General features: G+C 41.4%; 13 protein-coding genes and 1 pseudogene across 27 annotated transcripts in view; 7 read left to right on the plus strand and 7 right to left on the minus strand.

The window, feature by feature from the left end:
- The window catches only part of eif4e2rs1 (eukaryotic translation initiation factor 4E family member 2 related sequence 1), a 4,557-nt gene extending 4,060 nt beyond the window's left edge, over positions 1-497 (minus strand). Inside the window, exon 1 of one of the 2 annotated variants that reach the window (XM_061235622.1) lies at positions 214-497. In XM_061235622.1, coding sequence (XP_061091606.1) covers positions 214-230 — 17 coding nt within the window. In that variant the 5' untranslated portion in view covers positions 231-497. The remainder of the gene's footprint in view (positions 1-213) is intronic. The other variant, XM_061235621.1, reaches the window with a different exon arrangement.
- Positions 498-11,252: 10,755 nt separating this feature from the next.
- LOC133125215 (solute carrier family 12 member 9-like) lies at positions 11,253-24,483 on the minus strand. The gene is made up of 14 exons (XM_061236971.1): positions 24,011-24,483; positions 21,771-21,983; positions 20,873-21,007; positions 20,086-20,223; positions 19,464-19,769; positions 19,064-19,171; positions 18,806-18,917; positions 18,368-18,525; positions 18,185-18,267; positions 16,555-16,679; positions 16,040-16,232; positions 15,571-15,745; positions 15,094-15,240; positions 11,253-14,868 (listed from the first exon to the last, which is right to left on the minus strand). The coding sequence occupies exons 2-14, from the start codon at positions 21,979-21,981 to the stop codon at positions 13,979-13,981; spliced, it is 2,781 nt and encodes a 926-aa protein (XP_061092955.1). The 5' UTR covers positions 21,982-21,983; positions 24,011-24,483; the 3' UTR covers positions 11,253-13,978.
- Positions 24,484-25,499: 1,016 nt separating this feature from the next.
- Positions 25,500-31,183, minus strand: LOC133124258 (putative zinc finger and SCAN domain-containing protein 5D). Its single transcript, XM_061235289.1, has 2 exons — positions 30,055-31,183; positions 25,500-29,825 (listed from the first exon to the last, which is right to left on the minus strand). The coding sequence occupies exons 1-2, from the start codon at positions 30,707-30,709 to the stop codon at positions 29,077-29,079; spliced, it is 1,404 nt and encodes a 467-aa protein (XP_061091273.1). The 5' UTR covers positions 30,710-31,183; the 3' UTR covers positions 25,500-29,076.
- Positions 31,184-33,970: 2,787 nt separating this feature from the next.
- On the plus strand, positions 33,971-41,509 carry cd68 (CD68 molecule). Its single transcript, XM_061237163.1, has 6 exons — positions 33,971-34,126; positions 36,686-37,209; positions 37,413-37,532; positions 38,710-38,779; positions 39,378-39,548; positions 39,894-41,509. Exons 1-6 carry the CDS (start codon positions 34,081-34,083, stop codon positions 40,031-40,033), a joined length of 1,071 nt encoding a protein of 356 aa, XP_061093147.1. The 5' UTR covers positions 33,971-34,080; the 3' UTR covers positions 40,034-41,509.
- An 8,310-nt stretch (positions 41,510-49,819) lies between these two features.
- Positions 49,820-54,787, plus strand: si:ch211-212k18.8 (uncharacterized protein LOC100001422 homolog). Of its 2 annotated transcripts, none has more exons than XM_061236477.1 (7): positions 49,820-50,141; positions 50,678-50,817; positions 51,929-52,039; positions 52,474-52,527; positions 52,902-53,054; positions 53,493-53,615; positions 53,852-54,787. In XM_061236477.1, the coding sequence occupies exons 2-7, from the start codon at positions 50,680-50,682 to the stop codon at positions 53,888-53,890; spliced, it is 618 nt and encodes a 205-aa protein (XP_061092461.1). In that variant the 5' UTR covers positions 49,820-50,141; positions 50,678-50,679; the 3' UTR covers positions 53,891-54,787. The 2 variants fall into 2 exon arrangements, with proteins under 2 accessions (XP_061092461.1, XP_061092460.1); XM_061236476.1 differs by having other exon boundaries at positions 49,821-50,141; positions 50,674-50,817.
- Positions 54,788-56,750: 1,963 nt separating this feature from the next.
- Positions 56,751-63,949, minus strand: slx1b (SLX1 homolog B, structure-specific endonuclease subunit). 2 transcript variants are annotated; one of them, XM_061235561.1, is made up of 6 exons: positions 63,639-63,949; positions 63,127-63,308; positions 62,828-62,879; positions 62,116-62,442; positions 59,418-59,636; positions 56,751-58,908 (listed from the first exon to the last, which is right to left on the minus strand). In XM_061235561.1, the coding sequence occupies exons 2-6, from the start codon at positions 63,297-63,299 to the stop codon at positions 58,879-58,881; spliced, it is 801 nt and encodes a 266-aa protein (XP_061091545.1). In that variant the 5' UTR covers positions 63,300-63,308; positions 63,639-63,949; the 3' UTR covers positions 56,751-58,878. The 2 variants fall into 2 exon arrangements, with proteins under 2 accessions (XP_061091545.1, XP_061091546.1); XM_061235562.1 differs by lacking the exon at positions 63,639-63,949 and adding an exon at positions 63,488-63,608.
- Positions 63,950-64,180: 231 nt separating this feature from the next.
- zgc:112271 (uncharacterized protein LOC553698 homolog) lies at positions 64,181-66,802 on the plus strand. Its single transcript, XM_061235190.1, has 3 exons — positions 64,181-64,399; positions 64,687-64,784; positions 66,475-66,802. Exons 1-3 carry the CDS (start codon positions 64,337-64,339, stop codon positions 66,572-66,574), a joined length of 261 nt encoding a protein of 86 aa, XP_061091174.1. The 5' UTR covers positions 64,181-64,336; the 3' UTR covers positions 66,575-66,802.
- A 126-nt stretch (positions 66,803-66,928) lies between these two features.
- LOC133124203 (probable E3 ubiquitin-protein ligase RNF144A-B) lies at positions 66,929-71,560 on the plus strand. Of its 7 annotated transcripts, XM_061235186.1 has the most exons (5): positions 67,112-67,136; positions 67,235-67,471; positions 68,344-68,426; positions 69,850-69,999; positions 70,211-71,560. In XM_061235186.1, the coding sequence occupies exons 2-5, from the start codon at positions 67,462-67,464 to the stop codon at positions 70,625-70,627; spliced, it is 660 nt and encodes a 219-aa protein (XP_061091170.1). In that variant the 5' UTR covers positions 67,112-67,136; positions 67,235-67,461; the 3' UTR covers positions 70,628-71,560. The 7 variants fall into 7 exon arrangements, 4 of the variants coding, with proteins under 4 accessions (XP_061091172.1, XP_061091170.1, XP_061091169.1 ...); XM_061235188.1 differs by lacking the exon at positions 67,235-67,471 and having other exon boundaries at positions 66,929-67,136; XR_009708292.1 differs by lacking the exon at positions 67,112-67,136 and having other exon boundaries at positions 67,147-67,471; positions 68,344-68,682.
- Positions 71,561-72,284: 724 nt separating this feature from the next.
- Positions 72,285-79,308, minus strand: LOC133123426 (protein c-ets-1-B-like; annotated as a pseudogene).
- Positions 79,309-85,384: 6,076 nt separating this feature from the next.
- Positions 85,385-88,437, plus strand: LOC133125292 (uncharacterized). Of its 3 annotated transcripts, none has more exons than XM_061237096.1 (3): positions 85,385-85,499; positions 87,285-87,676; positions 87,767-88,437. In XM_061237096.1, exons 1-3 carry the CDS (start codon positions 85,484-85,486, stop codon positions 88,112-88,114), a joined length of 756 nt encoding a protein of 251 aa, XP_061093080.1. In that variant the 5' UTR covers positions 85,385-85,483; the 3' UTR covers positions 88,115-88,437. The 3 variants fall into 3 exon arrangements, with proteins under 3 accessions (XP_061093080.1, XP_061093079.1, XP_061093081.1); XM_061237095.1 differs by having other exon boundaries at positions 85,392-85,499; positions 87,282-87,676; XM_061237097.1 differs by having other exon boundaries at positions 85,392-85,499; positions 87,282-87,676; positions 87,800-88,437.
- A 1,197-nt stretch (positions 88,438-89,634) lies between these two features.
- LOC133124285 (zinc finger protein 250-like) lies at positions 89,635-92,893 on the minus strand. The gene is made up of 3 exons (XM_061235343.1): positions 91,409-92,893; positions 90,858-91,202; positions 89,635-90,654 (listed from the first exon to the last, which is right to left on the minus strand). The coding sequence occupies exons 1-3, from the start codon at positions 92,070-92,072 to the stop codon at positions 90,065-90,067; spliced, it is 1,599 nt and encodes a 532-aa protein (XP_061091327.1). The 5' UTR covers positions 92,073-92,893; the 3' UTR covers positions 89,635-90,064.
- Positions 92,894-96,292: 3,399 nt separating this feature from the next.
- Positions 96,293-97,030, plus strand: sst5 (somatostatin 5). The gene is made up of 2 exons (XM_061235344.1): positions 96,293-96,424; positions 96,836-97,030. Exons 1-2 carry the CDS (start codon positions 96,293-96,295, stop codon positions 97,028-97,030), a joined length of 327 nt encoding a protein of 108 aa, XP_061091328.1.
- Positions 97,031-97,745: 715 nt separating this feature from the next.
- On the minus strand, positions 97,746-107,902 carry trip6 (thyroid hormone receptor interactor 6). 3 transcript variants are annotated; one of them, XM_061236677.1, is made up of 11 exons: positions 107,773-107,902; positions 107,197-107,253; positions 105,248-105,458; positions 104,785-104,933; positions 104,473-104,586; positions 103,636-104,205; positions 102,984-103,074; positions 102,538-102,707; positions 101,925-102,103; positions 101,027-101,147; positions 97,746-100,612 (listed from the first exon to the last, which is right to left on the minus strand). In XM_061236677.1, the coding sequence occupies exons 3-11, from the start codon at positions 105,447-105,449 to the stop codon at positions 100,481-100,483; spliced, it is 1,728 nt and encodes a 575-aa protein (XP_061092661.1). In that variant the 5' UTR covers positions 105,450-105,458; positions 107,197-107,253; positions 107,773-107,902; the 3' UTR covers positions 97,746-100,480. The 3 variants fall into 3 exon arrangements, with proteins under 3 accessions (XP_061092661.1, XP_061092659.1, XP_061092660.1); XM_061236675.1 differs by having other exon boundaries at positions 104,473-104,589; positions 107,773-107,895; XM_061236676.1 differs by lacking the exon at positions 107,773-107,902 and adding an exon at positions 107,576-107,750 and having other exon boundaries at positions 104,473-104,589.
- A 5,813-nt stretch (positions 107,903-113,715) lies between these two features.
- bcl6b (BCL6B transcription repressor) lies at positions 113,716-120,746 on the plus strand. 2 transcript variants are annotated; one of them, XM_061235797.1, is made up of 12 exons: positions 113,716-113,828; positions 114,765-114,846; positions 114,976-115,198; positions 115,294-115,527; positions 115,930-116,109; positions 116,378-116,576; positions 116,698-116,924; positions 117,200-117,327; positions 117,481-117,651; positions 118,002-118,132; positions 118,849-118,986; positions 119,129-120,746. In XM_061235797.1, the coding sequence occupies exons 3-12, from the start codon at positions 114,990-114,992 to the stop codon at positions 119,267-119,269; spliced, it is 1,758 nt and encodes a 585-aa protein (XP_061091781.1). In that variant the 5' UTR covers positions 113,716-113,828; positions 114,765-114,846; positions 114,976-114,989; the 3' UTR covers positions 119,270-120,746. The 2 variants fall into 2 exon arrangements, with proteins under 2 accessions (XP_061091781.1, XP_061091782.1); XM_061235798.1 differs by having other exon boundaries at positions 114,976-115,054.
- The last annotated feature ends 1,150 nt before the right edge of the window (positions 120,747-121,896 follow it).

Here is a 121,896-nt window from a genome sequence, read left to right on the forward strand (position 1 = left end):
GTTCAGCTGCTAGGTAGCGAGTTACCCGTTCACGCGTGGGCATCACACAGTGGATGTGCTACATTCTCCGAACATGTAATTTCGTAGACGGACACCAGTAGATTATTCAAGCAAGCATATTGCCATCGGTGCATCTATACAAATTATAATATAACACTGCGGACTGGCAAGCAGAAAATACAGGTCGGCATTATGTACATTTATACAACTTACTGATCAAACTGATTCATTGTCAAATTGGAACGCGTATTCTCCTTCGTTAGAAGCGTCCCCTTCAATATACAGTGTAAAATAATCTCGTCAATTCCTGAAAGCAACGTCTTAAAGCAATATATCTAAACACGTAATTACTTGACTTAAGTCAATACGTTAAAACGTTATATACATAGCTAGCTGAGAAATACAACTTGTTTCACTTCACATTATTCGCAAATAGTCGCTCGACAAAACGCTCATTAAGCTACACGCAGACGCAGTATAGAAACAAGCATGCGAACGGCAATAATATAGGACATAAAGAACGACGAGGAAAAGTGCGTTACTCGAAATACTGACGGGGGCTCGCTTAGCATAGCCATAGGTGACGGCCTCCTGGTGGACAATATGGGTAACTGGACTGCGGGTAGCATTTTACTGTACTTCGGTAGAAATCCTGACAAATTATATTTTTCCTAATATTTTTTTCCCTAGTGCAAATTTCTTCTGCGAAACAATGATTATTTTTGAATGTATTTTTGTCTTGTAACTTATATATACCAAAATTCCAATATAAAACCTGGTAACTACAAGTATGTTTAACTAGGTAATCTCTATACTGGGTATGTGTTTAGCCTTTAATGGAGTAACTCTTGAAATTCAATTCGGATTGTAAATTAGAAGCCCTAATTTCTTCCCAGCCACTCACAGACACTGTCACCTCAGGTATACTGGTATATGTCACAGACATTTTAATTGACCGAATATGTCAGATTCAACACACAAGTCAACATATTTAAGGGGACTAAATTTCTGAAAATGATGTGTTACATATTCTTTGATTATAGATTAATTCAAGTACAGTGCAGCAGAATTTCCTAATTTTATCTATTATTGCATATCTGTCACACTGAATGATTTCAGATCTTTAGACAAAATGTAATAGACAAAGGTAACCTGAGTAAATACAAAACACATTTCTTTTGAAATTACTATTTCATTTATTTAACGAATAAAGTTATCAAAAACTCAAATTGCTTCTTTGAAAAAGTAATTGCCCCCTTAAACCTAATAACTGGTTGCACCACGTTTAGCTGTAATAATTGCAACCAAACCCTACCTATAATTTGATATCAGTCTTTCACATTGCTGGAGAGGAATATTAGCCAACTTTTCTTCGCAGAACTGTTTTAATTCAGTGTAATTGTTTCAGTGTAACACATTAAACTAAAAAGCTAAGACAGCTGGAAAACATCTGCACTGTGACCTGTGACTGTGACTCTGTGTCTGGTTATGTTACAGAATGCCTGGTCATCAGTTTTAAGAGTTGTTCTTGGCCTGCATGTCAGAAAGAAGACACTGAACTTCTGGTTTGTAGATCCATAATTACTCATTTTTAATCCTCAGCCCATCAGATCCTATTTTTGAGAAAAAGTGGGCATGTCATTGATTTGTGCAGTGTATTTAGCATTGGCTCACACTCACCAACATGCACTGCAGTTGCTTACTGTACAGACTGCCAGCTGTGACAGTGTAAAAGAGTTCAATTCCGAATTGAGTCATACCAAAAACTCGGTCCCTCTTTGCTCCACAGATTGCTTTAATGTGAAGAAGGGCTGTTTGGAGAGCATATCTGCTTATAGAAACCTAAAAATGATTAAAGCTGGCCCAAATTCACCATTGTAAATGTAGTAATCATAGTGGAGGAAGGAAGTCATCTCCCATAATTTAGAACATCAGGCAATGTTTGTGTGAGTGATGATAGATAGACAGACAGACAGATAGATAGATAGATAGATAGATAGATAGATAGATAGATAGATAGATAGATAGATATGCATGCCCTTATTGAAACATGGCTTTCTTTTATCAGTGTCCCCGGGTCATTTTAACTAAGCAGGACACTTTTGCTCCCTGATTTTGTTTTTCCAGACACAATGTGCTTCTTCAACTCTGTTGTGCTATTGAGGGAGGGATAAGAAGAGGCAAGGGTTGAGGGGGAGGAGAAGGAGGCATTGTCTCTAAGGAGAGTGTGAGTGTGGGAGAGAGGGGATTTGAAAGAGGGATGCTGTCGGTCAAACTTGAATTTAATCTCCCAGTTTCTCCTGTTTCTTTTTTTTCTTCTGCCGTTGCATTTTTAAATTTAATTTCTGTCACTGATCCATGGCTCCATTTATTTTCTTTACTTTTCAATCCTTCTGCCAACATCTTCCATATTAGAGATGCTTTCTGGCAACATTTTTTTCTTCATTGTACATTCCATTTCTCTTTTTCTCTGACACTAAAACAAATGTTCTCTCTCATCTCATCCCCCTCCTCTCGCTCCTGTCTCTCGCTCTTTCCTTCTCTCTCTCTCTCTCTCTCTCTCTCTCTCTCTCTCTCTCTCTCAAACACACACACACACACACACACACACACACAGCCTCAGATTCACACACTCAAATGCACTCACACACAAGCTCTCCAGCTGAAGAGGCTCCACACTTGCCCTCTTGAGTTGTTGAGAAAGAAAAGGACAGAAGAAAAGCAGGATGAGGACAGGCTCTGTCAAATGGTTGAAAAAAGACGCTTCTCTCGTGCCCCCTCTCCATCCTCCATCCCCCAGAAAAGAGGGAGGGGGCAATGGAAACAATTCTGTCTATCTCTCTTTCCGTTCTCCCTTCCATCCTCCTTTTCAGGCTTTCTTTCTTTCAGTTCGTTGATCCCACGCTTTCTCTAATCTCCTTTCTTCAGTTAAGTCTCATCACCCTCTTTCAGGCTGAGAGGGGACCTGTTGGATGTGGTGAGAAATAAATGTAGCCGTTTTATTGTATTTTTTAAACACAAAGAATGGACTGTAGTTTTATTTTTACTATAATGTGCATATTGAGACAATTGTCTGTATTTTGTGTCATATATGACTAAGTTGTCATATATAGTATGTCACATACAGTATAATAATTCTGATTGTGTGCTTATGTGTGTTTATGTTTGAGTATACATTTCATCAACACATAACACAATATCAACTGTGTCTGTGTCAACTGTATTAATGGAATATTTAGTTACCTGAAGCTATTGTTCAATTTCAGTTACACTATACTGTAGGTCTAAGCAGGCATGCTTCTTCATACATTTTAAAAGACAGAATGAGGCAGATTTTTAATAAAATAAAAGCTTTTTAACTGGCTTTAAGACTAATTAAGAACACTTAACTGCTAGTTACATTCAGAGATTGCAAGTTTGTTTGGAGAAAAAAAAGAATACACAATGGAATCCCAAGATAGTTAGAAAAACCCTTCATTATGCAATACAAAATTATTCATTTAATTTCCTTTTGCCAAAAAAGTAACACAGGATGAATTCAAGGCTAACATCAACTAACTACCAACTGTAGCCAGCCATTGAAATGCTCATGACTCATTAAAGTAACTGATTCTCCTTGATGACAAATTGGTGCACATGCTAGTTTTGTATTTCGAGAGTCATTGCTGGATGCGTGTCAGCATCTGTATGCATATGCAGATACAAGAAAAGGGATATCTATGTGTGGACATGCATGTGCAAAAGCAGGCCATTTCAGGCCTTAAATCTATTAGAGAAATTATCGTTTGGATAGAGAATCCTTGTGTTATAGTTTGCTGAATTAAGATATAACATAGAGGCCCTACTGTATAGAGTATATGTAGCGTAGTAACAAGTATAGTACAAGCGCGCATCAGTATGAACATGAGCATGCTGGACCAATGGAGCCTGATCTCCACATGAATGCACTGGGAGACAAACCCATGCAGAGGGGTGTGCCACTCCCCGCCCCCCATAATACCCCTCTAATCCAGCACCCAACCCATCATGTCAGACATCCCTCTCTTTCTCTTCCTCTTTCGCCCTCCCTCACTTTTCTTTCTACCTTTTTTGAAGTGCACATGTACACGTATACTCTGTTTTACTTCTGTTTAAGTCACATAATGGCTTACTTGACTTCCATTGGGACAAGTCTGGTCCTCATATTGACAAATTCTAATATCAGACTCCAAAGGCAATCAAAAGCCTAGAATCAAGACTAATCAGAAATAGCTGAGAAGCCAACTGTCCAAATATTTGTTTTAACTATGTTTTAAAAGGGAAGTAATTCTGAAATGGTTCTCGAAATATTAGTTACAGTCAAAGGTGACAGCCTGCACCTTAACCTCATTGTCATTGTTTTATTTAAAATGCAATGTGATAGAGTACAGAGCCAAAGTAATGGGAATTGTACCACTGTCCAAATACATATGGACTTCATTCATTTTTATTCACTGATAAGGTTTGCTTAATATTTTTCCCATATTTGCTACAGGGTGGAAAATAAGGGTCTATTTGGATAGTGTGGCAAACTCAAAAGTCATCAGGAGGCAGGGGAGTATTTTTTCCCCTTTTGCAGTTCTGGGCTGTCATTCCCCCTTTCTCTGGTTTTCTCTGCTTCTCTATACTTGCCTTCCCTCTACATTCTGTTTAATTTCATAGCATATATTCTCCCAACATTTCTGTTGGGAATCTGGGGACTATTTAGTTAGAGCATTGCAAGTTCACTAATACTTACATCCATGGATCAGCAGCACTGGGCAGAGAACACCCTCCATGCCTTCAACTGTCATTCAACTGACATATTTTCCAATTCTTTCACAGCTAAAAAGAATGTACAACAAACCTGGACATCTGTCTCAGCTTCCAAATCTCTGTCCTCCCCCTCCCTTTCTCCTCTCCCTCTGTCTCAATTTCCCTGGGGCTGGACGGGGATTAAGTCCATGTCAGAGCCAGAAAGGACAAGTGTCGTGCTTTTCTGTGCTGGCTTCTGGGACAAGGGGGGAGACAGAAAGAAGGAAGGGTGGGAGACTGTGAGCAGAAAGAAAGAGAAAAGAGAAAGAATGGAATTAAAAGCAACAGATGCATGGTGCATGTTCCTTTTCTGTAAGGCAAAACAGATTTTCCTACACTCAATTCTTGTTCGCTTTTGTAAAAAACCGCCCCCAAAATTCGTGTGTGGCCCACATAGTTTCGCCGCTGCCCTTTCGGTCATTCTTCCCATCACCCGTCCCTCTCAGTGTAGCGCCAATATACAGTACAGCCAAGGTCCCTATGAAATATCTTTACTCAGAGCTGATAAAACTGTTCACTGAAGCATGGGACTGGATTACGTAGCAATTTTACATTCTGTTATAGTCTTATAACATTATCCTGTGAGACTTAGCTCATATGACCTTAGCACAGGAAAGTATCAACCTACAATACTTAAAATCACTTTTGCTCATAAGTGTTTAAAGATTTGCTAAACAGTCCCTTCAAATATTGTGGGAGTCTTTGTGCTTTCCATGTTAAGTTTACTTTTTCAAGAGGTATTATTTTTGCCCCAAATAACCACCCCTTCCCAGCTTTATATATGAATAATTATAAGAAATGACAAATGTCCAGTTGATCCTTTGGCTTGAATTACAGTTTTTGTGTCTCATCTTGACTTCAACTTCACAAACTGGATTTTTAATGAATGGATTTTTAGAAAAGAGGCATTGTTGTTATTTCTTCTCTTCACTCCTCTGGCCTACATTTTACCTGCACTTCTATTTTCCTTTTACCTACATTCCTCTTCTAATAACCTGTCCGTCCAAATACTTTGATTATATTCAGCCCTTCCATTTCCCCTCAGCCACTTGCTTTTGTTTTCACTTCATTGTGTTCTGTCTTTCCTGTCTACTATATTCTTCTTCTTCATTGGCCGATCTCTTTCCCTTCATCCAGACGAGCGCATCCTGTGGTGTTCATGTGAGTGATGTCTGTCTGTGGGTCTGTGCAAAAAGCTGTATTGGTCTGCATATGCAGGTATGGGGCTAATTAGATTACAGTGTAGTGGGCTGTTGATTGAGTGTGGGAGAGAGGGTTCCCAGAGTGAGCATGTGTCTTCCAATTGATGGGAGGGTGTGCAGAAAGAAAATAAGTAATCAGGGATAATAGATACAGGATGCCTTTGGAAGAGTACACCACACCTTCCTCCACACTTCCTCTCTGTTTAATTGGATAACTCCATCCCCTAAAATACACACAACCTTTGAGACAGTGGAATTGATTCACAGAAGTTGTCAGATACAGTCTAATATTGAAACTGTAGACTTAATTTGAAGGCATGAATTAACATCTCTTTCAGCACATACAGAACGTAGAGAAAACCGTTGTTTCATTTATCTGCCATGTGAACAAATCACTTGTCACACTGATGCAATTAGAAGTCACACTTATATTTTCTTATTCAGACATCTTTAAAATATATTGTCAGCATAGAACTATGTCATGTAGAAGAACATTTATATTTCTAATAACATTTAAAAGCAATTATATTCCAATTAAAAATATTTATATAACATTCATGTTATTTTAAATTGGACATATAAAAAAAATGCCACTTCTGTACTTGTTTCCAGTACTCCATGGTATTTATAAGATGAAATATACAGTAAATCCTCAAATCGTGTCCGGGATTCTATTTGAAGCCGGGCCTCGGATAATAGCCGGGGGCGTGGCCGATTCGGACAAATAAAGGCCGGCCCCCAAATACAAGCCGGGGTCATATTGCCTACCAGTAGGGCTATCAGTCCATGAGCACTAGAAGACATTGTTTCGTTTTAACTCAATTAAATAAAAGAGCTCTTCTTAATATTTTATATTGTTGCTTGGTTTAATACTGTTGAAAAAAAAATTGGCCTACACCATGGGTCTCCAACACGTTGCTCTCAAGCTACCAGTCGCTTGCTGCCCCTTTCTAAATAGCTTGCCAAAGGCTGAAGCAGTATACATTTAAACACAATTGTTGCCGCGAGGCATTCCAGCCTACGAATTTTATAAAAAGTAAATCAAGCAAAATTAAAAATTAACTCAATTTAGGCTACTTGGCTACGCAATAAGGTTTCCATGTATTTACAGCACAGCGCACGTTCAATGAATGAATGAAAGCGGCTGTCTTGGCTCGCAATAAACAGACGGGTGGAAATCCCGACACTCTTTCAACTACATAAAACTTAACAGTGAACCATCAAATACCCCCCAGATTTCAGTGCCCATCAGTCCCAACATTTAGCAATAGAATCAAACAGTCCAAAAGTAAATTAAATCCCAAACCAAAGCGAAAATCTTTTGATAGCCTACCGGTATGCAGCTCCAAACGAAACGCATGTCTCACAATAAAACGCACTTTAGGAAAAAAAGATCCTTAACTTGCTGTTATCTACGCTAATTTGTTATTGTTCATGAAGGCGTGTCTGGCAAGTTGTTATTTTATGGATTCTGGACTTGCATGTGATTTATTGTGTTTGAGAATATTTGCAATAAACTAAGTCTGTTAAACTGACTTACCAAACGGTGTTTCCTGATTAGCCTATACTAATTGATTTCTGAACGGTTACAGGAAGTGTTGAACAGTGTTGGCCCACTTGAAGTGTAGCCTTTTACTTTATTTCTAAGAATAAAATTCTACAACAGAAGCCTAATAAGAAATAAAGGTCTGCCTCGAATACAAGCCTGGCCCAAATAAAGGCCTGTGCTTTGTGCAGCCTAAGTAAATAAAATACCCCCGGACACAATTTGAGGATTTACGGTAACCTAACTGGGATCAATGCCAGTGAGTTTGTAGGTTGAACATTTGTCTGTGAGTCTAACAGAAGTTGGTTTTCAAGGCAGTTTGTCGGAACATTCTTGTCGTAATGTTAGCTCAGAAGTTAAATTTGAATCTAACTAGAATGTCTGCAGTACTCTGGAAAATATTTTTATTGCAAGAAAGAAAAGGAAATTCAGAATAATCTCAACCTCCCTGAAAAGTATGATAAAGTTTCAAAGACACAGCACAATAAATGTTTTGTGTTGAATTGTGTTGATTGAGTTGATCATGGCCTACTGTCTATTGGACTGTAACTTTATTCTCTATTTTTTCTATTTAACTATTATTTCCATTCCCTTGACACCTATTTTATCTCTGTGGAAAGACAGAAGAAGAGAAATAAGAGACAGGAAGACAGATTGTCTCTCTTTTACCCCCTGCTACTTACCTGTCCTTTCCATCACTGACTGAATGATTTATCAGTTGTGATGGACAAGCGAACAAACACCGGACTGTAGATGGACAGAAAGGAAATGAGGGTGGGAGGAGAGACAAAACGAAAGTGAAAGGTCTGAAAAGGGAAGTCATGGCAGGAAGGGAAATAACTGGAAAAGAGGAGTGAAGACATGGACAGTGATAAGGGGACAGGTCATGTGTGTGTGGGGGGGGGAGCGCTGTTGGCATTGACTGTGTTTGACATGTCTTTAGGGCTCACTAATTGGCACCCTGTGGTCTCTTGTTCTTCCCCTGTTTTCCTCTCTGGCCAAAGTTAAGTGCCTCTGAAGTATCAACCTTTGTGACCTACGGACAATCCAAACTGTCGATACAGTTTAAGGCAGATGAGGCTTAAACTGTGCAAACGTGCAAAAATGTGCGTTATTGACATAATATATATATAATATCATCTCAATGTTAGTCACCATATATATTGAATATATATATATTGAATGAAAACAAAGTTTTTTTTTAAATACTTTGTTTTCAATTTGGCTCTACAACACAAGATGTGATATATCCAGCAATACTGACTCAAACTAGAAGCAAGAAAATGTTCATGTATATCACAAGGAAAAATTTCCTTTATGATTTATATCACAAGGGAAAAGGTCCTTCATAACCTATGTGCATCTTTGTGAAGGGCAGTTCAAGAGAAGAGTAACACAGACTTAGAAGTTGAACTAAAAACAAACTTCTGTCCCTTTCCTCCTTCATGTGTCAATCAGCAGTGAGTGACAGCTCGCCAGTCTTTTGGCAAGATCCCTAATCCATGAATGGGGCAAGGGGGGGCCGGGGGTTAAGTGACACTTCAAACTTATGAATTAAACAGCACTCGCCCCCAACCCCCACCACCACTAACATACCCCCCCTTCTTCCTACACAACCCCACTAACTGCACATTATAGGTCCACCAGACTACCACCCACAGACCAATTGGCGAAACCCTTACACTACTACTTACAACAACACTTTGTTATTATTTCTTTCTCTCCTTTTCTGCTTCTTTTAACCCCCGTGTGACTGCATTGTGTTGCACTTACACCCAACCCCGCCCATCCGTTGCCCCAAGTACATCCAGCCCATATAAATGACCCGACCTCAGCTTTTCCCTCCCTGCTTTTCCACACAAGGGTAGGGCAAGATCTTCCAGATGATTTTAGTGCATTTTAAAGGAAAGGTTTAAAAGTTTAAGATAACTTCTTTTTTTTTCAGAACTGTAATTTTAACGGCAAGCATATGCTGGAAACATTAGAGTTAATCACTTGAGGTTATTTGTAAGATTTATTTTAGAACAGTCTTTGAAATGCAATTGAAAAGCATATTTTGTAATTATCGTTAGGACATAGCTGCTCATATAGCCTGTTAGGAGGAGAAAGCATGTTTGCCAAAAGCAGCAGGACGAAGAACCACTCTTGAAGGCAACTTATTAAATTACCTATTCATTCAATCATAATTAGACTACTTATTAGCCTATATAGCCTAAGGTATAGAAATTATCATTAATTATTTGGCTGAGCGAAACTGTTTAATAGGCTAGTTTAGCCAAAATAACTGTGAATTCCTGTTGGCCAATACACTTTGACAACGTTCTCGGCCAGCTGAATAACATGAAACATTCTGGGACCCTGAAGACGCGCCCGACCGAAAAGACACATCGACAGGTAGGCCGTACGTATAAAAGTTCACATCATCTCTGTGCGTTTTGTGTGTGGCTGTGTGTACACACACATAGCTTCATTAGACTAGTTTCACTAAATTGCCTCTGTGTGCAGGTGTCAAAGCCTCTGATGGAGCGGCGACGGAGAGCACGCATCAATGGGTGCCTTGGAGAACTCAGAAGTTTGCTCCTACAGTCGCATATAGCTCAGGTAATTCTTGTCAGTAGGTTAGACATAGCATGCCCGATGGATTTCTTCACGTATACGATTTTACACGTAGGTTTATCATTGTCTGTCATGTAGGTAGCCTATATTTTATTTGGATAGCCTACATATATATAGTATACAGAAACGTATAGGCTATTGCACTAATGAGCCAATTGACATTTAACTATGAAATGTGAAAGCGTTAAATGGGTTTCGTTCCTTTCTTCTGGACACATGATCATGCAATGTTCATTTAAATTAATTTGAAGAGACTTATTGCTAATGGTTTGGTTCACAGTCCTGCCGCCGCTCGAAGATGGAAAAAGCGGATATCCTCGAATTGACAGTTCGACATCTGAAAGCACTCACGCAGAGTCATGGATTGGGTGAGTGACAAACACGCAGGTGTTCATACATAAATACGAATTTTGAACCGCTCACATTAGCTTACTAGCCTACTCTGAAATGGCAAGCATTAGCTCACATTTTAATTGCCCTGCACACTTGATTGCGCACAAAGTCTCCGAAAATAGACACTCACCATGCACTTTATTAGGAACATTTTTACTTTATTACACCTACTTATTCGTGCTATTATAAGCCACTGGCTGCAGTGCAATGCATACAATCATGTAGATACGGGTCAGGAGCTTCAGTTAATGTTCACATCAACCATCAGAATGGGGAATGACTGGCCGTGGAATGAGTGTTGGTTGCAGACAGAGTGGTTTGAGTACCTCAGAAACTGCGAATCTCCAGGGATTTTCATGCATACTAGTCTCTAGAGTTTGTAAAGAATGGTGCAAAAAACAAATGAATAAATCCAGTGAGCAGCAGTTCTGCAGACAGAAACACCTTGTTAATGAGAGACGTCAGAGGATAATGGCCAAATAACCACATATTACAACAGTGGTATGCAGAAGAGCATCTCTGAACACACAACGCATCATGACTTTAAGTGAATAGGCTATAGCAGTAGAAGTCTAAATAAGTCTGATAAATATCCAATAAAGTGATCGGTGAGTGTAAATGCCTAGTATCTGTATCTTGTGCACTGGCTAATTAGAACATAAACAACATTCAGACAAAAAAAATCAAGTTGCATACTTTTGTTTTATATCATTTGGTGGTTTAATACAATATTGTTCTTTGTCCTACAGGTAGTTTTGCAGAAGTAGCGATGAATAGGTTTTACGCTGGGTACAGCGACTGCGCCCGAGAGGTGAGCCGCTTTCTCAGCACGAGAGACGGGATAAACGATTCGCTGATGGGGTCTTTACTTCGCCGGCTCTCTGATCGCGCCACAGCTTTGACCAGCGGCGCGGCCCTGCCAAACCATCTACCAGAAACTCCCGTCCACCGGTTCTCTTTTGAACGTTTTCCTGGGTTTTCCAGTGCATGTTCTTCAGTGACGGATTCACATTTGCAGTCCGTAGTCAGTGGACAGCATGTAACACTTCCAGTTGCGAATTCGGCTTTTTCTTTTCTGCTAAATCCGTGTCAGGACCCCCCTGTGGTTCCAGGGACCAGCAAGCGGCTGGTACTTGTAAACACTGTTCTGGACAGTAAAGTACATCCTGCGAATTCCTGCACGTCTGAAACAGTCTGGAGACCATGGTGACTCTCAACAACCTGGAAAGTACTTATTATAACAAGCGGAGGGTTGAAATAGCTCAGCGGCACCATACAAAATATTAACTTCTACAAACTCTTAGGTCATTGTTTCCCTTACATAAAGTTTCTATGGTAAATATTAGTTGTATGATTAGAATAAAGGTTGCACGGTATTTTCAATAGTACAGTATTAGGACATTTGTAAGTTGTAAGGTGAAAAAAGGTCAATAAAGATAAATAAGTAACAAATATTACAGGGATGCAAACAAGGTAAAGGTAGAAAGAGCCATTCGTTTCACATTGGAGGAAGGAGACAAACAAATTTGAATGCATTTTTGAGAATGCTATTTTTAAATTGTTTACTTGTCTTATCATGCACTTATAATGAATAAATAACTATTTTCATTTGTTTACTTGTTTGCTCTTCATTGGAAATCATGTGAATCTACTATATGCATGAATACTGAAGCCAGATATTGGACATGTTAATATAGGATAGAAACAGAAATTTTGATCAAGGTTGATAAATATGCACATGAAATATTTAGAAAAGATAAGACTACAAGATAGCTATGTTATAACAGTTTACACCTTTACATTGCTTACTTTTATATTGTGGGAACACACAAAATAAATAAAAAAAGATTTACATTTTTATCTGACATACAAATATCTTTCAAAATAAATACACTTCATAGATTGTCTCACATCATTTGTCCCATTTGCGATCAATTTGTAGCATCATTCAGAAAATTGTGCTGAATTACATCTTGGAAGTGTTAAAAATATTAGTGAAAGAACAGTAGTTACAAATCATTGTTAAACATCAATTAAATCTACAGAGGAAGGAATGTTTTTTTAATACATCAGAAATGGCCAAAATAAATGGCCAATACAAGGCATATTGGCAATGGTCAATATTTCCTTAGCAAATGCAAGTGGAAACAGAACTGCCATCCAAATCTAACAGAAAGTATTATCCTACCGGGTAGATGAATTTCTGCCACATACATTTATCAATTTAACTAACATGAATATGCTTGTTTAATATAAAATATGACAAAATTTTATAAAGAATTTGGAGCTATGTACCAACAGGCTGAACAATGTTCTATGGGAGTGTTACCATTTGCAAGAAGTGGTAACACGCCTCTGGGAGTTCCAAATTCTACACTCCAGCCTACCTGCCTCTTTTTCCTTTGACAAAATATGCCTGCCATGTTCACCCTTTAAGGAAACTTGGCAAGCAATAGTACACCTGGAGCGTGTCATAGCTTGCCTTGTAGTTTAACTCTTTTTAAGGTTAAACAAATTGACCATGATGACAGGAGCTATATTCCCATTTAAGACAAAATATATATTGGCATTCATTCTCTCAGAGACTTGTCCTTATCTTTCAATTTCAAGGTCACTCACATATACAGTACATGTGCATAACCTTTGTTATACATATAAATATGCACAAACACACTTGGGCATTTCAATAAACCTGATTCAATTTGCTCCATTTGGAAAGTCTCACTGTATCTGCCAGGTGAACCTGAAAAATACAAGGATGGTTGTTCAGGACTGACACTGAAGGGTACACTAGATTAAGACAAGCTTGGTATCTGGGGGAAATATAGGCACAACTGCAAAAGCATTTTTTTTTTTTAAAATGTCTTCAAGTAATTATGCTTATGCTATATTTTGTCACTAATACAAAAAAAGGCAAAACCGCAAGAACCCCCATGTTGGTTTTGTGCTAGATCTCCCTAATTACTCTTTCCCTCATTATTTGCAGCAGTACATACAAACCAGTTCTTACTGTGAAATACTGTACAATAATGCAACCAATTCTTACTATATATTACTTTATCAAAACCCAAGACAACCATTTTATTCTAACTAGCTCTTCGCAAACATTGCCATTGGATTGGATGAACTGTGACAAAGGTGAATAAATGAGCCAGGTACACAGACAATATTGGATGAACTAGAAGATAAAAATGAAAAAACACAAGAAGCCAGAAAGAAAAGCTTAGTCACAAAAAACAGGCCAGCACACAAAACAGTCAAAAGAAAAAACACACACACACATACCCAAACAGATTAAGAGACGTAAGCCATACAGAGAAAGGCACAAATAAAATTATTTGTCGGGACAAAGGCTAACCAAAAAGAAAAGGACAGACAATCAGACATGCTCACGCACGTACACAAGCTCTCAGAGCTCAGTGCATGTGACAGGGCTGAGGCCGTGGATCAGGAGGGTGGGGCCCAGCTCGCGCGTTATCGCCTCTAGCTGAGCCAGGTATCGCTGTGATTGGCTGGAGCCTGCAGGGGGCCGTGGCAAGTACAGGAATCGGACTGCTGCCAGGGCACTGTGCTCCATCACCAGGCTATTCACAGCAGCCAGGAAATCTTCAGAGACGCCGGGAGGTGACCTGGCCCATCCACCTAAGTCTCCCTCCCCAACATCGCCGCCCCCTGGGGTGGCAGCCCGCCGCTCCTTGCCCCCCGTGTAGAGTTTCACCACACCGTCCCACGCCACGATCTTAATGGAGGCCCGGATGCGCAGCTTCCCCAGCAGGTCGCGCAAGGTTTCCTCCTTCGCCATCCAGCCCTGGTCGCCAGACTCGGCTTCCACACACAGAAAGATCCGGAGCCTGGCGTTACGCCACCTGTTGGCCATGTTCAGCACGCACGCCATCTGCAGGAGGAAGAGGCTACACACGTCTACATAGCCACTGTTCTCCGGTCGCAGCAGGTTCAGGGGCCACACGTCGATGGTCCTTTCTTCCCCGGTCTGGGATGCGCTGCTCATTTCGCCCTCCAGCTGGAAAAAGTAGCGGCCCAGGCACACATTCTTGCCCATCTTGATGGCATCGGAGATCATGCCAACATACTCATCAGGAGAGAGCCAGCGGGGGGACTCCATGTTACGGACCGGGGGAAAGTGGGCTTGTAAGGACGGCAAGTCCACACCAAAATTGTCCCCCCCACCACTGTCACGCCCACCAACTTCCTCACAGAAGGCTGGGTCCTGCAGGAAGTAGTCTTCAGGGACGCAGTTGTCATAGAAACCTAAGACCAGGGTGTTGGGCTTCATGCCTCCTATGGGACAAGTAAAAGAGCAAGAACATGGATTTTACACAAAGAGGAAAGGGGAAAACTAGACAGTGTGTGGTCTGCACTGTTAGTTAAATCCTCACTCCAGGGGGCTTAGTGTCTTAGCACACCGACAAGAAGACGACGAAGAGAACATTACCATGTCAGTGACTATCGCACAAACTGGAACTGGCATCAAGTAAAGCATAATGAAAAGTAGAACAGCCTCACCTAGGCCAGTGATTCTGAGAAGGTGCTGTGTGCCCTGTCTGACAGAAGATGATAGCGTCAGGTCCACAAAGGCCTTCACTCCCAGTTTGTCCACCAGACTCAGCCAGAAGTTATATTGTGGCTGGATAGGATCTGATGGTAAGGTGTCTGGGAGTGAAAGAGAGACAGAGAAACACTGTCATAGAAGATTACAACCATAAAGCACCGTTTATTACTGTACCATGAAATACAAGAAAACAAATACAAAACAACCTTATGAACTACAAGAAGACATTACAACACTGGAGAATGTGCCTAGATAACAAGCTAGGTGCTCTCATATTTCCCAGCAAACCAAACATCAATAAATGCATTATTGTTATTTGTATGGCTATGATTATTCAGCATTCCAGAAAGGCACACCACTGCCCCTGACCTCCCACTTCATTCCCCTGCTCTCTGCCCCCTGACAGGTCACGCCCTGGCCTCCTTCCTTACCCAGGTCCCCCAGCTGCACATGTCCCAGCACAAACAATCCGCCTTTCTTCAGCTGGTTGACGAAGGTGATGAGCTGGCAGGAGGAGCGGGGGTTGGACACCATCAGCAACACCTGTGGCCTCCAGAACTTCACATGCTCCTTCCGCACATCCAGCATCAGCAGGTACTTTCGCACCTGGGAAGAAGAGAAAAGGAGAGAGGGGGGAAAAGCAGCAACTCAACTTAACTGATCTTTAAATTCAGTACTTAATGCTACAGAAAAAAAGGCATCACAAAGATATTTGAAATAACTTGTCTGTATAACTGGATTACAAGTGCCCAGGTGGTTGACGGGTTCCCAACTGCTAATTGGAGATTGAGTGCAGGTGTTTCTGTAGAGCTAGCCCTGTGTTTGGGTGTGTATAACTGTAAGTTGGTGCATGTACTGTATATGTGTTCTGTACAGCTATCTGTGCACATGTATGTATACCTGGTGGAAAATGAGTGCCTGGCTGATGTAGCCCCAGCTGCTGGTTGGGGCTCTATAGTGGATAAAGAGCAGAAGCAGTAGGAGGAGAGCGATGCTGGCAGAGGAGTAGACCGGGTTGATCACGAACATCATTACAACACAGCCCATGATGCCCAGCAGGCAGGAGTGCCACGAGAAGAACTGGAAAGTAGGCCTGGAAAAGGAGATGGGCGAGAGGAATGGCAGGGAAGAGAAAGACAGAGGGAAAGTAAGAGAAGAGAAGCGCCTTCTCATCATACAGCAGGGCTTACACTCATGAAGCATAGTCGAGAACAAAAAGGAGAGATGCCAAGCAGAAATGTCAAGTGACAATGGGAAACTGAACCTAAGAAAAGGTTATAGGTGGAAATTTTTGCATCAGACAAGAATACAGACATAATGGCCGACAAGCAGGGCAACCATAGTCAAATGTCACCCGCCCCAAATTCAGGAAGAGGCAAGGCAGACAAAACGGGAACATACGATGAAATAAGTACCTGAAGTTTGGAGCAGAAGCCCACTCAAGGGCTAGGCAGGCCAGATCAACTGCAGCATAGGCCAGAAGATAGAACACAGTGACCAGACTGGTGATGGAGTTGAGCTGCCCAGCAAACACCACACACTGCAAAAAGAAGAAACCAGAACTAACCACTGTGCAGCCACCTCTGTATTCCTGCGTGTGTCTATATAACACCAAGCAGTAAGAAAAGTAGTTAATTCCATTTTTCAATTTGTCGATAAATAAGGAGACCGTTTGTGCTTAGACATATTTGACGAATTCAAATTCATCTCTGTACAATTACACTGGGACAAACTGAGCAACAAAAATAGACCAAAACAATTTATCTCATTCATTTGTCAAGTCATTCTTTGTGGGGAATGGAAAAAATATTTTCTTCATTCTTCTTGTCAGCACTGAGGAATCCAGCATTACTGGGTTTCTGCTACAGATAATACAAAAAACTCTTGTCTATAAGGTGGGCATAAAATCTGATTAATTTAGAAATAAACAGAGTTTATTAGATGGTTAATCACTTTTAATATATTATATTAGGACCAATGTGTAAAATGTATAAAACACAGAGACAGAAATTCCCACACAAACACACTCAACAGTTGAACTCTTCTCCCCGCTCTGGGCACCTGCCCGGAGCGCTAGCCCAACTTTCCTGTGCACCCCCTCCTGGCCCGGAGCTCCAGCCCAAGAACAGCCGTACAACTCCCTCCTGCCACTGCTGATTCAGCTGTAGCACCAAGGCTGTCCCCTTGCCTGACAGTGCCACCCATTGGTGTTCCTGCCATCCCTCAACCTCATCTGTGCTTCAAGTTATTGGACATTTATGTACTTTTATTTAATCTGGTTTTCTGTTTAAAACCATTGTCTCTACAAACCGGTGTCAACCAGCGGCAGATGGGTTCCCCTACTTAGTCAGGTTCTGCTCAAGGTTTCTTCCTGTTTCCAGGGAGTTTTTCCTTCCCACTGTTGCCCTAGGCGTACTCTTGGAGCCCGGTTTCTAATTCTGTAAAGCTGCTTTGCGACAAAGGCCCTTTGTAAAAAGTGCTATACAAATAAGATTGAATTTAATTGAATGAACTTGTAACTGCTGTGAATGACCGCAATTCCTGATAACCCGGGTACATCAAACTCCAGTCCAGGAAATTTGCACTGCACTGCAGGTTATTGTGAGTTTACCAGTAGCCATTCTACAGGTCAGAGCAAGATCTTGTGAACTCACAAATCACAAACACAAATGAAGCAGTGAAGAGCTGACACACACCGTCAAACAGTACACACCGTCTTCAACCTGTGGACTTGGATAAGTGGAGTTTGAGAACCCTAATGTAATTATTCAGTGAACAGAGTGGTCATGTGAAAAAGGTACTATTGCAACAGATTACCTTCAGGCATGTAATGATCCTGAAGTAACAGCAAATTAAAATCCTGCGTTGTCTGACTGAAGTGGCATTCTAGGCTACTGAGCCATGAGCTTGAAGAATTTAAGAGGTGTTTCAATATAAGCAAATGGCAAAATCTGCACTGATCTGCGGACTTATTAAAAAAATGCAAATATTGCCATCCCAATGAGCAGCAAACCACAACCCTCCCAACTTCATCACCCAGCTCACCTGCACTAGAGCCCAGGTGTACAGCACAGACACCCATGGGTTTCCTGAACTGGATGTGATGGTGGCTGGAGCAAGAGGCAGCCCTACCAGAATACAAAAATAAGTCAAAGAACATCAGCAGAAAGATTATGATGTTTTTATGCTCTCGCTCTCCCTGTTCCGGTGCTAGTCATTTTCCCTCACCGAAGAGCTGGTCCAGGGAGAGGGCGTGCAGGATTCGAGATGCCCCAATCAGGGAGCTCATAGCAGCTGACAGGGAGGTGCAGTACACACCAATGATGACAAAGGGTGGCCACACATTAATACGCCGGAAGAACCCATAGTCTTGGATCAACAAAACCCTATCAAGAGAGAAAGATGGATACTGCTTGCATTTGATAATAAGATTTTAAAAAACAACAGGCAAACATGGAAGTCCAAACAGTTATTTCAATAGTTTGCTTGTTGCAAACCACTGGTCTTATATCTTCAACTTTATATTAAAATTCTTCCACAATTGAAATCAGTCACAAAATTTCAGTTATGCTATTTCCGACAGTGACATTTGCCATATTTTGAAATATACTGGTTTAGCAATTTGAACTTCCTGCATCCAGAAGCTATGTAAATATGTAAGCAAACCTTTCACATGTGGAGCTCACAAGGAGGAAGAGGAATAGGTAGACAAAAAATGTATAAACCACAGCCATTATGGTTCCCTTGGGAATTGAAACACTGGGATTCTTCAGTTCTCCTACAGAGAGAGTGGAAGGGAGCAAAGATGAGCAGGAAATACTGCCACACTTCTAATAATTGTCATAACACAGTAAAAACAATGCTCATAGAAACTCAATAGATATTATGCACCCACAGAAATGATAATAACAGCAAGATCCTCACCAGACATGTTGGCCCCAGCCATGATCCCAGTGCAACCGTTGAACATGACAGCAAACACAGTAGCGAATGTCATAACAGTGTTGGTACTGTAATCCAGGGAGTATCCCGCTGTGGAGAATGGATGAGGGGTGGGTGTTGTATAGACAGAGAAAACCTTTATTTCAGTAATGTGTTAGCTCCCAAGCAACACCACCTATTAATAAACATACTCCCAATTTCCTGGTAGGTTCTCTCCATTGTCTGCCTCTCACCCTAACCTCCCATCTTCTCCTTAATCATCACCTCATCGATTATAATTCCTCCATTTTCCGTTTGCCTCTGCCACATGCAGTTCTCATCCTCCTCCTCCACTGTGTTCTTCCCTCTAAATACACACAGGAATCCTGCTCCTGTCACTCACAGCCCAGGTTGTTCCTCAGAGTGGTGCGGTTGAAGCCCGTATAGCTGGTGTTGTAGACACAGGTGCTGTTGGCGATGTCACCCTGGTGGCTGATGGTGAAGTCACGGGGCCCCAGGGCAAGGGGGCTGATGTAGATTGATAGTAGGGAGACTGTCACCACCAACAAGATGAGAAAGGAGGCCCGGGAGTATATTTGGGCCCCCACCAGGCAGACCAGCAAACAGACCAGCAGCACGACAGAAGAATACAGGACTCCATACCAGTACCCCTGGGGCAACACCCGCACCCCCTCGGACACAGATGAGGCTGGGAATGCATGGAGATGTGACAGGATACAGGAATTGAGAACAACAGGATTAGAACAACAGATTTAGAAAAAAGAAAATGTAGGACAAAAACAGCAACAGAATTTACTGAAAGAACTACATTAATGTTTGCCAGTGTATGAGGGAGCTAGTATGGCATATAGTACAGCAGCATGGTAAATTATCAAACAAGTATTTTTTCAATCCCATAATAAATGTATTCACCCTAGCTCCCCACAATATATAGTTGTGCAAAGCAAAACTTTTTGCAGAAATTTGAAAAATGCTTGGTTATGAAAATGTTGCTGCAATCAGACCTGGGTCTTGTCCAAAAATGTCAAGTATGGCTTCGACCAGACCCAAAATGTACACCCCACAAGCGCACACATTGGCCAAATAGAACATGAGTCCTATGCTGCCTCCAAACTCTGGCCCCAAAGATCGGCTTATCATGACTGGAATTTCATGAAGTCAAGGGTCATCATATCTTTAGTTCACACATTCTATTGGAACCTCATTGAGGGCAGGTTCCCAAGGACTTTAGTAACTTCGTAATTTACGCAAGTAAGAAATGTCATTGAGTCATATAATATTTTAAGATTAATTTTCAAGAAATTCAAGCATGTATTCATCAGTCTATGAACACAATTAGTTGCACCTAAGTATGGCATAAATTCAGTAATCTTGTTTATGTGGGCAACTCAGTGTGTATCATCCAAGCACTGTATACCAACACAGGAACTGCAAATGAGCAAGTGTCTGTCCCATTATTTTTGTGAACTAAGACACAAGAGCAGCAATTTTATGTATAGCTATGTAATGTACCAGTTAAAATTATTTTGAAAATGAAATGCATATTTTTGTAATAATGCCTAATGGTTTATTATAAATATTCTCATGTATCAGCATTGTGAAACAGCTGTTAGCTGAGAGCTTACTCGTGGAAGATGCTTTCTGGGTGACACAAAGACTGCCTGAGAAACAACATGCTTTAGACATGTCCTTGAGGGAAGTTGAGTGGCTTTTTGCACTCCCTGTATGACCCAGCAGAAATGGTGAGTCATTATCTTGGTAGTCAGCAAAACAAAGGATTCAAAAGGATACAGTAAGCTCCGCCCCCCTGGACAGCTCCATTGGTGGAAATGGCGCAGATGGAGAGAACTGTCAGGGAAATGATGACATAGGCCACACCCAACATGATGAGGGACTGGAACAGTCCCGCGTGACCTACCACAAATCCTGCAGAGATGCCATCATCATCATTTTCTCATTTAGTATTACAGCCGTATCACACACTTTAACATCATAGCTATCATTAGCATTGTACGTTATGTACAGTACAAAATCAAGGGTTTTCAAATTCAGTCCTATGGGACCCCTGGGCACGCCGTGGTTTTTTCAATTTCACAATTTTCACTCATGGATTGTAATGAGCTATTTATCGATCTTTGATAGACACACAAAATGTCCATGGACGGATGGCTCATTAAAAAAATATTAATTCCATGATAAATAATTATTAACATCCCAGGACTTGTAATCTACAATGTTCGTTATGTGTAATGTGTCATATGGCATGTGACATCTTTAGAAATTTTACATGTTGTTAAATTAGTACATTATGGACTGACAAGGAGTGTAATTAGTTGGGTCCAAATTGCCGAATGTGTGGACACCTTGTTACACCTTGTTACCTAAACGCCTTATTGACTACAAAGTTTATAAAGACAATTCTACAAGTAGAATCAATGTGGTGTTAATAATCTTAAATGGAAAAATTGTGGGAGAACCTTAACACAAAGTTTGAAAGCCCCAGCACTAACAGGGTAAACCATGGTTATCATACATACCATCACCAAACTACAACCATAACTACAGTACAAACTACAAAGTGTAACTCACAACACTTTATTTAGTATTTCAAAGATAAAGCCTGGCGTTTGATTGCTTGTTGTTATGAGACTAAGTATTTTCCTTCCATGCATGCTGCATTCACACTCACCTGTCCTGAGGAAGAGCACAATGCTGAACATCGAGAGCACAGTGGGCACAATCACGCCAAAGAACGTGTTGAGGCTACGGGGTGAGGAAGTGGGGTTGCCAGGACTGACAGTGCCCACGTCTTGTTGCCCTGATGCAGACCCTGACCCAGAGGGGTCTCCCACCACACTGAACAGCCCATAAGTGAGGAGGGGGGAGTGCTCATTTGACATTCCTGCAAGACAGGCACCAATACAGAGGACATGTTTGCAATTGAAGCTTTTATTTGTATTTTATGAGGATTGTTAAGTAAATTAAATCAATTGATCAATCAATCATCTTTCCCATATTGTTGGTAAAAGAAAAATATATGGTAATCTGGATGAATCGACATCGGGGAAGGCTTCTGACACAGAGACCCCCCCACAAATTAGTCTTTTCATAAACAATTGGCGGAAAGCAATTAAAGTCCTTATTGTGTAAAACCAGTCAGTCAGATTTCAGCAAAAGACACCACCTAAATTAGCCTATACAATAATTAGAAAGCAAAGTGGTGGGTAGCTATATGAATTATTTACTATTTGTCGCTTATTCATCATTTTCATTACTCTATGAATTATACATCATAGGCTGTCAACATTATCACATACAGTCCCCTCCAAAAGTATTGGAACAGCAAGGCAAATTCCTTTGCTTTTGTAATACACTGAATACATTTGGGGCTGAGATAAAAAGATGAACATGAGACAACAGTTCAGAATTTTATCTTTTATTACAATCTTTTATTTCCTGGTATTTACACCTAGATGTGTTAAACTACTTAGAACATAGCACCTTTGGTATCAGTACATCCGATTTTTAGGTGAGCAAATGTATTGGAACAGATAGTATTGAGGTAAATGAAAGTAAATAACGCTTAATATTTGGTAGCATATCCCTTGCTTGAAATAACTGCAAGCAATAACTGCGTTGGCCGTGACGTCACTTTGGTACAAGTTAATCTTGGTCTCATCAGTCAATAAAATTTTGTTCCAGAACTTTTGTTGCTCATCTCTGTACTTCTTTACAAACTGTGATCTCGCCTTCTGATTCTTACTACTGATGAGTGATTTGCACCTTGTGTTATAGCCTCTATATTGCTGCTCTCTAAGTCTTCTTTGAACGGTTGATGAGATACCTTCGCCCCTGTTCTGTGGAGATTGTTTGTGATATCACTGACTGACGTTTTGGGGTTTTTCTTCAGCGCTCTCACAATGTTTCTGTCATCAACTGCGGTTGTTTTCCTTGGTCGAGCTGTTTGATGTCTGCTGCTCAGTACGCCAGCGGTTTCTTTCTTTTTCAGGACATTACAAGTTGTAGTACAAGCTATGCCCAATGCTTGTGCAATGGCTCTGATCAATTTATTATCTTTTCTAAGCTTCAAAATGGCTTGCTTTTCTCCAATGTTCTTCCATGCTTTTCTTTGTTCATGTTGGTTTATATTTTATAACACAAATGCAGTCTTCACAGGCAAAACCAAAGGCTAAAACCAAGAATAGATATTCAGAACAATGTATTGTTTAACCAATCAATCTAACAGGACATATCTGAGCAACAAGAAACACCTGTCAGTCACATGCTCTAGTACTTTTGCTCACCTAAAAATTGGGTGGTCTGATACAAACTGTGATATGTTCTAAGTTCTTTAACACATCTAGGTAAAAATACCTGGAAATAAAAGCTGAAATTCGGATTTGTCAGCTCATGTACATCTTTTGACCTCAAACTCAATTGTCTTCAGTGTATAGCAAAAACAAAGGAATTGACCTTGCTGTTCCAATACATTTGGTGGGGACTGTATATAGGCCTACCGAAAGATTATATCTATGTTTTGATTTGAAAAGGTAGCTTATGAGCTAATATTTGTTGTAATTGCGGAAGTGAAACTGCTGAAAACACAGATAACACGGGAGTTCTTCCAAGGTTCATCGGAGAGATGATGCGATTCACAGCAAAAGTCAGCTCTTATAACATTCCTAATTATAGGCCTATTAATAGCACACAATACACAGGCGAAGCTATTTGTAGCCCAGCAACGAATATTTATCGTTTTACTTTAAAAAGGCACTATGATTTCTGCCTCCATCATATTCTTCGCTGCACCTGTTTGTTTACATTTTAAATGCAAAGTGAAATTAATCGAGAAACACCAGTTAGTCTATAAGTCGTCCTTACTGAGGCTCGTACGCGTGAACGCGATTAGCTGCAGTATTTAGAACTTACCTGCCAGATTTGGAATGTTGAGAGCGAAGATCTTTTCGAATTCTAGCTAGCCTGTTAGCAGGTTAGCTACTTCCGTCGGTAGGCTAAATGGCTCGCCCAAGGACTAAAGAGCCAACTCCTCTTTATTTTAGAAATATAATTAACCTGGGTTGATAGTGTAAACTATGTCTGGATGACTAACACCGCCACAAGCGTTTCGGGAGATAGGGACGACTTGGCATCATAAATGACAAAACATCATCTGCCAGTTATTTTCGCGTTTATCTAGTAGCAAAACCCGAGAAGCAACTTGTTCCCTTTGCGTCCGCTTATTGGCTTGCTAAAATGTTTCCGATTTAGTCTGAAAACGGTTATATTTTTCAGCCATTTTGTAGGAAGGAATTTATGGCAATTTAAAAACGCAGTTTTCTTTGTATCCACGGTGTCAGATCCACTCTTTCAGTTTGACAAGTCATGGGACAGTCGTTCATTGTGACGATGTAGCAAAAGGGGGAGAACGAAGGGAGGGGATGAGGGGGTAGATCGAACTGACAATGCATGGCGAGTTGAAAATACGGGACTGGAAGGCGTTAGGCTATTTAAGGTCATACGGCTGTGTCAACAAAGATGTAGACTACACCTAAAACAGACACGTTTTAGCTAACTAATCTAAGTTTTTTCGAAGGCATTCCGTAGTTAACGGAATCGAAGTCTACAAATTCTCAAGAATGATGACAGCCAGGTCAGTTTTGAAATCTCTTGCTGCCCGTGAATCTTTTTTTGTCATCCTCGCAAACTCTTTCTAGAATTATCACAATACTGTAGTATATAAATTAGTAGCCATTTTATTAATATATGTTGCACAGCACTTACGTTTCAATGAGTGTCTGCAAAGTAAGCAATTTGATGTAGTTTATTTATGACCCATTATCATTTATTCCCATTCTTCCTCTGACCCTTTACATTTCCTTACGAATAAACTGGATGTGCTACTATTATTCCATTTAAATTCCTTGTGTCACATGAAACCAGAGGGCATTAGTTATGATTGTAATTAGTTATGATTGTAAGCAATATTTCTATATATTTCAATATTCTTCTTTTTTTGGTGATGTCACACAGTCCAGCAACTGTAACTGAGCTAGGTGTAAACAATAGCTTAACATTGTCATTAGCTTCACAATGTCTGTCCATATGTTCACTGTTGTTGCATCACAATAATTACTTTGATGACCATGTGCTCAGTGATGTTTCAATACAGAACATATGGAAATGGACCTTGTTTGCTTTCATGTTGATTGACTAACCTTGAAACATTTTAATTTGTGTGATGATCCATTTCTGGACGTGACCTATAGGAGGCGCAAAGGATGCACGTAAGAATATTTGGCTGTATGGCTCAAAAATGAAAACCACGTAGACAGGTTTCCTTTGCCACACTTTGGTTAACACTTACTCTACCCTTTCAATGACCAATGTTGTTTTTGCAGCATAATTAAAACAAAATCACTTAATGCACAATCTCTACTTTATTTTTCAAACACAAGCCATGGGTTTCCCATCAAAACAATTAATGATATCCCACAGAAGAGACAAAGTCACAGAGATAAAAGCACACTGTTCTCCTTCCTCTTATCTTTGCTCACTGCAGTGAGTGTGCCTACCCTGTTTTATGAACTGTCCTCAAACGCCACACAAATGAGGAATGATGTTCTTCACAGATGGCCTTAGATGAGGCACTTGGACAAAATTGAATATTCTATATTTGTCAATATACTATGTACTGCAGTATTCAACACACCACTATGATGCCGAAATAAAGAAGGGGACGAGCAGCCCTAGTCCCTCTTCTGCACAAAAGATTCTCCTAACTCCACTGACTGTAAAGGTTTTTTGTTTCAATGATTTTTTTGTTATTGCCTCCCTGTTCTGAATGGAACTATACATAGATTGCTTGGGCCCTGGCAATTTACTTGGGGTACACTTGTATCATGTACAAGCAGTATCTTACCAATTAATTTAAAGGCATACTACTCAAGCCTTGTTGTGGTACTGAGCTCATGTCTCCTCCATCCCCAACCCAGCCCACTCACCTCAAATTTAATATTTTATTTTACATCCTTGATTTTACATCCTTGTACATGAACTAATAATGAAACGACACACAGCTGGCCAAGAAAAATTTGAGCAGCCAGTTGTCCAATTACTTTTAGATCCCTAAAACAGGGGGACTATGTATTAAAAGGGGTGTAATTCATACACAGATCACCTGGTATAGAGTGGACAGTCTCCACTTTAACTTCATATTCATTATTTAATTCCAAATCTACTGTAGTAGAGCCAAAACTACAAAAATCATCTCACTGTCCAAATGCTTGTGGACAGCACTGTAGCTACAAACAGATTTTAGAATTAGAAATTCAGAGAGAGGAGCACAGATTTGGAAAATGTGCGCAAAGACAGCTTGCATCATAGTTTTTCAAAGCTGAAAATCCTGCATAGTATGCCTTAAAATGTGGTAATATGACGTGTGTCACCCAAGGCTTCTACACAAGAATTGCAAGTAACATTATCCTATCACTAGGTTGGTCAGAACTGGCAAGCATGACATCTACAGTGATTCAAAGAAACTAAAACGTCTGATTCTGCTTCAAGAGCAAGGTTCTGCCTGTGATCTAACACTACTACTACTGTAATCAGGTGGCCAGTGACCTCTGGCTGAACCGGTTTGAAGGTTAATGGAAGCAATCAAATTGTTTGGCACTGAGGACATGCCAAGCAAGGTTCCACATGATTATACAGTGCATCCGGAAAGTATTCACAGCGCTTCACTTTTCCCACATTTTGTTATGTTACAGCCTTATTCCAAAATGGAATAAATTCATTTTTTTCCTCAAAATTCTACACACAACACCCCATAATGACAACATGAAATAATTTGAAATTTTTGCAAATTTATTAAAAATAAAAAAAATAAGAAATCACATGTACATAAGTATTCACAGCCTTTGCTCAATACTTTGTTGATGCACCTTTGGCAGCAATTACAGCCTCAAGTCTTTTTGAATATGATGCCACAAGCTTGGCACACCTATCTTTGGGCAGTTTCGCCCATTCCTCTTTGCAGCACCTCTCAAGCTCCATCAGGTTGGATGGGGAGCGTCGGTGCACAGCCATTTTCAGATCTCTCCAGAGATGTTCAATCTGAGGATTCAAGTCTGGGCTCTGGCTGGGCCACTCAAGGACATTCACAGAGCAGTCCTGAAGCCACTCCTTTGACATCTTGGCTGTGTGCTTAGGGTCGTTGTCCTGCTGAAAGATGAACCGTCGCCCCAGTCTTAGGTCGAGCGCTCTGGAGCAGGTTTTCATCCAGGATGTCTGTACATTGCTGCATTCATCTTTCCCTCAATCCTGACTAGTCTCCCAGTTCCTGCCGCTGAAAAACATCCCCACAGCATGATGCTGCCACCACCATGCTTCACTGTAGGGATGGTATTGGCCAGGTGATCAGCGGTGCCTGGTTTCCTCCAAACGTGACGCTTGGCATTCACGCAAGAGTTCAATCTTTGTCTCATCAGACCAGAGAATTTTGTTTCTCATGGTCTGAGAGTCCTTCAGGTGCCTTTTACTAAGGAGTGGCTTCCGTCCGGCCACTCTACCAAACAGGCCTGATTGGTGGATTGCTGCAGAGATGGTTGTCCTTCTGGAATGTTTTCCTCTCTTCACAGAGGAATGCTGGAGCTCTGACAGAGTGACCATCGGGTTCTTGGTCACCTCCCTGACTAAGGCCCTTCTCCCCCGATTGCTCAGTTTAAACGGGCGGCCAGCTCTAGGAAGTGTCCTGGTGGTTCCAAACTTCTTCCATTTACGGATGATGGAGGCCACTGTGCTCATTGGGACCTTCAAAGCAGCAGAAATTTTTCTGTACCCTTCCCCAGATTTGTGCCTCGAGACAATCCTGTCTCGGAGGTCTACAGACAATTCCTTCGACTTCATGCTTGGTTTGTGCTGTCAACTGTGGGACCTTATATAGACAGGTGTGTGCCTTTCCAAATCATGTCCAATCAACTGAATTTACCACAGGTGGACTCCAATTAAGCTGTAGAAATATCTCAAGGTTGATCAGTGGAAACAGGATGCACTTGAGCTCAATTTTGAGCTTCAAAAGGCTGTGAATACTTATGTACATGTGATTTCTTAGTTTTTTATTTTTAATAAATTTGCAAAAATTAAATATAAAAAAAACTTCTTTCATGTTGTCATTATGGGGTGTTGTGTGTAGAATTTTGAGGAAAAAAATGAATTTATTCCATTTTGGAATAAGGCTGTAACATAACAAAATGTGGGAAAAGTGAAGCGCTGTTAATACTTTCCGGATGCACTGTACTTAAAAGCAGTGTGTAGATATACTATTCTGGCCCTGTTGTGGAATACCAGGAGAGCATTCACTTCGGTATTATTTTGTGTAAACTCTCCCTTGGTTAGTCTTGCTATATAAAATAAAAAAAAACTGTATTCTTTAAAAATATGACCAGTTGATCTTTAAAATGTTCCAGGTGCTGTGTTCTGTCGATATATGAAATGTGTACCAGAGAAAAGACCAGATACATTTTTAGAGCTGGATGCAATGAAGTGGTGTTGTTGAATTGTCTTATTGCATGCTCAATCAATTGCTCTGGTAAAACTGCAGGGTGTATATAGTAACAGGAATGGATGAAATGTATGATTGAGCATTTTAAGTCGACCTATATATATCTGCAAAAATGGAGGAATAGAAGTTGAAGTCAGCCGAGTGCATCGCCATCACATTTGGCCTCCACCAAGTGGCCTGCGTAAAGGCCTGTTTAAACAAAATGACTTAAGTCAAATGAGAACATTTTTTTAGATAACTGCACAATTTCAGGTGTGTCCCAGAGCCAATCATTTTACCAACTATCATCCAAAATAATTAACTTTTTCAGTTGTCATGTTTCGGGACACATAAAGGGACAATACCAGAAGATGATAAATTATTCAACAGAATTAAGGTATATGTTTGAAGGCAATGGAACAACAAGCCATTGATATATTATTCATACACAACCCCCCTACATGTTTTCAGTGGTGTCGAGGGACTGTGAGGCGAGGTGGGGCCAGGTGTATGCACTGGTTGTGGGGAGAGTTTGGAGTGGGGGGAGGGCCCCAGTGGGAGCAGGGGAGTGAGTGAGCCGGTGCTTCTTCAGATGTCCAAGCTCACGGAAGCAGCAGTCACACTGGGCACAGCGGTAGGGTCTCTCTCCCGTGTGGATGCGTTGGTGCTTCTGGAGGCTATCGAGGTGGCGGAAGCGCTTCTCGCAGAACATGCAAGGGTACGGCCGCTCCCCTGTGTGTATGCGCTGGTGGGTCTTCAGACTGTAGAAGCGGCGGAATCCGCGGCCGCACACATTGCAGCGGTGGACCTTGTCAGGGCTCTGGGGCTGCTGAAGCTCCATCTGCCCTGGCACCAGGTCCTGGTTCTCCCCCGAGGATTGTGGGAAGACAGCGTTGAGGCTTGTGCTGTTGGTACCAGCAGCAGGGGGGGAGGTATGCTGCTGGACTGTAGGTGGTGATTCAGATACAGGTTCCAGAGCAGGGTCTGAATCCTCCTCGATTTTGATGGCCCCCTCTTTCACATCTTCCCCATCCTCTAGGACACGGATCACACCCAGCTCATTCACATGGCCTGCTGGTGGGGACCCCATCTCAAACTCAAACTGAGTCATGTCCGTCTCCTCCTCCTCACGAATAGCTACTGCCTCCTGCTCCTCCTGCTGATACATCCCAGCACCTTCCTCTCCTTCTACTATCCCAGTGTATTCTGTATATAGCATATTAAGGAAATACATACTTTTATCATGGGTTTTCATACAAGATAAATATACTGTGTATGATAGCCATTTACGTGTTATGACTTTACAAGAATAGTCTCTCAATGTAGAGCACCAAATCAATCAATTAATTAATAAATACTGACTTGAAATGTGCTGGGCTATTCTTACTTTCAAAACCTGACACAATAATACATTTATATTAGATTATATAAATACCTTTCTCTGAAGCGCCTTCTGCTGTGATGTAGAACTGATTCTCGGTGTCCTCCATTGTCCGCAACAGCTCAGGTTCTGTGCGCAACTCGGTTGTGGCATGGGTAGTTTGACGTTGGTTTGGCAGCAAGGATTGATTTAAGGATGATCGTATCCTCCTCCGATTGAAACTACTTCTGACCCAATCTGTCTGGACTGTCGGTAAACAGAGGCCAACACTGGGGAAAGACTTGGACAGCTGAGCCCGTGCAGAGCTTCGAAAAGATTTGACTGACCTACGAGAGGAGCCTCCGGTGCTGAGCGTGACTGGCAGTACATCAGGGGAGGCAGGGGGTAACAGAAAGACAGGATCTTCCGTTCGTGGGTTTATTGTGTGAGAAAGTGTTTGGTTTTGATCGAGAAGTAAGCACTGTTTGATGTTCTTCTCGGCCGCAGTCATGTAGTATCGCACAGCCTTCAGTTCACTCTCCTTCATCTCAAGTCTCTCTCTCAAAGTCTTGTTCTCTCGGTGAGATTCGGCAGCTGCAGTGTGAGCTGCGGCCAGTTTTCTGTCCACCACTCTAGACGTTTCCCTCAAGACTGTCTCTACGGCGCACCTCACTGCTTGTTCAATGGTGGCGGCCAGCTCGTATTTGAGAAAACAGATACTGGTATCCATATTTCTCTCTAGTTCTAAAAACAGAATAGCTAAACTTGCGTCGTTAGCCAAATGCAGAACAGCACTGTATCGGAGCAAATCGGTCTTTTTATACCTCCCACTCTTCGCCACTAGCTGTACCAAAACGTAGGATATGTAGCCAGCAACATCTGTTAGGCAGCTAACTTTATATGCTCCAATAACCTTGTTCGTGAAATTGTAATTTACGTAAGTTGTAACGTTTAGCGTCTCCTTTTGCTATTAGCTAACGTTAGCTTAGCTAGTTGTTGTCCATTCATTCAATTGGTAGTCTTGCTTGGTATTAACGTTATGCGTTTCAAAACAACATTGCAAGTACACTCGATGGACAATACAACGTTGTATATACAACCTTTCATTATCTTTTTTTCAGATTTCAGTAAATTTCGATTCGAACGAACTTAAATCATGCAAAGACAACCCGAGACATCTCTAACATTTCGCCGACCACTTGCCACTGCGTTCGTCGCTCAATAATGACGCAATGACAGCTTGTTTGTGGTTTAGTAGGAGTACAATCAAGGGAGGGGGAAGAGTAGGCCTACAATCAAGGATGCTGGGGCCTTGAATGTATTGGCATTGCATTAACTTTATTTTTTTCTGCAAGCATGTACTATTTGGATTGACAGAACATAGGTCATCTTCAATAAAATCAATACACAACAGACGCTCATATGCGGAAATTGTATTTCATGAGGTCTATGTAATACTATATTATAATTATTCCATTAGCACGGGAAAATGTTATTCTACATTACATTACATTACAAGGCGTTTAGCAGACGCTCTTATCCAGAGCGACGTGCAACGAAGCACGTAAATGTAACGCATATGCTAATTCTAAAATAAACACAACTGTGGAACTATGACTGAAGTAAAAATATATTTAAACAATGTTTTGTTTTGTATTTTAAAGCTACTGTATTTCTACATATTCTATAGACCATAGATTCCATCTTCCTAGTGATAAAAATAATTTGCTTTTATAAGTGTGATAACTATAGAGAGGATCATGATTTTTCTGGCATTACAAAAGATGAATGAATGACTTCCTGACAATGTGTAGCCACTGTCCATGCTTATTTTGCAAATAAAAAGCATGTTCTTCTAATGTGTATTAGGTTGCTAGCTGACAACAGGTGCGCAGGTGTATAGATAGTTTTGTGCATGCAGTGCTGAATTTACCATGGAAGCCTAGAAGCATGTTGAGTTTTAGAAATGACTATATCATGAGCTAAAACTGAAAAGTAGGCTGTGCCAACACATTTTTGTCTCTGGCTTGTTTGTTCACATTTCTGGGTGTACTGTAAGAGGCATTTCATTTTGTTTTGTTCTGCACTATTTCCACACAAGCGTCACACACCCATTGTTCTCCTGAACTGGCTTTATTATCATAACAATCAACCATACATTGTTGTCGCACAGTGGTCATGTACTATCATGTACTTTTAAAGTTTACCTTTCCTAACCATGTACTTCCAAATATATTCCATCGTTAAATAATATTTAAGCAGTTGTACTCCCAGCTTCTGTTTTATCTCCCTCTTTTCCGAGCAGAAGTTGCATGTCATCATGATCTAGCAGAAGTGAAACTTGTGTCACATGTCCTTGGAAACTGTAAGTACAGTACATGTACAAGAGATACTGAAAGGTGCATATAAAGGTACAAATGCCTGTCACTGTGGTGGTACCCTACACGTACATAGAATACTATCCCTGGCCAGCAACACATCATTCATTTGTACTTTTTTGCTTGTAAAACGTACTCATTAGTACTCAAATAGAACATTATTGTACATGATTGTGGACTGGATATCCTTTTTAGGTCAGTTTTTCTGGGATGCGTTTTGCTAATAAAGTATTATGGCAGGATAATAATAATAATAATAATAATAATAATAATAATAATAATAATAATAATAATAATATATTGTTATTTATTTATTTATTTATTTATGATGAACGGTATGTTCCAAATTTAAAAGCTTTGTCTCGAAAGGGGATGCATGCAGCCGTTTCCGTGTTTCTTTGATTCAAGTTACCTTAGTTCATCAGTCTTGATCGACGATGTGGGTTAAATGCCAAATCACAAGACAAGAACATTTTTTTAGAAAGGTGCGCATTGTTCAATATTGTAATAGTTCCCCCTGGTGGATATTGTTGTAAACTGCTGAACCGATTACAAGTTTTCCACTTTACGAAGGCCAAAAGGGCAGAAGGCCAAAATATGCCTGGGTTCCATACACATCCTCATTACTGTAGCTTCTGCATATCAGAGTCCTGAAAAAAACATATTGTCATTGTGGATTTTATGAATTGCTCAAGGTTTCTTCCTGTTAGTCAGGCAGTTTTTCCTTGCCACTGCTACCCTAGGCTTGCTCTGAGGGGATCTGAGGCCTGGGCTTTTTGTAAAGCTGCTTTGCAACAATTGTGTATTGTAAAAAGCGTTATACAAATAAAATTTCATTTAATTGGATCGTTCCTATGTGGCTGTACAGCCCACAGACTGCCTGGTTGACCAGCGGGGCATGCTACAGAGCAATGAAACATATCCCCTAACTGACTGATTGTGCTGTGCTGTGATGAAGGGTATTGCATGGAGGGACATATTTACATATTCTGACTTGTACAACAGAAATAGTATTTAAAATATGTATTTATTTATTAAAAAGCAGGTGGCCAGTTTTAAAATGTATTTTAAATGTTTTGCTTCAATTGGCCAGATAGAAAGCAGAGAGGATAGCAGATAGAGAAGGGATCACAGCTCAGAAGGTGCTATGGCAGAGGAACAACACAGAGGGGACTCGTATTCGTTGTTCGATATGTAACCCATTGTACATGTCAATAGATGTATATCTCTCTCTATATGTAGCATGACTACAGCTGGCTCTCATTTACAGAATGCTTTGAACAGATTTATTTTGCACTTGAACCTGATTCATTTTATCAAGATTTGTTTACAGTTACAGATATTTGTAAAGACCCATCAATTCCATTATGTTAAGATCTTCTTAAATAGGCTACAGCACCTCATATACAAAGTCTGTAAATACATCAATACTTTTTGTTCGTGATTTAAAAGTAATGATTTCTTAAAACATACATTATACTACATTTTCTTATACTATAGATTTTCCTAAAATATCTATTTTCACAAAATCTGTTTCGATATAATATGGACGGCTAAGCATTGTCGTTCGTGCTCGAGCTCAACTTCCTTGTGCGTTCTTTAGTTTCGTTTCAGTGTTTTAACGCAGGCGCTGCCTAAAAAGCAGATAGCCCACGCTCTAATCACTTGTCTGCTTGACGGTGAGGGGAAGAGTCGCAGTTTTTTCGAACAATCCACGATCGCAATGAAAAACGGATTTATGTTGTTTATGGCTTGCGCCATAACTATAGGTATGTTATTTAACGCCTTTTCATTTTATAAATTAGCGTACTTTTTTTGTAACTATAATTAAGTACACCAAGGTTGCCTTCAATTTTGGAATATTCGTAATCACAACATATCTGTTGTTGGCGTTGTACAGTTCAAACTACTCCTGGAGTATTGTGTGTTTCAGCGAATTAACTGGGTAACCTACAATTCGGGACACTAGTATCTGATTGCAGGTGGCTATTGTTCGCATGATCGCGGGTGGCGTTTTCTCGGTCAAATCAGTCGCTATTACCGCCGTTTTGGTTTCCTTACTGTTTTTTCTTGGCCACGCTTAAAACTCAATGTTTTGTATTTATAATGATCTTTGAAAGGTTTAGTTTAACTGCAATCATGCAGTAGAATTGAATCGGTACTGTGTTTAAAAAACGATAATCATGGAGTCGCTGTTTATATGTGTTGTAGCAATTAAGCAGTAAAGGCTAATTCCATATGAACCGGACAGATGCCAGCTATTCTTCCATATAGAACTATTGGTTTTGAGTAATAAAAGCGGATACTTTATTAAGCAATTATATCATGTGATTATTTAAAAGGGAGTGTCGAGGTTGATCACGAGAGTGTCTGAGTTTCGATTTCCAGTTTTCCGTGAAGAACAGCTGAATAAAGTTTCTGAGACACATTTTCTTGCCACAACTACAGAACTGGACAAAATGTTTAAGTGTTAAGCGTGAGGATTGAATCATTGATCATATCTGTCAAAAACTGCTATCGCCGTGGTAGTTTCCTTTGCAGGCAACTCAAACTGGTCTGTGCACCGCGCTTTTTGTGTCAGTTTCCGAGTGCGTAAAAATGGGGAAGTGAGATCAAATTGTATGTTTTCTTTTTTTATTGTATGTTTTTACCATTATCATAATGGCAAAAATGTAATTAGTACAACCATGCCAAGATCGTCGTTTGTCCTACATACCAGAGATATGTAATTGGGTGTAACCAACTTTTTCACGTAGTAATTGATGGCACGAATAAACTTCTAATAAACTAGTTGAAAACCATTTAAGTCCATTGCTGACTGCTGCTCAATGAGATCATGCTTTATTTCAGTTGTTTATGAAGATCTCATGAATGTCCTCAGCAATTACACATGATCAAACACTTATGGCTTATTGTAATTGTTAAATATTTATATTATAGCAAGTGGACCACACTTACAGTACGCAGATTCATAATATAATTGCATACGCCTATACATGATTGCCTGTAGATGATTAAGTAAAGTGTAACCTTCATTTTAGTAAAAAATAATTAATATGAAGCTGGACTGCATTTGTTGCATTTGTGTAATTTCTTTTTACAGTAGTTCCCAAAGTTCTCACCTGAGCAACCAGCTTCATTGCAGAAATTCAACACAAAGCTGCTTCATAATACTAGTTGCCTTGGTCATATCCAATAGCACTTACAACGGAATGTGTTTTTGTTTATGCACTGGAATTTTTTCAGCTTTCTTTTCTGAAGCTGAATGCTAGGACCCAGTTCCTCATTCTCAACATTGGTGATGTGTGATTAATCATCAACTGCCAGGAACTTTATGGCTTTTTACATGTGACCTGGGATGCACTCTCAGCAGTCATATGTTGACTGCTGATTATGCAACAAGCACATGACTTTATACTGTCCCCCCCCCCCCATTAATAATATGCCATTACTATAACTTATTTCTCAATTAATTTAATTAACTGTATTCATTTTACAGTCCAAACCTTTGTGGTTTCCAAAGTAAGATACATACTGTATACACACACAGCGTACCAGTCATACCTGCAGAAATTGCAGTAAACGCATAAACTCAGTGATCACTTTATTAGGTAGACCTGTATACCAGCTTGTAAATGCAAATATTTAATCAGCCAATCATGTGGCAGCAACTAAATAAAGGTTCAGCTGTTTTTCAGACCAAATGACAGAATGGGGAAGAAATGTGATCTTAGTGACCGTGGAATGATTACTGGTGCCAAACAGGGTGGTTTGAGTATCTCAGAAACGGCTGATGTCCTGGGATTTTCACACACAACAGTCTCTAGGATTTGCAGAGAATGGTGCGAAAAACAAAAAACATCCAGTGAGCCGCAGTTCTGTGGGCGGAAACAGGTTAATGAGTGAGGTTAGAGGAGAAGGGGCCAGACTGGTCAAAGCTGACAGGAAGGTAACAGTAATGCAAATAACCACACATTACAACAGTGGTATGCAGAAGAGCATCTCCGAACACACAACGCATCAAACCTCTTAAGTGGATAGGCTAAGGCAGCAGAAGACTTACAGTAAGTCTAAAAAATAAGCCTAAAATGCCCAATAAAGTGCTTACTGAGCACATACAGACAGGTTAGATTTAAACATAATTTAAGTGAAATAAAGATTAATGGGAAACTGGAGGGTAAAGTCAAATGGAAAATTGTTGGGGTGACATTGTGCCATCCTGTAGACAGGTTTTTCAGGTTTTTTTCACAGCCTTTTTTTTTTTCATTGAGGAGTTATAGATGCTGTGTTGCACATGTTTTTCTAAGGATTGTCTTTTTTCTTTAAAGCTGTTGCCGTTTCAAAGGATAATGAGAAGGAATCCGACCCATCTGCCAGTTTATCCCCTGCTCAACAATTTGGTGCGACCACAGCTCATCCCAATGTGACCACAGCTCATCCCAATGTGACCACAGCTCATCCCAATGTGACCACAGCTCATCCCAATGTGACCACAGCTCATCCCAATGTGACCACAGCTCATCCCAATGTGACCACAGCTCATCCCAATGTGACCACAGCTCATCCCAATGTGACCACAGCTCATCCCAATGTGACCACAGCTCATCCCAATGTGACCACAGCTCATCCCAATGTGACCACAGCTCATCCCAATGTGACCACAACTCATCCCAATGTGACCACAACTCATCCCAGTACGACCACAACTCATCCCAATACGACCACCCCTGAAACACCAACACCGCCTACACCTACATCCAAGGCCAACCTGACAGGAGGGGAGTATACTCTGAAGTGTGCATTGCTCTCTATGGAACTGCAGATCAAAGTAGAGTATGACAGCAACAGCAAGGTGAGCTTCAGAAATGCTTGTCTTACATTTTTGGGAGCTGGGTATTAGTTAATACAAGGTGACCGTTTTTAGTTGTTCTTGATACAGACATCAGGGAATACCTATGTTGTGTCGGTAAATATACCTACAAATAAATATAAATTGGCTGCAAGTGCTTCACTCCACTGAGGTGTGTGTTAAACTCTTCTCTTGAATTTTGCCAGTCTGAAGGGATCTACATTGTCCAGCCAAGAACCACTACTGTTCAGGGCAACTGTGGAAACTCTAGTGTGAACTTCAACCTCACCTTCAAAGAAGGGTTTATTGACTTCCGGTTTGAGAAGGTAAGTGTTAAGAGATTTTAAATATATGTTTATGCTTAAGCGTACCCAGATACATTTTACTCCTGTTGTCATCTCCACTTGTTTTCTTTTTGCAAATCGTCAAATATTCACCTTATCAATGTGGTATTTGGCTGAGGCTTTGGATACTGTGTGAGACTAAAATATATTTGTTTCCTGCATATAGAGAATACTGTGGACTGCTGAGAATGGGGTACAAATAAAATAAAGCTTACTACAAATAACCGCAGGCAAAATATTGACATTATGCACCTATATTAATATAAACTGTGGTGTGAGGTCAACACTGTTCTGTTGATCAGGCTGAAGTTAAAACAGTAGATTTGTTAAAAATAGGAACCTGGCAATTAAAGGGGAAGTTGTAACTCAAGAGGCCTATTTTTGTAAACTGCAGAGCACAAAACTCAGAATCTTAAAATGACCATGAGCCAGCTGAAGTAGTCCAGGTGTCATTGAATCATGATTCTCAACAAATTCTCAACAGTCGTGGCATCTTTGGGCCTCATGCAATAATTATTTTGTATTTTTATCATGCATTTCTGAAATTACATTTTTTTCAAACGAAGGGCTCATACGAGTGTGTTAGATTCAGCAAACGCACTTCAGACATCTGTCCTAAATTAAGACATAACACAGTATATATGGTACTGTAGGTGGGGTCCATCGGCTGGATGGCCAATGGGTTTACCAGGTACAAGGGATGGCTGATACCTGATCGGGTAGACTGGTTCTACTGTAGACTTTGTTTTTGGCAAAACAACAAAATGTATTATTAGGTTTTTTTCTCCTTTACAGTCTACTAAAGTGTATGTTTCTGAAAACATTTGATGTGATTTAAGCAATGCAGTTGTTGAATCTTGATTCATTATTGATCTGCAAAGGCTCTCGTTTACATGACTCGTACAACAGGTTAGGACCACTCGTAAATGTTGTTCCTACCTAAAAAAAAAATCACAGAGTTATCTTGAATAACTCCTTTTAAGAGATTTAAGCAATTTAAGAACAAATCTGTTCGTTCTTGCATGAACTGGCAGTAATTCACACACACGTGCATTAATTTTTAAGTGTGTGTGTGTGTGTATGTCTGTGTGTGTATGTCTGTTGTTTTTATATTTCTAGGAATGATGGTAATAGTTATTTTATTCCTTATCTCTTTCAGAATGACACTGAGAAATTGGTCTACGTTAGCTCGGTTGCTGTGGAACTTACCTACCCCTTTGACCGTGCAGGTACAGACCGATGACACTGACTGCTGTTGGTGCCTGAAATGAAATGGGCTCTGCCATGTTCACAGGGTATATTTGCATAGATCCTGTGTTTCTGGCAGATGTGCAAGGTGGCAAAATATTAACAGAAGACAGTCGATTCTGAATCAATGTGAACTTACTTTAGCTTGCACATCAATTGTAGGTTAGCATGTCTTTTTAAGCGACAATGCTTTTAATTTACAAAACTTTACCGAATGTACAACAAAATAATATTTTAAACCAAGCATTGAATGGTTGAATTGTAGTGTGTTTAATAATGACTGGAACAGTTACTTTATACTGTATAACTTGTATTATGCATTATGGGGACATTCGGTTGGTATTTGTTCACACAGAAGTAATTTGCACAGGCATGTCAAGGTACTAATAGTTTAAACAACAAATAACATTCCCCACTCTGGAATTCAGTGTCTCCCCAACAACTTTAACAACAATCACAAGTACACATCCTCCCAAACCAAACACATTCACAGATTAAATTCCTGAGCAAATATCAGATAGGAGGCATATATTTTTTTAAAGCAGTGCTGTCAAGATATTTTTCTGTCTTGATTTATAGATCCTAAAACCAGGTATGCAGCCAGCAACAGTTCGGTGAAGCTCTTCTCTGCAGCGATTGGTCAATCCTACTCCTGCCGGAACCAGTCGCTGTACTTAGGAAAAGGCATCCATTTGGAAATGACCAAAGGCAGGATGGAGGCCTTCAACACCACCAAAGATTTTGGCCCCCGTATGTGTCTGCCTGATACATTACATACATATAATACATGTATCCATCGAACTTGAAATGGTCTTTGGTAATGTTATTTTTTAAAATAACTTGTTGCCCAAATTGGCAATAAAACATTTGTAAAGATAAAATATGAGCTTGAAGTTTTAAAAATCTGGCCGTTGAACTTCACTGTATTTTTGAATAATTGGTTCTAAATTATTTGTGCTAAATTCTTTGTTTGCTAATTTACATGGTTTGGGGTTTATATGGGAGAGGATTCAACTGATTCTGACATTTAAGCAGCACGAATGGTATTCATCACCTCATTCATATCATCTCTGACAACGTCTTCTCTCCAAACAGCCAACCCATGCCCTGCTGACAAACAGGACTACCGTGTGGCGATAGCTGTGGGCATTGTCCTGCTTATTCTCATTGTCATCGTCGTTGTGGCCTACATCATTGGCAGAAGGAAGAGGAATGATGGCTACCAGGCTCTCTAAGAACCAAAATCCACCAGAGCCTAATGAGATTTAAGGAGGGGTTGAGGTATAACACATTGCAGTGGCAAGTTTATTGGTCTTTTTGTATTCTACGTTGAATACCTGCTATGTAAATAAAGTGACAGAGGATATTTAATCTTTCTCCCCTAATATCCTCTTACACTGAGTTTCAGTTCTGCTGGTACTTTTAGTGCCACAGATGGTAGAGAAAAGGACACCGCTCAATTGAAAGTTTACTTTTACACATGAAAGACCATGGAGGGGGTTACCGTTTAAAAAAAATAATAATAATAAATGTTACAAAAGTCTGGGAGGGAACAAAATTCAAGTATGTATGTGTTCCTCAATAAGCCCTCCAGCCTTGCTGTCTCAAGTTTGTGCTCCACCACTACATCAGTACTTCTGTTAATGTCGAAGCTGATGCATATAGTTTCCACTGTTTCCATTTGTAATCATTCAGTATCTACAATCACAAACTGGTTTCCACGGTACTCCCATTACTGATTTCTTTTTGATTTCTGTTTGTAAACATAATGGGGGGAATTTGTTTCTGTTTCTTGTTGCGCTTTGAATCATATTTGAATAAGGTAATGGAAGCAGTGCAAAATTTTAATGTTCATATAGTGTTATTATAGTTAATTATAGTGTCGAAGAGTCTTACAGTTGTTCTTACAAACTGGATACAACTTGTGAGAAACACGATCCCCATGAGCAAAGCTGATAATAAAAATTACTGATCTGTGGTTCTTAAATACCTTCTGTTTGTCAGCTTGTCAGAAGGGTGAATGTAAAGGCCTTGTGCAATATTCTATATCACTGAAATTCTTCATAATTTTAGCTTGACTCCTCATTTGAATTGCCAATAGATGCATATTATGTGATGGAAAATGAGTACAAGAAAGACTTACTGTTTTCAGTGCCAGGAATGGATAGATATTTTGCATATATAGATTGAGATTTATCCTTTGATGATGTTGATTTGTCCATTCTGTCACACTAGTGATTTCCTGTTTCCATTATCCATGGCTTCAGCTTTAATTTCTGAGGGATCCTCGTATTAAATCCAGTAATTTGGGGGCTTTGGCCCTCTGATCATGTTTAGCAAAATGCCTGGGTGCTGGGGATGCTCATAATAGCATAAGCCATAATTATTCTACTGAATGAACCTGATTTGAAGGGATACCACATTCTATTGTACATGAACACAGGCATGTGCAATAGTCAACTTGATGAATAGAAAGGAAATGTAGATAATTTGGGATTTAAAGGATTGTGAAAGGGAAGAATCTTCACCTCAATGGATAGATGCAAGGGAATGCATTAGCTATTTCAGTTTTTCAGGGGTTTTCTTGTTTGTTTTTTTTACTTCTTGGGGTACCCATGGGCCATATTTATTCACGGAATATATCAGTTTCCAGTGGGATTGCTGTAAAAGTTTTAAATATGTGCTAACAATAAAAATAAACCTTTTCTTTGTCCAGTTATTTTTATTTGGCAGCAAGATCAAGCTTGGCAGTTTATATTTGAGTAAGTACTTCAATATACTTGTATATCAGCCCTACTCAACTCCATGTCTTGCGGGCAATGGATCGCAAGGTAGGAGCAAATACCTGCAGACACTGTGGCCTGCAGGACATGAAGTTGAGAAGCACTGATGTAGATAATTGTGAAGATGGTGTCTTCATGGATGTTTTTCTGATCATGTCTTTTGGCACTGGGTTATAACATATTTTCTTTGGAATGGATTGTTCTTCTAAAACCGAATGAGGGAGGGCCCCATGGTACACCCTTGCCACCCAAACTACGAAATGACTACCATTACATTTAATGGCACATTGTGAATTTCAAATAGCTGTTCTAGTTCAAGGGAGGGCCTTGTCGTCTGGAATGTAACGCAGAATGGTACTCAAATATTTTTAAAGTCAACAAAGAGCTCCTGCTGCTGTGAAACGCATACACCAAAATAACCTATGGTTGCTTTCAGGGTAAGATTCACACAAAGTACAGAATTAGTTTGGTTTTAAAGCGATGGTGTCAAACTGAGTGTTCAATTCCAGCCTCAGATCTTGATTATAGAATTTGTTTCATAACTTGAATTAAGGCTGTAGGTTTGCACATAATGTATATAAGGTGGAATGTATAATTAGTGTTGTATAAACCAGTGGTTCTCAAAGTTGGTTGTGGGGGCCCCCTGTGTATGCTGCTTTTCATCCCTGAATTGTAACAAGCTGTTAATTTTTCTAAATTAGGTACTTGTCATATTTAGAGGGATTATTTACCTTCTTAAACCACATCAGAAATAGCTATGCTTGTAATGAATAAAAGTCCAATATTCACATTGTGCTATGTTGCAAACAATAGCATAAATATAGTAACTGAACAAATTAAAGACTGAGGTAAATCAACAGGTTCCTAACTGGTGAAAGTGTGGACATCTGGCCATGAAAACTTACCATGTGGTAAATAATGTAGGAAGTATTGAAGTACTAAGAAAATGTGTTCCGTAACCTAATTGATTCACATTAGTACTTAATTTGGTCAGTTATGTTGCCTTATTTTATGTAATTGTTTGCAATATGGCCTTTTGTTCTTTATTGCATGCACAACAAAACCTTCATACACAGCCCTCTGTGGCATTGAGTTTGACGCCATCTAGAACTGTAGTGAGTGTAGTACAGAGATCAAATCTTGCCCTTGAATCTAAATCTCCCCCGTCTCCTGGGTATTTAACTGAACAATTAGCACTACTGATTGGCCAGACTCCTAGGTAAAGGGGAGGTGGAAAACCTTCAGTCATCAGCCCTGGTGTAATGTTTATTCTAAAGTGTGTCACTAGTGTGCAGTACAGATGACTTGATCTGCTTTCAAAGCTCAAACCCAAGCCACATTAAGATACAACAGCAAACATTAAATTTAGTCATGTTAAGAGGTAACAATCCTCAGGTTAAACATGAGACCCAGCAAACTAGTATCAACTAAATTAAATGTAACATTTTACTAGTCCAGCCACAGGCACAATGGAGTTCAAGGAATGAACAGGTTAATTCATGCATGTTTTATTAGCCCAACAAATGGCATGTCAATATATAGAGCAACGTCATCTCCTGTACAGTAGAACAGCCAGTCCCACAGCAACCACCACGCATACTATTCCTTCAACTTAAGGGTTAGAGGTAAGAGTGAGAAGGGAGCAATTGGTACAGTGGAGATGTAATGTCTTCTCATGGGTCCTTCTCATGGATTACCTGAATGGTTGGAGTGTTGCTTTTGTCTCAGTATCCATTACAGGGCCATCCCTCTGGACAAAGACAGTTGATGAGCCCATTACAGCCATTGAAAGCATTGTGCACTGCAAGTTAGAAAGCCAGTCTTACCCTGTTCCCCGGTGACTGGGCCACTCATCTTCCTGCCACAACTGGAGTCTCAACAGCCACACACAGTCTTCCCCATCCACAGACCTCCACCTACATTACATTAAATTAAAGGCATTTGGCAGATGACGTACAGTTGTTTAAACTAAACAGGAGACAATCCTCCCCTGGACCAATGCAGGGTTAAAGGCCTTGCTCCAGGGCCCAATGGCTGTGCGGGTCTTATTGTGGCTACATGTACCTTAACCGCTACATTATAGGTCACCCTACCCACAGAGCAGGAAGTGAAAACTCTCAACTTAAAGTGATCACACCTCAACTTCCCCACCGCAACTCACCTTTTACTCTCAGAGTCCATGTTCTGAAAGGCAGCCATTGCCTTCAGGTGACAGGTAATGACAGGTAAAAGGGATTTCTTTGTCAATAAAATGTCAGTTATAACAGCCATTTAGGGGGGGGGAGAGAAACCACTTACCCATGATTGTCAATGAAAGCATATCTAGGGACTGCAGTGATGGCAGGCACTAAGGTGGCCATGCAACTGTCCACAAAGATACGGAGTCTCACATCATTTGTCAGGACGACAGAGACCTCAAGGTTAATGGAATCTCCCAGGAAGTATACATTCGAGGATCTTTCAGCATGCCAGTCATCTGTAAATTTAAGTACACCATCTGAGCAGAGAGCTAAACAAAGTAATGGGGTGAAGATTATATTTTACTTGCCAGTCATGAGCCTGAGGGAGAACTCAGACTCTTCAGCAGATGTGGTGGAGGTAAAGGGGATCCAGGTCGGCTTAAGGACATTGCTGCTCACATTAGGAATCCCTTTTTAAATATACCAGAAAGTATTACAAGATCAGTCTACTTTTTAGGATTGCACAAACACCACAATGACCAAGACCCAGCTTGAGTCACCTCATGTATTGGCACTGAATGCCAATTTCCACTTCTTTGGCTCTCACAATCGAGGTTCCACCAATGGCTGATGGTTTATAATAAAGTGCAAAACTGTACACAAGGTAATCCTCAACAACCTAATGCAATCATCAGGATAGCCAAGGAAGATGGAGGTTCAGTGTATCTGTAGCCTGCTTTGACATTCTTGTAGCGAGGACTCTACGAACAGGTATAGCAACTTATTCCTCCAACTAAAAGCACAACCTCCAAGGCTGAGATCAGGTAGCTCAATAAGCTGGCCAGGAACCAGAAAGTCCTGCTTGACTACTACCAGGATAGAAGCATTCCTGCACTGTACCTGCACTAACTGGAGCACCTGCTCCACCTGTTTGGGTGGAACAAAATGGTGCCTGATTGACAGTACTTGATTGACAGAAACTCTTTAATAAAAAGCAAACATTATCAAAAGTGGAACTCATGTTTCCCACGCTCCCACACTTTTTTTTGTTTCTCAAAAAAACACAAGTAAGGGATATGTAAGGTTTTGGCAGCTTATATTACCATAAGTCATTAGGGTAAATAGATTTCAGATTTTTGGTTTAGAGTAATTCTTCCCCTTACATAACTGACATCTTGCAATTCATTTCTTATGCCAGGGGTTTGGAGCACACCTTGTGTTCACTGGCTTTTCTTGCGGTCTCCCTGATCAATATTTGTTCTTTAACTTTTGCTTAACACAATGTAGTTTTAGTTTTGTGCTATTTGCTTGGTCCTATACTCTTCATTGTGCATAATTAGTTTAGTTTGAAACACCAGGTTTCTGTTAAATAGCCAGAGCAGTGGTCGTCACTCCTGCACATGGGGATCTGCAGGGTGTGCTGGCTTTTATTGTTCCTCAGCATTAACTCACTTCACATGGTTTCTTAGGTCTGAACTAGGAAATAGGAAGCCTGTGGAGCTAGTTTGGGCAGACAACTTGAGAAGCATCACCCCCTCACATGATGCTTACATTACATTACATTATTGGCATTTGGCAGACGCTCTTATCCAGAGCGACGTACAACAAAGTGCATACCCATAATCAGGGATAAGTTTGCTGAAAGACCCTAGAGGGAAGTACAATTTCAACTGCTACCTGTACAACAAAGATAAGGACGAGGGCCTTTTTTTTCTTTTTTTTTTTTTAAGAACAAAGAAACAAACAAACAGAGCAAAAGTAACCAAAGTTAACTATCCAAACACTGCTTACCTAACCGACTAAAACTTACATCTAATGGGAGGGGCTATATATACCACCAACCTTACCTGTTCAGACCCTTTCTCATTTTGCTGCTGTGCTGCCTGCCAGCTGTTGCTGTATTGCCCTACTCTGAAAATAAGTGATAGCCAGACGATGCCTCTTGAACCGTTTAAGCGTTCCAGCCAATTGTGTTACAAAAATAATATATCGAGGCCTCAAGTGCACACTAGTGACACCTGCTGGTAAAATAACGTACAGCTGCTGAATAATCGTGCCCCTCGTGCAGTAGCGCAGATGCGTTTTTTTGGCAGCAAAATTACATCACATTACATGGCATTTAGGAGAGGCTCTTATCCAGAGCGACGTACAATGAAGTGAAAATCCTCCTGCATGAACACCTGCCCTCCAGGAACGGAGTTGCCAATCCCTGGTCCAATGGACCTGTTACAGTTAAGATTGCCCTTTCTCAAACCCTTTTGACAGAGTTGAAAAATGTAATTAGTCATTGTATTGTTAAGTGAAGGGTGGCATGAATGGTGCAGTGGGTAGCACTGCCGCCTCACAGCAAGGAGGTCCGGGGTTTGAATCCCGGTTGGCCGGGGCCTCTCTGTGTGGAGTTTGCATGTTCTCCCTGTGTTCGCGTGGGTTTCCTCCGGGTACTCCGGTTTCCTCTCACAGTCCAAAGACATGCAGGTTAGGCTGATTGGAGAGTCTAAATTTCCCGTGGGTATGAGTGTATGAGTGAATGGTGTGTGTGCCCTGTGATGGACTGCTTACCTGTCCAGGGTGTATTCTATACAACATACGGAGAATCCGCCCCTTTCTCACCCCCTACTCGACCCAGCTCCTGGTCCAAGCGATGGTTCTGTCCCGCCTGGACTACTGCAATTCCCTCTTGACTGGCCTCCCAGCGTCCGCCATCAGACCCCTCCAACTCATCCAGAATGCAGCAGCTCGTCTGGTCTTCAACCTTCCCAAATACTCACACGTCACCCCCCTGCTTACTTCCCTCCACTGGCTGCCTGTCATGGCTCGCATCAAATTCAAAACATTGGTGCTAGCCTTCCAAGCAGTTAAGGGGTCTTCCCCAGCTTATCTGCAAAAAATCATCAGACCCTACACCCCTGCCAGACCTCTTCGTTCAGCCTCCACAGGCCGCTTGGCACCTCCCCCTCTCAGAACCTCCACCTCACGCTCACGACTACTGTCTGTTCTGGCCCCACGGTGGTGGAACGAACTCCCCGTTGAGGTCAGAACTATAGAATCTCTCCCCACCTTCAAGCGCAAGCTGAAGACACACCTCTTCAAGCAGCACCTCTCCCCATCCCTCCCTACCTCCCTGTGAACCTTAATTGTTGTCTCTGTGACTTGCTTTGTGTATCGGTATTTTTAGTTGGCTAGGTAAGCAGTGTTTGGATAGTTAACTTTGGTCACTTTTGCTCTGTTTGTTTGTTTGTTTGTTCAAAAAAAAAAAAAAAAAAAAAAAATGGCCCTTGTCCATATCTTTGTTGTACAGGTAGCAGTTGAAATTGTACTTCCCTCTAGGGTCTTTCAGCGAACTTATCCCTGGTTATGGGTATGCACTTTGTTGTACGTCGCTCTGGATAAGAGCGTCTGCCAAATGCCAATAATGTAATGTAATGTAATGTAATGTATTCCTGCCTTTCGCCCAATGTATGCTGGGATAGGCTCCAGCCCCTGTGACCCTGTTCAGGATAAATGGGTTAAGATACTGGATGGATGGATGGATTTTTAAGTGAGCAACACAAAGAGGAAAAAATAGAACAGGTATGCCTTGACCCTGGTCTCCTGCGAAAGACTGCCCACTAACCACAACACCAAATCAATTGGTGGAAAGGGAATTAGCAAACACACAGGCGCAAACTGAAACTGTTTTGACAAGTAGTAAAGTGTACTACTGGTGTAACTGATGAGGATTCTCATGGTATTGCTTCATGATAAAGTTATTATTAGGCTACTTTTTCTGATGTGATTATTCCCTACTAATTTCCATCCATCCATCCATTATCTGAACCCGCTTATCCTGATCAGGGTCGCAGGGGGGCTGGAGCCTATCCCAGCATACGTTGGGCGAAAGGCAGGAATACACCCTGGACAGGTCGCCAGTCTATCGCAGGGCGCACACACCATTCACTCACACACTCACACACACTCACACACACACGGGCAATTTAGACTCACACAGACGGGCAATTTAGACTCTCCAATCAGCCTAACGTGCATGTCTTTGGACTGTGGGAGGAAACCGGAGTACCCGGAGGAAACCCACACAGACACGGGCAGTACATGCAAACTCCGCACAGAGAGGCCCTGGCCGACGGGGATTCGAACCCAGGACCTCCTTGCTGTGATGGTGCTGTGCTACCCACTGCACCATCCGTGCCGCCCCCCCTACTAATTTGTATTATATAATATATAATGTCTGATTCAACAAGTTCGAAAATAGGACAATAATAAAATTAAGCGAGTTAAAGTGGGGGTAGGACGTACACACTCGACACACTCCTTGGTATCATTCATAACATCACAACTGGAAATCATACAAAAGCTGCCTGGCTCATTATGCATCACAAAGCCATAGTGCAGCCTGGCTCTTTCTGTCGCATTGCTCATTTTGGTATGATGTCGCTCCTGTGCTGCCGTTGCTCATATTGCATTTTATTATCACATTTGCTCGCTGCATTTGTTTGAATTATACTGCCTATTCCTGAATCATGCCTTCAGAAAATGTTAGCGCTCCTACCACCACCTCAGCATCCAACTGCTTCTCAAAACCCCCATGAGGGCGGAAGGGGTTGTAGTCACTCCCTGTTACTGCTTAAACGGCAAGAGGCAAGAGCCTTGATGCCAAAGTTTTCTTTTAGGACCACTGGACTTCTTAATTTTGCCTCCTCTGATTTCACCTAAAACATCTAACATAAAAAATAAAATAAAAAATAAGAAAAAAGAATCGCTTGCCATATTGCTTATCACCAATAATGAGAGCAGTGACTAAGAACTCCATCCATCCATCCATCCATTATCTGAACCTGCTTATCCTGATCAGGGTCGCAGGGGGGCTGGAGCCTATCCCAGCATACATTGGGCGAAAGGCAGGAATACACCCTGGACAGGTCGCCAGTCCATCGCAGGGCACACACACCATTCACTCACACACTCACACACTCATACCTACGGGCAATTTAGACTCTCCAATCAGCCTAACATGCATGTCTTTGGACTGTGGGAGGAAACCGGAGTACCCGGAGGAAACCCACGCAGACACGGGGAGAACATGCAAACTCCGCACAGAGAGGCCCCAGCCGACGGGGATTCGAACCCAGGACCTCCTTGCTGTGAGGCGGCAGTGCTACCCACTGCACCATCCGTGCCGCCCTGACTAAGAACTCAATAATATATAAATATTCTACGTGGCAATGTTGCATAATGTCTAAATTTGCCATCAATAAGCGTAGAAGCATCTAATAAAGATTGGTTAGCAGCTCACTACAATTCAGGAGTTGCAATTGTGGTTTAAAGGAAAATAAGCATACAATGGGGTACCCTAAGGACTGAGTTTTGGAACCCATGGTTTATACAATGTTTGATATATTTTATGACACTATTATGCTTAAATAAGCCCCAGAGTATTGTAGAATCATGTTTAATTGTATTTATAGTGTTTCTTAACCCCCCCAAATAAACTTTTTTGTTACATATTCACTTCAAGGTCAGTTCTGATTTGCAGCCCACTAAACAATCACATTCCTCAGTTAAAATATAAATACCATGTTAATTGTGTAATGGTCTAAAATGGCCAACACCAAATCATCCTGTAGTGCATGGGAGAAGAAATATAGGTAAAATGTCAGATGGCATAAACGTTAGGGCAAATTAAAAAATTAAGGCCATGGGGTGGGGAAGATGAATATGGATTGAGAGAAATCTCACTGTGCCTCAATTAAGGTGGGTCTTCTTATATCAATCTAATGTATTTTATTTTTTTCACTGCTAATCTTTGATTGGTCAAATCAAAAAATGATACTTTAAGGGAGGCTGGCTAAAATGCAAAATGTATAGGTAGTATCTGCTTAGAGGCCATTCATTTTGGAATTGTTTGGTCATTATACTATTGAAAAACCTATTTTAAAAAAGCTAAAGCAAAAAAACCTAAACATTCAGTCTACTGAAGGATTATGAAATGATGGCAGCCAGATGCTATCTCAATCACGTTGACGTTTCCTGTTGTGAACGGGGTCACAGCTGTCCGAGGCGGAGAAAGGATGGGAGTTTTAAGTTAAATGATTGTCAGTCTCATGGGTGATTTTTAAAATAAGCCTACAACGGTTGGTTTTGCTTAAAGCTGAAATTCGCTGAGAGTGTGCAGTAGGCTACCACTATTTTGTGAATAACGACTGTGTTGGTACCTTGTTTGAAAAAGTCGTTCGCCAAGAAGTTGGGGACAAGACGTACCAGCATTCTGAGCGTCCAGCCTCCGAGTCAAATTCCTATTGTGAAAGCGATTCATTGGCTGAGAGGCGCAGCGCAGGACAAAGTAGTACACAGACACTGAAACAACGGGGCGTTGGTAATAAGAGGTAACTGTTCGAACCAAAAGTTAGGTTTTAAGTTAAATTAGAAAGTCAAATCGCGAGATTTGTGTTTTTGTTGCGATAATTATAACACATGTGCTGTGGAGAGATTGAAATACGGGGTTTGCGTCAATAATTCCTATAATTTTCAGTGATTGCGTAAGTGCAATCTAAGATTGATTCCTTTTACAATTCTGAATATGGTACACGACGGATTGTAATTTAAAGTTAGTAATTAATTGCATATGCTTGTTTTTCTATTTATATACAGTATGGAGTTCTGAGAGAGCTAAAACCTTCGCAATGTTATGTCAGTAAATACGTATTGCCATTGTCTCATACCAACGAATACACGAAGATATCTGATATTGTGAAATACTAGCTTAGGCTACGGTTTTGTCGTGACAAGCAGCCTTTGTCTAAATAGGTCATTTACGTAGGTATGAAAACATGGATGTGGGTTTTTAGCGTTAAAATCTTCAACTTGACGTTAATTGATGTTACATTTGCTAGTTACTACATCTTCATTATCATTCAGAAAGAAATGGAAGCCGTTTCCGTTAACGATCAACCTTCCATCAACACCTCTGGAAACGGAGATGGTCCGCTTGTTGCAGTAACTTTTCAAAAGAATCCTTATCAAACACAGAAGTATCTTGAGGCAGAACCCAAGGCCCTTGGGGTGCGTAACTTTCTCAATATTTCTCTATGTTTACAAGTTTATTGATACAGCGCAAATTAATCAACATTACTGTTAATGTGCCAGTATTAGCCAACTGTCTAGTTTTCAACTGCAGTCCCTGGGTAGCCCAAGGTACTTTCCTTCCCTCAGTGGAGCCTGGTAGGCAGAAACCTTTATAATGAGAAACGTAAAAGCGGTAGATTAGCAAACTACATAGCATAGATACAGATTTGCCTAGATTGGATAAGAATACATTAAATAAAAACTGCCTGCGAAGAAGTATGTACACATCATCTGTGGTTGGCTGAGCTGTACCTGCTGAGGGAATGAAAGTACCATGGGTACACAGCCCACAATACAAGTCACCAGAGCATGACAAATGCACAACTGACATAACAGGTCATAAGAATACATCACTCTTCAATAAGTAGGGGCGGCCTGTAACGTTGTGGTTAAGGTACATGACTGGGATCGGTGGTTCAATCCCCACTGTAGCCACAATACAATTCGCACAGCTGTTGGGCCCTTAAGCCTGCATTGCTCCAGGGGAGGATTGTCTCTTGCTTAGTCTAATCAACTGTAAGTCGCTTTGGACAAAAGCATCAGCCAAATGACATGCAATGTCTAAAAGCACAAACATCTCGAAAGGGGCAAAGCAGAGCAGACATCATGCAGACAAAGAGACAATAGCATACAGAATAGCACACAGATAAGCAAAGTAATTAGTCATACAAAGCATAAAGGTACAGATAACATTAACCTGCAAACGGGGAGATAGACAAGGCAACAGTCAAGTAGACAAAGGTAGCTGGTAATGCTGACAGAACTGATTGCTTTTCACCCAGGATTTAAAGCTGCTCCTGTAGGTGCTATTACGTATCATATACATTTTGAATTGAGTCAAAAACATTTTTTGTCCCATGACTACATTTGAAATAAGAATAGTAGGTATCACTTTTCCTTAATTACATTTAATGAATTAACAAATGTTCTTCAGCAATATTTCAGTAAAACAAAGTATGGTAATGTATGGGCATATAGGGATGTGGAGGAAAAAACAGTTTACATTTGTTTGATTTATTTGTTTTGACTTATTCCTCTCTCCCAATAGGTGACTCAGATCACACTCAGTGTATTTCAGATCAGCATGGTCTTGGGAATTTTCATGGCCACTGACCATTTCATTTTCATTGAGGTCTTCAGTCTCGTTGGGTCACTGTTTGTAAGTACCATCCATTATATACACACTTGCACATCTGCATATTACTATTGTTGAGTTATACCCATGTATTTTCCATGATCATCTGTCCCTGTTGCCTCCTCTCTCTGGACAGTTATTGTGTACATCCTATCTGAAGTCTAAGTCTGCCTAGATGTAATTAGAATTATTTGAAATACACTATGATGGTGTGTTATGTTATGCCTTTTACATATTATCCTTGCTGTTATTAGGTCAATACAATAATTACAATTAGTTATCATTACAGGTAAATGCATGAATAATGGTATGTTTAAAAAGAAAAAAGGTGTTTCTACTCATGTGGTTCTATTAAAACAACTTGAATGATTAGTTATACTAAGAGAGGTTGTGAAACATTACATATTATTATTATTATTATTATTATTATTTGATTATTAAAGTGCTTTGCATTACAGGCCATTATTGCTGGGAGCATTGCAATTGCTGCATTGAATCTCCACCTGCCCACTGTAAGCAACTTTTTGAGGGGTTTGGGTTTGGGTTTGGGTGTAGATATGTTTGGTTTTGGGATGGGTCTGGTATTAGGTTAGGTTGAAGATCTTTGTTATAAAAAGTATGATTTCTCCGCTGGAGAAACAGTAAAACCAAGCAGTAGATTTGCAACTAATTAACACGGTGGCAGCATTAACTAATGATGAATGCTATATTATGTATGATGTAGTCTTTGTACACAAGATGGTTGATGCATCTCAAGAGTGTCAATAAAAAGTGATGGGTTTCTAACTGAAAGTTAACTTGGGGAGGGGATCTGTTAATGAAAAATGCATAAATACAGACACTGGTTTATGCTTATTCCTCTGTATATTTTCTGTTTTCCCAACAGCTAAAAGCCTGCGTTGGCATGCAGGTGGTGGCATGTGGGACCTCAGCAGTCAGTGTTATACTGAGATCTGGAATGTTTAATGGTGGTTATGGGTTTTGCTGGTATTCCATGTATAATGATACAGAGAGCCCAAAATTATGCGTCAAGCTTGAGGTGAGTGAAAATATATCCATTTTGAAATATTATTAAAAGTCTTCAGTGGTAATGATTAAATCTTTACTTTTATTTAGTTTAATCTATATGTTTATGCACAAAATGGTTTCTTATGTGGTTAAAAATATATATATTTTACAGAAACTGACAGCCATGTCAAAAGTAGTGGATCAGGGTCTTTTGGGGAAAAATGATATGAAGTAAATTAACAATTTTGAGGGGTAATGTTCCCAAATTACAGAGAACATGGTGATGGTACAGGCATACAGTTACAATTGGGTATTCCAAGGAAATAATACAAAAACCTAACAAGTTGGGGAATCACAAATATGTTACATGTGCATAGAAGAGGATGTAAGTAATAACTTACCAACTACCTACTACAGTCTACCTTCTCTCATACTGTTCTTGCTTCTCTTTCCCTCTGCTCATGGGAAGAGTGGGATTGAGCATTATAATGCGGAGCTACTCCTGATCAACATTGCCATTCTCGCCATTTCTGTCACGCTGACCACCTACTGCTGCAAGATCGTCAATTGCTGTACCCCCAGGGACAGTATGGTGAGGACAAACCGTTTGATAAAACATAATTAAGACAACATTAATTTTGAGAAATGAAGAGAGCTAGGGGCAGTTGGTTAATGTGTACAATATTTGTATATCAGTGTTAAGCGTGGAGTAACAGATGGGCAAATTTCATTGACCACTTTCCTTTAGGCAGCAATTTGTGAAGAAAAATGCTTTGACTCATATATCCTTTTGTGGTTGTTGTTTGTCCTTCTTCTTCTTCCTTTTAGCCGGTGATCACCGTGAGTGCTCCCCCAGCACAGAGATAAATGGGGAAAAAGAAAAAAGAGATTTTGGGGCTCAAAAGACTCCAGAGGGGTCAACTGAGTGAGGGGTCCACGTATTAGAAACCCTAAGCATATTTGTAATTAAGCTGAAATGGGTTCCATAAAGGCATTGTCTATTTTTGTGTGTTATGTTGTTTTACTCATGACGCCTTATATGTACTCTATACATTGATGAGCCAAAACATTATGACCTAATGCCTAATATGCTGTTGGTCCTCCGCGTGTCACCAAAACAGCCCTCGCTCACCGAGGCACGGGCCCTAAGATCTCTGAAGGTGCCTTCTAGTATCTGGCACTAAGACGTTTGCAGCAGATCCTTTAAGTCCCGTAAGTTACGAGGTGGAGCCGCCATAGCTTAGACTTGATGTTACAGCACATCCCACAGATGCTCGATCGGATTGAGGTCTGGGAAATTTGGAAGCCAGGGCAACACCTTGAAATCTTTGTCATGTTCTTCAAACCATTCCTGAAGAATTTGTGCAGTGTAGCAAGGCGCATTATCCTGCTGAAAGAGGCCAGTGCCAATGGGGAATACTGTTGCCATGAAGGGGTGTACCTGGTCTACAACATGGGATAGCCCTAACGCATCGAGGAGCCTTGGGCGCCCAACATTGTCACTGTCATTGTCACATCGATTATGAGAACCAACGGTTTGCTTACCATCTAATATATCCCAGACCCTCACATGCACCATTGGTACGAGATGATTATAATCAACATTTTCTTGATCTGTGAGTGGTCATAATATTTTGGCTCATTGGTATACATCTAATAAAGAGATTTTGTTTATTGAAAGTACATTTCAACTACAATTCTGTAAATGTATATTTCTATGTATTTTCTATGTATATCTATATTAAATTGGAATCTACACCAGAACAGCCCTTATTTATTCATTTATTTGCATAAACAATGCCAAAAATCTTATAAGTATGATTATTATATGGTTGTTACAATACACATCAGTCAACTGTAGTGTAGGAACCACAAGCTACCTGACAGTCGGTGTCAAGTAATATGATGGCTAAATTATCTTTGACAAGGCTGTTGGACCAGATGACTAAATCTCAAGCCTAAGCCTCTTGCAGCCTAAAATTGCCTGCTTCAACTAAAAGCCAACTGCATCAACTAGTTCACCATCGCTGAAATGAAATATAATGTTAGGCTATTAATTAATGTTAGCTCGCAAGATAACGGTAAGCAATTTATAGAAATTTGATGCTGTATTCCAGACTTCAGTGCCATGCAACTGAATGGAGCCCTTCCCATTTTGAACTGAAGCATAGGAAGACCCCAATATTTTGTTGAGTTTTCCAGCAGTTGTCAAAATCAGCTGGCATGTTTCGTTCTTGCAGCCAGTCCCATGCTTGTGAATAGTAAATAGCATGTGAAATTGTGGAATGTGTTTGACTTGTTGATGGAGGTTGTGTACATTACAAAAACTTAAATCAATGGACCTCAATCAATATATTGGTATACAAGATGTTATTATTGTGATTATTGTACTTATTTTTCACAATCTTCTCATTTTGCTGTCTGAGGAAAGCACAAGGCAAAGGTAGGCAGGGGGAAGGTGACAGGTGGGGTAATTTTCTTTCCAGGATAAAAAGTGTTGTATACTTTACTAAGTTACATACAAAAGCAAAATACAGTGTTTTACATATCATACGACTGATATTATCATTTATTTTGCATGTGTCCTTTTGGAGTCTCCAAATGTCCTTTTTGGAAAACTGCCTAGACAGTGAGAAAAAAAAATCTTACACTTCTGTTTGAGCTTCTGTAACTTTGTTTTTGTAATATTTAGAGTAATTCTGACTCTTGAGAAACTAACCCCAAAGGGTTACATTTGAGACGAGACCAGGATAATCCCTGTAGTCAAAAGGGTTCAAGAATAGTAACCATTTTATTTTGAATCATTTTCAAGCTTGTGTCAAGAAAAGGTGATCCTGAAGTGGTTAAACTTTCACATGAAATAACAAATTCTCAGCTTCTCTTCCTCCAGACCCTTTAGGGACCGTCTACAAAGTTGATCGCCAAAGATGTATTTCTCCATAATACCTTTACCAACATGACCAACAGACGTAAATCCAACTTGACAAGATAATGGTCCATCAGCAACCCCTACCATTACATTACATTGCATTACGCGGCATTCAGCAGACGCTCTTATCCAGAGCGACGTACAACAAAGTGCAAATCAAACACAAGAACAAGTGCAAAAGTGGACCTGAGAGGACAGTACTGTTCCGAGTCCTAGTGTAAACATACAGAAATTCAGAACCCTTGAAGAGTACAATAAACTTTCAAACTAGCATACCACAGTTGGCAGCTAGAATACAACAATACCACAGCTTTTATATGTGGAAACTCTGCCTTGGTTAAACGTTGGTCCATTTCTATTAGGAAAAAAGGTCCAATAACTTCATTAACATGAGAAACAACACTAAAATATGTTTTATAACAATAATAACAAGGCCACTATTGGCCATATTAAAGTTTTTAGGTTTGGAAATGTATACTCAGTCTATTTTGTTTAATTTAGCTAAAAAGTTAAATCGTTCCTCAGCTGTAAATGTTTCAGTGAATAGTATTGTCGCCTTGCAGCTTGATGCTACTTTTTCCACATGGCCATCCAGGCAGCTCAAGCTGTGTCCGCTTGCAGCTGGTGCCATCTTCAGCGAAGGTCAGTTTCACAAATGTACCTTTTCTATAAATCCTGCTATTTGTACATCATCATGTATACAACTGTTCAAAACACTATGCACTTCCTAAAATACTTAAAAGCCCAATTTTGGCACAATAAATATGCAACAACAACAACAACAAAAACAACAAAAACTCAGAACAGCAAAAAATATCTATTTTTGGGCATATTTCTTCAGGTTTTTCTTCAGAAATTTGGTGACGATAACTTGATTAGAACAGGATTTACAGGCTGCTGAAATGCTATAAAATGAAATGCTAATTCGCAAATGTATTTTATGCTATTATGTTTTGCAATATACAGGCATAACTCAGAACTCACAGTAGTAGAATTCACAGGAAAAGAAAAAAACAGCTTGCATTCATAATTCATAAAAAGAAAATCAATAAGAATAAGAAAATCAGAGACTATGATATAGGAGGATTTCCAAAAAAGGCTGTTTTCACATGGAATGGCTCCCGAGTATTTTTTATTTTTCAAAAAATATTTCGGAAAACTTGATTCCTGTTTGTCAACTTTTGGGTGTATGGTGTTCAAAGCACTTGCTGGTAAAATATTTTATTACCTGCTGGCATTGTTCTCTACTTCTGACCAACTTTGCTCCCTACTTCATACCTGCAGTTATTTATATCTTTGAGGCTGTTGGACCAGATGGCATTTTAGACTGATAAGGTTCTTCTTACTTATCTTGCAGGAATTCCTATGGGAGTTCTTATAGTAGTTCATAATTCAAAACTCAGTGCCGTGGTGGCGCACAGCTAAAGCCACCCTGCAGGCATCAGTTGGTTGCAGTTGCACACCGATGGCCGGGGTCGATCACTGGGCCTGCTGAAGCCAAGGTTGGCCGGCACACGTGGAGAGGCACAATTGGCTCGCCACTCCGAGGGTGAGGGGAGGGACTCGGCAGGGGCTGTAGGATCACCATATACAGTAGAGCCCTGATCGCACTCGCCTCGGAGTGGCCGGTAGCGTAGTGGTTAAGGTACATGACTGGCACCTGCAAGGTGGTTTGATCCCCGGCGTAGCTACAATAAGATCCGCACAGCCATCGGGCCCTTGAGCAAGGCCCTTAACCCTGCATTGCTCCAGGGGAGGATTGTCTCCTGCTTAGTCTAATCAACTGCATGTCGCTTTGGACAAGAGCGCCTGCCAAATGCCAATAATGTAATGTAATATCCTGATCCTCCTGGGCTGCCACAGCAACATGGGTGATTGGAATAGATAGGGTACAACTGGCTAACAAATTGGGAGAAAACAAAAAAGCACTGTGACCATCTGTACATATTCACTGTTCTAATTCAATGTGCTTGAATACAGAGCCAAACCCGTGTCACTGTCCCACAGACAGTGCACTATCTAGCACTCAGACACTTAGTTATTAATTAAATAGTTGAATTAGGTGGTGTAGTGCTGAGCAAAAACAAAAACCAACAGCACCCACATCAGCCTTTTCGGATAAGACTGGACACCCCTAATACATGCAAAAATACACACTCAGCAAAGCCTTTCTCCAGGTCAGCCCCAGCAGTTACCAGTTTTGGAAACAAATATGGTAATTGGCAACACTGGCAACAGCAACCTATCATTGATACTAAAAGGGTACAGTTGAACAACGGTAATCCTAGAAGGTCAAAAGGATACTGAATGCATACAAAGAGCAGTCCTGATTTACTGTACTGACCTCATGCTTGAGGCTATAATTAAAACCAAATTATTTTGTATTATTATTGTACTATTTTATTCTTTTTTAAATGCATGATATTTTACAGTGGTCCTGGTAACACCATCCTAACTAACATTAGTTTGCTAGGACGGTAACACCGACCCAAATACCTTCAGTTAGCATTTTCAAAATAAAAATAAAAAAAGGAATTTCTAAACTTGTTAAAAGGGTATGTGCATTAAAAACATCTTACAAAAATTGAGTCTCACTACTTAATGTCCTCTGACAAAACAATAAAAATCACTTAATTTTTGTCTGAATTCGATTTCACCCATCATTGACATAAACACATCTAAATATGAATGTCTAAATGATGTTAAGAATACACCTGAGAAATGGTCTGTCCAATTCTCGCAAACAATTGCCATGCGCTATATGTACAATCTATACAATGAGAGGGTCTGCATCCATCAGCCGTGGCACAGATTCTTGCTTTTAAAAGGTGTCTCAAAAAGTTGAACTAAATGAATTGCTGCAGATGATCTCTGGTGATTCTGTGCAGGATTTTGTTGGCACTGGTTGTGTCAGAACAGGTTCTCTTCAGACCTGCAGTTCATCTGCCCAGTGGCTCTGTGAAAGACACATCAACACAATCACTGTTGATTTGATCCTTCTTTGTTCTTCGACTGCATTCAATATATGTACTGTTTCGCATCACATATTTTCAGATTGCACTACAATAGTCATATGACTCCAAGAAACTTGCAATGCATTTTATTTGAATTTGTCTAATTTTAGTACACTTGTTGCAAGCTAATGATACATTGCTGGAGAATCTGTGCAGCCATTCTAGATCTCTGGATCTCGGTATGATTGCAAAACATTCCACTGTTAACAGTGCTATCCCAGGAGTATCACAATCTTGCAAATCTAAATGGTAAAACAGAATACTCTGTACAGTAAGCATCAATTATTTCAGCCTCATAATTAATAATATTACATGATTTTAATTCATTAATACAGATTGATATAGAACAAAATCCAGAGCATCCCTGGCACTACGATGAGGGTTGCTGTCTCGTATCATGACAGTCAGAATCCCTTGTTGCAGAAATTGAACTGAAAGCAAACTTGCATACCTGAGATGCTGATGATGCTGTAATTTCTTCCAAGTCGCCATAGCAGCCTTTCTTCTGACGAATCAGACTACCCCACAGCACAGAATGACGACAGCCAGGACATTCCCCTTCCACAGGAAGTAGATGGGTGGGCTCAGACTTCAGAAAGTGCTTGGCTAAGCAAATCATGTGACTAGTCATTTGACAGGAGGGATGTAAACAGGACATCCTGTCTACGGACTGTAGTGAGAGAAAAATGATTTTTACCAGATTAAGTTAAATATGTCCTATGCTATATTGATACCTTGCTATGAGCAGTTAACAAATTGCGATACATGACAAACTAACTACAGCCCATCCTTTCACACTGACATTTCACACCATTTCCCCTTCTCCAGTTTAATCACTTCACATTGGTTTTAAACATGTTTCCCTTCTATGTAGATCTAGGAAACCTCAATTTTCTCCTCAAGTACAACTTCTCCATTCTCTACATTGGTTTATGGATTTAGAAGATGTACATGAGATGACGGATCCAAATTTCAGTTTTAATTTCCTGGTTTATCTAGATTTGTTAAACAACTTAGGATATATCTCCTTTAGTATCAGACCACCCAATTTTTAGGTGTGCAAAAGTATTGGAACATGTGACTGACAGGTGTTTCTTGTTACCCAGATTTGTCCTGTTACTATTTATTGTTTAACCAATCAATCGGTCTACTCTTGGTTTTAGCCTTGGGTTTTGCCTGTGAAGACTGCATTTGTGTTAGAAAAGATAAACCAACATGAAGACCAGAGAAAAACAAGGCAGAAAAGCTTAGAAAGGTGGGAAATCATTGAGGATAACTTCCATCCATCCATCCATCCATCCATCCATTATCTGAACCCGCTTATCCTGATCAGGGTCGCAGGGGGGCTGGAGCCTATCCCAGCATACATTGGGCGAAAGGCAGGAATACTCCCTGGACAGGTCGCCAGTCTATCGCAGGGCACACACACCATTCACTCACACAGTCATACCTACGGGCAATTTAGACTCTCCAATCAGCCTAACGTGCATGTCTTTGGACTGTGGGAGGAAACCGGAGTACCCGGAGGAAACCCACGCAGACACGGGGAGAACATGCAAACTCCGCACAGAGAGGCCCTGGCCGACGGGGATTCGAACCCAGGACCTCCTTGCTGTGAGGCGGCAGTGCTACCCACTGCACCATCCGTGCCGCCACTGAGGATAACTTGTACAACAATTTTGAATGTTCTGAAAAAATGAACCACTGTTCTGAAAAATGAACCACTGGCGTACTGAGCAACCACATTGAAGGGGTCAACCAAGGAAAACAACAGTAGTTGCTGACAGAAACATTGTGAGAGCCCCCCCCCCCCCCCCAAACATCAGTCAGTGACATCACAAACAATCGCCAAAGGGCAGGGGTGAGGGTTTCTCTATCAACTGTTCAAAGAAGACGCAAACCACTCATCAGTAGTAAGAATCAGGCGAGATTACAAAAGTACAGAAATGAGCCACAAAAGTTCTGGAACAAAGTTTTATGGACTGATGAGACCAAGATTAACCTCTACCAAAGTGATGGAAAGGCCAAATTGTGGAGAAAAAAGGGATCTGCTCATGATCCTAAAGGTACAAGCTCATCTATGAAGCATGATGGAGGCAGTGTCATGACTTGGGCTTGCATGGCTGCTTCTGTAGTGGGCTCACTAATCTTTATTGGCGATATAACCCATGATGGTAGCAGCTGGATGAATTCAGAAGTCTACAAAAACATTCAGCCAATTTATGGTGAAAAGCATCCAAACTAATTTGGAAGAACCTCATCATGCAGCAAGACAATGAACTAAAACACATGGTGATCACATTTCTCCTTACTTCATTAAGGAGAAAAAGGGGAAGGTTTTAGACTGGCCATGTCAATCACCAGACCTTGACCCAATTGAGCATGCATTTCACCTCCTCAAGAGGAAATTGAAAGGAAAAACCCCCCAAAACAAACAAAAACTGAAAGAGGCTGCAGTAAAAGAATCACAAAAGAAGAATGCAAGAGTTTGTTGATGTCAATAGGTCACAGGCTTGATGCAGTTATTCCAAGCAAGGGATATGCTACAAAATATTAAATGTTATTTACTTACATTTACTTAAATACTCCATGTTCCAATACTTTTGCTCACCTAAAAATTGGGTGGTCTGATAGCAAAGATGCAATGTTCTAAGTAAGGTGTACAAAATACCAGGAAAGAAATACCTGAAATTCTGAACCCAAAATGTATTCAGTGAATTGCAAAAACAAAGGAATTGGTCTTGCTGTTCCAATAGGAGGAGAGGACTGTATATAATGCTTTTTACCAACATGCTTTACATTTAATGCCTCTCATTCATCCACACACTCACACAAAAAAGCTACCATGCAAAACACCAGTGGGGGTGAGGTTTCTTTCTCAGGGACACTTCGACACACTCAAGGCAGGGGACCGACCCAGCAACCCTCCAACTGCCGCCTGGTCTAATGCCGCCCCCATAAAATTTGGTTAAAGGTCATGACTAATTTAAATTTTTTACACTTGTTTTTTAATAAAGTGTACAAGTGTTGGCCTAAAGCAAAAACCAGCACCTGGACTGGCACTTTTCAGATAAAATTGGGACACCCCTGATATAAAGACTGAATTCTATCTTTAAAAAATATCCTTGTGTAAGCCTTATGCAACTCACATTCACAGTCTCCAGACACAGTAGACAGGTCTCCAGTCTTTGTTCCTCCAGCTGGTCCTCTCCAGGGACTTTCTGTAACTGCTTCTTGGCTCGCACGCTACCAAAGGCCACAGGGATGTGCAGAGGGGGGTGGAGGCTGGGGTCAAAATCCAGCTGGTACTCCTGTCTTAACCAGCGAGCAGTGAGTGGCAGGCGGTTCCACGGCGCCACCCGTAGCATATGTGACACCACGCGCCAATGGAACTGGAGGCTGGACTCACGCCGTGTCCTTCGAGCCACATGGGTCAAGCGCCGGGAGGAGTGGGGGTGCTGCCATGCCCACTCAAACTGCAAAAAAGAGGACAGAATGACCCAAGTGTAACTAATAAATGTCTGTGGTCCTAATATGATAAATTATCTAATAAGAAATAAATGCGAAATCAAGAAAAGTCAACAGGGAGCACAGATGGAGGAAGAAAATGAAGGTGTGAAGTTTATGAGTGAAGTTAAGTAGCCTACTAATGTAACCATGCGCCAGTCAAACCATTATCTCACATTCATAAAAATCGAACTGAATTCTTCAGGAGGAAAACTGCCTTCGCCAATTGTCTTCTGAATAAAATGAAATGCCTTAGATATAGCCTAATTTGCTTACCAATGTTGTTACTATTTACGCAAATTCAGTTAATAGAAATGAGTGCAAGACAGTTTGTTCACAAAAGCCAATGCTCACCCTCAAAGCTGCAATGTCCGATGGAAAGCCGTGAATGATGAGAACCATTTCCCTGTTACACAAGGGCACAAAATTAAAATGGAAATTCACAGGAGCTAGTTGCTGCAGCTGACATAGCCATGTCAAAGCCTATAAAACACATTTAATTGGCTTGACAACTCCTGTGAACATTCTTTAACATGAAAAATCCACTTCGTGTTACACAGATTATCTCCCCGCATAAATTCTCCCGTTTTATTTCACCCTCAATCCAAAATCCACCATGATCGTTCCCAACCCCATTCCATTTCATTCATTACCATGGTCCTCTTCCACTGGTCCTCTTCGCTCCACCCCTATGTCGGCCAGCATTATGCTGCCCTATCCGGCGTTCTGGGTTCACCGTGAAGCCGATGTAAATGCGACCCTTGAATTTGGGATTAGTGCAGTACAACATGTACACACCGAAGAAGTTCTCCACCTCCACTACCATCCCAAAGTACTGAAAACGAAGAACACACATAATTTAAGTTAGCTTGTTGTGCAGTTTCATAATACACGCAGTAATGTAATATACACGATGTGAAAAGAAAGTAGCTTTCATTAAGCATTATCTTTCTTTTTTTCCAAGTTAAAGAATAAACTATTAAGTTAGCCAATTTGTGCGATGTGACGGCATACCAAAAGATCTAGCCTTCGTGTCGAAATAGCCGGCTAAACACATCGAAATTACACAAGCCAGTGGCCGCACTGTCACAGACAGATATCAGCCAACGGTCAACGGCAAACAAATGTCTGAATGCACATCGTTATCGTGGCAAACGAACGTTACCTTTTCAGACGAATTAACAGGAAGAAATGGGCACCAGATTGCTTGTTATAGTAGTTCATTTTCTGACATTCGTTGTACAGAGAATACTACTCACTCCTAATATCGATAAACAAATAAGCTACGTTATGGTAACAATTACAAACGTATCCTAAGATATCTGGAATAGCGACAGTTAAACAAATTTACCAGGAACTTCAATTATCGCCGGATATTTCCTAGTAGATTTTTCGAAAGGAACAATTATATATTTTTTCTTCCATATACGTTTTTGTATGTATGTTTATTAAAAGAGGATCGAACGTGTGAATGCCCTGGAAAAACACTAAAGATTAATAAGAAATTGAACTTTTTGACGAGGCAAATGCCACATACGCACAATGCAAGGCCCCCTAAAATATCCACATGGTGATTGGTCTACCAGATTAACAAGCCCAGTCCTAGAAGGATTATAATTGGTTACTACTAAATGTGGGGCGTGTACCCTTTTGTGGAATTTGAGTTACAATTGGCCAATTATATATTGTTTTGTTGGTGGAGCCGCCTCTATCTGATGAGTCAGTTGAGCATTTTAGGGGAAATACGTTAGCTCCGGTCGGTTTAAATGATTTATGGGTTTAAATCTGTGAAACAAAATACCTAAACGTGGTGAAAGCAAGTAGCTAGTAACTGGCAGTAGCTTGTCCTTTGTTTGGCACATCATGGAAATAACAGTTGATCACATTCGCAATAAACTGACTACGGAAATTGGCGCCGTGCATGTGGTATGTACCTAGCTCGCTTGCTAATAGCTATTAATGAACGGCTGCTCATTTGCTCTTTAAATTAGATGTCGTAATCACTCGATTGCTGGTTAACTATTCCGTTGACAGTTTGGTTTTTACTATGTCAGAGCTCAGTTACTACTGTTTAAATACTTGCATGTCTGAATATCATACACTAGCCTATTAGTTATATTCTCACAACAGTAACAGATTGCTAGCTTTTGAATGGTTATAATGGCATTGACATTTTAACGATGATAGAAGTTACTTGATTTGTGTTGTGGCAGGAAGTGGAAGATACGTCTCCCAACAGATGCGCTGCCAGTTTCAAGGTGCTAGTGGTGTCTCCACAATTTGAAGGCAAACCACTGCTGCACAGACACAGGTATGGTAGTGACGGGAAGGGACAATATATTGAGTGTGGAGGAGTATGTGATTGTGGGGTGTGGTCTGGGAGAGAGCAGGGCTGTTAAAACTCATGCCCATATGTTATGTTCACTTGGCTGTTTATAATGCCAGTCCACAGCAGTCACTTTGCAGATCCTTTTTTTCCTTGTGTCCTTGACTCTGTTAATGTCGCTTGCCTAGAGGCTAGACTGAACTGACCTCAGACACACCGGTGCTGTTAACATGGTCATTAGTGCACAAACATAATTTTCCTCGTCGGCCAATTTATTTGGAACAATTTACTTATCCATTATTTTTATTTAGCATTGGCCTCATTTTGGTACCATTGGTAACCTTTAACCGGTGAGTCACTTATTCAACAAGAATAGTGTGTACACAATGCCTGTAACTCAAAAATAAAACTATTAAATGTATCATGTTGTGGAAAATGGCGGCACGGATGGTGCAGTGGGTAGCACTGCCGCCTCACAGCAAGGAGGTCCTGGGTTCGAATCCCCGTCGGCCAGGGCCTCTCTGTGCGGAGTTTGCATGTTCTCCCCGTGTCTGCGTGGGTTTCCTCCGGGTACTCCGGTTTCCTCCCACAGTCCAAAGACATGCACGTTAGGCTGATTGGAGAGTCTAAATTGCCCGTAGGTATGACTGTGTGAGTGAATGGTGTGTGTACCCTGCGATAGACTGGCGACCTGTCCAGGGAGTATTCCTGCCTTTCGCCCAATGTATGCTGGGATAGGCTCCAGCCCCCCTGCGACCCTGATCAGGATAAGCGGGTTCAGATAATGGATGGATGGATGTTGTGGAAAATGCACCTTGCAAGGTGGAGTTGAATGTGCTATGAAAACCCTAAAAGTATCAAAACGGATAGTCCCCAAATAAATCCACACCATCCGTATGAAGAAAATGTGCATTAAAACGAGCCATTTGGAGTTCCATGAAGTTACAACATCATTAAGTTATGCTCATTTGCATTTATCCGCCTTCAGCAGGGCCCACCTTGTAGCCAGAAGAAATGTAAGCACTCACTGCAGATGATGTTACATTATTTGCCAATCAGAACAATGGTTATTTGGCAATAATGAGCCTTGTCTCTATAATAATGTGCACTGTCTCTAAAACAGCCAGTTCTTGGTAAAGCTCATGAGAGGTGCTGGAGAATGTAAAACTGAACAGAGATTTTAGGACTAAAAAACACATGTTCAAAGATGTAAACTTGTTGCTTCAATAACGGTGTCTAAAATAAATCATCGGCCAACCCATCAGCAGATTTTTCAGCGGAATCTGCACAGACCCTCACTCGTCCTTGTTGAAGCAGCTTGTAACGCATTAATAGACTTAAGGAAGTATGGAAGTGTCTGCATATTCTACACCAAAACTGTTGAAACTGGATTATACTATGCTTTTAATAAAGATTATTATATCGGTGTATCTCTTGCCATTAATCCAATCCCATGGCCTTGCTGGCCCAAACACATGGTATATTTGACATTATGACTCTGTGTTCCTAATGTCTGTGTATTTTTGCCCATAAACAAGTCCTTGAATTGAGGACCCAAGTATTGGGCCTGTGGTGTAAAATAAATTGAGCGGGTTGAGAGAACAGGGGCCTGAGTGGATGTTGGGGTGAATGTTAGGAAAGGAGGACTCACTGGTCCCAATGTCTTTTTTCTCAGGATGGTGAACACATGTTTGGCAAAGGAGATGGAGGACATTCATGCCTTTGAGCAGAAGACACTTACACCAGAGCAGTGGGAGAAATTAAAATCACAGTGACCTCTCATTAGCATGCACCAATGCAAACGGTTTTCATGGGTTAAAGTGAGGGGAAGGGGGGAATTCACTAGGCTTCCTGAATATGTCTGCATCCTATAACCATTCATCAGATTGATGCCTTTTCTTACTGTTAAATATTGTATGGTGTTGAAAGGTTTTTATGGGGGTTTTTTTGTGCCTTTGATCATTCATAATGCAAGAACTGGCTGGATTAAAATGAAATGCAACGACATGTTGTTGTTCTTTATTGAAGTTAAATGAACGTGGCGAATAATAATCAAATCCCATTATATGCATCAGTTGAATGACCGAATATCCCGAGGCCAATACTTCAAGGCCCTTTCAATAACATAAACAAACTTGAGTTTCGTATTGACTTCATAAAGTTCTGTTCGGTTGTGACGTAATTATTGCACTGCTTCTCTGATTAGAGGTTTTCGAAAATGTTTATAAAAAAAGGTAAACTGACGCAGATCTAATCGAAAATGAAACCACTAAAAATTGACGGTAACTAATATAGTAGCAGACTGGGAAGAGCGCGAACAGAAAGTTAAAGAAATGGGTAAGTGGATACAACGATGCCAAGTATAATTACACAGGTACTATTAAATAGCGTATTTATATGATTTTTAAATGTTGAGATTATTATTTATTGCGCAGGTTCGGTTCTACATCCGCCTTTATTGAAGACGACCGGCTAAACAGATCTGTCGTAAACAAATCTGTTTAGTTTCTGTTTAGTTCCGTTTAGTATTTCTGAAAGTTGGAAATATCCAAAGTCCAAGTGGTTGCTGAAAACCCTGAGGTGTTTGGTTGACCACTTTAAACAAAGGGTGAGAAAAAGGATACATTACATACAAACGGAGTTCCACCACATTTGACCATACATGTACAGAGGTAAGTTATTGATTGAAAACAACCGCATGTGTAAATAAAAAATAAAATAAAAAAACATAAGAAAACATTAAGAAGTTGGGAATGTAAGAATGTTTCAGAACCAGCCATTTTCCATTTGGGGTATTTTTGACGGATTATATTGGAAAATTAAACGCATCGTTAATTGCAAATTGAAACTGGTTGTTTTAACTCATTGTACAATTGCTGATAAAACGTTTCATTTTCTGTTTTGTTTACTTTTCTAACTAGCAACTTTGCAACTCGCTCCACTTGAGGGCGCTAAAACAACATATGATGTAAAAAATATTCGGTGAGTCCTCCTAGTGCAGGAGATCAACTCTGGTCCTTGAATCTAAGTTATAAATCCAGTTCCTGGTTTTTCTTCAAGGTAATAATAGTGCTACTGATGGCGAGACTGTCTTGAAAACTGACTCCCAGGTAAAGGGAGGCTTTAAAATAAGCAGTTCTTGGCCCTCGAGGACCATGACTTTTTGATCCCTGTGACTTTGAGAGACTGGGCTTATTTTTCATGTTAAACCTCTTCATCTGACTCCTGGAGGAGAATTGTCTTTTAATTAATTTACTTACGTATACTGGAATGGAGCTCAGATATGAAAAGCAGTGTTGAGAAGTGGGTTAGTTTAATTCATGTAAACTAGTAGTTTAATAACATTTGCCAGCAGTTTTCTGGTAGTTCAACTAAATTAAAATTTGCATGGCAGTTGTATTCCTAATTACCTTTAGGTAATTTGAGGTGTAGTTAACTACAGGAATTGCTTCTGGACCCAAACCAATCTTTCTCTCAAACACCAAATACTTCATCCTCTCACATTTGTCCATCTTCATTCACTCCCCTTGTCTGCTCCTCATAGGCAACAGCATCCAGTTAGCCCCCTGTGGACACCAGGTCAACCCTTCCAATGTCAACAGCATGGTGAACACCTGCTTGGGGAAAGTGAGAGTTTTTAGTACTCTGTAATGGTTATTGGAATACAGGTAGTCCTGGTAATAATCTTGCAGAACATGCCTGGAGGATATTTGTACAGGCTAACTTTACTCTATATGAGTAATTCACTGGAAGTTATACCATAGAGCACTTTATGCACATCCCAAACTTTCAAGGATATCAAGTGATGCACATGTCTTTGTATTTTGGGTCCTATCTTTGACTATAATGGAGAATATCTAAACCTGCAGTAATATTATAAACAGTAAGTAATATTATTGTTGTCAAGACAGTATTCTGCCCTTCATGAGATAGAAAATAGAATAATTTAAATACCTTTTTCATAAAATAATTCATGGTATATAGTGTGAGCTACATTTTACATTGATCTCCAAGTTATATTAAGGGCCTGATTTACTAAGACCTTTAGAACATGCACAGGCGAAACAATAACAGGTCCTATTAGCATTATCAATGAAGGCAAGTGAACCTATGGCATGTGTGCAGCTATGGCTACCACACATACCCAAACCACCACCAGTTTCACAGATGAGGAGGGTGTGCTTTGGTTCTTTGGGCAGTTCCTTTTAGCCACAGTTTTCTCTTGCCATTTCCCTGATAAAAGCCTGCTTTGGTCTCATCTGTCCACGCAACCTTTTTTCAGCACTCTGCATGCTCTTTTTGCTGCCACTTAGCAAACTATAACCTGTCCATCCTGTTTTAGCAGGATAGTGGTTTAACTAGTGGTAAGCATGCTGCAGTGTAGCCTCTGTAGATCTTTGTGCCTCTGTGTTTGTAAGGTTGTCTGTGGAACGTAGACACATCCACGCTTGCCTCCTGAAGAATGTTTCTGATCAGTTGGACAGGTGTTTGTGGGCTTTTATTCATTGCGGCTGTTTATCAACTATAGAGGTCTTTCTTAGCCTACTAACCCCTTTGCAATTTCTCACCAGTGCTCTCTTTCTTCTTAATTATGTTCCACACAGTTGATTTAGGTAAGCCTATTGTTCAGCCTATGCCTCTGACTGATTTTGCTTACGTTTCAGCCTTATAATGGCTTCCTTGACTTCCTTAGCCAGTCAAATTCTAGACACAAGACTGAAACATAGATGGAGGAGATACTGATACTGAAAGCATGTTTATACCTGTACTAAAGGAAGTGATTTAATACACCTGACTAATCAGAAAATGATGAGAAGCCAACTGTCCAATTACTTTTGATATACTTATATTTATTCATATACAGATCACCTGATATAGATATAAATACCCTCAAATTACAGGTGACAGTCTGCACTTTAACCTCATAGATACACAGAGAAAGACACTGAAGCTAAAACAATAATTACCACATATTTTGTACAATTATACCAATACCCTCAAATGCAGGACACCATCTTTTTGACCTTTCACCTCTTTCTCTTTTCACCAGAAATCTCTGGAATTTAGCTGCCCAGACTGTGGGGGGGTTTGGAAATGGAGACAGGTGCAGGAGCTCATGCAGCTGTCTGCACAGCAGATGGCTCCCCAGCAGGAAAAGGTTGACTGTATTGTTGAAGGCCATCCAGATATATACAAGAAGGTGGGTTTTTGTTGCAGTACGGGAGACTGAATGTTTTGCATTATGTAAGGCCTGCTGTTTCTTGCTGTGAAATGGAGTAGCTTGAACATTACAAAGGTAGCAGTGATCCAGCACCAGTGTATGTGGGCCACCTGTAAATTCTGTTTATACTAGCCTATGTAATATCAGTTCACAACTCCCCTACCTTGTGCCTGTGCCCCCTCGCATACAGTGCCCTTCCTGCTCCTGTGTCCTGAAGAGGCCCCTGGACAGCACTAACCAGCCCTTTCAGTTTGTCCAGTGCTCCCAATGCTCCCCACCCCAACATTTCTGCTGGTCCTGCCTCGCTCCTTGGCTGTTCTCAAACAAAGCCAGTGCTGGGCACTGCAGCAACAAGTCCTGTGGGCTGGTGGCCATGCTGCTAAACTGTGACATGGTCATCAACAAGAAGAGTGATGTCTTTGGCTGCCCTCTCTTCCGTGCCTGTCCTAAATGCCATGCACCAATAATGCACGCAAGAGGATGCAAGTATGTCTCGTGCAGCCATTGTAATCACAGATTTTGCTTCATCTGTCTGGAGCAATTTGGCACTTGTACATACTCTTCTGGAGTCTGTAAAAGAACAGACAGACAGAGGTTTGTAACCTAAGTATAGTAAGGATCTGTTTTTCCCAAGGAGAATGTACATTATTAATATTTGTCATTATTTGTTCAACCATCTTTTCTCCCTACTTCAGAATGTTGAGCTCCTTGAGTTAGCACCCTTGCAAGAACCATAGCAGCTGAAGCATGCAGTCTTTTGATACATTCACCTCTAAGCCAGACACAGTTTTACACCTGTACTCCCACACAATACTACAGGAGGGCTAGCACTAAGGAGAGGCAGCTCTGTCACAGCTGATGCTCTGTCTGTCCCTTGCATGTGGTTGGGCAGATCTAGTCCATTGATAGTCTGAGGATTGACTAATTGACTAATCCAAAATAAAAGGCTAGTGAAGGTATGGAAGGTAATATACAGAAGTGGCTGGAAGTTGCCTCATGTGAACGTTCATTACAGTTCAAAAAGCAGCCTGAAGCAGCCCTGAAATGATTTTCAACAGAAAGGCCATATTTTTTATCGGTAGGATGAAGTGAGAGAAAATGATGTCAGAGATGGATGAGGTAGCAGTGATGGGAGGAGAAATGCAGGCAGATGTAGGCTAGTGGTGGGAGTAAATGGGAGGCACACCACTGATGGATACTGCTAGAGAGCTACTGAGTGGTACTAATGAATAATGCTTTTAGCCAGGTTTGATTCATCTCAGCAGGGGCCTGATGGAAGGTTAATACAGAGAGAGAGAGTAAGAACGAAAGAAATAAAGAGAGGGAGGGAGCAAGAGAGAGAGGCAGTCTGCACAGGAAAGACGTGGGCGAGACACGCCAAACCTGAGTATGAGGATTACTTCCAGCACTTGATCACTATTAGGATCATTCCACCATGCAGAAAAAGTGTGTGTGTTTGTGTGTGGGGAGGGGGGGAAGATGCTCATGACGTATTATTTTCACTGATTACACTTCGCTAAATGGAGGCTTTGGTCATAAAAGTGCCATTCTCAAACCAATCCAAATATACACCACAGAAATACTTTTTTCCTTTTTAAGTACAGTATGAAACAACCCCAAAAACAATGTATGTTGAAAATACACACTATGCTAAAAGTATATTAAGCTATACTCTACTTAATGGAACTTACTTATGCAAATGGTCTTGGGATTAATGAGAGTTTTTATCTACAGGGGACAAAAATGAATTGCCAGGCCATAGAAGGACATGCTGTGGGAGCATATGGGAATGTATAATGTTTTTTAAAGGCTGTTTTTGGGGAAACTGAGCTTGGACCCAGCTTGTTTGTTGCTGGCTAATTGTGCTTTTTTTAAATGTAGTCTTCCAGGGAAGTGGAGGGGCTTCAGGTACATTTTGTCTGCAGTGGGACACATATGGAGGTCTTTAATGGTTGAAAGAACAGCCGCAAGAATATTAATTCATCCATGTAATACACTTCATATTCTTTCATTATAGCCACACATAAGTTTGTGTATAATATTTGATTTTACATTGTATCTGTGTTCTGTGGAGCCACAATCAATTAGAACTGGGTTCAGTAACTTCCTGTAAATAAACTGTTGATGACTGGATTTCCCAACTCATTGGTGCTTATTACTCTTCAACCTTCAACATTCTAAGGGATGGCTTGTGTTGTCAAGGTGACAGTAATTAGAGTAATGATTGTTGGTATCATACATTTCTGCATGAATTCATTTCCAGCTCACTCTCCAGGGGATTTAGGCCCACAGTACACATAAGATGGCATTTCTTTTGGCCTTGGTTGTGGTGTGTAAGCTGCGTAAAAAATTGGATTGTGAACAGGAGACCGCCTGTCAATTAGGTTCCATTAACACTATCTCCACCTGCTGCTCTACCAAGCCATACGCCTCTCTCCATTTCAGAATCACACCTACTCATTTAGTGGTGCTGACTCAGTCACACATACACAAGCGCACACATACACACACACACACACATTTGTTTTTCTCTTTGATGAATTGAAGCAAAAAAAATTTGAAATAAGGATATGAAACCCCATACCATTTTTGCCTGACAAAATGGCATTGAAGTCAAAAGTAAACAGGTTATTGTCTCGAATTCCAGTTGAATAACATTGTCAGAAAGTAGGTCATGCACTAGGTATTGCTGCTGTTATGCTCAGTCTGTCTGAGAGCAGCATGCAAAGTCCAGTTTGAACTTTTCAGTGATCAGACAGTTGGGTTTCATCCATGCCACAGAAGCGGCAGAGAAGTTGCAGTGCCCAAATAACATGGAAACCTCAGGATTATTGTCCACTACAGCCTTTTCCAGTTGCATAACTCCAAAGGGAATAATATGCATGCTTTTGTAACATATGTTGTTTAGTAAAATGTAATAAGTCTACAATAGCTTCAAGTACATGACCGTGCTACTTTAAACTCATTTCCAGGGATAAGAGGCAGGTGCACAAATATTCTGGATTCAAATATTCCATTGTTTTGACTCTGGCCTTTGATTCTGGCCTTTGACTGTGCTTGGTTTGAATGGTCAGTATGAATAAGAAGATACTCAACAGCATTAAGCTACAAACAAAATCCATAAACTCTAACTTAGATGATGGAAGTGCAAAACACTGCCTCAGACATTATTTCACCAATTTCTACCCACACAGTAAATAAATACTGATATTGTTGCTTGTGAATCTGAAATTTCAGCTGCCCTGATCACTGAAATTTTCAACAAATGTGACGACATCACTAGCCAAGCAAGCTGTAATAACAGGCAACCAGGCATGTTCAGCATTATTATGCATTACTCAATGCACTTGCTTAATTAACAGATGCTTCAAAAATGGTACCCTCTGCTTTGCATACACAGCAGTTGTCTCTCATTTACAAATGTGTTACTTTGCACTGTCTGCATGTTAACACTGAAATCTATTGAAAATCCATTCAACAAGTTCACGGTACTTTGCAAAGTAACAATATATATCTTGGACAAAAGGGAAAAAAATGAAATCAACCATTTTTATTAGCAAACAGTGTGTGAATCATGGAGTCTCCATGAATGTGTCCACTGTGGATTGTTACACTGTAACAACTTTACAGTAATGTTGTGAGAACACTACATGTTATCTGGGGTTTTGGGAGCCAGATTAGACTCGAGACAACACGCTGACCACGGACAGCTTTGCTTGTGGATATTGAATGTTCATGTTGAAGTAGCAAGATGCTCCTCCCCTTGGAAACTTCATTCCTCACCATCTTTGGGCAAGATGTCCAGCACGGTGTGCAGCTCCCGAGGGTCGCATCCCAGTAGGCCTTGCAGGTTGCAGACAAAGCGATAGACGTAGCGCTTGCCAGCGGTCTTGTGGATGATGTTCTTGTCATAGTAGTAGCGGAGGCCGCGGCTCAGCTTCTCGTAGTTCATGTTGGGCTTGTTCTTCCGGCGGCCCCACAGCCGTGCAACCTGTGACGGGACCGGAGGAAACGCACGTGTGTAAAAACAGCCCAAGTCATGGAGGGAGAAAGTGAGAGACATTCAAGGAATCGGGCTTCTCTAGCTGTGGGTGACAGCAATAGAAGGAAATAAAAGAAAAGGGGAAAATAGAGGAGAGGAACAACATAGAAGGGGTGAGGGTGGTGTATTACACATGATCACAGATCAAATAATTGTTGCTCAATATCGATGAATCAAAGAGGCATTCCTTTTCCTTAATTTCCCCTACACAAACCAAATCTTAAAAGAAAACTTGCACAGATAAGTAATGCACAGGTCATGATGATAATGGCTTAACAGTGTGTTGTGCATAATTGTCAAGCTGTTTCACCAAAGACATTCTGATCCATTGGTTATTTTGATCGATTGTACTCCACTTACCTCATTAGGGTCTGTCAGTTTGAATTCCCAACCATCCCCAGTCCAACTGATGAATGACTGACAGCTGCGGTCAGAGAGAAGCTCCAATAGGAACTGCCATAGCTGTATGGGACCACTTCCTATTAAAATAATTGACTCTCTATTAAAATGATTGACCCGACAAATGATCATAATGACCATATCCAATGTGTTAGTCTGAAATTATGCATCAGCTTACAATCAGTGAATAAAATATATCTATATGTGTTTCACAAAACAAAAACAATCACAGATATCAATATAGAAAATCTTTAAAAAACATTAGCGCTAGCAGTCATTATGAAAGAAAATAACATAGCAGACTGATACAGAGCAGAATATACACTCAGTGAGCACTTAATTAGGTATTTAGACTTATTTTTTAGACTTATTGGTCTTCTGCAGCTGTAGCCTATCCGTTTTGAGGTTTGATGCGATGTGTTTTCAGAGATGCTCTTCTGCATACTACTTTTGTAATGCATGGTAATTTGCATTACTGTCACCTTCCTGTCAGCTTCAACCAGTCTGGCCCTTCTCCTCTGACCTCTCTCATTAACAACACATTTTTGCTCGCAGAGCTGCCGCTCACTGGATGTTATCTGATTACTGAGCTCACCAGGCCTCTCTATCTTCTTAATGATGTTCTGAACAATTTATTTTAGTAAGCCTAAGTTTTGGTCTATGACTGCTGACAAATTGCAATAACAGACTCAAAGGCAATCAAAAGCTTAAAATCAAGACTAGATACTAAAAACTGTCTTACACCTACACCTACCTATCACACCTGACTAATCAGAAACAGGTTTGTTGTCCCAAATGCTATGGCGGCCTGAAATGGGGTCTCCATAGCTTGTATAAAAAGTGCTGTAATTTCTACATCGTCAAAATTAAATGTAGAAAAAAAACCTCAAAAATTATTATGAATCTGCAATTGTGGAGTACAGAGCCAAATCAAGAAAAAAATCCATACAATTTTTAAAGTACAGTCACAATCATTTTAGGCAAGAAATGCTAATTACCAGTATAGCTTGCAAGAATTGCTGCTGAGACCACTGCTCTAGCAGAGTCATTAAGATCCCCCTTCTCTCCTACAAAATCTTTGAAATTCCCAACTGGGTGCAGTAGGGGAAAGGTCTCATTGGACATGGACACATCCTTCTCCACTTCTTGCTGCTGACTGACCCAGGACAGTGAGGTTGTTTTTTCTGTGATATTATAGCATAATGGCTCCATCTCCACCTCACAATCTATGAGGGAAAGACAGAACAGTGAAACTTATTGTAGTCAATCCATGGTACTTTGTGAAATAAACATGATATTTTTCAAAGTAGTCATGCTTGAAGGAAATAGAATCAAGACACATTCTTGCCTGTGCTGTTGAGCTCAGTTTGAGGCATAGCTGATTCCTGTTTCTTCAACACGCCCTCCTGCTTTAACTGGTGGCCTGGGGTCACTGAGTCAAGGGTGAGTACCTGTAGGGGTTCGGGCAGGTAACCAGCAGGTATCTGAGGGTAACTGGGCTCATCTTGGTACTGGGAATGCTCAGAAAGATAATCTATGGAAAGTACAGAAGCCAGTGCCAAAAAGAGAAGAGCGAGTGTTAGGGTTAGAGTGCCCAAAAAGTTCAGAATGATTCACTTTACATTGCACATGGTAGTAAGGGGAAAGAAAATTACTCCTAATACTTAAAAATCAAGTCATAAAATAAATTATCAATGAATAATGACATTATTTAGGTTAATAATCTTTGGTGGTTTCATAACCATTTTGATGTACTGTATATGCTTGTACATTCCAAATGAAACATGTGCAAAGCCTAACTGCAGGTTCATAGGACAGCTGTGTTAGGAGAGTGGCAGTACTGTGGAGCCCTTACCTGAGTCTAGTTCTGTTTGACTATAGAGGGAAGATGTGCATGAGAGAAGTGTGAAACCACAGTCCATTCGACACTCTGAAAGACACGCACACATCATATAACTGTTTAAACTGTCAATTCTTTTGATTACATTTCACTTCATTTTCATTTGATTAATGCTAGCATTAGTAGTCTTTTATGTCTTCAGATCATACAAGAAATCATATCATTTCTGTTTCACAGCCTCAAATGATGACTCAAATATGACTTAAATAGTACATTTGAGTAGTTTAAATACATTAGCCTTTAAACAAGTTAAACTGAAACGTTTAGTGTGTTCATATATATGAAGTATTTTCCTACAGACAGGTCTGTGCTTTGGTATTTCAAAGCATTAACCGCTTGTCTGTGCACTCTAATGTCTAAACATGACCACGGACCAAAAACAAAACAAAAAAGTTTTGTTTCTGAAGGTACATTATACAGAGGCTTCATACTAACAGTGCCCTGGGTAGAAGCTTATCTATGTACACATAGCTACCATTACCATGTTCTGCTTTGAGAAAGCAGTTCAGATGCACAAGTATATTGTCGCAGTGTTTTACGCATACACATATACTTTAGCTGTATATTGGATGTACAATCTATCCCATTCAACTAAGTAGGTTACTATTTTATGAAGCGCTTGTGTATATTTTTGAAGATTCATAATGTTACTGGCATTAGCATAATGTTACACACATTCAGTACAAAACATTTAGCTGTCTACTTTTTTAGATCATGCTCATGTTTAGCAATAGCCTATTTGGAAAATGTTTGGTAAGCAGAATATGTTGCAAAGCAGTCTTGCTGTAACAGTTTGTCCAGCATCATAGGTCCAGTATACCCAAGCATGTGCAATTGAATCAGTGTTTGTTTAGAATATTCAATATTCTTCATTTATTAAAATTTGTCCACTGATGTTGTCTGTAACCTGAATCAGGCCTTCCTCTGCTATTTCTTGAGCATGTTTTCATCACATTTTCTACATTTCTCTAAATTTTAAATTCCTCATCTGTTTTATTGGCCCTTCCCATTGCTGCAACATCTTCTACCAATTAGGGACTTGTGGCAGTTGGCCTGGGCTTTCTGCATAGTGACTGGGGACTGAAATCCTCCCACCTTTGGTGACAGTACGGGCAGTTACCACCCTGAGGAACTGAGGGGATGGGATGTGTTACTTGACAGTCACTTGTGAGGCCCCCATATCTAGTAAGTTGACTGTGGCTGCACTGTAAGTTCAAAGATTGGTTCTCTTGCTCACCGTTGCGCATGGTTTCCAGGTGTTCCCACAGAATCTCTCCGGCGGTGCAGTCAGAGGTCAGGGCCAGGAACCCATCTCTATCCAGGGTGCAGAGCTCACTCCCTGGGAGCCCTCGCAGGTCTGGGCCCAAGCCGTGCAGACTGAACTCTGCCTGGCACCAGTCTAACCAGTGGCTTACCTCCCATTCTGACCACAGTTTAGGGTCTCAGTGAGTGAGAGAGAGATAGATAGAAAGAGATCAAATGAGTGAAGCCAAACAATCATGGCATTTTTAACAAGTGCTCTGTTCCCAGTCCTCCAAGCCAAACACAGCTTTTGACTGAATACAAACTCATTAAATCAGATATTGAATACAAGACAGTATTAATCTAAGCATTACACATTAGATCCAATCAATATACACTCAGTGAGAACTTTATTAGGTAGGCCCATACACCAGCTTGTTAGAAACTGCTGATCTTCTGTGATTTTCACACATAATAGTCTCTAGAGTTTGCAGAGAATGGTACGAAAAACAAAAAAAGAAGGAGAAGGGCCAGACTGGTCAAAGCTAACAGGAAGATGACAGAAATGAAAATAACCACACATTACAAAAGTAGTATGCAGAAGAGCATCTCTGAACACACAACATGCCAAACCTCAAAGTGGATAGGCTACAGCAGCAGAAGACCAATAAGTAATACAAATAAGTATAATAACTACCCAATAAAGTGCTCAGTGAGTGTATAGAAGTATCATTATATTTCTGTGACACTTTGTTCCATTGACTGGTGAGAGGTTCACAGCCTTTCAGTCATGTTATAGCACACAATTTTAATTCTCACAATGTCCCAGCAACAACACATTAACAGCTCTGAGCTGTCCTACCTGGGGGGAAGCGCAGCCGGATTCTCTCCTGTGTGAAGCCAGCAAAGGTGGCCCTCACAGCCTGGCTGAGAACGTCCTTACTGGTGGGAGTGAGAGGGGGGACTACCAGGGGGTCCAGCTCTGCACCACAAACAGGGCAAGGCCATTAGGCAGAGGAGAGAGGAGACAGATGGATGCCTTGATGAATCATCTACACTGACAGTATACACCGACAGCACAGATGTATATCAATATTGATAAAATATGGGGGGAAATATATACACTTATACCTGTATAGTAACAGATAGGAAAACCAACAAAAAAACCAACAAAAAAAGCCTCTATTGACTGGGTCAATTTACTGGTATACCATTAATTGTATTTTTAATTATATTGTTATTATATTTTCATCTTTTTCCCTCTCAATTTGAAATTCCCAATCCTATTTGTAGTCTATTCAATTTGGTGCAAATCCTCTAAAAAAAAATATATTACTCCCAAAATACTATTAACAAATCTTAAAATTCAAACAAAACAATGTGACAATAAATCATCATTGTAAAAATAATTATGAGCTACTAAAACATTCAGATTACATACTGTAGTTCAATTCTTATGAGCAAATCTTATAAATCTGGAATATATATTGCTGATAATGCTAATTGAACATTTTACAATTAGAAAATATTATTACAAGCTGAAAATAAAATAAAAAACAATACAAATTTAGATTGTTTTTCCCTGAACAAAAATGGACCAGTACAAAATGAGCCAAGTCTACAGACAACACAGGATGAAGATGTTACAGTAAATGGAGGATGGGTAGAGTGAGAGGTGGACGGTACCGTAAGTGCTCCAGTCCATTCTGCTGTTTGGGAAGCAAGTGGTGAGGAGGGACACGGTGTGAAAAGACAGAGGCGGGCGGGGACAAGGAGAGGGGCTTTAATATGACATGACCCAGGAGGGAGGAGGTGACGGATATGTGTCAATCACACAGACAGGAGTGGGATGAAGAGTAATCGGAGGGAACAGAAATCATGAACAATGAGGGAGACATTAGGAGCCAGAGATGGATGAGAGCGAGTGAGCAAGAGATTAATAAAGTGTAGAGAGAAGTGAGAGGAGGTGTTAATGAGGTTGGAAAACAAATAGATGTGGAAAGAAAACAACAACCACAGTCACAGCCACAGCCACAGCCACAGGTGTGAGAAAACATAGTCAAACCTCCAGCAGCAGTCTGTGTTCTGCATGATGAACCCAAAGGTGCATGCAGCTGAAGACACTTAACCTCACTCTCCATGACAACAGTTGGCTTTGAGACTGCTGAAGAGTTCTGAAATTAATTTATGGTAACAGATGATGTATTTTGATAATGATCAAGCTAAATCTGCGAAATAAACATAAAGAATACAATGGCAAAACATTGACCAGTTCCTTGGAACTTGAAAAAATCTATTTTTGTTTTGAGCTTTAAAGTCAGTGAAAATATTGAAACTGGTCTAAGTAAATATACATCACAATTTGTTCAGTTTGGAGTAGAACCATGTACAACCAATCTGTTTGCTTGTGTGATAGGATGCAGAGAGGTATGTGAGTAGGCCCAAGCTAATGTAAGCATTTTAACATACGCTAGCAACAAAATCGTCAGATGCTACAGCATTTTGCTTATGTAAGTTTTTTCAGCCTATGTAGATAGGAGGAGCATCACAAAATGGTCAAATATAAATATGATCACAAGGTCTTGTCATTTAACTTGTCAGCAAGACATGCATGCCATGTAATGTAAATTCACTTAAATATAAACAGCATTAACTATAGAGGGAACATCTTGCTTGAGGATGGGGTGGGGCTGAGGGCCCCATTATTAGCAATGAAAATAAGGCGGAGAAGACGACAACAGCCTACACGCGGCCTCCTCTGTGAATAGCAACAAATGGTGCAAGACCAGCTTGCGAAACTAATGTCGCCAATCAGTCATCACCCAGCTGGCAGACCGGGGCGCAAGTGGCCGGAGGGACAGAGTACGTCCACGTCAGGACGGGTGGCAATCCCGAACATCGAGCACCAGGTTCTGTCAGTGCTCCAGCTTAATGTAGAGGGCCTCACCACCGCCAAACTGGAAGTCACTCACCACCTCGCCGACTCCCACAAAGTAGCAGCCATCCTCCTTCAGGAGACACACTGTGACAGTGATAACATCCTCAAACTGCCCGGATTCCAACTTGCTGGGTCCATCCACAGCAAACAGCATGGATTTGCAACCTTTGTCAGGAATGACCTTAGCTGGACAGCCACTGGCCAATCTCCACCAGGCTTGAGCATCGAGTGGCTGTCTACTAAAGTGCAGGACACATCGGTTGTCAATGTTTACAAGCCCCCACCAACAATGCTGACCATGGCATCACTCCCACTGGCACCTGCACCCGCCATCTACGCAGGGGACTTCAACTGCCAACACACAGATTGGGGTTACAGCCATACAACACCAAACGGAGAGACATTAAGCCAATGGGCCTCCAGTGCCAATGCATTGCTGCTGTTTGACCCAAAAGAACCCCCAAGCTTCTTTTCTGCACATTGGAATACCCACACCAACCCGGACCTGGCCTTTGCTGTGTGTCACATGGCCCAAAAGCCAGTGAGACGAGTTCTGGAAAGGTTCCCCCGCTCACACCATCGACCATCCATCATAAAAGTTCCGTCTCTGGTGCAGCTAGTAGCAGGGAAACCCGTCAGGAGATTAAACTTTCAAAAGGCAAACTGGCAGTCATTCACTGAGGAGACGGAAAGAAAATCAGTCTGCCTCCCAGAACCAGATACTGCCGATGTGGACACCGGGTACGCAGCCTACTGCGAAGTACTCCTTGGGGCAGCAAGGAAAACCATTCCCTGTGGCTATAACGCAAACTACATCCCGGGCTGGGATGAAGAGTGCAGCCACCTCCTGCATGTCCACCAGCAGGCGAGCTCCAGGGAAGAAGTGGATGAGTCTGCAACGGCACTCCTGCTGAAGCTGGACGCCACCCGAAGGACAAGGTGGACTGAAGTTGTGGAGTCAATTGACTTCACCCACTCGAGTCGCAAGGACAATCAACCAGCTGACAAGCAGAACAACATCGGCCCCCAAGTGCCCAGTAACAGCAAATGCCATCGCGTCCCAGCTCCTTAAGAACGGCTGCTTCCCGGGTGCAGATAAAAACTTTGCCCGCACAACATCACACGAGGTATCCTCCTTGTGTAGGGCAGCCAGTGTGGATGCTAACCTGTCACGAGACTTCACAACAGCTGAGCTCCAGGCAGCCATAAGCAAACTCAAACAAGGGAAGGCACCAGGCCATGATTACATCCACCCTGAGTTTGTGACCCACCAGAGTGCAAAAACATCCGCATGGCTCTGCTCGTTCTACTCAGCATGCTTCCGGAGGTCCAAGCTCCCAAAGATCTGGCGCCGTGCTGCTGTCATAGCCCTTCCAAAGCCAGACAAACCTGCTGAAAACCCTAAGTCCTACAGACCCATCTCACTGCTCTGCGTCCCATTCAAGATCTTGGAGAGGATGATCCATAGCCGCATCGAGCCAGTAGTGGACCCACAACTCCCACGGGAACAGGCCGGTTTCTGTCGCGGATGGTCAACGGTCGACCAGGTGACACTGCTCACTCAAGATATTGAGGACAGCTTCCAGCAAAAAGAGAAGGCTGGAGTAGTGTTGCTGGATCTCACAGCTGCCTATGACACCATCTGGCACTGTGGACTCCACCTAAAGTTAGTAAAGACCATCCCCGACCGGCATATGGTGAAGTTCATCATGGAGATGCTGACGAACCGCAGCTTCACCTTACGGACCAGTGACGGACGGACAATGCAGCAGGCTCAGGAGGCTGAGCAATGGCGTTCCGCAGGGGTCTGTCCTCGCACCGATGTTGTTCAACATAGACATCTACGATCCACTGGAGACAACATCCCGGAAATATGGCTACGCTGATGACCTGGCCATTATGATGCCAAAATGGGAGGCGATGGAAGACGGCCTAAACCAGGACATGGGGATCCTGGCAGCCTACCTACGCAAATGGCGGCTACAGCTTAGCATTGGCAAGGCAGTGTCAGCAGCTTACCATCTCAACAACAGCGAAGCAAAAAGGGAACTGGATGTATTAGTCGACAACAAGCGCCTGGAGTTCCAGCAAGCCCTGCGGTACCTTGGTGTACGTCTGGATAGGACACTCTCCTTCAAACAACACCTTGAAGAAGTGACGGACAAAGTGTCATCAAGGGTCTCACTAATCTGATGTCTCGCCGGTACTAGCTGGGGTGCATCTGCCAAGGTGCTTCGAATCTCCACGCAAGCCCTGGTCTTCTCTGCAGCTGAATACTGTGCCCTAGCCTGGTGCAGAATTCCACATGCCAGGAAGTTCGACATAGCCATAAACAACACTCTTCGGACCATAACTGGCTGCCTGAAGCCCACCCCCGTGTTCCACCTGCCAGTACTAGCGGGAATTGCTCCGGCCGGCCTCCGACGAGAGGCTGCTACCCTCGCCCTAGCAAGGAACGCCCGTGAATTTCAATTGAAGGGTGTCTTTAGATCTCTTTTACTTTGGAGAGTGAGTGAGGAGTGGTCAGTCGCTCAAGTCTTTTGGTGGGTAGGGGGATGGGGTTTGTGGTTCGAAGGGTTTCTACTTCAGCCTGTTCAGAAACTGTGGCCACTTTCCAGTCCAGTGACAGGAATTGACATGTGAGGGCAAGATAACAAGATGGCAAGATATCAAACTGCCTCTCTGACTACTTACAGGTGCATCTCAAAAAATTAGAATATTGTGGAAAAGGTTTTTTCCGTACTTTCATTCAAAAAGTGAAATATTAATATATTCTAGATTCATTCCACATAAAGTGAAATATTTCAAGCCTTTTTTGTTTCAATCTTACGGTTTACAGCTCATGAAAATCAAAAATCCCATATCTCAAAATATTATAATATTACATAAGAAAAGTATGTTTATTTATGCACTCAATACTTGGTCGGGCAATCACAGGGAGGACTGCTGACTGTTGTCCAGAATACACTCATTAACACTCTCCACAAGGAGGGTAAGCCACAGAAGGTCATTGCTGAAAGGGCTGGCTGTTTGGAGAGTGCTGTATCAAAGAATATTCATGGAAATTTGACTGGAAGGGAAAAGTGTGGTAGGAAAAGATGCACAAGCAACAGGGATGACCGCAGCCTTGAGAGGATTGTCAAGCAAAGCAGATTCAACTTGGGTCAGTGCATCAAGAGTCACCACGCACAGATGTGTCCAGTGAATCGCTACAAGTGTTGCATTCCTAGTGTCAAGCCACTCTGGAACCAGAGACAACATCGGAAGCGTCTTACCCGGGCTAAGGAGAATAAGAACTGGACCGTTGCTCAGTGGTCCAAAGTCCTCTTTTCAGAGGAAAGTAAATTTTGCATTTCATTTGGAAATCAAGGTCCCAGAGTCTGGAGGAAGAGTGGAGAGGCACAGAATCCAAGTAGCTTTAAGTCCAGTGTGAGGTTTACACAGTCAGTGATGATTTGGGGTGCCATGTCATCTGCTGGTGTTGGTCCAGAGTCAACGCAGCCATCTACCAGGAGATTTTAGAGCACTTCATGCTTCCGTCTGCTGACAAGCTTTATGTTGATTGTTGATTTCCTTTTCCAGCAGGACTTGGCACCTGTCCACAGTGCCAAAACTACTAGTAACTGGTTTGCTGACCATGGTATTACTGTGCTTGATTGGCCAGCCAACTCACCTGACCTGAACCCCATAGATTCTATGGGGTATTGTCAAGAGGAAGATGAGAGACACCAGGCCCAACAATACAGAAGGTGAAGGCTGCTATCAAAGCAACCTGGGCTTTCATAACACCTCAGCAGTGCTACAGGCTGATTGCCTCCATGCCATGTACTGAGTGCATAAATTAACATACATTTCAGAAGGTCGACATTGCTGTATTATTTGATTGCTCTTATGTAATATTTTAATATCTTGAGATACTGGATTTTCATGAGCTGTATGTTATGTTCTCAGGCGTCCAGGGGTAGGAGGGAGTATGCAACAAAATTATAATGAAATAAAATGACCGGGAGGATATATTTGAGCGTTATGGGAGTGAAAAATGACCAAACAAACCAGATTTGAGGTGCAATAAAGTGTATTTACAAAAGAACAGTGGATGTGCTATTTACAGATTTCAAACAAATATTCACAAGACAAAGACACATGGGGTACGAGGCCAAGGGTGTTGCCAAATCAATGACATTAACAAAACCAAAGAGAGCTAAAAACAAAAAACATACTAATTGTTCCCTGAACAAAATAATATCTCTCTACTCTATAATCAAAATTACATTGGTGGCAATCACCCCTTTCCTAAGGTGTCTAAACAATTGTTCACCCTACGTGCAGCAACAGTGTGTAGAGGCCTCTGTCTTACCTGCCCCAGGGCCTACACACGGACAACCACATTCACATGAGTTGGAGAACGGATAAACACACATACACACAACAGGGTTCTCAATAGAATGAGTAGCCAAGTCTAGCATAGCCCCCCTATAGGGCAGCCAACACACAGTTTATTTAAGCAGAGGAGGGACGTGATTGGTGGAGGCGGGACCAGGGCAATGATGATTGACAGCAGGGACATCGAATGGAAATGGTTGATGGGTTCATCTGTAGAGTTTAAGGGGGGAAACAGACAGACATACATACGTGGAACGTAACACTGTAAGCCGTAATGTTCAAGATTAAAATAAAAAATAAAAGTAAATATTTCACTTCATGTGTAATGAATCTAGAATACATGAAAGTTTGACTTTTTAATTAAATTACGGAAAAAAAAAAACTTTTCCACGATATTCTAATTTTTTGAGATGCACCTGTAAGCCTGTTCTGAAACCAGATGAAAGGACAGTGCCCACAGGGGCGTTGTGGGTAGAAGGGTTTCTACTTAAGCCTGTTCAGAGCAAAGGTCTCTGAAACAAGACTTGCCTTGAGCCCCGAACCAGATTAAACATCGTGGATGAGCATTGCAAGTGGTAAGTGGGGTCAAACTATTTATTTATTTATTATATCTTTATTTTTAACTGCTCCGATATAAATTGACTGTGATAATTAATATTGGTTCTATACCTGAAGATGGATTCTGTGCCATTTTTAGATTTCATATTCACATGCAGGAGTCATGGCATTTGGGACTGTTATTGCTACTTGTACACCGCACACAGCAGGTAATTCTGCTTGACAGGAGAAAAAAAAAAAACATTCCTTTTAATAATGTAAATACCAGCATCACAATCAGTAGTACTATGATATTGCAACAATGCAAATCCATAGACAATACTTCATATTTATAATGATTATGGTAATACAGAAAACAAATGCACACTAAAAAACTTGTTGTTGGGTCAAATAAACCAATAGGAGTAAAAAAGGAAAACACTTGCACACTCACTTGATGCTCCAAAAAACAAATAATGATATTTATTGTACCATGTGGACTGTCCATATGGCCGGTACAATAAATATCATTATTTCTTTTTTGGACCATCAAACAAGTGGCGTGCTGATAATGTATTTGGGTAATTACATTTGTTTAAGGTAAATGTGTTTTTGGCACCATCTAGTGGTGAGAGCTGAGAACAGAGAGTAATAATGAAGTAACATGTGACCTCTGCGTTCGAATCTGCGTAGCCTACGCGTAGCCACTACGCCGTTAAGAGCATTTATACTTGCGCGTTGGGGTGTCTGCATCGCCCTGCAATTACACCGCCAAAACGCTAGTTTTCGTCGTCATTATATTCCATTAATAATTTGCGATTATCTTGTATGGATCTTACTTCCGTTAATGGCGGCTGAAAACAGCGGCGAGTCCACAATTAACTGTAAAAGCTTGTCCACAAGTGCAAGTACACAACGAGCCCGACATTTTGTTTGAGTTATACTTTATAAACAACATTTTAATTGCTTAACACACTGAAATAAGGTATATAACGTTTTAAGCCTCCATGAGCTAGCCAGATAAATTGCTTGTAATTACGCATCATCTAATCACTTTGCTTTCAGTCTGACAACTTTTTGCCTTAAAAGTGCGTCTCAATCGCGTGCTGGGAACACACCTCCGAAGTCGACTTATTTTTGAAGGACCGATTACTAATCAGGCAACGAGGCATCAAGTCAACTGATTTCGGTTTCGGACACAGCAAAGGCAACTGAAACTGATCAATGGCGGAGCAGCCGGAAATGCATAAGTATATGTCAGGCTTCAGGCGGGAACGCGGCTACACGGAGCATAGACTCGACGCAGAGTCGACGCCGAAGTATAAATCAGGAAGTGAAGTGTTCATGGCACGTAGAATACTTAAGCAGTATCTGTGTTAGCCGAATTCATGGCATAGCTCATTTCTACAGTAATAAATATTGCATAAGGATATAAATACTAATAATTAAGAACTTGTGATGAATACATGCTAGTGATTGTAAAAGACAATACGTTAATTGGTTAAATGTACAAGTAAAAAAAAAACCCAGAATGTGACCTTAGTTCATGATATATTTAAAGTTATGTACAAGCATTCACAAGAAGCATTGTTATGATTTGTTCGCAGTTTCACCCTGTTTTTTTTATCCAATAATTCATGTCTAACCAAAGAAAAATGTTAAATGAATGTTGAGCATTTACTTTTTTTCTTTAAAAAAAAATTTGTTCATCACTTATTGCCTCCTCTTCAAGAAGAAGACAAAATAAATGTTTGAAAGAAAAAAGATGCATTTTAAATGAAATGCATTAACCTAACTAACAAATTGTGCATGACCACAAGCAGGATCACTGAGCAGGATGAAAACACTCAAGAAGACAGCGATGAAGATGGTCCTCTGGCTTTCCTGCTCGCTCCTGGCCAGATGCAGCACTAATTCAAGTAGGAACCAGTCTGCCAGAGACCCTTCTGCCCCACGCCCCTGTGTGGTGCTGCAGCCTGACTCACACCTGGGAGTGGTGCCTCCTGAAGGTGGAGGTGTAGGGTGGCAGTGGGACCCTGCTAGGGCCCAAGGCTCCATCACTGTGACTCAGGGCTGCATGTTGACCGTGTGGACGGAACAGGGAGGGCACCAGACCTTCCCCAGTGGGACTCAGGTCCACCTCAAGGGGTGGGAATGGACCTCAAAACCCCTGGCTTTCCACTGCAGCTGTGAAATGGAAGATGTCCCGAACCCGGTGAGAAGGCCACTATTATTGGTTGCATATTTGTATCTATGTGCAAACATGCCAAGCCCTTCATGTGTGTCCTGTGCTTTTCTCAAACAGGTTTATGGAGCTTATGAAAATTTTATTCAACAGCATGTGGACCCAAAGACGGAAAGGGGGGACGAACATTACTGCAGGGTGGAGATGGCGAAGATCAACAAGAGAAATAGGTGCAAGGCGGTCAACACGTTCATTCACGCTTGCATAAAAGACGTCACTGATGTGTGTATAACCACCGAAGCCCTCGGAAAACAAAAATGTCATCTTAGTAAAAATAGTTTCAAACAGACTGAGTGCAGGAAACTTCCTAAGAAATCTTGCCAATACAAATTCAAAAACTTCCAAAAACCCATCAAGATTGTCTGCAGGGACAATAAACCTGTCCACTTTTGTTCTATCAACCCTTGAACAATCTATTCTTGTACTATTTTTATTATGCACCTATGTGTAAACTGCTCGGGATGACAGTGCCTGCTAAATTAAAGTACAGATATTGCAGGCATTTTTAGATGATGCAGAGCTCCCCAAATGTGCTTGAGGGACATATGAATGTTTTTGTCCGTGGTGTAAGAGGAGAGCACTTATTTTGTGATGTTGAACATAAATGTGGTCTTTGGCTTTGCTGCAGCTGCTCGCAATTGTGGCAAGTGGGCATTTCCACATAACAATCATTCGCCTACATTTAACCAGCTATTGTATGCAAGCAATTCAATAAAAAGAGACATGGGTGATACTATTATTTTTTTCTGTTTCCTGTTGCACAAAACCCAATAAATATTATTATTTGTAGAGAAGGGACAGTGGCCACTTTTCGGTCCTGTGACAGGCACTGACATTTGAGGGCAAGATCAAACCTCTCCAACCACACGAGTGAGACCAGAGAAAAGACTAACCACACGAATGAGACCAAGCTGAAGATGGAAAAAAAACAAAAAAACATTACATTTCTGTCTTCAGAGTAATGTGTTTGCAATGTATGTATATATAAATATTATGGATTAATGTATTCTTATAGAATCGATTTCGACAGGACTTTCCGTTCTGAACCGAACAATTCATCTTGTATCAATTCTCTGAACTTTTCTATGTTTTTCAAAGACTAGCTAGTGTTCATGTCTCATTTTGTTCAGCAAAAAATTCAGCCAGATGGCCATTTTACAAAAAGCAAGTTTATATTTTGCATTTCATTTCTTTCCAGCTATAACCTCTTTTTGCAAGATCACAAGGAACTAAGTGCGTTTCCTCTACCATAGCACCACCAGAGGGGCACTTCTGGGGTGTCTTATTAGGCAAAAAAAGGTCACAAGGTGCTTGGGGAAAAACTGTGGTTATAGTGAACAAAATATAATATTCTACTATCGTGGCACCCGAATAGGTTGACTTGCTGTGCACATCAGTCTGACTAGCACCCTAGACTGACTCTTGCTCTAAGTTTACTGTATGTGTCTGTGGCCTAATGCACACCCCCATAACCCAAATGGGCCCCCACATTGGTGCACAGAGAGGTGCCCTTTCCATCCCCTGAAGAGACTGCACACGCTGTGAACATGGCATATGCTGGAAGTGAAAACCTACACAATGTCTTTTAAAGCATGTAATTACAAAGTTTTGGTCATTCCTACCTTCATCATCAAGCATTGGGAAAACCTGTATAAACAGTGAGTTCTGTATGAACCTGCTGTATTGAAATGGTACCAAACCATGAAACCAAAACTGAATCAAGATGTTTGTGTACTGGCACATTCCAAATATGAGAAGCTTACTATATTAGCAGAACTACTGTATAACACTAAATAATAGCCAGGTGAAGAAACCAGGCTGATTGGAAACATAATATATGCAGTGTCTGACACACAAAATTGCGATTTATACCAGCAAGTGAGCTTCAGCATGAACTCTGTTGCCTATGTAAAATTAAGCCAAAAATGTAGAGTGTTTCTCAAGTTTAATACATTTTAGTGTTCAAACTTTAAAAAACACAAATATTAAAAGGGGGCGGGGCAGAACAACAATTGTCAGACAGCAAACCTGTGCAGCTCTATAGAGTGCCAATTCATCTTTATAAACCCCAAACTTTCAGTGATGCCGTTCCTTTTAGCAGTGCACTTAAACGTCTTATCCACTCCTAGCACTGACATTAATCAGCTTACCACATGATCACAAATCAGTGAGTTAAAATCAATGCCAAATTCCATGTGAGTGAATACTGAGTCAAATCTGGCACAATTAATCTAGTGTGGCATGGAAATGTAATCTAGCAACCTTGTCTCGCAGGTCTGAGTAGGGCCACTCTACTTCCCCACCAAGGGTCCCGGTCAGTGATGCTCAGTTCAAATTTCTCCAGTGAAATCTCCTGCCTCAGTCCACCATGCCCTGCCCTTCCCTGGTGTGCGAGCGCTGGTGGAATCGGAGTCCCCCGCAGTTGCGGAAAGTCTTGCCACACTGACTACAGGCGTAGGGCTTTTCGCCGGTGTGAATACGGAAGTGCCTTGTGAGCGCCCCCGAGTGGCGGAAGCGCATGCCACACACAGAGCAGGTATATGGTCGCTCCCCTGTGTGGATGCGCAGGTGGGTCTTCAGGTTCTCCATGCGGTTGAAGTCGCGGCCACACTGGGTGCAGTGGTAAGGGCTGCGTCCCGGGGGAAAGATCTGCCGTTTGGGATTTCTGGGTTTGGGGTTGTGGCGCTGGCTGTGGTGTCGGCGCAGCTCCCCCGGCAGGTGGAATGCTTCTCCACAGACCTTGCAGACGTGCATTCTGGGAGGCGCAATTGAGGCAGAGTTTGTGCTGCCAATCTGGCCAGCATAAGGCAGCTGTGAGGTGGAGAGTCCCACTGTCTCTGCAGGCTGGTAGGAGTTTGAGAAGTTAGAGGGGAAGATGGAAGGGGCACTGACTGCTGGTGCAAGGGTGCTCTGATCAGGAGCATCTGGGGCAAAGATGGGAGGGTCAGCTACAAATGCAAGAACAAATAAAATATCAGAGAACAAGAGAATAGACATGTATTACAATAATAAATGGTGCCATGTAGCACCTAAAAAACAGTTCCAACAACAACTATAATCTCCAAGAAACCTTACAACTTACAGTCAGCATTTTGATGCAGTCACACCCATCCCCTCTCAATAACTATCTTCACATCAGACTTCAACTTACACAGTGACAGGCTGGTGCAGGGAACCAGAGGTTCAGTATTGCAGCTCTGAAGATGCAGTGGCTCAGGCCGCCAGTCTTCAAGCAGTTTGGACTGAGCTAGAGAGAGGCTATCCGGGTTAAAATGATCCTCTTCAGCTATGCTAGCACTGGAGCCAGCACTGGAGCCAGAACCAGACTCAGAATGATGGTCTAGCTCAGACTTCTCTTCCTTTACCTTCACCTGCTCCACTTCAGAACTTCCTGAGCCAGTGCATAGAGATGATGTGCTGCCCAATGCTGTGGCAGCCTCTGGATTAAAATTCACCAGGTTCTCAGAGTAGAGTTTAGGTGAACTCCCCTTGACATCTGTGCAGGGAGATGAAGACATGTAGGGAGTGGTACTGTAAATGTTAAACGGTACCATTCTCATGGCAATACATAGGTCTATACGGTGATGGCACTTTAAATAAAAATTATTATTATACCAATATTATGTTTAAAAAAAAAAAAAAAAGAAAAAAAAAAAAAGAGCATGGGTAACAACCCAGAACACCACACAGAACACTCAATACCTGTGACAACTTCCTGGCTTGCGACTGGTTCTCCCAGACTAGGGTCCAGCTCTTGAGAGCATACTCGGCCATCCTCCCGGATTTCACTAAATGACCCGTTGTGTCTTGTACTTGTTTCAGCGGGTGCAGCCAAAAACCCGTAACTTTCTTCAATCGCAACACTCGATGAAGCCCCGATTTGGAATTTAACTTTTGTTTTGTCGTCCTTCTGTAGTTTGTCTTTCCCTGTTTTCAATTTGCTGTTTAGTTGAGGGCTCGGTGACTTTTGACTTGGTGGCATTTGAGCAGTTGAGCTGACGTTACCCACAGTTACCACAATCTGCGCTTGACTCTCGTCCCCCACTTTGCATGTATCACGGACACTGAGCTCTAACTCAGCTGCTTGCAAACGCTGCTTGAGCGACTTGTTCTCCCGTAATGTTTCATGCATTTGGTCACGAACATCTCCTAGGGCCTGACCGACCAGTTTAGTGATCTCCAACACTGCAATTTCCACCGCCACTTCAAACGCACCATGTATTGTCGCCGCCAGTTCATCCTGGAAAGAAAGCGACACCTCGCTACCTAAAACCGAATTTGCAGTTTGACGGGCATGTGTCGACATTGCCGAAGTATTAGTCTCCCTTTTCTTGTTACCAATCTTCAGTTTATTCTGAGTTTCCATGTCGCGCCATAATTCGGCAACTTAGCTTCAGAAATAAGTATCACAAGTTGCAAACGTTATCTAATAAAAATGTCATATTCACGAACATGCACCGAAACACTTTAAATGAAAACAAGAGCAGGACCTAGCTAACAAAGGCGTTCCAATGTGCAAGTTAGCTCACATGCTGACATTGGAGAACTTGTTAGCCATCTACATTTGGATTGCTAGCCAGCTGGAGTGCTGTTTAAATGTTGCAACCGATAGCTAGCAGCTCTTAGTCTAGCTGGAAATATATATATTTAACCACAACTTAAAACTATGTAGTTAATGTTAGCTAACCGACTAGCTAGCTATAGCTAACGTAAATTAATGTTACTTAGCTGGCAAGGGAATGCATTGTCTATTTAAAAAATGCTAACTTCTAGCCAGCTTACATTAGCAATAAGATAGCCCGAACACTAGCTAGACTAGCGATCACTTGAACAGTGCCGTAAGAAGTGGTTCGTACATTTTAAACCACCAAGTTTCGGCAATTGTAAGATAACATTTAAAGTAATGTTTTTTCTTTAAAAAGTATCATCTACTCTGCTAGCTCACGTCCATCTTTGTTCAAACGCTCAAGAAGACAGCTTCCGCTTTCCTGTTTACAAAAATGTGGGCCGACTGGTTCAGTTTCCTTGGAATTCTTATCTCAATGAGCAGGACCTGATAAGGAATAAAATAAGAAGTCCTATTTCATTCACGACATTAAATAACAATGTCCTTGCGTGGTGGTATGAATCAATAGCATTATACATTACTAGGCTAAGGCAATAATCTGGGATATAGCCATCATAGTTCACCCAATAATGTTGTGCTTTCATCGTGAACATGTATCCGCCAAGCAGCCTAATACTGCCACCTACTGTGTCGGAGTGCAATCAATGGCACAGAACAAAATATACTCAAACTTGACTCACGGTGTTGCCCAGGGGGTTTCAAAGTCGTCCCTCTGATTCACTGTGCTACCAGCTAAGTTTAGTTCTCTCGCCTCTAATTTCAAGCCTGGGAAGGCACAATTGTGGCAGACTATTACAGACCAACTGTCCTCATATTTAATATGTATACATTTAAGGAGAAAATGAAAATGGCCAGGATGTCTTTTATTATTACATGTCATTTTACATTACATGTCATTTGGCTGACGCTTTTATCCAAAGCGACTTACAGCTGATTAGACTAAGAAGGAGACAACCCTCATTGAGCAATGTAGGGTTAAGGGCCTTGCTCAAGGGCCCAACGGTGCAGATCTTATTGTGATTACACCGGGTATCAAACCACCGATCCTAGTCATGTACCTTAACCACTACGCTACAGGCCACCCATTATCAGGGAAACAGATTGTCAGAGTAGCTTCTGTAAGGGCCAGTCCACCTTTCAGGCTCAGCACTGGATGCAACATTGCCACTGAACACGTGGGGGTTTTGTAGCTCTGGTTGGTAGCCTGTAACACGTGTGTATGAATGGGCGCTTTGGATAAAGGCGCCAACCATTTTATCCATTTTATATAAATGACAACCATTGTAACACAAAGCAAGATTACAAAGTTAGCTGGATAACTGCACAAAGTAAAACTTGAAACAGTTCTTTTTGTTTCAGTTTATGATTCAGATTTGGGCAGGGTCCTGGTTTTACTCATTGCAGATCCGTCTAACTCAGTAATTCTGCTTTGTGAAACAGGCCCCTGGTCTTTGAAATCAGAAAAGATTAAGTTCAAATTATTTTATTGGACAACTTGGGAGCGGAGGGTTGCCAATGTAATGGAATGCTTAGGTTTATGTTAAGCTGGACAGACGGTCATGTCTGAAGCTGTTACTGCTGAAAATGGCACCCTATCAGAAAGTGTGACTAGCCCAGTACTTTTTAATATTATGAATCTGCATTGAAGGAGAGGTCTTCCTCCAGTGATGTAGTTATGCCTCTGTCAGGGCTTAGTCATTCTGAGGGTTCTGCTTCCAGCCACTCCCCTCACTAGATCTATGTAATCTACTAAGTGTAAAACACAAACATTTATGTGCGACAACAAGAGCCTGTCTTGCTATGCAGGTACAAGCGCCTCTAATGACTCTCTATGCCTTGGACTAATTAAATTGCCATCATTGCAGTGGGATGCCATGAGCAATGTGGGAAGAGGCTCTGGAACTGGACTGCACTGTGTATGGGCACATAGCTGTCAGCACACAGGCCTGCCCCCACTGCACACAAACACTTCTCCAGTCTCAGAGGGCAGATATCCCACCCTAAAAGAGAGCGAAACCACAAAATGTGGTTTGGGCTCATGTCAGTTTGAACCTTGATCCATTTTTGATCCGTTTTTGATAGGGGAGGGGGACGTCAGGTGGGTGGAAAGTGAGGATATGGTGGCCTGGACCCCACATGTCATGGCCGTAGTTATCTGCCCAGTATGGTGCCTGCAGTGCTGACAACCCCTGACCTGGTGAAAATGTTAATGAGTGCCAGAGGCGATGTGAGTAATCAGTGCCCCCTGGGAGGGGAGAGACGGGGCAGAAGGAAAGGTCATCTTCCACCTCCCGCACAAGCTTTGGTCCCATCTTAAGGGCTTCTGCTAATGCTACATTCAGTCCACCTAAACGAGTAGCAGCGTTTATTAAAATAGTTTATTAACTTAATCCTTACAGTTTTAGGGCACAATGCTATCTAAATATTCTACTGCTCTGTTTGTTAGATCACAATTTAGGGCAAGGCATCACCTCCCTGAAATGTTCCTTGACCCGGAGACTAGAAATCATAACTCATGAAGACATTTTCCAGGCCAAAATAATACTGGAAATAACTCTCAGGGGTCCTCAAAGACAGTGCTTCTCTACAAAGGGGATCCTTGCTTGCCTGTGAAAAAGGAACATTCAAGGGGAAGTTCGTCCAAAAATGAAAATATTTTCCACTAATCCAGAGTCATATCTGTCCATCCAGATAGTGTTGCTGAAATGTGACAAGTTTTTTAGATATAGGCTGCATGTGTGGCCTCAAAGTGTCAAAAATGTACATTTGGAAAATTTAACAGCAACCTCTCCCTCTCCAAATATAATCCCGCTTATTCACAAACATACACGGAGATTCATTTATATATATTTTTAGCTAACTCTAGTTTCTTCTATCAAAGTATGCCAACTGCATAATATGCGCACAGAGTCTGATGCAGGCAGATTAGTATGAATTATAAATTGCAGCATCTAGAAAACTTCACATCTGGATGGACTGATCATACTCAGGGAAACATACATAATTGTTTGGATGAACTGCTACTTCATGAAATTCAGGTGGGATAGGAAATTAAGGAAATTGCAAGAATTGAAAGTATGTGGAAAAAAACACCAGTAACAACCATTATTTTTGATCACAACAATCTAATCTCAGAAGTGCCATACTTGATACCAGGAATGGAATATACAATACTTAAATGGCATTCTTTGCAAGTGTTGCTGCCCTTTATCAGGAAGACAGTGATGTGTACAGATGAGGCTGACTATGGGCAGTGGGCAGGCACAGCAATTAACATTTGAGTCACTTCTTGTCATTAACAGCTTACAACAGCAAGGACCCCACAGAGAGGCCCGCTACAATTAATCAAACAGATGCACCAGTGGCCTTAATTGAATCAGACATCAACATCCTGGCTCGTCTTCGCTTACAGTTTCAAAGGGAATCTTTAAAAGTCTTTGATGTATCCTGATCAAGAAAATGATCACCTCTGCCATTATGGTTGTGTAGTACACTCCACTTTGCGTTCCAAACAGAGAGAGACTGTAATTGTGTGGTTCTCATTAGTCACAGCAATATTCAATGGAACACTTAGCTTACTGTACAATATAAAATTCTGGTTTTAAAAATTATATTAAAAACTATTCTGTTACCATCCTCTGCCACTTTTCAGCACCAGGTCCTCTCAAAATTAAATAACATTCTAAACAAAGTCATGATCAGTTGGTTTTTCTTTGACAGTTATGACAGTTTGATCCACTCCTCCCCCCTATAATAACACACAAGTACTCATATTCAAACCATTTCAGCCTCCACAATGTCCCTGCACCCTACTGCTAGCCAATCACATCTTTCTATTGGCCAAAGAGCTGGGATGAGGAGCAATATATAACTGGAGTGCAGCGGTTTCAAGACCACTTCAATGGTGAAGAGATTTGTGGACTTTCTGAACTCTTTAGGTACCCAGATTACATCAGAAGATGTTGTGCTCCCAGCTGCAGGTCTTACTGGTTGCTCTCTCTGCATCAGTGCTGCTTGCCCAAGTCAACGGAGCACCCCAGAGGGACATGCTAGCTGAACTACTGCAGACGGATGTCACAGAGGGTAATGAGGTAAGGGTGTGTGTCTGCCTTCTTTTTTCGTTGGTATTTTCTTAAACATGTTCATGTAAGTCATGGCAAATTTGGCAGTCGATGGCATGATCTGTGAACATCAGCAAGTCCAAGCACAGGGTGTCGATTCAGGAACTCAGCTGAAGCCTGTTTGAACTACCTCTAGTGTATGCAGAAAGAGAGGTGTACTCTGTGCCATGCAACTCATTAAAGAATGAGTGTCCAGGTCAGCTGGCTTAGTAGGTTGCCAGTATTTACAAATAAATAATTATATAAAAGCTTTTATGTTGTGGGGAACACAGATCCATTTGCTTTGTAGTTTACATACAGTAGAAGCTCCATGTGGTTCTTGCAAGAGATTTAGAAATGACTGGTTGTATACCTCAGTTTCTCTTCTTGGCCATGTTCCAGGACCTCTCCCGCATGCTGTTTCTGAAGATTGTGTCCGACCTGATGATAACAGGGGACAACAAGGTCCTGCCTGACCCACGGTCCATGGAGGAGTTGAGAATTCACCAGGATGTGGCACGGCAGCTGCCACTCTCCCAGCGTGAGCGCAAAGCCGGCTGCCGGAACTTTTTCTGGAAGACCTTCACTTCCTGTTAGTGTGCAGCACAGTGTAGTCCTTTGTGTCAGTTTCAGAATTGTTTTAATATTTTTTTTTTTTTGCACTTACTTGAAAGACCTGTGCAATGTAATCATGTCTTATGAATGCAGAAAGGAGACTAACTTGTCCTGTCTTGGAGGCCAACTGTTCCACCACTATCTGCAGCAATTAGATCTACATTAGCCAGATTTATTTATTATCCAGACATCCAATAAGTTTGCTCTTTACAGTTTGAAATTGGGTTGTGTGGAACTAATCTCCAAGACTCACACTGATTACCATCTCTCTGCTAGCACAAAGCTCCATGGGAATGTCAAGCCATGGAAATTGGAGGGGGAATTTCTCTTGGCATATTCCACTCGTAGGCTCCCATTAAAACCCCAAGGTCTCTTTTCTTCCTCAGGCTGAATCATATTATCTTTCTTCTGAATAAAATCTTAATTGCACTAGATGGTCATAAAAACTGGCACTAATAGCCCCTATACTTACAATCTGGCCCCTACAGCGACATGGCCAGTGTGTGATTGGTGGTGCATGTGCAGTGTGGAAAACTGGAGGAATCACGTTTGCCATCTCCTCCTGAGGTTGGTAGGAACTGCTGCTGGCACAACATCAAGAAGTTTGGTTTGGTGGGGTTGGGAAAATCGATACATTTTAAAGATCGGGAAATAAAATAGAAAAGGGAAAAAAACGAAAAATAACAACCAAAAACAGTTGCTGAAAAAAATGGATGGATTTATTAACAGAGCAGTTTTCTACAACTGCACTGGGAGTTAGCACACACGCACGCACACACCTTTAACTAACATTCAGCCACTAGAACACTGCATCTACAATCAAAATCCTTCATACAAAACGTAGCACACAGGATACTGATCACAAGATTTTCAAGAATCATTGCTTTTCAGCACCAACACTGTTTCATTGACAGCCAATGCCCTGGATTAAGAACTGAAATGAAAAGGGACAAAACACTGGCTACAATGCCGGCTTTTTAAATGCAATTTTAGTTCTTCTCATCTAGCTGAACCTGGTGGATTATATTGACTATATAGACTATATTGCACTTAACAATATAGTCTGTACAATATAGAATAACAATCCAACAGAGACCACTTCCCATTGTATCACCAAGACTAAAGATGTATTATGTGGTACACTGCCATTCACTGCATAATTTACAAGAGTTACTACCAAAGTTATTAAAGAGACACCAAAATATTAAGCAAATTAAAAACAAACAAAATCCAACAAGCAAAGACATTGGTGAAGTGAAACACAATAAATAAGAAAAATACACAGCTCCAAAAGATTCATGAATTCATTTTTTTTGGAGGTTGAGGATAATGGAACCCTGTGATTTTCATATATTTGGAGTCACTGAAATGTCCTTCAATAAATGGCAATATTTATGATGCCTGACATTGCCTGCACTATGTCGTATGCCTTTCACCGCTTGCGTGAACCAGTCATTATCGTTTCTCAATGTAAGTCACACAGACACTTGTGAATGGTTGAGAGGAAGTCTACAATGGTTAATAAAAATGAAAAAAAAGCTAGATGTGTTCTGTGTGTTAACAGACTGGTTTCTTCAAATCAAATTAAATTTTATTTATATAGCATTCCTGCAGGTAATGATATCTCGCTCTGGGACAGAGGGGTGAATACAGACTGCTGAATTGAATGAGGCTCAAGTTGGGCAACCTAAATCTTCCACTGCTGGAGCTGTGCTACTTCCATTTTTCTCCTTCATACTTTAAATTGCTTGCATTTATGAAAAGCAAAACAATACATTGCAAACAAACACTGACATGACCTACGTCTACAGAAAACTTCTGTAACAAAATTGGCAAAATAAACAAAAGTACAACAAAGATGGGGGCATTTCACAACCAGCAAGGTGACTGGTCAAGTGTGCGATATCGATACTATCAATCAGAGCAAATCAGAGATGTGAAAAACCCCCAAATGGGTGGTTAAGACATGGAACAGATATGCTTCTTCATTGCACTTTTATCAGTAACAGTCAAGTCACAACACCAAAAAAAAAGCAACAGAGAAAATAACATCCTACAAGGTTTCTCAAACACTGTGCTAAAATCATCACATTTCAACAGCAGGGTCAGAACGCTCAAAATAACAAGCAAATGGGAACAGGCCAGTTTGCCCTTTCATCCATCTACTACCTCCCTCACTAAACACTTATCCTCCCAGTTCATCAACCACCTGCTGAACCTACAGAACCATCCTCACCACTCAGACTTTTTCCATGCCCTGACAGACTGGTACAGGAATATTTGTGCATTTCAAAAAGGGCGTCACTAAATCCAACAATGTACAAATTACTGTTCCTTCATGTAAAACATTCGGTAGTGCCATTCCTGAACATGTGATTAATCGTTACAGCAACCCTAAGCAAAAAAAACAATAAAAACAATAAAAAAAAGAAAACTTTCTGTTAGGCTCTGTGATCAACAAACCCATGAAGCAATCGTCTTAAATTGACATGAGTCTGCAATGTGAACTACCTGGAGCAACAAAAAAACGATTTCATGCAGCAATGAGAAATATCTTAATGTTTATCATGATACTAAGTATTACTATAATTTTCATTATGTTACGGCTGTTACGCCTCTTCCCATTGCCCTCCACATAGTAGAGCGTGAAATTCGCTCCGGTGCAGTATGGATCAAGGGAGGGGGCAAGTTCTGCTCCTGCTGCCTGCAGTACAGGAGCCCAGTGCAGTACTGACTCTGCGCTCAGAATTTTACACCACCTTTAATTTCAACTGGACTGACAAAGGTCTTGAGATGGTGGTTAAGGCTCGACTTCTGTCCATATCACATCATTACTGGCAACATATTACCAGTGAGATGGACACGTTCTATACTATCTGCAATAGAGTGTTAAAGTCCCGTCCACTGCAAAAACATTGCTAGACCTAGGACGTGGTTTGAAGCAATTGCAATTCCCATTTTATTGTCCGTGTTATCCTCAGTTACGATTTCTTTTTTTTTCTTTTTTTCTTTTAACACACACATCAGAGATGCTCCATTGTTGGCTAGCGAGAGCTCCCTAATATCAGCACATGGTTATGTGGTTTATTAATGAGATCATAAATCTTGGATAACATTTCAAATGTTTCTTTTTTTAAATTTATTTTACAATCAACCAATATGCATTGTTTGGAGAAAGAGGTTTTGTAATCGTTTGCTCATAGGAACATTTATATAGAATTTCTCATTGTACCAAACCATCTCACTTTTCTGCAGTTGGCGGGACATTAACATTATAAGCCAGTTCTACAGATGCACCTCTGAGGTGAAATTTTAATTTCGTCAATTGAGTTTTTCTATGCAAACCAAGCCCAGACATTATGATATTATATTATGGACTTTTTTGTGAATTGAGGACTCTCGGTTGGTTTGGGGAGCGGGGCATCCGCCCTGTTAACAATCGGTGGAGATTTTGGCAGAGAGGTCTTGGATGCGCCGGGCACTGCAGCTCTTGCACAGGATGTGGCCATCCAGGGGGTAGCAGCCACGGCCCTCTCCTTCAGAGGACAACAGCAGCCCACACTCCTGCCGGATAAAGACCAAAAGTATGTTCGCCTACAGCCTTCACAAACATTCTGTTGCTGACATTGGCCATGAGATTTCAACAGCTAACTCTGTGTGCAGGAATGCGAGAAAGCGATTGTAAATGCTGCAAGAAAGGGCTTCTTTACAAGTTATCAAATATATAGTAATATATCATATTAATACCCATCACTAGTTGTGATGACAATTACCCCTGATGGTCTCTTTGGAATGCAATGGCTGAAGTGTGATTTTTGCAACACAAGTAACATGTAATAATGTGGAATGAAAACAACACATTTTGTTACTGGTTATTTGACACGACAAAGGCACGCAGGCAATATTGTCTGCAATCCTGCAAGTAGGTTTTTGGCTACTTTGGGTTCTATTCCCTGTAGAAATCATCCCGTGGCTCACCTCGCACACATAGCAGTTGACGTGGAAGCTGCGGTCCAGGGCCACAATCCTGACTGTCTCTTCCTGCCCCGGTTCAGGCATGATGGCTTGGCCACATACAGAGCACCGCGGGGCAAACTTCCTGTAGACCGAAGGGATACGGGTTTTAGGGGAACAGAGGTAAGAGTGGTTGTCTGGCAGCCCAGGTTCAATTTCCTGCCCTGGCTGTGTCGAAGTGTCCGTGAGCAAGATACCTAAACCTGCAATTGCTCCCAACAAGCTGAATGGTACCTTGAATGACAGCCAATTGCCACTGATGTGCGCTATATATAGTGAATTTACCATTAGCACTGACCAGTGGGCTCAGTTAGCTGCAGGGATCAGTGGACAGAATTATAGGATCAATACTTAACCACAACTATGCATGTAATCCTGCAAGTCTAGCAGCTTCATAACCAACCCAGTTCATTACTTCTCATCAATCTATAAATAACTAGATACAAAACCTGTATGTCCTGTGAACTCATTTGAGTGCTTGGATCACCATGGCAGTAGACTCAGTTATGTTTTGGAAGTATCAGACATGTTCATGTAATAGAGAGACCTTAAAAGAGTCGTGGAATACAAATGGAGTTAGTCAGATATTGCATGCAGACAGGCTCCCAAGTAAGCTAGTCGGCACCAATCAAATTGGATTAAAAAACTTTAATACGCTTTACTGATCTCATATGGTGCATTGGAACCTATGAAATACTCTCAAAAAGTGCAACCCCGCCACCTTTTCCTCTCAATTGGCAAAATTGCACCAGACAAGTTCAATTCAGCACAGAAAAGTATTTGAATTCAAAACAGTTATGTATTTGACCCAGGCCTGGTAGGCATGGGCATTCGGGCTCTGTTCTCCAGAATGAGAGCTGACCTGTGGAAGTCCTCGATGCAGTGGATCTGGGAGGTGGCGTCCACAGTGAAGGGCACGCCATCCAGGCAGCAGCCACACACCACGCAGGTGAAGCAGCGCGGGTGGTAGGCCTTGCCCATGGCACGCAGGATGCGGTCCAGAATGGGGTGAGAGCACTTGGAACAGCGTTCCAGGGTGCTCTACAGAGAAAAGCCCACATCAGACATGGGGAGAATATTAGCCCAGGAGCTTAGGAGGTGGTCGTCTGGTAGTCAGAGGTTTGCCAGTTCAATCCCCCGCCCTAGGTGTCGAAGTGTCCCAGAGCAAGACACCGAATAGCTCCAGACGAGCTGGTCGGTGCCTTACATGGAAGCCTATTGCCATTGGTGTCTGAGTGTGTTAATGGACGAATGAGAGGCATTCATTGTAAAGTGCTTGGGATAAAAGCGCTATATAAACGCAGTCCATTTATAAGCAATAGGATATAGAGAATACTGAAATACAAGTCCTGGACAGCGTCAGGGACTTCTTGGTTTTACTTTCACCTTCAAATGAGCATTCAAACCCACTGAATGCTGGAATGGGGAAATCACAGGGTCATCAGTTTGACCGCAGAACAGAGGGCACTACTCACAATGTAACAGTTCTCACAGTAGCTCTTCTTGTCCAGGGCGTAGAAGGGCTGGCCACGCAGACGGGCGTGGCAGGTGATACAGGTGAAGCAGTCCACGTGGAACACCTGCTCCATGGCGACGCAGCCGCTGCCGTCCCCCAGAACGTTGTCCCCGCACCGCGCACAGCGGCCTGCAGGGCCCGCGATGGGGGACCACCAGGGAGAGCGGAGACGGGAGGAACACAAGGCAGAGTTAAGACAGACTTAAGCGGAACTTAAGTTGATAACCGAAGAGAAGCACTCATACCAAACGGCGAAAAAAAACAAAGAATAGGCAATGTTTAGTTAACTGCCCTGACGCCATTTAAAGGTATAGTCACAGTAAATATAAATAAAATGTATTAAATATTTCACTACCAAACAACCGCTATCTTTCAAACAAGCACCCCCACCAGTCACCAACCTACCAAAATATTCCTCAGTTGGGGGGTGATTCATGTCATACACCAGTTTCTTAGTTAGGCGGTCCAACTCCTCTTCTGGCCTTGGCATAGCCCCCTAGTGGACACACAAAATGTATCCATAAAAGTGGACAAAATTAATGAATGAGATGGAAGGGATGGAACTACGAGCTGTCAAAGACTGACTTGTCTGAACCAATGCTCCACAAGAGAACAAAAGGATTGGTTCAAATCAATGGGTCACTGATGGTTCCCATTCAATTCTGGTTTAATTCTCTTGTTACTAGAATAAAAAGTCCATTTAAAAAAGGAATAAAACAGATGCACAAATGGAGGACACCATTTCCCTTTTCCACTTTACACATTGCATCAGCTAAAGATCCCTTAGATAGGTGCATCTCAGTCAATAAAAGCATGTGCCACAATGGCTGGCTGGGTACTACAGCCTAAATCAGTACTTCCCAAACCTGTTCTAGGAGACCAACCATCCTGTAAATTTGAACTCTAATTCGACTACAGATTAATTAAAGTCATAGTGCACAAGAATGGTGCCATAACAGGGTTAATCACATAGCAGCCCCAATGTAACATCCCTCTGATAGGTCAGAAGGTTCCAGACACCCAATACCATACCACACCGTGGCCCACAGACACTTACCTTACTAGGTGCATATGCAGGGCTGTGAGAGGACGTGTTCTTTGGCAGGGGAGCTTGGGTGGCTCTAGGCCTTGGGACAACAGCACCCCCCTTGTAGGCAGGGCCAGCCTCATGGTCCTGGGCAGAGGCAGGAGAAGGGTACCAGGCTTGCTGTCCTGAAGCTGTGTCAGCGTAGTGTTGCGAACGGTCCTGCTGGACTGGTTGAGAGGCCTGTTGACGGGGAGGAGGGGGCGTGTAGGCTTGCTCTGCCTGCCTTCCTGTTTGGGAGTAGGTGACAGGCTGGGCTGTTTTGACCTGGACACTGAACCGGGGGCCTGTGGGGGTGGAGGCAGTGGTGTAGGAGGCTGGAACGGGCTGGGGATAGGGTTTGTGGGGAGATGGGTAGGAGAAATCCTGCTGGGAGCCAGAGACTGGAGGCTCGTTGGGATATTGGGGGCCCGGATGGTACTGGGTCTGGTAATGAGCAGGGTACCCGGTGGAGGACCTGCCCTGGGACATTGCACCAGGCTGAGCAACAGGTTTATATCGCTCCCCTGAGATGGGTTTGTTATAAGGCACATTGTCGTAGATCTGTTTGGGATAGAAAAACAACATGAGCTTAAACACGATTTTCAGGAAAGGGAGATTTGTGACATTTGGCATGGCAATAATTATAATTTTTCTTGTTCTGAAATAAATTCCACCTTTCATCCCTTTCATGAAGCACATAAATTTGTTTTGTCCCCCTTTCGTTCTCCAAAACTGCCTCTCCCCTGCCATGAAGATCCCTAATCTCCTCCATGCCCTGTCCTGCTAATCTCCTGTTATCACCATTCTGTCCTGTCCCTTTGTCTTTACCTGTGTTCTTGAGTTCTGTGGGTGGCTATCCAGATCAGCCAACATGCAAGTGAGGGAGTCTATCTCAGCATCGATGTTGGTCAGGTGTGCACCGGACTTCTCAGGCCCACGATTCTGCTGGAAAGAGCAAAGGAAATTCAATCTTAATCATTCAATGTCTTATGAGTTCAAATAGTCATTTCAATAGAATCTTTGTAAGACCGAATATCACTGGCCATAACATCCTTAACATCACAAACTGACTTGCACTACGTTAAAACAGATTCCATGGATCAAAACTAAAGCTACAATTTTTCTTCATGCAAATCCTACCTGAAGGTCATAACTGGGCATATGTGGATTCCAGGAACAGCGGTCATCTTTGGAGGTGTGAGAAGACGGATAGTAGTGGTCACCAGACTTGGGTGAAAGTGGGCGAAAAGCTGTTAACCCAGAATCTTCCTGGTGTGACATGACCCCACCTACGAAGAGAGAAAGAAATAAAAAAAAAAATATATTATTATTATTTTTTCCTGTGTTTTTTGTTGTTGTTGCTAGCCTTATATTTCATTTATGGTAACTAAATATGGGCTGCTTTTTTGTCTGATGGATCAGGCATAGGGTCTGATTCTTAAAAAATGATATGAACACTGTTACAAGTTTAGTCTTTAACAACCATGGAGTAAAATCCAGCTATGACCAGCTTGAAATAACAGCTACCAGCCATTTCAAAACCTAGCTTGAGCCGTTTTTTCAGCAGGGAAATGTTTCTCAAAATCATCGTCCAAAATCTTACCTGTCGGTCCTGTTGCCATGTACCTGGTTGCCATTACATTTCCACCAGCACCGTTTTGAGGGTATGATCCGTATTTGGGTCGGGTTTCCACAACAACCTTCTTCGGCGGTCTGTAGAAAGCTGGGCCAGATGGTGCAGTTTGGGGTGCAGGTCTCTCTGGGCTTCCCAGAGTTCTAGGAGGCAGCCAGGTGGGCCCAGACATCTCTGAATGCTGTGGATGGAAACTCTTGGTAAACTTGGTAGGCTGATTTTCAGTAGAAGCCCTCCTCTCACACACTTCAAGTATGTACCATAAAGCAGATGGACACACTGATAATACTCCACCAGCTTAAGATATACTTTTCACAACTGGGCGACCAAAAAAAAGGCCACAGTGATAGCTGCAGGTCTCCCAATTTCACACATCCACACCTCCATAGATCTCAGGTTTCTGCCCAGCTTCAGGCACATAGACTATCTAGCTGACAGTTGTTTCTTAAAAAAAAAACTGGCCAGGGTAGTCTTGATTTTTATCAAATGGGGAAGTGCTCCTGGTGATCTTCTCCTGTGGTACTTACCTGATAACCCAAGGAGAGACCCATTTTAAATTTCAGAAACAAGATTATTGAGGAGCACAGGCATTTTCACTCCTGTTGTTCTGTCACTGCCAAACACAGGCTATAGCCAAGCAAGAGGAAGCTAGATTTACTGTATCTTCTACAGGTTACCAGGGGAAACTGAGCTACTATAATTTTGGTTTCCTATAGCAACCCCTAATAGTCAGAAACAATAGGCTTGTTTTCAAAAAGCAGGAAAAGGTACCCATTCTGGACAAGGGGAATTCCAGTAGTCAACACAAACCCCTTCCACCTCACCACAGACACACAGACACACAGACACAGACACAGACACAGACACACACACACACACACACACACACACACACAGGTGCTGCTAGTGTGACCCTGCATCACAGCTTGTTTTTCAATAAACCAATGTTAAGCATGCTCCTTCGTGTACAATTCCCATTGTCTTTTTGTGTTTGCCACCAAAATCACAAACAGAAACAAGACAGGATGTGTTGTGTAATTCTCTCTCTTTCTATGCAAGCACCTGGCTGCATATTCCAATAACCATTCCACAATGCCAAAACATCTTTTTTCGTGAAAGATCTTTTTATAAAATAAAAACGTAGCTATAGAAACACACCACTCAGTCGTGTGATATAAACTGCATGGATTAGTTGGATCCCACTGTCAATCAATCTGAATGATAAACTGACATTGAGAAATTCACCATCTAAAAATAATAGTTCAGTGTAGGCTATTTAATAGGCTAGCTACACTCCTTTAGGCTAAAATGGTAGCGTAGCTCATCTATTAACCACTAATTTAGCGTACTTTCCATTTGATAAAGGATGTCACAAAACGTTATTACATAGCCTATTTACTGGCTGTTATATGAACAGCGAATGTTTTATTTATGTATACACACGCTTGCCTTGTAGCAACCACAAACCCTACCCCCCCATAGGACACTCAGCGATGACACTAACGCACCATCTGAGTTTTAAGACTAAACCCTCGGCTAAGTATATATACTTGAATCCGAGGATTGGTGGGCCCAAGAATATTCACGGTACGACTGAGCCTGAAATAATAAAACACTAGAATACAGACTGCAATTCGCTTAAGCGTTTATGTAGAACCGAAATCCGTAACCAAAAACAAGCATGCAACAATCGATTTGTGACAACGTGCAACTGTAACTCCGGTGTGCACGTCGCTGATGGAAACATAGCTTAGCAGTTTGTATCAGCTTGGAAGTGCCACAAAACTTCACAGCAACATTAGCAAAACTGGGACACGGCACAAAAACTGCATTCCAGCGTGCAACACAACGCCGATAAAAGGCTATATTAAAGACCATAAGACAATCGTAGCTAGCTAAATGCTCTTTCCGTAGCCTACCTCTTAAAATCCCGAAATCTCCTTTATCGTCTGTCTCCCTGTCTTCACCCTATTCATCTGCAAAAGAAGCAAAAGATACTTGTAGTCAAATTTTGCAGCCAACTATAATGGTAATCGCCGAGTAAGCAACATTTTATTTTCTGCATTAAGAACTTCTATCCAAAACACGGGACCATTAGTTAGGCTACTGCTAGCGACCACGACTTGTTGAAATGCAAATATGACATAAATTAAACACTTATTTCACATTATTATCATGCTGCATTTTAACTTTTAACGAACCACTCAACAAATGAATGATCCTTGTAATAACGAAATCAATTTCTTGCAAAAAAAAAAAATGCTCTTAATTTATTGTCAATTAAATATGTTTGTTTACTTAGTTGTTTAGTTGCCCGTCGCCAGCACACTATAACTAAAGGGCTATCAGCACCACAAACCCCTACACTGCACAGTAATCAACCAGCGAATTCGCTTGTTTTGTAAATTGTACATTCGGTTAACACTCCAATCATTTACTATAAAAAACAAACTTTTAAAGGACTTTGATTTAGTATATTTGTTCCCGTAACCTACTTTTCCTAGGATCTTGCCCTTTTCATAGGCCTACAAATTCGTCATCGAATTCCAAATGTATGACGTAGTCGCCGGGAACTGAAGGGGGGAGATTTTAGACGGCTTTTGCGCTTGCTGTGAGCATTGGCATATGGTTGGCACTTGGAATGACCGGGAAGTACCCAGGAGGCAGGCTATTTAAAACCCATGTTCACATGGTGCTTATTGAAAGCAGTTACATGGAAAGAGGTGATATTAAAATAATTGTACAAATCAAATTAAAGACAGAATCAGATATGAAGAATCAATATGCCCCAACGTACCCTGATGAATTGTGGACACATGACCACTAAAAGCTTATATAGGCCACTCTAAGACTAACCTTTTGGTCGATAATGAAGAATTCAAAGACCAAGCAAAGTTTAACAAAAAAAATAATAAAAATTACTTAAATCAACAATAAAGGAGCCAATTGATTCTTATTTTAGTTGAATATTGTAAAATATGAAATTGTAATATAGTACTGTAAGCAAGCATTATTCTTCATGGCATAGTCATTTCTGTGTGGGCTAACAGGGTAAATAAGACCTCAAAACACAAAAAGCACCTAATTAAGAAAAAATACATCATGTTAAAATTCTAAGGATGCAACTGTGGTTGGAATGAAAACCAGCATACACAAGGGCCACTGGTATAGGCCAATATGTGATGTCTGAATGTGGCTTATCATTAATCTATATAATCTGTCCAATTTTATCTGAAATAGGAACTTGTGTTCTTGGGAAGCTATAGGCTACGTTGTTTGCTTAAAAGATTTGACAACATTCATTGCAGATATGGTGAAACTAAAAACTGGATTTTGTGAGCTTGGCTACTCTTGTCTGCCATCTCGCAATGAATGCTGGGATATTATGTCTGTTCTCGTGTGCAAGAATCACAAGAATGTATCCAATGCATCCTCGATAAAAGGGGCAGATGAAGAAGACTTTCTTCATTGACTGTAGGTTTTCTTTTGTTCTTGAAATTTGAACCATACTTGGGTCATGAAAGATGACATTTAACAAGTTCACGAGAACACAAAATGGACAAGAACAGAAACACCCCATGATAAATACAATGCCACATAAATTATTATTAAGTTGTGATGTGTAGTCAGAAGCTGCTGTACATCTACTTATGTACTGTACTCTTCCTTCCTGATGCCATATGACAGACAAATACTATATATATATATATATATATATATTATGCAATTTTATGAATGGAAGAATTCTAAATGCCTGACTGAATGTATTGTAAGATGTCCTGTGGGTAAGGTAATTTTTACAGTAAAGTTACATACTTAATTATATAGGTATTATTATGTTTTGTTTTCTTATGGCTCATCTTTTCTGACAGAAGAAATTTATGTTCTAATGAGATTTTAGAGGAAATGGGCCAGGAACCCAGACAGGAGGCGTGATCAAAAACAGCACAGCAGCACAGGTTCACACACACAATGCATGTACACACAAACATACACACACACACGCACACACACAATGCATGTACACACAAACACATACCTACACAATGCATATACACACAAACATGCACGCGCACACACACATACATACACAATGCATGTACACACAAACATACATGCACACACACACATAATCCATGTGTACACAGACATACATGCACACGCACGCATACATACACAATGCATGTACCGTAAATCCTCAAATTGTGTCCGGGATTCTATTTGAAGCCGGGCCTCGGATAATAGCCGGGGGCGTGGTCGATTCGGACGATTTAACTCAATGAAATAAAATAGCTCTTCTTAATATTTTATATTGTTGGATGGTGTAATACTGTTGCCAATGAAAAGTCGTTGTCCTACACCATGGGTCTCCAACACGTTGCTCTCAAGCTACCAGTCGCTTGCCGCCCCCTTCTGAGTAGCTTGCCAAAGGCTGAAGCAGTATACATTTAAACACAATTGTTGCCGCGAGGCATTCCAGCCTACGAATTTAATAAAAAATAAATCAAGCAAAATTAAAAATGAACTCAATTTATACTACTTGGCTACGCAATAAGGTTTCCATTTACAGCACAGCGCACGTTCAATGAATGAATGAAAGCGGCTGCCTTGGCTCGCAATAAACAGACGGGTGGAAATCCCGACACTCTTTCAACTACATAAAGCTTAACAGTGAACCATCAAATACCCCCCAGATTTCAGTGCCCATCAGTCCCAACATTTAGCAATAGAATCAAACAGTCAAAAAGTCAATTAAATCCCAAACCAAAGCGAAAATCTTTTGATAGCCTACCGGTATGCTGCTCCAAACGAAACGCATGTCTCACAATAAAACGCACTTCAGGAAAAAAAAGATCCTTAACTTGCTGTTATCTACGCTAATTTGTTATTGTTCATGAAGGCGTGTCTGGCAAGTTGTTATTTTATGGATTCTGGACTTGCATGTGATTTATTGTGTTTGAAAATATTTGCAATACACTAAGACTGACACTATGACTTACCAAACGGTGTTCCTGATTAGCCTACACTAATTGATTTCTGAACGGTTACAGGAAATGTTGAACAGTGTTGGCCCACTTTAAGTGTAGCCTTTTACTTTATTTCTAAGAATAAAATTCTACAACAGAAGCTTAATAAGAAATAAAGGCCTGCCTCGAATACAAGCCTGCCCCAAATAAATGCCTGTGCTTTGTGCAGCCCAAGTAAATAAAAGACCCCGGCCACAATTTGAGGATTTACGGTACACACAAACATGCATGCACCCGCGCACACACACACACACACACACACACACACACACACATATACACGAATGCATACATACATGCGCGCACATACATACACATACACAAACACATTCACAAGCCATTGAGCTAATGATATTGTTAGAACGTCTCTGATCCAATTAAATTGAATGTAAATACAGTTAAGATACTGAGGAGTTGATTCCACTTCAACACTAAAAATATTGTTCCCTCTATATTTTCTCCAACTCCAACTAGAATAAACTATGGCTATTTGTTTTCCTGACCATTGAAGGATTATCCAGAGTAATCCATTTGCACTTGTTTTTGGGTACTTGCGAGAAAGGACCAACCCATTCAATAAAAAACACTACCTCTTTTGCCTGATATGGACATTTGGAAGGACAATGTTCCTGAACAATGACTTCCCCTCTCAGTTTCTTAAACACACAGGCACACACACACATGCACACGTGCACAGACATAGACCGGACACTGCTTTCAGGGAAGGTTTTGTTTTTGTATGTTGTTTTCTTTGTATTTTTTTTTATTTAATTTCCACCTCCGCCTCCTGCTTTCCGAAGTAGCAAAACAATCTCTCTCCCTCTTAGGATATCCTACGGATCAGACCTTATATGTACAAAACGTTCAGTGTAGACAGTTACAGGGAGGGGTATTTATTGAGGAAACTGCCATTTGTATATGCCTCCATTTCCTGGAGTGTTTTGTTCGCTATGGTTTCAGTACCCTTGATCCAAATTCACTTCAGTAACAATACAATGGCCAAAGCATCATTGAGAGTTGGTCTCTTGAGAAAAACAAAGGTAGGTTCCTGACCAAAAAAGGGTTCATTGGGAAACGGTGAACCTTTAGTTCAGGAAGTTGTGCATTTTATAGAAGGTACACACAAGTGTTGATGTTTTGCATTGTCAAAGTAGGTGGGCTGGCCCCTCCTCCTTGGGGTAAATCAGAATGATTTGTTTATTTATGTTATTTATTTGTTTATTCATACAAGATGCACAATTTGCTATCTCCAACGTTTTATGTTAATCTATGTAGTCCTAAATGGTCTCATTTAAATATAGCTAGCATGTTTATATGTCTTTATGTGCATGATTAAATGGCTGTTTTTTGTGGGGGGTACAGCAGCAGTTTTTCACCCTGTTATAGGAACCCAGAGGCCTCTAGTTACCAACCCTCTAGTCATGCGTGTTGGGGTGACAGAATGAGACAGGCTGCATGCTTTCCGTTCATTGGTAAACCTGTTTAGTAATGTTCTCCCTTTTGCCCCTAATGTCCACTCCAATCCTCCCCATGTTCCGCTACTCCACAATGCCTGGAAGTTGCCTAGACCTTCTCCCTCTCTCTCTCTCTCTCTCTCTCTCTCTCTCTCTCTACCCCTTCCTGTCTGTATCCATTTGTTTTTGTTTAGTTTGGAAACAGAGTTGATTCAGCCCCATTTAAGCAAATAAAAGCGCATGGACATACGCGCATTCAACACTCCATGAACTCACACAACACATCCGTCTCACACACATCGTGAAGCCAGTCATTCTAGTATGACTGTATAAAAACACTCACAAAATGCTTGATGCCCAGCAGAATTGAAAATATCTATAGGCATATTTTATACACTAGAGCACTACACAGTGTCATATCAGACAAGCAAATAGACCTTTATGAATGTCCAGGCATACACTGTGTTGGTTACAGTTTCCTTATATTAATTGCTCAATATTTACTTCACTTCAAAATTATAGAATTCACTTCAGGTGTACAACTCCTGTTCAAAATTGTTCTAATTTCTGGCTGAATTGCCTTCAGTTATTTGATTTCTTTGCCATGGTATGTGAATGTTTTTAGATAGCAGCTGTTGTTCACTCCCATCACTCAAAATGTAAAATGTCATGGTAATTGTTTATGCTCATCTCAAAACTACAGTAATTATGATGCAAGAGTGTACCATAGACCATCTGAAGTCTACAGTGTGATCACAACCCAATGTATCTCGGTCAACCCAATGCTTTTACTACCCAGAAATCAAGAATGTTTGTTAAGCAAGATACAGGGATATGTGCAGTTAACCTAATGTACGGAACCTCTTAGTGAACTGTCGCTACAAAAGATGAGGTAAGTTTCCGCTTGTTTTTAGTGACAGGAGACCTCTGGACCTGCCCGCCCTCCCCATACTGTGGCGGATGTCCTGCGCGGGTGTTTTATCCCCGTCTCACAGGATGTGTTGGGGGTCCCGCAGTTCCTGCACATCTGTCCAGTGCATTTCTCTCAGTTTGGGAGAGTTGTTTTTCAGTCGTGAGAGGGTATCTCCCGTGTTATTTTTCCACTCTCAGCTTCCTTCTCCAATTACCCACCTCACCCGGGACAAGGCAGCCACCATAGAAGGCAACCACCCGGAAGCTTTGGCACAATATCTGGACTGCAGGGCAGAATAAAACGTGGAAATAGGAGAGCAAACACTATGGGAAGGAAGCTGGGGTCCGCCTCAGCCCTATTCCCCATTCATCTTTGCAAGCCAAAAGCACTTCCGACAGACCTATCAACATTGCACCAGCTCATGAATCTGTCCACCCATGTTCATTTACGCTGACTCTTTATGCAGATTTTGTTTTTTGGGGCATGGAAGCTATCCAAACCCTTCCTGTTTAGTTCTATACATTGCTCCCTTGTTCGAGGGGAGGCATTGCCACCCATTCTCTTGAGCTTGGAAATTGTGATCATTTCAACAGTGTTCATCAGTTCAACTACAGAATCTTACTGCTGAGGTACTGGGCTGAGTGTATATATTAACCAAGGCTATTGACTCAAGTGCATGTATTATGTTTTTCAAACTTCCCTTCAGACTGTTTTCTTTGTCCTGGAGAAGGGTTAGAAGAGTAGGGAGGGGCTAGGAGGGACTTGCTAAGATAAGGTTAAGCCCTGGAAGGGCCTTTCTGCTTTTCCTGCTCCCTGAGGATACACATATACTTTTTGTATGAAACAAAAACACTGGCCATTTTCCTGCCATTACTGTACAGAGAGAAAAAAACGAATACTTAACTAAAAATACTCAAAGCACTGGGCCTGGATCTTTCCTGCAAGGCTTCCTGGCTGCGCGTGGGCTGACGGTGAAAGAGGAAAGGGGTTTCCTGCGCTACGTTATAAAGAGTCCCCCCCGTTCATTATCAACACTCTTACACGGTCACAGTGAAGGCACTAGGACAGCCTTGCCTTCCTCTGTTGAAGAAATCATTGTTGCGTGGGGGTTTCAGGGGTAGGATTATTCACCTTTGTTCTCGTCCCTGCTGGCCGGGGTAAGTGGTTGTTTGTGCCGATTCCTGATCACTGGTCATATAATAATAATTGAATGTGTAACATTTTTCATTGTTTAATGGAAATAACTTATAGGAACTATGTACTTCGTCATTTATTTATTTTGCTTGTTTCTTATTGAAATTCAGTTTTTGTCTGTCTATCCTGGATCCTGTAAAGATCATGCACAATTTTGATTGAAGGATGTTGTGAAAGATTTGATTTGTTGGACTCTATTTTGACCGATCATTTCAAATGAAAATAATAATCCATGCTTTATGAAAGATTTAGAGCTCACTCATAAGACTTCCCCAAGATATCCACTTGAGATAACAAAAACGTTTGTTTAAAATGGCAAAGGCTAAGAACTGAGTTAATGGAGTGGAGTAGGCTTGTCTCCTTATTCCAAAATATTATATTTTTCTTCTTGAAGAGATTATTGCGAATCTTTCACATTTAAAAAAATGCATGAATTGTTTGTATACTGCACATCATAAAATCATCATCAGCATATTTATATGGTCGTACCTTCATAGTGTGGTAATTTGGCTTTTTGGAGGAAATGGCTTTTTTTTGTTTCTTGTGAAAACCTTTTTGTTATCATTGTTATTTTGCAAACAAATACTGTATATACACTACATAGTGAATACACATTCATAAATTGTGAGAGAAAGATGGTGAGATTGTATATGTGAGTGTGATTTATGTGATGCTTTTATAGACTTTCAACTGTAGTATTATTGCAATTTCTGGCACATGTGACACCGAGTGCTATGTTGGTTTTACCGCAAAAGACACAGAGAATAAATTGTGTTAATATCAGTTGACCTCGGTCAGGATGCCTTTCACATGTATATTATTAAATCCATTATTCTGGTTCCAGTACAAACAGGACTGTGTCACTGTTTGCTTATTCTTATATATCTCTTGTCATGCAGGTACGAGTAGGGAGCTGGTCTCACCTGTCAGATGCTGGCAACTGACTGGCCCTTACATTCTCCATTGAAACATTGCACTGAGGTGCGTCCCTGGTGATAAAAGGGAGGACATTTACAATCTTCCCAGAAACCTTTGATTCAATAATAGCTGACATATTCTTGCTCTTTGTGGCTTCTTTATTGTTGTATTCTTCCCTCCTTTTCCCCACAGAGGAGCAGAGCAGGATGCAGATGGTAGAGAGATACAGGGCAGATGGAGGGCAGGAGGAGGACAGTGGAGCACCAGAGGGGTACGTGAAGGAGTTCACACGCCACTCCAGCGATGTCCTGCGGAACCTGAATGAGCTAAGGCATCGAGATATCCTGACTGATGCCACTCTGCTTGTGGGCACTGCCAGCCTGCGGGCACACTGTGCTGTGCTCATCGCCTGCAGGTGTGTCTCCTGTCCGCCTGCCTGCGTTAGTCTCTTTTTAACCGTATCATTTTTCAAATTAATTCTCTTTCTCTCTCTGTCTCTCGCTCCTGCAGTGGATTTTTTTACTCCTTGTTCTCACGGCGTACTCTGGTGGCGGGGAGAGAGCGGCCGGTCTCTCTGTCCCTTCCCGACTCACTCGATGCGGGCAGCGTGTCCCTGCTGCTGGACTTCATGTACACGTCTCGCCTGGCCCTGTCTGCCCGCACGGTCCCTGGAGTGCTCGCTGCTGCCACCTATCTGCAGATGGAGCACGTGGTGGACACCTGCCGGGCGTTCATGCTGAATAGGTGAGAGCGTAGGGCGGTGTGGGAGTAGACCCAAAGCAAGTGTACTGAGGGGTTGTGGATTTTTTGGACTTAAAAAAAGAGAGGGGAAAGAATGGCAGGGGTGAACAACAGCCATTATATATAATGAATGTATGTGCTTGGTTCTTGGTTCTCATGGTTCTCCTGCACTAGTGAATTTGTGATATTGCATCTTTATTCTTGCTCATCTTTGAATGTTGTTATCCAGGTCTGCTACAATTTCTCAGATTATTCTCTACTTTTTTGTAAACCCATTCCACTTTTTGTAATTTGTGTATTTTACGTCTGTAGTTGTATTTTTGTGCAATTTTGCTATTTTCTTTACACTTACTTATCAAACGAAACACAAGCTGCAGATACCTGACAGTTCCTTGTGTTCTTTAGTGTGGAAACATTGGGCATCCCTCAAAAAGAGCTGGACTCTTCCTCATCTGCTGTTTCATTTGCACCCCCTCCTGGAGGAGCATTTCCCAACAACCCACCGAATGGCCGTCCATCCCTACATAACCCTGCCTCCTATCTGGCCGGAGGGGCTGCTGCCAACCTGTGTTGTGACTCAGCAAGGTTAGGCTTACCCTATAGTTCATTACATTTTACTTAGCTGACACTTTTATCCAAAGAGACTTACAGTTGATTAGATTAGACTAAGCACCAATGACCTTGTGGGTCCCAGTCATCTACCTTAACAACTACACTACAGGCTGCCCCTATATGAAAGGATTTGTGTAATGTGAATGTCTGTTTGTCTTAAACACCTTGACACTTGTTTCTGAGAACATATGCCATATGTAGCAAAAAAGGTTGGATGACTGTGTGTACATTTCCCCCTCAGGGTTCCCAGAGAGACCTGGGCCTTGAAGGACCCAAGTACTTGCCCAACCCATGAGCCCAGATCAGAAAGGGTAAAGCTTGAGGCTGACTCACCAAACCTGGAATCCCCCACTCCATGCCCAGGCAGCCCCTCCCAGTCTGGTTGTCAGCCTAACTCCCCAACTGAATCCAGTGGATGTAACCAGGCACCCCAACAAGTGGTGAGTTGTTCAACCAGCCACCATAACCCAGCTGAGTATTCCATAAACATCAGTGGTGAGGAAGGTTTATGGTTTAGTTTTTTTACAGTTATGTGTTTCATTTGTGTTGCCTGTTTTTTAGATGCACAGTGGGACAAAATACCTCCCTGATCCAAAGGCCTGCAACTGGAAGAAATACAAGTTCATTGTTCTCAACCCCCTCTGCGCTGCAACTGTCAAGGAGGAGTCGGCAGATGAGAAGGGGCTACAACACTGCAGCCACACGCCCAGTGGGACAGACAAGTGTGCTACTACATCCAAGCCTCCACTGGAGGTGTGTCCAGTGGATGGACTGAGCCATAGTAACAGGTACTGCATATAGAATTTCCACAGTGTAGATTTACAGAGTGCAAAATGCATTTTTTGGCCCAAACATTGGAGCTCATTCAATTTGAATTTAGAAATGGATGCTACTTGGATTTAGCCATTACTCACATTACAAGTACAATTGCTACAAACATTTGACACTTCATGATGTTAGAAAATGTTGGGCTTTGTACCTTGGAGATAATACTGGGATACTCTAACGGAGAAGACATTTGTGGATGGTATGGCAGAATGGTGATATTCATCTCCTCTTCCAGGTCAGCACAGGGCTTTCATTGTGACATATCCAAACATGGATTACTCCAAGGGGCTTTCCATGGGCTGGTACCCCGCCCTACAGATGAACTACCACACCTACCCACCCAAATGACCCAGGACAGCTCCAGTAAGCTACATTCAGTCACTAGTAACATTATTACCTCATTCCTACATCATGTTCAGACTGAGACATACCAATACATTGCATTCTGAAATGACACATGCATTTCAGAGGAATAGTGAATTTTGTCCAGAATCTTACTCTCTGCTTCTCCCTCAGTCCCCTGTGGGTCTCTCTGCCTGCACCCTTGTGCCAGTGAACCACAAACCACCCATAATGGACACGTGCTTTGCCTTGGTAGCAGCTCAAACAGTCATCCAATCAAGAATGAGAACTGCTGCTCAGAATTTCATGTCAGCGGAACCACGGGGGGCAAACCTGTCAGTGTGGGTAAGGTTATTAACAGAAACATGATCAAATATGATGAATCCAATAAGCAAAATTATACCACAGTTCAATCAGAAAAATATTGCACATGAGCCACTTTAAACAGGGGCAGCCTCTAACCTAGTGTCTATGGTAGCACAAAGGGGTAAAAATGCCAAATAGTAACAAAAGAATGCACAAAACTTAAATATCCATGAGTGCCATTGCCATTTGCCTCGTGTCCATTTTGATACACTGGCTGACATTTAAATTTTAACAAAGGCACAAAAAGATATGAAGACACATACAGACTTCTACATAGCATGTAGAAGACGCAGGAAACCTGACTGTCGTTCTGCTGTCACCTACCCCAGGAGACAAGCCATATCGCTGCAGTGTGTGTGGCGCACAGTTCAACCGACCGGCTAACCTGAAAACACACTCCCGCATCCACTCTGGAGAGAAGCCCTATCGCTGTGACACCTGTGGGGCCCGATTTGTGCAGGTAAGTGTGCTACAGACAGAACAGGGAGGCTGTGTGCATATGAATGACTGCATTTTTGGTTTAATGAATTAGTGATAAGTGTACATTTGTTAATTTTTCTTTTTTTCGGAAAGTATTGCCATAGGGCGTAAAATTTACAGATTCAGTTTTTAGATGTTTTAAGTCTTCTGCTGCTGTAGGCTATCCACTTAGACGGTTGATGCATTGTGTGTTCAGAGATGCTCTTTTGCCTACCAGTGTTGTAATGTATGTTTATTTGCATTACGTGTTACCTTCCTGTCAGCTTCGACTAGTCTGGGCCTTCTCCTATGACCTTTCTTATTAACAACGCATTTCTGCCCGCAGAACTGCTGCTCACTGGATTTTTTGGTTTTTTTGCACCATTCTCTGCAAACTCTAGAGACTTTTGTGCGTGAAAATCTCAGGGGATCAGCAGATACTCAAAACCACTCTGTTTGGCACCAACAATCATTCCACGGTCACTTAGATCACATTTCTTCCCCATTCTGACATTTGGTCTGAAAAATAGCTGGACCTCTTGACCACATCTGCATGCTTTTCTGCATTTCATTGTTGCTTCATGATTGGCTGATTAAATATTTGCATTAACAAGCTGGTGTACAGGTCTACCTAATAAAATGCTCACTGAGTGTATATCTGCAGGTAGCTTGGTGACTGTCATGGTTAAGTTGTATTTGTGGGTTTTATATTGACAGGTAGCTCACCTCCGTGCCCATGTCCTGATCCACACTGGGGAGAAGCCTTACCCCTGCCACACCTGTGGCACCCGCTTCCGTCACCTGCAAACCCTGAAAAGCCACCTGCGCATTCACACTGGAGAGAAGCCCTACACTGTGAGCAAACTGCGCAGTCCCAACCTTGTACACAGAGTAAACACACACACCAATATATATTAAAAACCCACAGCCCACATGCTGATCACTACCTACCTCCCTCCCTCCCATCCTCTCTCTCCTCCCGCTCTCGCTCTGCCAGTGTGAGAAGTGTGATCTGCACTTTCGCCATAAGAGCCAGCTGCGTCTCCACCTGCGCCAGAAGCACGGGGCCGTCACCAACACCAAAATTCGCTACAAAGTCCTGGTGGACCCCTACCAGCCTGTCCTGCAGACCTGCTGAAGTCATCGCCTTGACTCCTCTGACCCGCTCTGCGTACCTATGGCCCTCAGACAGACGAGGAGTACATTAGTCCCCCGCTGTTTTGTGTCTTTGTTTCTTTACTTTACGCTCTTTTACTTTTGTCCCACTGAAACTATATGCACTGGGAGCAGTCCCTACTCTCACTTCGGTCTCACATGTGAACTATAGCTCCACACAATTGATGAGGACCATTAACACAAGGGTCGCAGTGTCGGAAGTGACAGTCAGTGTTAAGAAAGGCATGTAAGTAGGTGCTTGTGGTGGCCCAGACTACAGCTATGTAGTAGGTGTCGTATCAGAAACTCAGTGGACAGTTTGTGCAGTAGCTGCTGCAGCTCGGAGTGTATTGTGTAAAATGTGTGAATTTTTGGAAAATTTGGAAGTTGAAGTTGGTATTGTGTGGCATGGGAGAATTTACAGATGATGTGTGTGATGGAAAAGGCCATGTTGTGCAGAGGATCAAGCCAGTGTAGTTATTGTTATTTTGTGTTGAGTACTGCAGACATCAGGAGCCTGTAGGAGTAGCTGGGAAGGGAGATGTGCTTTGTATTGTTAAGCAGGTGTTAAGGGCTGGAAGGGCCTCACAGAGAGTGAATAGAATGTGACAGCATGATTGGTCAGAGGAGAGGAGAATGGAAATAAAACAGAAAGGTATGGGAACGTGGAAAAAGAATGTCTGAGAATGTAGAATGAAAGCAACTGCTGGATGAATGAGATAGCGTAGCAAGTGAGGGATTAGAAAGTTTGGAGGATATATTTTTTAATTAATATGGAATAGAGGGATAGTGGCAACATGGTTGCATGGCCTGGGGACACTTCTGTCACTTTGTTGCTCCCCACTTGTGTGTGGTGCTCCCTACTTTTGTGCAGTGCTCCCCACTTGTGTATGTCACTCTCCACTTCTGTAGGTGATCATAATGTACTGTAAAATGTAAACACCTCTGTTCAGGATGTATCCTGTTGGTTTCTGTGTTCAGTGGGAAGCCTTTTTCCCCTGTGCAAACAGGTTGCATCATTCAAAGGACCACCAATGAGTACAGTGGCTTACTTAAATGTCTTACTTATGTTCTGCGCTGTAAATCATGAATTTGGTTGTGGGTGCTATTTATTGTGTGTGGGGTCTGAGATAGGCACTGCCCATGACCTGGGCCATGAAAGTACTGATGCAGTCGTCTTGTGCTCTTTTTTTAAAAAGACAGTAAATACTATACCCTGTTAAAAGCAGATAATCTTAACTGCATTTCAATGTCCAGGCAGAAAGTGCCAGCGACTTATCTAAATACTGTTAAAGAATAATTGCTTTGAAAGCAGTCAAGATAATTATGCAATATAATTGTAAAAATTGATGATGATAATATATAAAAATGTAAGGAGCTCTTTTGCTGGACAAAGACAAGACTTGTTTCATACCTTTTTAAATAAATTAATTTAAAATATATCATCCTCATTGAAAGTGTGACTGCTCAATGTGACTCTATCCTTGTGTGTGTGGGGTCTTATTCATTGTGGGAATCCAAGAATCCATTTCAAATTGCCCACTGAAAACTTACTGAAAATATACTTGTTACTTGTAAAATGTCAAAAGCAACTATTGGTATCTAACAGATACAATCGTCCTGTTCAGAGTACCATGGTATAGAATGTGTTGCCCTGTAACAGGATGACTTCTTTTGTTTAATAAGTCTCAGGGCTCTGAACCTCACTCCTCCCATAATTTCCTTCCTCTCTCTCATTAACTCACCCCTTGGAAGCATGACTCATTTCTGGTGCACAGCGAGAGTGTCTTACAACATTCTGGCTGTTGGAGAGGGAAGGAACAATGGGGACCCTGCCACCTGTTTCCGGCCATGCTCTAATCCTTAGCATGCACTGCCATCCAGTAATGTGTCAGCACTCTGCTTCCTGCGTCGAGGGCACTAACCTATTGAACTCTCCCGCCCTCCGTCTGCCTCACTTCCTGCAGAGTGCCACTCCACGGTGAACCGTCTGCGATGCTCAAAGCGCTGCAGTTACGATGCACATTTAAAAGTGTGGAAAACCTCCTGCGCAGGAAAGCTGCCCTATGTCCTTGTTACCATGTCCTTTTTTTCTCCATGTATGAGCCTTCATGGATCCCCCACCTCTACAAGAATGACTCACAGGTCCTGTTTGCTTTTCCATCACAGTATGAGAGTAAAGGGTTCTTATATTTCACCGAGAATAACAATAATCAATAGCTAAGTAATAATCCACTGGCCTCTGTCCAGTGGCAGCCCCAGTTATGAAGGGGACAGTATTACTTCTGGGTGCTTACCACACCCACAGGCCTTTTATGTGGGCTCTGCAGGGCATGGTCACAGTTCAGCCACAGACAGGAATAGAAAATGGAGATTGTTGTAGCTCACACAACCCACCTGGACTGATTATTATGTTGATGCCCAGTGACAAGGACCAGCACATAAATCAAAAACACAAAATCCCACCCAAAGACCCACAAGTAGTGGTCAGTATGAAACTGGTAGAAATGGTAAGCACACACATACGCACACTGCCTATTTTCTCAGAGAAGGGCAAAGCAATGTGAAGGGTGTGATCCCGAAATGCTGCTAGGTGGAAAACAATTGCTC

This window comes from Conger conger, chromosome 3 (assembly GCF_963514075.1).
Source record: "Conger conger chromosome 3, fConCon1.1, whole genome shotgun sequence".
NCBI classification, from domain to species: domain Eukaryota; kingdom Metazoa; phylum Chordata; class Actinopteri; order Anguilliformes; family Congridae; genus Conger; species Conger conger.

Excerpts from the sequence above, each read along its gene's own strand:
- LOC133124258 (XM_061235289.1), bottom strand. The coding sequence starts at position 30,709 with ATGGATACCAGTATCTGTTTTCTCAAATACGAGCTGGCCGCCACCATT. Across the intron at positions 29,826-30,054 it reads AGAAGGCGCTTCAGAGAAAG|AATACACTGGGATAGTAGAA; the intron begins GTATTTATATAA and ends TGCTATATACAG.
- cd68 (XM_061237163.1), top strand. The coding sequence starts at position 34,081 with ATGAAAAACGGATTTATGTTGTTTATGGCTTGCGCCATAACTATAG. Across the intron at positions 37,533-38,709 it reads TTGACTTCCGGTTTGAGAAG|AATGACACTGAGAAATTGGT; the intron begins GTAAGTGTTAAG and ends TATCTCTTTCAG. Across the intron at positions 38,780-39,377 it reads CTACCCCTTTGACCGTGCAG|ATCCTAAAACCAGGTATGCA; the intron begins GTACAGACCGAT and ends CTTGATTTATAG.
- sst5 (XM_061235344.1), top strand. The coding sequence starts at position 96,293 with ATGTTGTGCTCCCAGCTGCAGGTCTTACTGGTTGCTCTCTCTGCATCA. Across the intron at positions 96,425-96,835 it reads ATGTCACAGAGGGTAATGAG|GACCTCTCCCGCATGCTGTT; the intron begins GTAAGGGTGTGT and ends GCCATGTTCCAG.
- zgc:112271 (XM_061235190.1), top strand. The coding sequence starts at position 64,337 with ATGGAAATAACAGTTGATCACATTCGCAATAAACTGACTACGGAAATT. Across the intron at positions 64,400-64,686 it reads AAATTGGCGCCGTGCATGTG|GAAGTGGAAGATACGTCTCC; the intron begins GTATGTACCTAG and ends GTGTTGTGGCAG. Across the intron at positions 64,785-66,474 it reads CCACTGCTGCACAGACACAG|GATGGTGAACACATGTTTGG; the intron begins GTATGGTAGTGA and ends CTTTTTTCTCAG.
- trip6 (XM_061236675.1), bottom strand. The coding sequence starts at position 105,449 with ATGTCTGGGCCCACCTGGCTGCCTCCTAGAACTCTGGGAAGCCCAGAG. Across the intron at positions 104,206-104,472 it reads CACAGAACTCAAGAACACAG|ATCTACGACAATGTGCCTTA; the intron begins GTAAAGACAAAG and ends TATCCCAAACAG. Across the intron at positions 103,075-103,635 it reads CTGCATATGCACCTAGTAAG|GGGGCTATGCCAAGGCCAGA; the intron begins GTAAGTGTCTGT and ends TGTGTCCACTAG.
- si:ch211-212k18.8 (XM_061236477.1), top strand. The coding sequence starts at position 50,680 with ATGGAAGCCGTTTCCGTTAACGATCAACCTTCCATCAACACCTCTGGA. Across the intron at positions 50,818-51,928 it reads CAGAACCCAAGGCCCTTGGG|GTGACTCAGATCACACTCAG; the intron begins GTGCGTAACTTT and ends CTCTCCCAATAG. Across the intron at positions 52,528-52,901 it reads TGAATCTCCACCTGCCCACT|CTAAAAGCCTGCGTTGGCAT; the intron begins GTAAGCAACTTT and ends TTTTCCCAACAG.
- LOC133125292 (XM_061237095.1), top strand. Across the intron at positions 87,677-87,766 it reads TGGAAGATGTCCCGAACCCG|GTTTATGGAGCTTATGAAAA; the intron begins GTGAGAAGGCCA and ends TTTCTCAAACAG.
- LOC133124285 (XM_061235343.1), bottom strand. The coding sequence starts at position 92,072 with ATGGAAACTCAGAATAAACTGAAGATTGGTAACAAGAAAAGGGAGACT. Across the intron at positions 91,203-91,408 it reads AAGCCAGGAAGTTGTCACAG|ATGTCAAGGGGAGTTCACCT; the intron begins GTATTGAGTGTT and ends CTCCCTGCACAG. Across the intron at positions 90,655-90,857 it reads CTGCACCAGCCTGTCACTGT|CTGACCCTCCCATCTTTGCC; the intron begins GTAAGTTGAAGT and ends TTGCATTTGTAG.
- LOC133124203 (XM_061235186.1), top strand. Across the intron at positions 68,427-69,849 it reads TGAACACCTGCTTGGGGAAA|AAATCTCTGGAATTTAGCTG; the intron begins GTGAGAGTTTTT and ends TCTTTTCACCAG. Across the intron at positions 70,000-70,210 it reads ATCCAGATATATACAAGAAG|TGCCCTTCCTGCTCCTGTGT; the intron begins GTGGGTTTTTGT and ends CCTCGCATACAG.
- LOC133125215 (XM_061236971.1), bottom strand. The coding sequence starts at position 21,981 with ATGTCAAATGAGCACTCCCCCCTCCTCACTTATGGGCTGTTCAGTGTG. Across the intron at positions 20,224-20,872 it reads CCAGGGGGGCGGAGCTTACT|TCATGATAAGCCGATCTTTG; the intron begins GTATCCTTTTGA and ends ATGAAATTCCAG. Across the intron at positions 15,746-16,039 it reads AGGCACTCATTTTCCACCAG|GTGCGAAAGTACCTGCTGAT; the intron begins GTATACATACAT and ends TCTTCTTCCCAG.
- slx1b (XM_061235561.1), bottom strand. The coding sequence starts at position 63,299 with ATGGTAGTGGAGGTGGAGAACTTCTTCGGTGTGTACATGTTGTACTGC. Across the intron at positions 62,880-63,126 it reads ACCAGTGGAAGAGGACCATG|GGAAATGGTTCTCATCATTC; the intron begins GTAATGAATGAA and ends CTTGTGTAACAG. Across the intron at positions 58,909-59,417 it reads CAGCATCATCAGCATCTCAG|AGCCACTGGGCAGATGAACT; the intron begins GTATGCAAGTTT and ends TGTCTTTCACAG.
- bcl6b (XM_061235797.1), top strand. The coding sequence starts at position 114,990 with ATGCAGATGGTAGAGAGATACAGGGCAGATGGAGGGCAGGAGGAGGAC. Across the intron at positions 115,199-115,293 it reads GCTGTGCTCATCGCCTGCAG|TGGATTTTTTTACTCCTTGT; the intron begins GTGTGTCTCCTG and ends TCGCTCCTGCAG. Across the intron at positions 116,925-117,199 it reads GGACTGAGCCATAGTAACAG|GTCAGCACAGGGCTTTCATT; the intron begins GTACTGCATATA and ends CTCCTCTTCCAG.